Here is a 144,179-nt window from a genome sequence, read left to right as displayed (position 1 = left end):
GCAGTCCTTGCTGGCGTCTCCTTCTGCTAGAAGCCTGTTTGATCTACACTGAAAATCCACTGGTTGGCAGTGATCTCAGCACATCCTCTGGATACCTTCTGGAAGCTTCCATACCAACATTCTCAGAGTCACCGGTACTATGTTACAGAGACAGCTTCTTTCCATGACCCTCATGAGATGACCTCTGTGGGTTTTAAAGATTCTTCTGGAACTACCTCTTCTCAGCATTCACAGAAGAGAAGAGTCGGGGTCCGGCTCTGGCCTGGAAGTGAACTAAAGGAATGCTGTCACCGGTTCCATGAACACTGTCAGCAATTCTATGAACACTACCATCAGTTCTATGAACACTACCACCCATTCCATGAACACTGCCACTGGTTTGATCTTCTATGCAGGTCACTAAGAAACCCTGCACAGGCCCCCAGAGTGTTTTGCTTTACAACATGTGTGTGCTCACCCAAGTAGCAATGCTGACTCTCCTCAGAAACTCTCCCTTTGCCAGTTTGGCTGTTAGGAACAAGCCTAGGATTTTGAGACAAGGAAGACAGGAAGCTTACGCAACATGGAGTTGCTACCAAACTTCATCTGACAAGCACAGTATTGCCCAAACACAATAAAAGGGAGGCGCACTTGAATGTAGGTGTGTGAGGGATTCATCAGGAGGCTTGGCTGTGGAACTGTGGAGGCCAAGAACTCCTGCTATTTGAGATCTGTGAGCTGGGAAAGAGCCGTGATGTCATTAAGTCCCTGGCCAATGGCCTGGCAGATAATATATGCCATAGAAGTTGAAGGCCTGAGAATTTAGGACTCCACTGCTTAAGGTCACAAGAAGGCAAATATGTCATCTATGAGTGGGAGGGGAGGAAGGAAGGAAGAAGAGAGAAGGGCTGAGGAAGCGGGAGAGAGAGAGAAAAAGATAGCCTTTTCTCTCCCCTCAGACCTTCTGTCTGGTCCCTCAGTGGACTGGAGGAAGGCAGATTTTCCTTCCCTTCCATTGCACATGACAAGCTTCCAATGACACCCTCCCAACAGAAGACTCACTCAAAAGGGATATTGTGTCAGATACCGGGGTATCCCTGAGCCCAGCCAAACTGCTATGCGCCATTAGCCATCACAGACATTCACGCTCTTCTGAGTAAGGAAAAGAATGTGTTAGAGAGTGTGTGGAGGTGGTGCGTGTGTGTGGTGTGCATTCATGGGAGTGCAGATGACAGCATGGTAATTATCTTAGTGTTCCTATTGCTGTGAAGAGACACCATGGTCATGGCATCTCTTATAATGAGAAAACATTGAATTGGAGCATTTGCATTTCAGAGATTTAGTCCATTGTCATCATGGTGTGACATGGTGGTGTGCAGGCAGACAGTGCTGGAGAAGGAGCCGAGAGTTCTACATCTTGACCTGGAGACAACAGGAAGTGGTCTGAATGTTACACTGAGTGAAGCTTGAGCAAAGGAGATCTCAAAGCCCACCCCCACAGTGACACACTTCCTCCAACAAGGTCGCACCTACTCCAGCAAGGTCATACCTCCTATCCCTTCCCAAACAGTCCACCAGTCAGTGACAAGCACTCACATCATGAGCCTATGAGGGTCCCTCTCATTTGCACCACAGTGGGGAAGACAGCAAGTGGAGCTAGTGTATGAACTCTCATGCCATTCAGGTGTCCCCTCAATAAACAGGCAGAATGGCTCACACGGTAGCCTGGGTGGCTGTCCAAAGAGCCAAGGGCTCAAGGACGCAGCTGTGCCCTGTTCAGAGAAACACCTCTCTTCCCACACCTGCATCTCCAGAGACAGCAGCTCCAAAGGGAAAACGGATCGTCTCCCTCTGAGTGAGGAAAGCTGGGAGCAGAGTCAGACTTACCAGGCTGTAGACCAACAGCTTCCACTCTCAAGAGCCCACGCTGAGTGTTACAACTTCATTCAGAAGACAGCCTGGCCAAACCAGCTTGAGCACAGGAGACTCATCATTGACTTCTCTCTAGTCAGCAAGGACCCATGTCCTCAGGCCTCTCAAGTGTTTACAAGGCAGAAGGGAAAAAAAATTCCTGGGAAAGAATTTTAGCTCAGGCCAGGGCAGGCGTCCAGAGCCCTTGCCCCCTCCAGGGTGGTTTTAATATGCATTTGTGGGCACGGCTCACAGGAAGGCATGCGTAAGGACAATGGAAGAGCACCCAGCTGAGAGGTAGGGGACACTGGGGACACTAAGGGGCCACCCTTTTCTGCTTACACTTTGTCCTGCTTCCAGTAGCCCGAGGCCTGTTCCTCTCATATGACTGTGACACAGACGAGAACAGTTAGTCAACCAATAGACAATCAATTTACCCTGTCTGGCTCAAAACCATAAGGGACTATGGAACATAAAAAGCCCCATACAGGACCGAGGGTATCATACAGTTGGTAGACCGCCAACATAGTAGCCTGGGTTTGCTCCCCAGCACCACTGGGTGTGGTGACACACACCTATAATCCCAGCACTTGGGAGGTGGGGACAAGACGTTCAAGGTCAGGGCTGGAGAGATGGCTCAGTGGTTAAGAGGGGATACTGTTCCTACAGAGGACCCACGCTCTATCCTCAGCACTCATTCACATAGGATGGCTTATTACCTGTAACTCCAGCTCCAGGGGAATCCAGCTCGGACCTCTATGAGCATCTACACACATACTCATCCACACACACCCATACACATAATTGAAAACATAAAACAAAATCTTCTTTTTTTTTTAGTTCAAGGTCATTCTTGGCTACATAGCAAACTTGGTCTTCCTGAGACCTTGTCTCAGGAAAAAAGGAAGGAAGAAAGGAAGGAAGGAAGGAAGGAAGGAAGGAAGGAAGGAAGGAAGGAAGGAAGAAAGGAAGGAAGGGAGGGAGGGAGGGAGGGAGGGAGAGAAGGAGGGAGGGAGGGTGGAAAGGACAGGGATGAAGAAGACCTAAAGTGTTGGGGATGTAACTTATTTGATAGAGTATTTGTCTAGCACGCAGGAAGCCCTGGGTTTAATCTCTAGTGTGGCATAAACCGGGTGTAGCGGCAGATGCCTGCAATTGCAGCATTTTGGAAGTAGATGCAAGAAGACAAGAAGCTCAAGGTCATTCTTGGCTGCATTGTGAGTTTGAGGCTAGTCTGACCTACCTGAGACCTTGACTCAAAAAAGGATGACACAGAGTTTAATGGACAGAGGAGCAGACAGTACAAGCTGGCAGGCAGTGGTCGAGCTAAACAGGATGCTCTGCTCTTAGGGACAAAGAGCAGGCCAGGACAATCTAAGCACTGTTTCCATTCCACCAAGAGCCATAAAATGGAAAACAGATGGAAATGGGCTTCCCCGGGTGAGGGAGGGGGCACCTAGGGGTGATGGAGGAGAGTTATCTGTCTATGTTTCTTTCATTGGTTAATTAATAAAGAAAACTGCCTTGGCCCTTTAAGAGAGGTGGAGTAGACAGAACAGAATTGTGGGAACAAGGAAGTAGAGTTGGGGAGCCGCTTCAGGCAGTCGCCATAGGAGTCTCCATGCTGCTCCTCTCCGAGATGGACGCAGGTTAAGATCTCTCCTGGTAAGCCACACCTCGTGGTGCTACCCAGATTACTAAATATGGGTTAAAGAAAGATGTGAGAATTAATCAATAAGAGGCTGAAACTATGGGCCAGGCAGTGTTTTAAAAGAATACAGTTTTCCGTGTAATTATTTCGGGTGTAAAGCTAGCCGGCGGCGGGTGGCGGGACGCAGCCCCGCCGCTTCACACTACAGATTGGCGCTCCAACGTGTTGACTAAATCCACTTAAAAACCTGAGTTGGCTTTAAATAAAGGAGAGAGAGAGTTTAACACAGCTTTTTGCTGTTTGCCTGGACGTGCTGTAGAGAGATTTTCTGTTTCAGCAATAGCGGCAGAGAAAAAGCTGAGTCATTTTAAAACGCAGCTTCCTGGTGCTGTGCTGCCAGTGCAAACTCTGGCTATAAACCATTTCAGTGGCTTTTATGGACTGGATGTTTGTGTGCCCGCTTGGGATCGGAAAAAAAGTGCTCTGAGACCATGCCAATGGCTCACTGCTCCCTGCCTGCACCTGGGCAGATGGCGGAATCAGGCTTAGGCGAGCGGGAGAACATGGCGGATTTCTGCCGCCATACAGGGAGATGTTTTTAGACTGCACAGTGCTCTGCGTGTCAGATTTGATTGTAACTTGGATGAAAAGAGTTTCTGTGCCGCACACTCAGTCTCAGAATTAAAGTGCTGAGTGTGGCTCCTACCTGGCAGCCCCAGAGCTAGCAGAAAATGGTACGTCCTCCATTTTGAAATTGGAGAGAGGTGGAGCCAACCTTCAGAGCAGCATGCTGCTCTGCAGCTCAGAGCTGCAACCGATTCAGAGTCGTAAGCGGCTCCACCATGTTGGACTGGGCGTGGCAAGCTCACAGTACCTGTTTTTGACCTAGGAATGTCACAGCTTAGAGTCTTAAGTGCTTAGCAATGTAAAGGCTCAAATCAAACAAGTTTCTTGACAGTAAAAAAATTACAGATTCACAATAGGACAGATTCAGACATAAAAGACTTTTAAATGAGTCACAGTGTTGGATGAATGTATGTAGGCTTGAGAGAGAGAGAAGAAGAAAATATAAAAAATAAAGTTAATGCCTAAAAAAAGGCTAAAGTCTTTAAAGAGACAGAATAAAGTAAAGTGATAGAATGAAAATAAGCCGCATAAAAATGGAAAATTCACAGAGAGTCTGGATTATGTATTTTGTTGTGTTTTCTTTGATTTTTTTGACTGTAAAGGAGCTAAGTACAGAGAGACATTTCATTATATGGGCTGCCAGGCTAGACCAGAATGGACATCTTAATGGTATGACTTCAGGATTTGGATCTAAGAACATGATGCTTTGGAAAAGAGTTTCTTCTTTTGTTTTCACAGAGGACGAGACTCTGTGGATTGCTTCTATCCCAATATGGTATGATAGACCACGCCCTCCTGAAAGGTTGCTGTGAACATCTTCAAAAAATTACTTCACTCAACTGCCAACTGAGAGGAACCTAGCACACAGGTTACACCATGAAAGACCTAAATAACAGCGCCCCCATTCAGCAGGAAGCAGTTTGGAGAGAAAAAACTACGCCCATTTTCCCAAATATTGTTTATAAATGTTCTTTTACATTTAAAGGGGGATATGATATAGAGATGAATAATTTGCAATGGTATGGATTTTAAGGTCAATTTGTTATATGTATATGTATTTCTGATCTTGATTAAGGTATTGTGATTGTGTAATTCATTTAAAAATGTAATGTATAATTAGGAAATATAGGTTGTTAATGGATAATCATTGATAATAGTTAAGCTTGTAGTTATGTTATTAGATTTTCCAGATATGTAGAGATATATTTCAGTTAGATAGACATTCTTCATATCTTTCAAAGACTGCAGAATATGGCATTTAATGTTTTAATAACAGGGTTTTTCATGACAATGAGACACGTCTGCTCCTGGCAGCACCAATCTACTTCGAGAGGAAGATGGGCATCGAAGAGGCTACTTATGGAGTTTGTTAGCCATTTGGGCAAGAAACTGCTCTTGCCTGGACTGTTGCATAGACTGGACACAAAGAACCCGGAGAGAAAGGACTGCTGAACTTGCCTAAAGGTGAGATGGTCTTTCGGGGTTCCTGATTCATGAAAGAGTCTGCGAGACGTTCTGCAGGACACAGCAGAAAGTGACTGAACTGTCTTTGGAATTTCCTGCTTCATGGAAATGTCTGCTGGACACTATGGGCCTGAAGGCTGAAGATGGATGCCCCAACGGTACAGAGGAACTTTGGGTGACTGTCCAGGCAGCGAGTTGTCTCTGTCATTTCTAGAGTTTGAAAGTTACTTACTTCTTGTTTACTTAGGTAGTCTTATATCCTTCTGGAGTCTTTGATGGAGTTGAAGAATGGTTCAATAGTTATAGTTTTCCTTAGTTATGATAAAAGATAAAATAGATTTAAATATTGTAACTGTAATTCTTGCTTGATAACTGTTTTGTTACATGTAATTTTGCTATGTTAAAGTTGAAGCCTTTCTTTTTTGTTTAAACAGAAAAAGGGGAAATGATGGAGGAGAGTTATCTGTCTATGTTTCTTTCATTGGTTAATTAATAAAGAAAACTGCCTTGGCCCTTTAAGAGAGGTGGAGTAGACAGAACAGAATTGTGGGAACAAGGAAGTAGAGTTGGGGAGACGCTTCAGGCATTCGCCATAGGAGTCTCCATGCTGCTCCTCTCCGAGATGGACGCAGGTTAAGATCTCTCCTGGTAAGCCACACCTCGTGGTGCTACCCAGATTACTAAATATGGGTTAAAGAAAGATGTGAGAATTAATCAATAAGAGGCTGAAACTATGGGCCAGGCAGTGTTTTAAAAGAATACAGTTTTCCATGTAATTATTTCGGGTGTAAAGCTAGCCGGCGGCGGGTGGCGGGACGCAGCCCCGCCGCTTCCTTCTACATAGGGGTGCCCTCTGGCATACTGTGTTAGTTAGGGTTTCTACTGCTGTGATCAAACACCATGACCAAAAGCAACCTGGAGGAGAAAGGATTTTTCCATCATACAGAGTGTAGTCCATGATCCAGGGAAGTGAGGGCAGAGACTCAAGCAGGAACCTGAAGGCAGGAACTGCGGCAGACAAAGGACAGTAACACTGTTTACAGGCTTGCTCCCTGCTTATTCAGCCTGCTTTCTTTTAGTGCCTGGGATAACCAGTCCAGGACTGGCACTATCCACAGTGAGCTGGACCCATCTACATCAATTGTCAATCAAAAAAATCCTCACAGGTTTGCCCATAGGCCATCTGGTGAAGACATCTTCTCTGTTGAGGTTTCTCCTTCCCAAAGGACTTTGGCTTATGTTGGTAAGACACCAGCACACACACAAGCACATGCATGCACACGCGCACATACACACACACACACACGAACACACAAGCACACACCCTTGGTACTTTTTTCCCTGCAGCCGCTGTAAGGCACCATGTTCTGCATCCTGGAACTCTCTGAGCCTCTCTCCAGGCCCCATGCTCTAGTTTGGAATCCCCTGGGCGGCAGCTCCGTCTTCTGCAGGTCAGTAGCGAATCCAGCCAGAACTGAAGGAGTCCTATGTTAGCTTGGAGGGTGTCCCTGTGCTTCCAGTCCACACTGCGATGTTCCAGATGCTGTCGCATGGCATTCCCATCCCCACCTCCTTCCAGGGTTAATTGCCTGAAACTGCAAAGTCCCCATAGTACAGGAGATACAGAACCAGTGTCATCTCATCTTATCTCCAGCCCATAGCATGGAGCCTGGGGTCACCACAAGTCACAGACTACACGAAGAGTGAAAGCTCATGATTCAGACCCCACAAGACCCTGTCACCCTACCACACAGCTTCCACCCCTCTGATGGGCTGTCCTTGGGAAAAGTAAGGGCCTGTCCAGTGTGTTCACAACCAGAGATCTGAGACCGGGAGGGAACCCTAGCAGACAGCTGTCCATACTTTTAGAACGTTTGTGTGATGGTGAGGTCATAGTCACTTCAGATATACAGCACAGCTGTCTCAAGAAACACGCAGACAAGACCTGAGAAGGAGGCTCCAACCACCCTGAGCCCCAGCACTTAGGGACTGCACCACTAGCAAGTCCCCCCACCTTTGCTATCTGTCACCCACCTGCTTCTTGATACCCCCTAAACCTCTAAAACCCAGTACTACTCACACACACACATGCAGCAATGTTGACCTCCCAGTGAAAGACATGGAGAGAATGGGGTGGGGGTGGGGAGTGGTCTTCTATGTGCACATAGAGTGACCAACATAGCATCTTTGCACATCAGGACTAGCTTTGTCACAGGGACCTGATCTGATGCATGGGGATGCCTCTGAGCTTAGTACCATCACCTCCAAGACCCTGTGAGGAAGTCATGCATAATAAAAAGCCTCCATCTAGTTCAGAAGCCTGGGTCAGCCAAGAGAGACCACTGAGAACCCAAAAACCTTCAGACGCATTCTGCCTGGCATGCTCAGCCTCGTTCATAGCAACTCAATCCATCACAGCCAAGAGTTCTGCCTGTCAGAAGCCAGCACAATCGAATCCCCTCCATATAAAATGTCAACTAAAAAATTTAACAGCGGTTTCTGGAGTGGGGAGGGGCACAAGGAAGCCATGCTGATGAGTACACTCTGATGGAGGAATGTGTCTTGACTTCAGAAACAGAGAAAGGGAGCAAGAGAAGAGAAAAGCCAGCCATCTAGAAGAAAGAAAATATGGAGGGCTCCGCCCTGCAAACCTGCGAAACGTTCATTTCCTCGCCCTTGCCCAGAGACATGCTTTCTAAAGCTCCAAAGATGGGCATGCAGCATGCCCACAGGCTCTAAAAGGGTAAAGACACATGTGCATGGCCACAGCAGCCTTCTCAGCATGAGCCACCCACCTCTCTGCTGTCTGCAGATCGGCATCCCTGGTAGCACTCCCCATGTCCTGAGAGAGCACCCCACAAGCCCCAGCCCTGTCTACCTGTTCCTGGAGGAGGAGACTCTAAAGGGGGTTCAAGGAAAGGGGAGAGACACTAACACACCTACACGGAACACCCACCTTGTGCCTCATGGTTTGCCACATACAGTGTTGAGAAAGCTACATGAGGCCCCGCCTTTTCCTCATTACGAGAGAAGATGATTGAAGATGACTAGAACACCCTGCTGCCCCCCCCCGTATCAGTCTCTGTGAGAGAGCTACATGTATGGTCTATGTAGTCCCTTGCGATTGTGACTGTACTCCATATTCCACTGACAAAGACACCAAGGTCAGGTGATGCTAAGTGCTAGATGTGGTCTGAATGAAGCCCCTCTCCCCAGAGCCTGTCCCTGCTCTCTGACTCAGTACCCCTTTTCTCTGCAACTCATGGATCACATAGACGCACGGCAGATCACACAGCAACTCCAAGACAGGCCAGCCTCCCCAGAAACAGTCCAGCCTGGCACTTTCCACTCAGTCTGCCCCACCTCCCGCCTGACTACTCTGCCCACAATGCTTCCTTTCTCCTGTAAAGACCCTAAACCAAACCATCATAGTTATAGGAGGTTACTGTGACTTCCAGTCACTTTGGTCATCGTAAAGTACATACCAGAAAATACACCCACCTGTTTAAAATCCTCCAGTGGCATCCCGTTGGCTGTGGGCAGAGACTGCTCATTCATTTCCCAGATGCCTATACCCAAATAATCACACAGAAGCTATATTAATTACAACACTGTTTGGCCAATAGCTTAGGCGTCTTTCTAGCTAGCTCTTACATCTTAAATTAATCCATTTCTTTTCATCTGTGTATTACCACTAGGCTGTGGCTTACCGGTGCTCACAGGTTACTCCTTTGGCTACATGCTGTCTTTGACTCCGCCTACTTTCTCTATATATCTCTGTTCAGATTTCCCACCTGGCTTTACTTTGATAAGTCATTGGCCCAAACAGCTTTATTCATCAGCCAATAAAAGCAATACATATACAGAAGGACATCCCACATCAATTGCTTTAAAATAAACACATTCCTCCAACAAAGCTACAAATGACCAACTCATTAATATCTACTTTGCCTGGTCTCACTTAGACTGTTATCAAGAAGTCAATGTGACAGGTGGTGGTGGCGCACGCCTTTAATCCCAGCACTTGGGAGGCAGAGGCAGGTGGATCTTAGTGAGTTCAAGGCTAGCTTGGTCTACCAAGCAAGTTCCAGGGTAGACAGGACTGTTACAGAGAGAAACCTTGTCTCAAAAAACAAACAAAAAAGAAGTCAATGTACTTGCCTTCTGACCATCCCATATCTCGTTCCAGCCTCAGAACTCTCATAAGAGTATTCTTGGGCCTGAGATGTTGTCTTAGTTAGGGTTTCTATTATTGTGAAGAGACACCATGACCACAGCAACTCATTATAAATGAGATCATTTAATGGGACTGGCTTACAGTTCAGCGGTTTAGTCCACGGTCAGCACGGCAGGACGCATGGCGGCATTCAGGCAGACATGGGGCTAGAGAGGTAGCTGACAGCTCTACATTCAGACTGGCAGGCAGCAGGAAGAGAGAGCCACACCAGGCCTGACTTGAGTATCTGTGACCTAAAGGCTACCCACTACCCTCTATGAGTCTATGTATGGAGGTCATTTTCATCCAAGCCACCACAGAAGCCTTTCTCTTCCACTAGCCAGCTCCTCATCTTGCTCACTTCCCCAGGCAAGGCGGCCACAATCGTCCCACTCAGTGTCACAGCTGCTTCTAGAGCAACCTCAGTTCTTCATTCTTAAAACCTCCACCAAAAACTAGAATTGTGTCTTTTCCTCTGTCCCCTGGGCCACAGAGGAACAGACACCTGGAACTGGTTGGGGTCCTGTTTTGTTCATTGTCATGTCACAGTCTGTGTCACGCTGTAAACGTGTGGATTGATGGAGAGAAACAGCCCCAAGTCCTCAGCAGGGGTTTTGTTTGGTAACAGGACAAGGCTGCTGTCCTTTCTTATCACTCTGTCTTAACTGCTCCCCATGGAATTGAGTGAACCATTTTGATGGAATTTGGATGAAATAAACTAAAAATTCATCCCATAGGCTGATACTACTCAAGAATAAAAAAAGAACCAATCATTGATCCATACAAGAACTTGGATGGTCACAAAGAAATTTTGCAAAGTGGAAAATGCCCGTGCCCAGCACTAACCTGTTGTCTGGGTCCATTGATTTAGCGTTCTCAAACCAGCCAAATTACAGGGATGAAAAAAAGGCCAGCGGTCACAGGGATTAGACATGGCGGGCGGGCGTAGCTGTAGAAAGGAAGCACGAGGAAGCCCCTTCATCATGGCGGGAGGGTCTGCATACTGGCTGCGGTTCTGGGAATCTATACATGGGATAAAATGTCACAGAACTGTACACAAAGATACACCCAAAACGAAACCACATGGAGGCGTGTGAGAACGCGTGAAATCCAAGACAGGATGCACCCCAGCTAATTACAGTGTATTGTGAGGGACAATGCTTTGGTTTGAGTGACGCGTCACAGTCACAGAGATGTCACACACACACACACCCAGGGGGAGACTGAGCCACGGATCCATGGCACCACTTTGTCCTCTTTCTGCAATTTCTTATGAGTCTATAACCATTTCAAGAGAAAAAAGGGGAAAAGAATCCACATACCACTCAGGCTCAGAAACCTTCCCTACCTTCTCAACCTCTGTCCTCGGGCCGCTAGGGGGTTTCTACACCTCCATCTGTCATGCCCTTTATATCTCAGCTTCTCATTCAGCATACCTGCAGGCAGCCCAGGGCCATGGGCCAGTGTCACATGCTCCCATAGTCAGAAGGGTCTGGTGTATGCAGCACAGTTGGGACAGACACACAAGCATTAGGCACCCACACTCCATCTTGCACTGAAGTTCAAGGGAGGACCTGGTGTATTTCCAATGTAATCTGAGGGGAGTTTTGATTAACCCCCTTCTGGTTGGGTATTAGTCATTACCAGGCCTAGACCCCCAACTCTGGGTCTTAGAGAGTCGGTGGAGAAATGGACAGATAGGAGTCCTACCTTGACTGTAGAGCCACCCCAAAGATCCAGGGGAAAAAAGTGGCATTTAATTGAACTGGTGTGTCCTCCGTGGCTGGGCCGTCCATCATCAACTACGCCACCGAGCAAAAGGTCCTGGTTTGAGTTATGAGCAGAAGCATTGCCAGCAATCACCGTATTCCGGCAGAGGATGGATGCTGCTCGGGGAAGCCTGCTTGGCTTTGTGGCTCAGGGATGAGATGGCAAGTCTGGTTTGGGTGGGGTCCAGATTCTGACGGAGGAATCAAAAGAAGAAAATAACTCTCAGCTTGCAGCCGCACAGCAAACTGCAACTGAGCCTCAAGCCCAGCCATGTGGGCGCAGCGGTATCTTAACCCTTAGCAAGACCCTAGGCCTCGCTTATTGAAGCTAGCAAACGCTGGCAGAAGCGACCTATGTTGTGTTTATAACCTTTGTGTCACTGGGACTGAATATCTGGAATAAACAGCTTAGGAGGAGGAGGGGAAGAATTTGTTTCAACTCATGGTTTTGGGATGTTCAGCCTAAGGTTGCTCCCCCACGACCCAAACACACACACACAGGCTAGAAACCAAGCTCTCAACACAGGAGCCCTTTAGAGAGAATGCTTCATGTCCAGACGATCACAGCAGTGATTTCAGTAGCTTGGTCAGATACAGAAAACACACTAGGTGATGAGTTGGCGGGGCCCTCCTGTCCCTGCTGTGGCTCACTGCAAGCCCCAAGGGAAAGCCTCCCCTTCCTACCCCTCAGGTCTCAGAGTCCTTGGCTTTGAGCGTCCTGACCTCTGAAGGCCTAAGCTGGTCTCAACATTTTTCTAGCCAAGAGTCTCTCAGCCACGGCCCGGCTCACTACACACACGGAGGTCCCCATCTTACGACAGCTGCCCTGTGTACCCCAGGACATCAAGCATCAGACCTGGCTTCTCATTATGCCTTGAGGAAAAATATCCCTAGAAACCTATTTTCTAGATCCAGGACTCAACTGGACACCAACCAAGGAAGAGCAAGAGGCCAGCACAGGCCTGGGGTAAGAGGTCTCTGCACCTTCCCCTTCAGATGGTCTTCTGTGTGGACACCCACAGTAGGGTCCTTCCCTCCAGAGCCTGCTTCACCATTTGGAATTATCTGAAAGCCCCCTTCTCTTTGCTGATTGCATCTAAGGCTGGTAGGAGGACTGGAAGGCAGGAGGAGGGCGATGCCCTCCCACACCTACCCAGAGCCCTATGGTGAAACTGCAAAGAGCAGAGTCCTGGATGGGGAGATTAAGATCTGCAGCCTCCCTGCTGAGTGTGCCTGGCTCTGGGCTCAGTGCCCTTATGCTGTCTGGTCCTTCACTTGGTCACTTAGGCCCCTGATGGTATGACACTGAGATGCTTGACAGGTGGTTGGATTCCTCCATAACTCCTCTATCCCCTAAGATCCCCTGATCTACCAAAGATGATAGCTGTGGTAGTTTGAATGTAATTGGCCCCCATAAACTCATAGGGAGAGACGCTCTTAGGAGATGTGGCCTTGTTGGAGGAAGTGTGTCACTGCGGAGGTGGGCTTTGAGGTTTCTTTTGCTAAAGCTTTGCTCAATGTGACTCTCAGACTGTTTCCTGTTGCATGCTAGATGCAGGACTCTTAGTTCCTTCTCCAGCACCATGTCTGCCTGCATGCCACCATGCTCTCTGCCATGAAGATAAAGGACTAAACCTTTGAACTGTAAGTGAGCCACCCTAATTAAATGTTTTACTTCATAAGAGTTGCCGAGGTCATGGTGTCTCTTCACAGCAACAGGAACCCTAAGACAATAGTCTAGAACATCCCCCCAAAATGAGAATGATCCCACACTATGGAAAGGGTCTCCTCTGAGTTGAGCGCATAGGCCTGGCCTCCCCTCTTCTGTCTCTCTCAGTGCCACTGTTGTTCCAAATGATACCTGCCACCACACTTCCCTTTCCCTTCAGTTTCATGTGAGGGCTTTGCCTTGTTCACAGGTATGAACCCACCCACTCACCTGGATGCTCTCACACAGGGGTAGAGTCCTTGTCTGAGGATGCATGCATGAATGCAGCCATGGCAGGAGGCCTCACTGGGGAAGCAGCTGAAGGGAGACTGGAGTTACAAGAGGCCACTTCCTAAGTCTTGAAGATCCCTGTGAGCTGGTATCATGACACCTGGGGCAGAAGACAGCAGAGATGTCAACCTTCAGTTCTGGGGCTTCCGACCAATGGCATAGGAGAACCTTGGGGAATGCTAGTTGGCAATGAACTTGGAGCTTGTGTCAATGGCTCTTGCTCAGGCACAATCTTTGATCTTCAGTATGTTTTCTGCCTCCATCCCTTCCTCCTCCCTTCACCATCCTCCCTCTTCTACTTTTTTCCTTCCTTTCATGACTTTCAGAGAGAGAGAGGAGTATAGGAATTCATGTGCGAATTCAGGCATGTGGAGGTCAGAGAACAACCTCACGTGTCAGCTCCCACCTTTCCGCCTCATCTGAGGCAGGGTCTCTTCACTACTGACTGTGTCCGCCGGGCTTCCCGGCCCTCAGGCTTCTGGAGGCTTCTCCATCTCTGCCTCCCATTTCCTATGGGGAAACTGAGATCACAGACATCTGAGCTACTGCATCTGGCTTGCCTAGGCTCCAGAGATCTGAACTCACGTCGCCGGGATTACCTAGCAGATGCTCTTCTCCCTGAACCATCCCCAGCCTGATCCACATTGTTTATCGGCTCTTACAGAGATGTAACTGTATATATTAACCAATACATGAATGCAAGCCAGATGTCTATTGAATATATTCCAACATGTGTGCATGTCACAAACTAGATGATTTCATTAACAATGGTTTTTTTTTTTTTTCTCAGCAAGCCCTTTTCACGGTGGTATAATTGTTGGGCAATTCTCTGCCATAGTGGTCCCAAACAAAATAGGACCCCTGTTTGGCCCACAGTTTGACATTGGGATTCCCAGGCTCTTCCAGCACTATGTTCCTCAAAATCATTAGGTCCTTGGTGTCTGGTCCTTTGCGGCATGAGCTTGTTCCTACCCCATCATGTCCCTGACCCCATACCATGGCTGCCCCTCCACTCTTACTTCCAAAGACCTCTGCCTGCACTTCCTCCTGGCCTTTGCCTGTCCTGTCCCCCGTGCCTAGACCCCCCTTTTCATGTTGACATGATTTTTCCCCCAACTGCTTTGACTTTTCATTCAAATGTTCACTTGTTCACTGAACACCCCGTGGCCACAAAGACACTGACACCAACCCCTCTGCTCCAACTGCTGCCCGTTGGCACAGCACTGAGCTAGTTATCGAGAAACAAAAGCAGGACATCTCTTTGAGAACCCTAAAGGGACTCCCTATATGGACTCGTGATACCACAGGAGGTCAAGAACTATGCAGCCCACCATGGGAAAATACAGTACAAAGTTTAAAAGAGAGGGGATGGGGGAAAACTTGGGGGGAAGGGCAGACACGGCTCTCAGATATTTCCTCTACTCCTCAGAAGCGCCTGCGTCGCGGAATTTCTTCCTCCCACTGAAGGTTTGGAAAAGCCCAAGTGTAAGTCCCAGAATGGGTTAGATGCACAGCCAGGGTCTGACCTGTCCCAAAACCCATATCTAGAGACTGTTGTACAAGTCAGAGACCCAAACACTCTGGGGTTTGGGGAGACCCAAACCTCTCCCTAGCCCAATTGGGGATCCCTAAAGTCAGGGTGTAAGGATCTACAGGCGAGGTTTACCCCTGCCAACAGAAGCCCAAGGCCCTGCCCTACCCATTCCCAACCTTCCAAGCTGTCTGCTCCCATCAGGACAGGGCTTCTGACGTACAAAACCCAGGCCCTGCCTAGGACTGGTTTCGGGTTTCTCCAGCACAGTAAATCGGAGTGTTTTTATTTCTCCATCTGTAAACATCTCTCCATCTAATATGCTAACTGCTGTTCCTACAGGGCTATAAAAACAGAGGTCAGAATACAATACGATTATAGTCTTACTTCAATACATCCAACTCGTAATAAAATAAAATCTTACAAACGATCCCAAGGACCCGTTTAGGGGTTCTTTAAGAATTAATGTCTGTCATATGTAAGGGTTCTATTTGGGCATAATATTTTCCACAGCTGTCAAGAGCTATTTAAAAGGCAATATCCTTTTGCTGGCACTCGAGTTCGACTCTGTTTATGCCATGGGGAGGGTTGTTAATTCTGCGATGTCTGACTCAGAGAGGTGTTTGATTACAGGAGGCCACCACCAACAGGGTGACATATGACATGGCTGGTGCAAGGTTGGGAGCAGGCCCCTGTGACCATTGAAGTATGCCTGTAGGGACTGAAATGGACACCAGGAGTGGGGGGAGGTTTTCTGGTGTCTAAGCCAGTGGGGTGATAGCAAGGAGAACTGTGACCTCAAATGAATGGGATGTGACCCCATCCATGGGGTGATGGCTATGAAAATTCACTCTCCAAATGAAAGTCAGTTCCCCAATTAGGGTGTAGAGAATACGCCTTATGTCTTACCAGGCATTATTGTGTTACCTGCGCCCTCCCCTCTTTTTCATATGTTGAGCTCCCAAACAATCATACTACAACTGCATTTAAAGAGGTTGTCAAAGTAAAGTGATTAAGGTAGTGTTAATATTGGTATTAAATGAGATTGGTATCCTTTGTATGAAGAGACTAGCGAACCTGGAGGTGCTTACCTGTAATACCGGCACACAGGAAACTGAGGACAGGGGAGTATGAGTTCAAAGTTGTATAGCAAAGCCCTGTTTCAAAAAGATAAATAAATAGGGGGCTAAGGAGACGGTTCATTCGGTGAAGTACATGTCGCTTAAGCATGAGGACTTGAGTTCAGACCCCCGCCACTCTGTACCAAAGGTGAGAATGGTGGCAGCATGTCTGTAACCCCAACACTAGGGGTCCAGAGACGGGCAGATCCTTAGGGCTTGCTGGGCAGTTTAGCTTAGCTCCAGATTCAGCAAGAGACCCTGTCTCCAAGAATAAAGTGGGAGACAATCCAGGAAGACACTCAGTGCTGACGGAGTGCACACATACCATACAAACATGCACATATACCTGCCACAATCACCACACACGTAAACCAAGCACACCAAGAAGTGAGGAGGCTAGACACTAGAGAAGATCACATGATGGCACAGAGAAAAAGTGGCCAATGAGAGAAGAAGTTAACCTTGCTGATGCCTTGCTCCTGGATGTCTAGTCTGTTGAGTGCCACCCAGCCCTGGTCCTTCACTATGGCAGCCTGGCACACAGCGGGTTTCAGGACTGTGTGGACTTACCAGCATCACAGTTGGCTTTGTGGTGGGCACTCCTTCCCTAGCTGTGCTTGTGTGGCAGGGAGAAAGTTGGCATTAGCTTCAACATCCCTGGGGACAATGCTCTTCCTATCCTGATGAGCCAAGGAGACCACAGATGATGCCCTTTCGCTACCCTCAAAGGTGACACTGCTGTTCTTTCTCCCTCCAGTGACATCCAGGAAATGTTTCACTCTGACCCAGTCTGATGAAGGACTCTCATTGGTTAATAAAGAAACTGCCTTGGCCCATTTGATAGGCCAGCCCTTAGGTGGGTGGAGTAGACAGAACAGAATGCTGGGAAGAAGGGAAGTTAGTATGCCTCTCCTCTCTGGGTCAGACGCGATGGAGCCAGCCACCAGGTCAGACATGCTGAATCTTTCCCAGTAAGACACCACTTCGTGGTGCTACACAGATTATTAGAAATGGGTTAAGCAAGATGTGAGAATTAGATAAGAGGCTGAAACTAATGGGCCAGGCAGTGTTTAAATGAATACAGTTTGTGTGTTGTTATTTCGGGGCATAAGCTAGCCAGGCGGCCAGGAGCTGGGCAGCAGGAACACAGCCCGCCACTCGTCACTACACCAGTCTAATCCCTTGCATCTCAGAACAAACTTGGTTGCCCTGCTTGTCCTCCCATTTTCACAAGGCTTCACCAACCCAGGGGGACCCTAAACCAGCCACCAGGCCACTTCCCCTCCTGCAAACCTCCATTTACAGTGGACATCATCATTGTCTTAGCCATAAACCTTGGAGACCTCAGTGCCTCTCCTGCCCCAACCACACCCAGTTCATTAGCATGCCTCTTCCTGTTGGTTCCATTCCCATCTGCCCCGAATCCCATCATTTTCCACTCCCTCCAAGGTGCTGAGCCCACCAGAGCCACTGTCTTTCACCCGTGGTCTCACTTCTACCTGAATTCCACATGTTTCTTGCTGCTGCCAGAGCTTGGATGCAGACCCAAGCTCAGCGCTGCACCACACTCTGGAGGACAAGGTCCGAAATGGAGTTACAGGCCTAGAACCTGTGTCCACAAAGTTGCCTCCTTCCAGAAACTCAAGTATCCTTGCTTTCTCCAGCTTCCAGCAGCTACCCAGACTCCCTGTCTATGTATTCAGACTCTTCCTCTCTCTATATTCTGGCCTTGTCTATGTATTCAGACTCTTCCTCTCTCTGTATTCTGACCCTGTAGTGTGGTGTCTTCCAGTTTCTATATTCAGACTCTTCCTCTTTCTGTATTATGACCCTGTAGCATGGTGTCTTCCAGTCTCTGTATTCAGACTCTTCCTCTGTATTCTGACCTTGTAGCATGGTGTCTTCCAGTCTCTGTATTCAGACTCTTCCTCTTTCTGTATTCTGACCCTGTAGCAGTATCTTCCAACCCTTGCCCCGTCTTTATCCCCCCACAAACGAGCTTCTCGCCAACCATACTGTCCCACTCACACCCAGCTCCTAGCCCTGCGAGTTCCTTCTGTCCTGTGCCCCAGTGGCACGGGTTCTGCCTGGGCTTAATTGTTGTCTGACATTGATTTATTTGCTGTTTGCCTTGTTGTCTCCTCTACCTCCAGATGGTACAGGAAGGGACAGATGAACAGACAGATGTGCACTTTGATTCATCAGTGGGTGCAGATGAAACTGAGGAGTCACAGAGTGGTTACTGAGCCAGGAGATTCCAGAGTCTGAGCTCTGGGCCCAATGTAACCTGTTGAAGGTCCTTCAGAACTATGCCTGCTGTACTTGCACTCAGATTAAAGGGCTAAGCTTGTTCCGGTTCTATAGGAGTTCCTTGAGTGGGCCACGGACTGTATCTTCTTCTGAATTCCAGAATTCTGCCAAAAAAATGATAAAGATTGAGCTATCAATACATGCTTGAGAATTAGAATGAAGAATGAAGAAAGGCATAGGTCGGGTAGATTGAGGAGGGAAAAGGATGGATGGAGGATGGATGGAGGGTTTGTGTGTGTGCACGCACACGGGCATGCGTATGTATCTATATGTGCATGCTTGTGCACTTGGAGGTATCTGCTTGTATGCATGAATATACACAGAGTTTATTGTGTGAAATAGACACCCAGTGCAAGAAACACACTGCAAATGGCCTCTCAGGCTAGAAACCCAGAAAAGGATGGGGTTGTAGTCTAAGACCTTCTCTGCACAATTCCCTATGTTCAAGGGTCAGAGGGCGAGGGAAGTTTTCATTCTATTGAGTCTTCATCTGACTAAATGAAGCCTACCCACATTTGTTGAGAGTCCATCCACTCTTTGCATAAAATGCTTTTCATAAAAACGCTCTCTCAGAAACATCAAGAATATTGGGTCTCTTGGCCATGCTACCTCTCTCCAACAGGTAGGAGGAAAAAAAGATTAAGCAAGTCACCTCATATGTCTGAACCATGGATGGGATGGGGCAATGTCCCCACAGCTCTGCAGAGGGGCTGGCATGCAGAGATGCTCATGAAATATAATTCCACATCAACAGCTGTGTGGAAGTCCTAGGACCACTCAAGGAGGCCTCTCTGACCCCTACTCCATCTCTTAGCTTATAGTCCTCTGTGCACCTAGCTCAGACCTGGACGCTGCTGGGACTTCAGTTGATCTCCTGGTCCCCTCCTTGGGGACATGTCAGCTTCTGCCTCTCTCTCCACAAACTGCATACAGTAAGCATCTTATCTGTGCATGTTATTGTGACTGATGTGTTTCCAGGGTGGAAACACACACACAGCCCCCAGAAGTTGTCCATTGTGGGGTTGCACGGAAGAATTTTGCTTGCGAGAACATTTTTGTGTGAATTTCAGGCCCACAAAGACATTTTCACAGGAAAAGTGGGAGTCTGGCCTGGGGCTGCCCAGTCTCAATGACTTGTTTAGCTGCTCAGGAAAATAAATACAAATGAATTTGTGGAGACCAGGAGATGAATTCCAACCAAACAAATGTGGTGGTCAGCAGTCCACTCGCCAGGGTGGCAGAGTCTCAGACCAGACAACCTGGACTAACGTGACTACCCTACAGCTTGAGGATGAACAGGGCCTTCTTCTCAGAAGCCGACAAGGCCCTCAAGCAGGAAAAAAAACCTGCCTAAGGTCACATGACAAGATTTGGTAGTTTCCTTAGCTATCTGATACTAATAAAGCACACACTAATAAATAATAAATAATAAAGCACAGTAGTAAATAATAAAGCACACACTAATAAAGCTTTTTAAAAAGATAAGATTTTTATGTGTATTTTTAATGTTTTACCCGTTACAGGTATGTGTGTACCTCATGCGTGCTGGTGCCGATGGAGGCCGGAAAAGGTGTCTGATCCCTTTTGGAAATGACCTACAGACAGTTGTAAACCTCCATGTAGGTACTGGGAACCGAACTCGGGTCTTCTGCAAGAGAAGCCTGTGCTCTTAACTCCTGAACCATCTCTCCAGCCCACATACTGATTCTTTAAGCAACACAGTCCCTACAACTTTCCAGGGGATTCTCTCTGTTGATCTGATAGTGTTTATTGTCAACTTTTCAGGATCTAGACTCACCTAAGAGAAACACCGCTGGCCATACCTGTGCTGGGCCAGCTAGGCTGGGTTAGCCTCTGGCCAAAGCCTGCAGAGGATATCATGATTGCACTCATGAGGAGAGGCTGATCATGTCCTAGCAGGAGACTCTGGACTGCTCGTAGAGCGAAAGCAAGCCACGCATCAGCAGGCATCCCCCACTCTTTGCCTTCTGAGTGTGATGTGACCCAGGGGGACAAGAAACCAAGACAGCTGGGAGTGCTTCTGCCCGAGTCTGTTCGCCACCATGGGCATGCAATGGCCTCCATGGTCTGCTGGAGTGGGACGCTATGGACTCCAACAGGAACCAGGCACCCTCTGTCACCCTGCCTGGATCTCACAAACCACAGAGAGTGAAGGACAACAGGCAGGAAGGTGTCATCTGGGCGGCTCCATGATTGTCATATACAAGAATAGACAAGATCCCTGAGGTAAAAGAACAGAAGTGGTTGCCCTTGGGTAGAAGGGGCTGGGAAGATATTTTCCAGGTCTCACCCCCAGTGATACTGCCCAGCCCTATACCAGTCTCTTCTCACGCTGTTCATGCCCTCATCAGGGCTTTGTCTCCATGGTCCCTTTGCCTGCATCCTTCCCACTCTGATCACCTGGTTAATGGCTCTCTTGTCCATGAGATGCCCCTCTTCCAGGAAAGTATCTCTATGTCACAGAGGAGGGTAACAGACTTTTTCTTTTGGGCCACCAATGAGCTCCCAAATCATGATAAGAGACTTAGTATTAGTTATGAACTCTTGGCCTTATCTTAGGCTTATTTCTTGCTAGCTCTCATAACTTAACCTGCTTCTCTTGAGTTACATTTTGCCTTGGGACATTTTACCTTTCTTTACTTCTGTATATCTTCCTTTCACTGCTTCTCATTTCTGGCTGGCATGGTTTCTGGTCCCATGTATATCCCTCTCTTTCTCCCTCATTCTCTTCAAGAGAGTAGATGTGAGCCAGGACTCCTACAGGTCTAGGCATGAGTCTGGGACCTCCAAGGAACTAGGCCTGAGCCAGGACCCCTGCAAGTATGGGTGTAAATCTGTCTGGGACCTCTGAGAGAGTAGGCATGAACCAGAGATCTCTGTGGGTCCAGGCATGAGTCTGGGACCTCAGAGGGAGAAGATCAGAGCCAGAGACCCTTGCAGGACCAACCCCAAGCCAGAGACCTCTGCAGGAATGGATCTAGACCAGGGACATTTACAGAAACAGGTCTGAGCCTACAACCTAGACCAGATCAGGCCTGAGACAACAAACTTCACGGGAGTGGAGCAAACCCTGGGAGCGCTGAACGACCTCCAGGAACATGGAGTGACCAACAGGGTAATTAGAACCATGGCACTGACTTTACCACAAGGAACAACCATCTGAGCCTTGGATCCACTCGTACCTAGAAGATCAATCACAAGAGTCACAGACAGCCCCAACCACAACAATTAGAAGAAAAGATGAGTAGACAAGGTAAGAACGCATGCAACACCACAAAGAGCAATACCAGTAAAATCTAGAGGCCCTACAACAGCAAGACTTGAAAAACAAATATAGATGAAGCAGAAGAAAATGACCGAAAAAATAACTTCAGGAGAATATTTCAGACTTTTAAAGAAGAAATGAGAAATTCCCTCAAAGAAATGAAGGAAAAGACAAACAAAAAATTGGAAGATATTAGCAAATTCCTTAAAGAAAACCAAGAAAAAGCAATCAAATATATGAAAGAAACTATTCATGACTCAAAAACTGAAATAGAGACAATAAAGAAAACACAAGCTGAAGGAATTATAGAAACAGAAATCATGAGAAAAAGATCAGGAACAACAAACACAAGCATGAATAGCAGAATACAAGATATGGAAGTGAGACTCTCAAGCACTGAAGATACAACAGAGGAAATAGACTCATCAATCAAAGAAAGCATTAAATCTAACAAAAGCTTAACATAAAACATCCAGGAAATATGGGACATCATGAAAAGACCAAGCCTAAGAATAATAGGTATAGAAGAAGGAGAAGTTCAACTCAAAAGCACATAAAATATATTTAACAAAATCATAGAAGAAAACTTTCCCAATCTAAAGAAAGATATGCCTATAAAGATACAAGAAGTGTACAGAACACCAAATAGACTGGATCAGCCTGACTTCTCATTGGAGACAATGAAAGCCAGAAGGTCATGTCAAGTTATACAGACATTAAGAGACCACGGATGCCAGCCCAGACTATTATACCCAGCAAAACTTTCAATAACCATAGAAGGACAAAACAAGATATTCCATGATAAAACCAGATTTAACCAATACCTTGCCACAAACTCAGCCCTACACAAAGTACTAGAAGGAAAACTCCAACCCAAGGAAGTTGGTTACATCAACAAAAACACAGACAACTGATGATCTCACAGCATCAATTCCCAAAAAAGGAAAAACACACAAATTCACATCACCAACAATGAAAACTAAATTAACAGGAGATAGGAATCACTGGTCATTAATATCCCTTAATAGAAATGGACTCAAATCACCTATAAAAAAACACAGGCTAACAGATTGGATATGAAAACAGAACCCATCCTTCTTCTGGATACAAGAAACACATGTCAAACTCAAAGACCAACATTGCCTCAGAGTAAAGGGTTGGGAAAATTTTTTCCAATCAAATAGACCTAAGAAACAAGCTTGTGTAGCTGTCCTAATATCTAACAAAATAGAATTCAAGCTAAAATCAGTCAAAAGAGACAAAGAAGGACATTTCATATTAGTCACAGGAAAAGTCCATGAGGAGGAAATCCCAATACTGACCATCTATGCCCCAAATACAAGGGCACCCTCATATGTAAAAGAAACATTTCTAAAGCTTAAATCATACATTAAACCCCACATACTAATAGTGGGAGACTTCAACACTCCACTCTCACCACTGGACAGGTCAGTCAGATAAAAAATATTAACAGAGAAATAAGGGAGCTTACAAATGTTATGACTCAAATGGACTTAACAGACATCTATAGAATATTCCATCCAAACATAAAAGAATATACCTTCTTCTCAGCACCTCATGGAACCTTCTCAAAAATTGACCACATACTTGGTAACGAAACAAACCTTAACAGATACAAAAAATTGGAATAACCCCATGTATCTTATCAGATCACCATGGCTTAAAACTAGAATTCAACAGCAACATTAATCCCAGAAAGCTCACAAACACATGGAAATTAAAACAATGCTTACCTGAATCACCAATGGGTCAAGGAAGAAATAAAGGGAGAAATTAAAGACTTCCTAAAATTCAATGAAAATAACCACACAACATACCCAAATTTATGGGACACAATGAAAGCAATGTTAAAAGGAAAGTTCATAGCACTAAATGCCTACATAAATAAGCTGGAAAAATCCCACACTCATGAATTAACAGAACATTTGAAAACTTTATAACAAAAAAAGCAAACTCACCCAAGAGAACTAGATGACAGGAAAAAAATCAAATTTAGAGCTGAAACCAACAAAATAGAAACAAAGAAAACAATACAAAGAATCAATGTGACAAAGAGTTGGTTCTTCGAGAAAATCAACAAAATAGACAAACCTTTATCCAAACCCACCAAAAGGCAGAGAGAGAATATCCAAATTAACGAAATCAGAAATAAAAAGGGGACGTAACAACAGACACAGAGGAAATCCAGATAATCATCAGGTCATATTTCGAAAACCTGTACTCCACAAAATTGGAAAACTTAAAGGAAATGGACAACTTTTTGGATAAATATCACTTACCAAAATTATATCAAGACCAGATAAATAAATTAAACAGACCTATAACTGCTGAAGAAATAGAAACAATCATCAAAAGTCTCCCAACCAAAATGGTTCAGGACCAGATGGTTTCAGCTCAGAATTCTATAAGATTTTCAAAGAAGAAATGATACCAATACTTTTCAAATTGTTCCACACAATAGAAACAGAAGGAACATTGCCAAACTCTTTTTATGAGGCTACAATTACCCTGATACTCAAACCACATAAAGACATTACTAAGAAAGAGAATTACAGATCAATCTCACTCATGAACGTTCATACAAAAATACTCAATAAAATATTGGCAAGTCAAATCCAAGAACACATCGGAACCATCATCCATGATGACCAAGTCGGCTTCATCCCAGAGATGCCGGGATGGTTCAACACACAAAAACCTGTCAATGAAATCCACCATATAAACAAGCAGAAAAATAAAAACCACGTGATCATCTCATTAGATGCTGAAAAAGCTTTCTACAAAATACAACACCTCTTCATGATAAAGGTCTTGGAGAGAGCAGAGATACAAGGAACATACCTAAACATAATGAAGGCAATATACAGCAAGCCAACAGCCAACATCAAACTAAATGGAGAGAAAACTCACAGCAATCGCACTGAAATCAGAAACAAGACAAGGTTGTCCACTCTCTCCATATCTATTCAATATAATTCTTGAAGTCCTAGCTAGAGAAATAAGACAACAGAAGGAGATCAAGGAGATACAACTCAGAAAAGAAAAAGTCAAACTCTCACTGTTTGCTGATGATATGATAGTTTACATAAGCGACCCCACAAATTCTACCAAGGAACTTCTACAACTCATAAACATTTTCAATAATGTAGCAGGATATAAGATTAACTCAAAAGAATTAGTAGCTCTCCTGTACACAGATGATAAACGGGCTGAGAAAGAAATTAGAGAAACATCACCCAAAAATAGCATAAAATATCTCGAAGTAACTCTAACCAAACAAGTAAAGTTCTTTATGACAAGAACTTTAAATCTTTGAAGAAAGAAAGTGAAAAAGACACCAGAAAATGTAAAGATCTCCCATGCTCTTGAGTAGATAGAATTAACGTAGTGAAAATGGCAGTCTTACCAAATGGAATCTACAGATTCAATGCACTGTCCATCAAAATCCCATGAAAATTCTTCACAGAACTCAAAAGAACAGTACTCAACTTCATATGGAAAAGCAAAAAAACCCAGGATAACCAAAATAATCCTATGTTGGGGCAGCTGGCCCAATCCCTGCGTTCAGGGGCGTGGCTGCTCCAGCGGGGTAGCATTCCCCTTAAATAGGATTGGGGAGCCGGAAGGCACCCCATTCTTCTTTTGCGCTGCCCCGCGCTCACCTTCGGCTCTGCTGGACCCTTGGTTCTGTAAGTTCCCTTATCTCCCCTTGTATTAAAATTGAGTAATTATAAAAGGACTATTTTTGGTTATTTCCAATCTTCGCCGCTTCAATCCTATACAATAAAAGAATTTCTGGAGGCATCACAATCCTGACTTCAAACTCTACTACAGAGTTACAGTACTGAAAACACCCCAGTACTGGCATAAAAACAGACAGGAGGACCAATGGAAACAAACTGAAGACCAAGATATTAATCCACACACTTTTGAACACCTGATTTTGACAAAGAAGTAAAAAATATCAAATGGAAAAAAGAAAGCATATTTAACAAATGGTGCTGGCATAACTGGATATCAACATGTAGAAGAATGAAAATAGATCCATATCTACCACCATGCACAAAACTCATGTCCAAATGGATCAAAGACTTCAACGTAAAGCCAACTACACTGAACCTCACAGAAGAGAAAGTGGGAAGTACACTCTAACGCATTGGCATGGGAGACCACTTCCTAAATACACCCCAGTAGCACAGACACTGAGAGAAACAATTAATAAATGGGGCCTCCTGAAACTGAAAAGCTTCTGTAAAGCAAAGGACATGGTCAACAAGACAAAATGACAGCCTTCAGAATGGGAAAAGATCTTCACCAACCCCACATCAAACAGAGGTTTGATCTCCAAAATATACAAAGAACTCAAGAAACTGATCATCAAAAGAACAAATAATCCAATTAAAAAAAATGGAGTACAGACCTAAACAGTGAACTCTCAACAGGGGAACCTAAAATGACAGAAAGACACTTAAGGAAATGCTCAACGTCCTTAGTCATCAAAGAAATGCAAATCAAAACAACTCTGAGATTCCATCTTACACCTGTAAGAATGGCCAAGATCAAAAACACTGATGACAACTTATGCTGGAGAGGTCGTGGGGAAAAGGGAACACTCCTCCTTTGCTGATGGAAGTGCAAGCTGGACAGCCCCTTTGGATGTCCATGTGGCAATTTCTCAGAAAATTAGGAAACAACCTTCCTTAAGATCCAGCAATATCACTTTTGGGTATATATTCAAAGGATGCTCAATTGTGCCACAAGGACATGTGCTCAACTACGTTCATAGCAGCTTTGTTTGTCATAACCAGAACCTGGAACAACCTAAATATCCCTTGACCGAAGAATGGATAAGTAAAATGTGGTACGTTTACACAATGGAGTATTACACAGCAGGAAAAAAATGACATCTTGAAATTTGCAAGCAAATAGACAGAGCTAGAAAACATCATTTTGAGTGAGGTAACCTGCGGCGAGCGAACCCTGACCAGCAGGGAAAGATCACCACCGACACAGGATTCTTCTCTGATCACACTTTAATGAAGCGCTGCTTGGTTGAGGGAGAGCTGGAAGCAGGGGGCCCCCCCGAGCCGGGCTGGGTGGCGGCTTATATAGAGGAGGACGGGGCGTGTCTACTGATTAGGTGACGTGGCAGAAAAGGATTGGTGGAAACCTGTTGCCAGGCAGATGTGGCGCGAAAAGTTCGCGCCACATACTTGTTTACTTTAGCCCTCGGCGCCATCTTGTAATGGCGAATGTAAGTGCGGCCGCCACAGTTCTCCCCTTTTAATTTTATGAAATTTAAAAGACAGTCAAGGCTGAGGTCAGAGGACCTTACCCTGAAAATGTAGACATGTCCCGTTTTTCTCAGGGATGGGAAAAATAAGCGGGACTACCCATATGCATAAGGTCATGATCTCCTGAGTGGATCTACTCAGTGCACTCTTAGGTGCAAAACCTCCTGTCCAGGACAACACATCCCCAGATTCAGGGGAACCTCATCGATCCCTCTTTCCGAGTGCAATGGCTCAATGGCCTTCGGGTGCAAAAGCAGGGATTAGGGTCAGGAGTCCTGTAAGATGCTGATCCAAGCTTGGGGGGAGTTACCGGCCTCCAAGGCTGCGAGGGCACGAGCAATGGCCACCTTTTCCCGTTTCCTTACCCGAATCAGCCTTAGAATCAGAAACAACGCCAATATCACTCCCGAAGTTAATATTAATCCTAGCACGCCAACCCCTGCCCATTCCTTAATATATGAAAAGGTATCTACCAGCCAATCTGTAAATTCCCCCAGCGAAACCATAGTCGCCTGGGTTTGATTCAAAGCCAAAATCTTCAAACTAAAATTTGCTTGCAATTGTTCCAATTCCCTTGTCCAATTGCCATTTAGATATTGAGAAATCGCTCGGGATTCATTAAGGGTAGCAGTATAGGGGGTAACACACAAATGCTTAGTACGATCTACACAACCAAAGGTAACTATATCAAACATTTTTAACTTATTTCTTTCCACCAAATCAACTCTCTTATAAAATACCTGACATTAATTGATGGTTAATCTTTTCTTGTATATACATAGCGTCCGAGGTTTTTTGAACCACGGAATTGATAAAAGTAACTGTCTGAACTTGATTGGCCATAGCTACTCCTGCAGTAACAGCTGCAGCAGCAGACACTGCAATAGCCGTCACAATAGTTGCTGTAATGCCAAAATCCCTTTTCCGGCGAACCAGGGTGGCTAATGGGAAGTTCTTAGGATTGGCTTTTACAGGCAAAAACACAAAGGTAGGGATGCGCATAACAATCGCACCTGAATGGTAGAAATTCCAACATTGTGACAGAGAGCAATTATCCTTCTTGCAATCAACTGCAGTATTATTTGAACTCCCTGTAGTATTAAACAAAAGCCAGACAAAGGGAGGATCCAGGCAAACTCTGGTTTGCCGTAGAGTAGTATTATGTTTTTTCTCTACACTAGTTATATTAATTTCTTTAGAAGTGTGATTCATAATCCCTGTATAATTATTTAACATAATTATTCCAGAGCGAACAAATGTAGCAAATGGAGACAACTCAGTTATAGCTCCTCTGGAATTCATAAGTATCCACGGTGTAAAGGGTGATCCAACCTTTATCATAAGTTTTCTTTTAACCTTAAAATGGTTAAGATTCCTAAGAACCCATCCAGAATTATTGTAAAACTTATCATATCGTCCTCTGCAATCCACAAATTCAGGGGGATAGCTCAAATCATTACCAGAGCATCTAGGGACAGACGAAGAAAAAATATTATTACTAGTATGATTACTATTGCCAACCTGTGAATCACTATTATTAACCTTGCTAACCTGTACCCAATTGGGCGTTGTAAGGTTGCAACTGATCCCATAAGTGGTAACATTAACAGTATCATTGGAACCGAAATAGGAGCCAGATCCAGATTTAGCTCCAGATCTGACCTGAGGCAGGGCTACGCTAATGGCCTTTCTCAAAAAATTAGGGGTATCTTCTAAAAATGGATCTCTAGCTACAGTAAGATTCATAGCATCTAGCAAGATGCAGTCTGAGATAGAAGTGCTCTGATTTGTGGTAAAACATAAAGTTCCTGCTAGGGGCACTACAGTTTGATTAAATTTCTGTTCCTGAGCATCCACCTTTTTGCAAACTAAGTTCAATTGGCAACTATCAACAAAAAATTGTGGCAATATTGTGGACTCATTGTGAACAGGAATTGGAATGGGCCATGTACGGGCCACAGCCCAGAAATAAGATTCTTCAGATTCAACTGGAACCGGCAGGTTCACCAACAGGATCAGGAGCAGCAACATCTCCTTGCTCTTCGTCAGGCTGTTCCAGTGTTGTCACGATCCTTGTCAGTCTGGTAGGGATCCACACCGGATCTGGCCGATTCTGAGGAAAGACACAAACAGCTCCCCTGGACCTCTGTATCACAGGGTCCGGTCCATACCATTTGTTATCAATTACATCCTTCCATTTTACTAATTCTGTATTTCTGTGTCTGTGGTCCATATGTCTTTCCGCGGCTGAACAGCCATTGGAATCCAAGGTCAAAAAATTAAATGTAAAGAGAGCGAGAGATATTCTATCTCGCGGGGATGCGCCCTCGGCTATTCCCCCTTTTTGTTTTTGAAGCAATTCCTTAATGGTGCGGTTAGCCCTTTCCACGATGCCTTGTCCTTGTGGATTATAGGGCAAACCAGTAGTATGATTAATTTCGAAAATAGAGCAGAACTGTTGAAAACTTTTAGAGGCATATGCCGGGCCATTATCAGTTTTTAAAGAATAAGGCTTGCCCCAAGCAGCCCAGGCTTCTAGGCAATGGGTCCTTACGTTAAGGACCTTTTCACCACATAACGGGGTGGCATGTATAACACCTGAACAAGTGTCCACGGAAACATGCAAATATTTTTGTTTACCAAATTCTGAAACATGAGTAACATCCATCTGCCAAAGGGTAAGTGGCTTTAACCCACGTGGATTAACCCCAATATGAGGCGGATGATGAAAGATCACACAGGAGGAACATTGTTTAACTATCTCACGCGCTTGGTCGCGAGTAATATTAAACTTAAGGCGAAGGGTATTTGCAGGCACATGAAACTTTCTATGAAATTGTTCAGCCGATTGCATAGGATCCAGGGCAACTAAAGCCATTTCCCTGGTAGCCCTATCAACCATATCATTAGCTTCAGTCATAGGTCCAGGAAGACCGGAATGAGCTCTAATATGACCGATAAAAAATGGTTTAGCACGTTGAATTATACAATTCTGAATTTGTAATAACAAAGATGCAACCATGCTACTAGGTTTAACATATGCAGCCACTTCCAGATGTTTTACAGCATTAACTACATAGCATGAATCAGAATACAAATTAAAAGGCTGATGGGGAAAGGCCTTAAAGACCTCCAACACTACTTGACACTCCACGACTTGGGGTGCTCCAGAGCGAAATTTCAGAGTAACAGGCGGGGAGCCATATACCATATAGGCTCCAATTCCAGTTTTGGACCCATCAGTAAAAATAGTCAAGCCATTATTCAAAGGAGAAGCACTGGTAATCTTTGGAAAATATACAACATTCTGTGCCATAAAGGACAGCAATTTATCAGACGGATAATGATTATCAATAACGCCTGAATATGAGGAAATCAATACGGCCCAATCATCAGTAGTCCCTGTCAAAACTTCAATTTGATCTTTGGTATAGGGCAATATTAACTTCTCTGGCATTTTTCCAAAGGTGGTCAAGCTGAACTTCACTCCCAATAATGCCTGTTGTGCCACTAAATCAGGATAATAGCTTAACGTGCGTGAACCAAGTGTATGACCATGTATCCACCAAATCGGGCCTGTCTGCCACAATACTCCAGTAGGATGACCAACAGTGCGCAGAATGCAAAGCAATAATGGTTGTTCTGGATCAAACCGAAGAACCTGCGCTTGTTCTATGGCCTTTTCCACTATCTTTAATGCTTCTTTTCCCTTGGGTGTAAGCTCTCTAGGTGACGTTACATCAGGATTTCCTTCTAATATTGAGAACAACGGCTGCAAAGCTTCACGGGTAATGGGGAGATATCCTCTCAGCCAATTTATATCTCCGAGCAATTTTTGAAAATCATTTAAAGTGCGTAAATGTGATGTGCGAATGCAAATTTTTTGTGGAAAAATCTGTTTTGGGGTAACATGGGCTCCTAAAAACTCTATAATACTTGTCTTTTGAATCTTATCGGCGGCAATAATCAGCCCCTTTTGTTTTAAGGATGCCTCCAGGGCAACTAATGCCCGTTCTAGCATATGCTCTTGTTTTGCTGCCAATAGGATATCATCCATGTAATGGATCAGCCTAACTTTTGGAAAACTACGTCTCACTGGTTGTAACGCCTGATCCACGTATAGCTGGCACATGGTGGGACTGTTGGCCATACCCTGTGGTAAGACCTTCCATTGATAGCGTTCATCAGGCTGTTCGTGATTTATAGAGGGAACAGTAAATGCAAAACGATGTTTATCTAAAACATGCAAGGGTATAGAAAAGAAGCAATCCTTAACATCTATGGCAAAAACAGGCCAATCTCTTGGTAAAGCACTTAAAAGAGGCAACCCTCTTTGGACAGATCCCATGAGTTGCATTTGTGCATTAACTGCTCTAAGGTCATGCAGCAGCCTCCATTTTCCTGACTTCTTTTTTATGATGAAAATAGGAGAATTCCAAGGAGACACAGAAGGTTCAATATGACCAAGCTGAAGTTGTTCTTTAACTAATATGTGTGCGGCCTGGAGCTTTTCCATAGACAGGGGCCACTGAGGCACCCAAACGGGTGTATCTGTGCCCCAGGGGATGCGTAACGCATCATCAGTGGCCCCTAGGAAAAACCCAAGCCCTTCCGATCAGATTTGGGAGTGGGCAACACGGGATCACTTCGTCCTTGAAGGCGAGCCCCCAGCCCTTTTCCTGGTACAAAGCCTTGTGCCTTCATGACATCTTTACTCACTTGAGAATAATCATTGGTAATTATCAATTTTAATTGTTGTTGTACATCCCTTCCCCATAAATTTAAAGGAAGGTCTATGACAAAAGGCTGAAAAATGCCTTGACTGTGTTCCATCCTCCAATGCAATTGCTTAGCACTCATATCTGGAGTATTTTGATATCCTAGACCCTGTAAGGTTTGTGCAGCCGTCTGTAACGGCCACCTCTTCGGCCAATCCTGTTTACGCATCACACTTCTATCCGCTCCGGTATCCAATAGGCCCGTAAAGAGCTTTCCTTCTATTTCTAGGGTACACATGGGGCGATCATCAAGTCCTATAGACAAGCATGCTAGTTCAACCCCAGAGGAGCCGAACCCTCGCTTGCCCCTCTCTTTCTCATAAGAGGGAAATTTTTCATGGTCTGATCGAAGAATTAACAATTGTGCAATACGATCTCCGGGTGCAATCGAAATGATGCCAAACGGAGAATGACACATTACCTTAATAATGCCTTTGTAGTCAGGGTCGATCACTCCAGGTAGCACTAATAACCCTCTAAGAGTACTGGAGGATCTTCCTAAAACTAGTCCCACTGTTCCTTCCTCTAGAGGTCCTGACATATCTGTGTCTATAGCTTGAACACCCATACTCTGAGTCAGTACCAATCCGGTGGTGGCACGGAGGTCCAACCCTGCGGAGCCTGTGGTGGCCCTTCTGATGACTGGGGTGGTCTCATGTTTGGCTCCTGAATTGCCCCATAAATTCTCGGGCCCTGGGGTAGTGGGCCCTTCTGCCCGTTTTTTGACATGGCTGATGTTGCATTAGGTATGGGCTGTCCATTGATATCCTTTACGGATCGACACTCATTTGCCCAGTGTTTTCCCTTTTTGCACCGCGGGCATGTGCCCGGCTGTCTCTGACCTTGGCTCTTTTTATGTGTGCCTTGGGGGCAATTTTTTCGTACATGCCCCGGCTTCCCGCAATTAAAGCAGGTACCTGATCTTCCCTGCCCCCTGGAGACTGCTAGCATAGCAGCCGCTAGGCCAGCATTAGTTAGAGGGCCGCCTATCTCTCGGCAGGCCTTAAGCCAAGCATCCAGTCCTTTATTTTTCCACGGCATGATGGCTCTCTTACATTCTTTAGTAGCCTGTTCAAACACTAACTGCTGAACCAGAGGCATAGCTTCTTCCGCCTCACCGAAAACTTTTCCTGCAGCTTCCATCATGCGAGCCACAAACTCCGAAAAAGGTTCAGTAGGGCCTTGAATAATTTTAGTAAGGTTGCCCGTCACTTCACCTCTTTTTGGTATCATTTTCCATGCTCTTGTGTAAATTTCATTAATTTGTTGATATACCTCCACTGGATAGGCTGTTTGATTAGCCGTCCATTGCCCTTGCCCTAATAACATGTCTGCATTCCAGGGAGCTCGATTTGGCGTTTGCGCATTTACTCGAGCCTGAGTGTGAGCAGCTTCTACCACTATAGATCTATAATCTAGATATTGACCTGTAGAAAGGCATGCTCTAGCAATTTCCCACCAATCTGTTGGTGTCATAGCTCTGGTGGTCAACCGAGTCAGTAATGTGCGGGTATACTGCGCATTAGCTCCATAAGTCTTTGCCGCTTCCACTAAATCTTTTAACTCTTTATAAGGGACTGGCTCATGATATCTTTGTTGATTTTGATCCTCAAAAACAGGAAATACCACCACTGAAGGTGGATAATGCACAGCTAACTGCGCAAGAGTGCCCCTGTCGATGAAATGGCAGCTACTCCTGGGCTGCACGTAAGGAGGGGGAAACTCTCTAGTAGGCACTTTTAGAGCTGGCCCATATCTCTCCTCCTCATAACGTGCATCTTCCTCCTCTAAGCTCTCCTCCTCTGCCTCTACCAGCTCTTCTTCAGCCAGCCGCAAGGCTGCGAATTCATCCAGCACCGGATATAGGGGAGGTGCTGAAGGTTTATTTATCTTAGGATCCTCTTTTTCTTTTATATCTTTCTTTTCTCCTTTTTTGTTCCTTATTACCGTGCACTTTTCTTCTGTATCCTCCTCTGTCTTTGAACCTGCTTCTGAAAGGCTGTCCTGGTGTCTTGCCAACATTTTCCTTCCTTCTCTTAACTCCTCTACATTTTTTCCGTCTTTCAAACAGGAGTGTACTAATCTCCAAAAAGGATAAGTCCCCTTCTTTAATTGCCCCTGTTCCTTTGCTGCCTCCAAATCTTTGCCTAGCTTTCTCCAGCAATGCAGATTTAGATCCCCAGACACCGCAAACCACGGCGCCATGCGATCAATATCCCCGACAATCACCTTTATGGTGGATTTCGAGATTTTCAATCCTCTCTCCTGTAGTAACCGCTGTATGGGATCTACAAAATCGCATACACTGGAGACAGACTGATCGTTGCCCATCTTTGCTCACTTTTCTACAAGAGGCTTACAAAAGGGCAGAAAAATCGCCTTATCTGCTACGGATTTACTTTCACTTTAGATGTTACAGCAGAGACACTCCTCTCCTGGTCTATGACAACGGATAAAAATGCAAAAGGCATAAACCACTACAGCAAAAACAACCACTGCTAGTGCAAACCACAAAGGACTAATTCCTCCAAGAAGCATACCTAAGGATACTTACCGGCGCCGACCGCTTCGTGTGTAGAGTTCTGAATCCTTTTCGGCCCCCTGTGTGTGTCCGCCGAAGTTCCCGGGTTTCGGCACCAGCTGCGGCGAGCGAACCCTGACCAGCAGGGAAAGATCACCACCGACACAGGATTCTTCTCTGATCACACTTTAATGAAGCGCTGCTTGGTTGAGGGAGAGCTGGAAGCAGGGGGCCCCGAGCCGGGCTGGGTGGCGGCTTATATAGAGGAGGACGGGGCGTGTCTACTGATTAGGTGACGTGGCAGAAAAGGATTGGTGGAAACCTGTTGCCAGGCAGATGTGGCGCGAAAAGTTCGCGCCACATACTTGTTTACTTTAGCCCTCGGCGCCATCTTGTAATGGCGAATGTAAGTGCGGCCGCCACAGTAACCCAAACCCAGAAAAACAATTATCATATGTACTCACTCATAAGTAGTTTTTAAACATAAACAAAAAAACCAGCCTACAAATCACACTCCCAGAGAACCTAGACAACAATAAGAACTCTAAGAGACATACATAGATCTAATCTACATGGTAAGTAGAAAAAGAAAAGGTCTCCTGAGTAAGTTGGGTGCATGGGGACCTTGGGGAAGACTGAAGGGGAGGGGAGAGGCAGGGAAGGGAGCAGAGAAAATGGAGAGCTCAATATAAATTAATAAAAAAAAATCACCAATTAAAAAAAAGAGCAGATATAGCAGAGGCCTGAAAGTGAATAGGACCAGTGACGTCCTGAGGGCCCCTTAGCAAAGGGACCTACAATGAGTGGCTTCAAGCTGCACAATCAAATCCTCAACTCTGCAGCCCTAAAATCTAAGACCAAGGTGCAGTCAGAACCATACTGAGGAGTACTTAAAGAACCAGCCCTTGACTGTCCCTATTTATGGTGGCTCCCAGTAAGCAAGGGCGTTTGCTGCCTAGTGTCAGGCTAAGCCTACACCCTGTCTCCAAGAGGGATGTGACTGTCACCTCAATGTGCTTTTTCACACGCTTGTAAGTAGGACACCAGCCATTATGTTTAGGGGTCACCTCACCTCAACTCCATTGTATCTGCCAGGATCCAGTTTCAAAGAAGATAAATGCCGAGGGTTCAGATGCCAGCGTATCTTTCAGAGGCACACAATCCAACCCAAGTTAGGGAAAGCTAGGAATGTCCAGTGAGTCCCCCAAGTCAGCACGCTGGTGGTACCTCCCTGTTAATCACACTCAGTTTGTATTCTTGCAAGGAAGAGGTCTGCCCTCCCGGTGGCCTCTAAGACCATCTCACAGTGGTTCCCTGACTGTAAACCACGGCCCATTGGCTGTAAACTGTTTGTAAGGTCTTAAATAAACACAACCAACCTTCTGAAGCTGGTGAATCATCGCTTACCCACCAAACCCCACAGCCCTGAGACTCGAAAAACAAACCAGCAGGCAGAGCCAGCCACCCACAGAGGACAGCAGTTAGGGTCTCTGTGACAGCTGCATAGCCAAGCCCCCCACCCATGGTGATCCTGTCAGAACTGGACCAGGGGTGTGGATACAGTCCAGGATACAAAGGGTCTAACTGCTATGGGATCATTTAAGTGAAAGGCTTTGCCCCTTGACTGGACTGAGCCCACAGCCAGGCCCTTCCCTCTGCTGTACTGGAAGCTGAGATACCTTACTTTCCCCCATTTAGCTTCTAAGTCCATCCAAGAGAGAGCTTTCAAATGATGTCATTTTATAGCTAGGACCACAAGGGAGCAACCTGTGGGAAAGATAAAGACTCGGGGAAGGCTTGTTCAATCATTCAGTGGTGGACTTTTAATAGTGGCCAATAGCACACACACATACATGCATGCTGGGGTGTGTGTGTGTGTGTGTGTGTGTGTGTGTGTGTGTGTGTGTACGCACGCGCCTGTCCAAGTCAGAGGTAAGGCCCAGAATCTTTCTCTACTCCTTTCCATTTTACTTTTGGAAACAGGGTCTCTCTTTGTGCCTGGAGCTTGTGATTTTGGCTAGACTAGCTGGCCAGTGTGCCCTAAGGACCATCTTCCTGTCTACCAGACTTTGTGTGGGTTCTGGGGATCTGAACTCAGGTCTTCATTTTTACACAGTGGGCACTTTACCCACTGAACCATCTCCCCCGCTGCTATGATCAGAATTTAAAGCATAAAGCTTCCTATAAAAATGATTGGTGCCTTGCCTTCTAGACCCACCTCTGGTGGTGGGCGGTGGACATTGCTTTCTGCAAGCCCAGGAACAGCTGGGCTGGGCTCAGCACCTGTTTTGTGAGAAGGTGTATAAGGTTCCCTTTCTCGGGTAGCCTCCTGCTCCTGGGCTAAGGGCCATTTGAGTCCTCCTTGCTCTTTGCTGCTGATCCCCTCTCCTCTGCCTGAGGAGTTCAGCGACATGGTCCTCGTGCCCACATTTCACAAGTGGGTGGCCTGGAGACCAGTTAAGGGAACCAAGTTCTCCCAAAGAGCAGTGGAAGGGAAGAGCAGTCTGGATAGCTAAGACTCCCTCTTACCAACCTTCACAAGAGACCACGTGGGTGACTTTTCTAGTGTTGTACTTCTAGAAGCCTTTGCCATAGGCGGTGAAAACAGTGGCAGCATCAGCTCACTGTGTGACCTGAGGCAAGTCCTTTATGTTTGCTGACTCTGTTTCTTCATTTACAAGGCAAGGTGTCACTGTGGTCCCTTCTTTCTCCGGAGTCGAAAAGGACCAAAAGGATGCAGGGAAGACAGCAACGTGGCCATTTGCCTGGTGGTCCCAGCAAGTTCTATAGGCCTCCTTGAGAGCTGGAACCTAGCCTGTAGCCCTGGCTGTGAGGCCTCCGGGAGTCATTCAGCTTCTAAGCCCATCTGTAAACAGCAGCTACCGCAGGGGGATGAGAGGATCAGCAGAAGACCAGGCATGACAAATGATTCACATGCCGACAGTGGCTTTTTTTTTTTATTGTCGTCATGGCTGTTCTTCTTGTTACTGTCGGCAGTAGACTGTTCTATCTCCCAGGAGCAGACGCAGACGGGGCTCCAATGTGAGCAGGTTGCAGGAGGCAGACAGATTCTGTACGTTACCAGCAGGGGTCTGGAGAGGTCAGGCTAGAAGCAGGGGAAGGCCACCAGAGCTCCAGCCACAGCACGGGACACTGTAGCAACGCGGTGCTTAGCCCTGCCAGGACAGCCTGCAGCCAGCTCCACCTCTGAACAAGGGAGCTGAGCTAGGGATACGTTACTCCATGGCCTCCTGAAGGCTGGACTTCCATGGCCTCACAATCAGTGTGGGGAACAGAGTTGGTGTCTCCAGGGCAGGAAACTACGACTGTAGCTGCTGCATCCTGAACGCTGACAGTGAACTTGGATGATCAGGGCAAGGAAAGAACCAAGGGAGCCTGCTGACTCCAGCTTGTCTTTTCCATGGCTATAATACACATTCGGAGCCTGAGGACATGGACCAGTGGTTAAAGCCCTTGCTGTGCAAGTCAAAGGATTGGAGTTCAGCTTCCAGAACTAGTTTACATGTCTGGTGGGTGCAGTAGTCTGTCTATAATTCCAGTCTCAGAAGAAGAGACAGATAAGCCCGGGAACGAGCTTGCTACCTAGCTCTAGAAATGACTGCAAAACCCTGCCTCAAAGAATAAGGTGGATGAGTGACAAAGGAGGCTTCCATATACATGTGCATGAACACTTCATATGCCAACTCGCTGCAGGCACACACACACACACACACACACACACACACACACACACACACACACCACACACAAAGATCATCATGATGCCACTTACAAAAATGATGCATCTTGCTCTATATGTTCTGTGGGAGCCTACAGAAGTGAATCCTTTCCACCTTGTCTAATGGTCAGAGAGTTCAGGCCTATTCTTTCTCCTTCAAGGTTACATGGCAGAAGGTTTGCCCTAAGGTGTGGCTCCTAACAGGATGCTTTGACCTAGGGTGTGGTTATTTGGTGCTTTGGGTATTGAGCAGGTAATTACTTCGTTTGTTCTTTGTGTCTTGGTAAAGAAACCTTTTGCTCTCAGCCCCCCTTTGGATTGGGGTATATACAGGCTATGAGAAATAAACACGAGGCGAATCTCGGCATTTACTAGATGCCCTCCGGATTCTATCTGTTGACTCTTGTTTATTATTTTCTTAATCCTCATGCTTCCCTCCAAGCTTGGACGAATAAACCGGGCAGGACTCTGCAGATGCCATGACAAATAGTCCTCAACATGGGGCCAGGCAGATGGCGCCTCAATATGGGACCCAACAATGTTCTTCCATGGATCATGTGCATTAGCCATGTACTGTCTACATTGCACGGGTGGGAAAACTGAGGCCCAGTGCACTGTGTGACTCTCTCTGGAAAATAAGGAAGTAGCATGTGCTTAGATGGGGGAACTTTCACAGCAAAGACCACAGAGGCCACCAAGAGGCCCCTCTAAGTATTTTACTCAGAGAGACAGATGGGGGGTGTCCTGGGAGGGAGGCTGGGTGGCCAAGACTTGCACGTGAGGGAGGCCATCATGGGGGCTGTAGAACAGGGATCACAAAAGGCTGAAGAGGAGCAGATCTGCAGGGCATCTACTTCAGGTCTCCAGGGGAGAGGAGGTCGGCTGGAGGAGGACCAAGCCTAGGGTTCAGATGGAGGAAGAACTGGCAAGAACATGGGGCTTTTGGGGGAGGTGTAGAACAAATAATAAAAACCCAGAGACAAAAATTGGGATTCAACTTGAAAACCAGAAAAGCAAGGCAGCCAAGCCGCTAGAGAAGTCTTACCTCTACCAAGTCTGGGCGATCATAGACTAAGCAGATTAAGTCTCTCTCTCTTCCCATTTTATATTCCCTCTGGTGGTAGGCTTAAAGGCGTGATGTCTTAGTACTGAGATCAAAGGTGTGAGCCACCACCATCTGGATTTGTTTCTACATTGATCTTGCATAGCCTGGGGTAGCCATAAACTCACAGAGATCCACTTGTGTCTGTCACCCAAATCCTGAGATTATAGGTGTGTGTCACCATTACCTGACCTCTAGTGGCTTTAGTTTTGCCTCTGGTCTTCAGGCAAGATTTATTTATAAAATACAAATGCTATACCACTACAGGGAGGGGAAGCATAAGATGAAAGGGTTGATAGATATGACTCTGAGGCCTCTTTCTGGGCACCTCAAGGAATGGAATGGCTTTAATGGTATGGAGCTGTGAAGGCAGCTAGTTTTCAGTGGTCCTCTAAGGAGAGATGCTCCACGGGTTGGAACGGAGAAGGTTTGCTCTGTGCTCGGGACTTGAACCTTGGTCACCAAGGCTGCAAGGAATTGAGGAGGCCACCTGGACAAGAAGAAGGAAGGGCAGGGCAGAAAGAACAGAGCCAGGGATACAGCTAGAGGAACTCACTTCCGGGGCCAGGCAGAGAGGGAGCCTGTGTAGGAGATGGAGCTGTGGTCCCCAAGGCCAAGCTAGAACTCTTCAGAAGGGACAAGCTAGAGAGAGTAGAACACTTGTTCCCTGATTGGCTACTTTAAAAACGTATTTCTTAGGAGCTGGGGAGATGGCTCAGTCAATAAATCACTTGCCTCACAAGAATAAGGTCCTGAGTTCAGCTTCCAGTTTGCGGATTAAAAAGCCAGGAGCAGTGGTACATGCTTGTCATCCCTGAGAAGGTGAGATGAGCAACAGAGACAGAGACCTTTGTGAGTTCCCTGACCAGGTAGTCTAACCTGCTTGCCAAAGCTCCAGGCCAACGAAGAGACCCTGCTCTAAACACAAAGTGGAAAGCTCATGAGAAATGGCACCTGCAATGGTCTTCTGATCTCCACATGCACGAGCACACAGGTGTATATGTACACACATGCAAACATGCATCAGATACACACATGCACAAACGATATTCTTGGTCACAGACTTGCACAGATAAGTTGCATGTTATTGGCAGTTTGCCGCTTGCAGAGTTTTTCCATAAAGATCAACCACGTGACCCTTGTATAAGCAAAGCTAAGTGAATGCAGGGGTCCGGACCCCTGGCTTCTGAAGCCGCAGCAGCTGGGTAGAGACCCGAATCTATAGATACTGCACAAGGCAAGATGACAGCAATAATTTGAGTCCTTTCCTGGCTCCCCACAGCTCTGCCTGGCTCTGGAGGCCAAACAGGGTACTAATTGGTACCCTGGGGTTAAGCACTTTCCCAGAGCCCTGCTCTGCACCCCTCCCTTGGCCTCTCACACCCCTAAACACCAGGCTAGCAGGTTGCACCAAGAGCACATTCATGCACCAAAGCTGATTGGTTTCTGACAAATCCAGCTTGGCCCCCTTTTAGCACCTACTCATCCCCAGGGGCTGAAACCTGATCCACAGTGATTTTCTCCAGACCCACGGTGGGGGGGGGGATGGGGGGACGGGGACTCCTCCCAGGGAAGGCCTGTAGATGTGATTAGCAGGTGAGGATTCCAGGGGCCAGGAAGTCAGGTGCTGTCAGCACCAGAAAGTCTGAGCTGGTGAGCCACTTCCAGCTGGGAGACTAGGCAGGTCCCCCAGCAGGAGGCGGAATGGGCTTCCTGTCTAGAGTCGTGAAAATATCTGAAATTCAATATAACCATTATTACCATAATTTTCATCTCCATACCACCATCTTCACTCTCATCACCAATCACTGTTCTTATCATCAGCACCATCACCACCAGTATAATTACTTTTACTATTTTAATCCCCACCACCATTTCACCAGCACCGCCTTTATCACCATCATCAGTACCGCCAGCACCATCACCATTCACTATCATAACCACTCCCTTGACCATCAACATCACGATTATCATCTTTATCTCTATCACCATCGCGGCCGTCACCGCCACCGTCATCCCTACCATCGCCGTTATCATCACTATTATCCCCAATATCACCTTCGTCATCGTGACCGTCATCTATTTACCGCTATCCAACATTATTCCGTAAAGATTTAGGTCATCTCAGTCCCAAGCCCCACAAACATCAGGTCTCCAGACTCATGGAGTCCTCCTCCCATGTTCTACTGTCTCTGCCTGTCTCCCTGCCTCAGGCTACCTCTTCTTCCCCATTCTCCCACATCCATCCTCTCCTCCCGGCACATACACACTGCTTTCCAAAACCCTGAACGTCTACTTCTTCGTGTTGCATAGAGCGTGATTTCAATCAAAAGATCTTGAGAGGAAATTTCGACACATGAAAGACGAGGGTGGAAGCTGCTTGTGTCTAAAGTAATTGCAGGGCAAGCCGTCCTCCACCGCTCTCCAGTGAGCAGGATGGCCACTTGCTGTCCTTGGTCTCCTCAGCTGGAAACTCCCTTGAGGAGAGGAGGCTATAGGATAGGTTACACGGGGGGGGGGGGGGGGGAGGACCCTCAAGTCCCAGCTGACTCTCCCAATCTCACTCTGCAGTGGGAAGGGAAGGGGAGGGGAGGGGAGGGGAGGGGAGGGGAAGGGAAGGGAAGGGAAGGGAAGGGAAGAGAAGGGAAGGGAAGGGGATTCCCTCACTGGCTCCTCTGAGAAGGGTGAAAGAAACATTCTTTACAGTCCCTCACTAATGTGTTGGCCTTGGGGTCTGGGCTGTACCCCCACATCCTACTGAGGGAAGAGGGCTCCAGCTACCAGGCCCTAGACTGCCATTCCTTCTGATTGCCTCTCCCTAGAGCCTTGCCTGCGAGCTCAGGCTGGCTCCTGCTCAGGAGGCAACAGGACTCCTGGCCTCCTTGTGAGCCTTTGTTCTCTTTTTCCCCTTCCCACCTAGATCCCCAGTTGTGTAGCCTCACTCAGCCTCATTGGCTGGCCTTGTGCAGCTTTTACACTTAGAAGCACAGGATTCAGCTTCAGGTTGGGGTTAGGAATAAACAGAGAACCTCCATTTATGCGCATCCTTGGGAGAAGTTTAAAAGTCTGCCCCCTCCTCTGCAAGCTTTCCCCCTGGGTAAAGAGAGGAGGGACCAAAATGGCTTCAGGCCACCCAAGGGCCCCAGGGAGTCTAGTGCGCGTGTCTCAGCCTGCGGCTGAATTATGCCTGGCAGAGCGAGCCTGACAGCCTGAGTCGACTGCCTTCCCCACAGCTGCCTAATGAGGCCTTCTGAGTGGCTGCGGCTGCGGGGAGAGTGGCCAAGGTGATGATGACATCCAGGGGACCAATTTGGTCACTGAATGACTGACCCAGCCATCGTGCCTCATGGAGCAATTATTCCCCAGCCTGCCTGGCAGCTTAGGGCGGCTTTGGGGCTCATAGTTCCCCGGGACAGGTCATTCAGGAAGAATAAATCTAAAGTTGCTCTAAAGTAAAAGGAGGCACCCCACTTTGGGGTAGGGGTATCTGGCCGTGATACACGGTTGCCTATAAGACAGTGACATAGTCACAGACCTCTTCACATTTGCCCTGCATAAGACCCTGGGCTGAGCTTAATATTGTGTCTCCAGCTGTTGCTGGGGTCACCCCTGTAGTGAGGCATGTGAAGCTCAGGTGCAGGTCCAAAGTCACTTGTGACCGCATATGACCAAATTCTTGTGATTCCACACCAGCCTGTTCACCTCCTCAAACTTGTGCTTCCCCTTATGCTGTGTGCACCGCACCCTGCATCCCCCTCTCCAGCCCATTACCTACTGGCTCCTCAGCTCCTCAGTGGCACAGCAGGAAAAGCTCAAAATCAGTGGGTGGAGCTCAGCCCTGAGTGGGGAAGATGGGTAGAGGGGACTGGGAGGTGAGTTAAGGAGATGCAGCAAGTGACGGTCATGATGGGCCAGCTGAGGGCCTGAGTGAGGAGGGGCAGGGGCTGCATCGTAGAGTGGGAGAGCAGCTGGAGCAGCAGAAGCAGCTGGAGCAGCAGGGGGCAGCCTCAAATGATGCAAAAACCCTGGCAGATACCCAGGCTACAACTGGCAGCCAAAAAGGGTAAAGGTGTATGACAGGAGCCAGGTAGGTGGAACTGGGCTATTCCCAGAGCAGAGGCCAAGGCTGTGGCAGGGTGTGGATTTGCTCCAGTTTTGGTCTGAAGGCATCTGCTTGGAGCAGAGCTGGCAAGCAAGGTTGACCAGACCCTGCGTTGCCTAGTGGACTCACCGTTCCAAGGTTGTAGGCCTTGACAGCATTCCCGCTCCCTCCACCAGTTGGCATCAGTGCCCAATAGACTTCCCAAGTCTGGACTCTGTACAGGACTATCTACCTCTGCCACAGCCCAAGGGCCTGCCCAGCCACAAGGACAACCCTCCTTTCAAAGTGACCCCAATTCTGCCTCTCTGCTTCCCCTTCCACCTTCCACTAGAACTCATCATTGCTTCCTCTCAAGTTTTGGGGTATTGTGGTACCTTCTTAGGGGCCCAGACTGGGTTCTAGCTGGCTCTTTTAGACATCTAAGCACTTCTTTACCCTTTGGGGGGGGGAATGCGGAGAGTGCGGGCTTTAGAATCAGACCACCTGCAAGAAAAGCAAGGGGAAGATGCCTTCTGGAAGAGCTGACCAAACTGGCTCTTCAATTTGTAATATGCAGGAGATGGGGGGGATTAAGGAAGAGAAAGTAAAAATGCTAGAGGCATGAAAAGACTCAGCGTGTATGGGTGAGAAGCAGTGAGGTAGAGGTGTGGGGAAGAGAAGGGAAGGTGAGTTACTAGTGCAGAGCCTACCTAGGCGCTAGATCAACGGGGAAGGAGATTTCGGCTCCCCCTGTGCTCTAACCAAGAGGAAGCAGCAGGTTCCCAGTGGATGTCAGCTGCCCACTGCCTGGATGATACCATGCCTTCAGCCTGCTCCATCCTCCAGGAACAACGGCCTTGGCTAGAGTTCTCTAACAGCCCCTGAGAGGGAAGTGCTCCCTGGCTGGCCCAGCCTCGCCCTCCTCTGTCCCTGGGCTCAAGCATGTGGTCCTATCACCATCATCTCTCCCTGATTCATTCACTCACTGATCGTTATCCCCGGGCCCTTCCAACGCTTCAGACAGGCCGTCCATTTAATTTTGTAAAACCAAACAGCACGCTGGTTCTCTCAGGATGCACGGTGAGCGCGATACGGTCTGTGGAATGTTTCTCAGAGCAGTGAAAAATTTAATTTTTCCCCCCAGCATCAAGATGTGTCAAACATAATTTATGCCTGGACATAATTCATCCCCAAAGATAAATATTGAAACCCAAGAGAGGAGAGGCAGCTGCAGAATTTGCTGGGGCCAGGGGGCCGCCGAGTGGGTCCCCCTCCCATCCCGCCACTGACAGGGGGAAAAGCATAGAGGAAAGCCAAGCTAGCCTGGGATCTGGCCTCGGTCTCCTGGAAATGCTGAGCGCTTTTCCTTCTCTTTCTTTTCTTTCTCCAGGCCTCTTTTGTGTCTGCGGACTGTTGCTCTGTCTCGCATAAAATCTCTCGCAATAGAAGTCTTCAATTAAAGTCACCTACTGGTCTTTGTCAGTTGAACTTGATGCTGTCAAATCATGCAGAACTCCTTAAGCCAATACAAGTCATTACAGAGAGAGTGAATAAGAGCCACGGCGGGCAGGAGCCCTCTGTGATCAATTGATATCTTCCTTCGCTTGGGAAGGGGGGTGGAGGTCTCAGAGTCCTGCTCCCCGCCGCCTCATCCCCCCCACGGGGGCCTGAACCCCTGGATCCAATTAGACCGCAGCTCGGCGGGTCTGAGGGTGCGCTGAAAGGCCATCGGTAGGCGAGCCCATTAATAACTCGCCAGTGCCCTGCGTATTGTAATTGTCAGTCTGCAATTTACAGTAATCCTCCCATGCAAAAGCCCAAGTCGCTGCAGCTGATTGGAAATTCATACGCCCGTTTGAAAGAGAAAAACACAAGCTGCGTGGGTTAAAAGGCCACAGCGTGCAAGTGTGTGTGTTGAGTGACAGACATTTTAGTACTAGCCTGGGACCATATTTTAAAAGGTCACTGAAAACTCTTGGCTTGGGCTCTCTGACAAACAATGAACGTCCTGGGTATTTATTTGCCATCTCTTTGTTTTTACAGCATGCAGAATAAATGACTTAAATGACGTTGTGCGGGCCTGCATATTGTCATCACAGGTTACAAGTCATTATGAAACTCCGTCAAATCAAACCAAACCCGGTCAAGGCAATGAGACTAAGAGTTATTTGCATTCCTTCTGTCATAAAAAATCATATCCCCTTACTCAAGACTTTCAATTCGTTATTAAATGCAGCCACAAGAGTATTTCAGGTCTGGCAATATAAGCCCAAGGAAACTTTCTTGGTATAACTCAGTGTAACAGCTCAGACCCGATCCCACTAAAAAGTCCCAGTTGAGCGTATCTGGGCATTCAATCAAGACATACATATTACTTTTAAATAAGATTAGCCTCTATATTTTGCTGCTTAAGTTAAAACTTTTCATGTCTTTTTCTGCTTTTATATAAACTCCAGCGTAATTCTGTTTTAGCAAAATACTTCAAACAAATTAAAAACCTCAAGTCGAATGTGTCCTTAACAAAAACTTTCTTAATGGCATTGCAACACGTTTGCTGATGTTAAAAACACTTTCTCATAGATAGATTTTCCTGCCCCTCCCCACTTCCGTGTCTTTGAAATCACAACAGCACAGCATCCTCCTTGGCTGCTATGACATAGGGTCTGACCAGTTACTTTCCACTGACCCACAGTACCTATTGAAAAAAATAAATTGCCCTGTCCTATCTGACTGCAAGTAGGTTCTGTGTTAATTGGGAAATGGAAAGTGATCAGTTGCACGAGTATAAGGTGGAGAATCAGGGTAGATGAGCGCACTGTCCCCCCAAAGGATACTAGTTTGGGATATGCGTCTTAGTTTAGTTTCCGTTGATGTGATAGAATACCACAACCAAAGCAACTTAGGGAGCAAAGATTTATTTTAGCCTATAGTTCCAGGCTGCTGTCCATCACTCAGAAGAACTTAGGGAGACAAGGTTTATTTTAGCCTAGTTACAGGCTGCTGCCCATCACTTACGGGGAGTCACAGCAACCATAACTTGAAGCAGCCACTCACACTAGGCAAGAAGCAAAGAACAATGAACTAATTAATGCATGCATGCCAGAGCTCAGCTGGCTTTTTCCACTCTTATAGGTCAGAATTCCACACGTAGGGAATGGTGCCACCCAGAGTGGGTGAGACTTCTCACACTGATTAATGTCATTAAGATAATCCCTCAAAAACATTCTCAGAAGTCCTTTTCCCTGGGTGACTCTAGATTGTGTCAACGTGACAAAACTAATTATCACACGTAAAGACCATGGGCGACAGTGGCTTTCTGATCTTGGAACTGTGGAATGTCAAAGTAGCATCCATTCCTAATCCAAAAAAAATGACTCTAACTGCTCTGCGGTATAAGGATCAGGAAAGACTGTCATGAACAGTGAGCACTCAGAGATTTCAGTCTGTTCATTGGGCACTTGGATCCAAGGAAAGAAAACTGAGCAGCGAACCTGTGCCGGTTCACACGGATTCTCCATACTCAGCCTATTTTGAGTGGATACAGAATGAGGCCTTAGTGACGGTTCCCACATTACAGTCTCTCACCCTGGTATCACCTGCCTGCCTAGGGTACATATTCCAAGCCTAAAATTTCACTGGGGCTGGTGATGACCCTCTTCTGAAACGGTATGTAGCTGGGGTTTCTTCAGAAGCAAAGCTCACAGAGGTCCTCAGCTTCACTCCACGGTGCAGTGGGCAGAGGGCAGACACCTCGTCTGACACCCTGCCTGTGAGTGTGAGTGAGGCCCGGGAAAGTGATGCCTGCCTGCCATTGTGGCTGGCCTACCTTCTGTGGCAAAGATTCAAGGGTATGCATTGGTAACAAGGGTTCCCCATTCAATGGTCTGCGTTCATGGAGACAGAGATGACCTAGGCAATGGAGCAGACTCTTTAGAAGCCAATCCAGACCTTCCTAAGAAGACAGCCGTGAAGTTGAGCAGGGGCAGAGGGTGTCGGGTGCTTGTGGGCAGCAAGCAACCAGGTACTTGCATCTACAAGATGGTGGAAGCTACCAGCAATCACAGGATCACAAATGAAGACCGAGCCTGTGTGAACCCAACGCTACAGGGGAAACTTGACTACAGCTTTGGGAACTCCAGAAAGACCCTAGCTAGGCTGTGCTGGGACTCCAGAACAGAGAGGATGTGAGCTAAGATATGTGTCTTATGAGCCAGTAAGCATGGGGGCTTGTTATGTGGCAACAGAAAATGAACACGCGTGGAGTCATGAACGCCCAGTCCTGACCAGCTAACACACTAAAGCTGTTTCTCAGCCTCGCGTGTGGACTCCCTCCTCATATGGCAATCTAAACATTACATCGTTTTAAGGCCTCCTGTTCTTAAAGACATTTATATAAATAATCTACTTCTTGATTTGGCTGTCACTGTGTTCTCTAAAACAAATACCTTTTCCTTTTAAAGGGCCCCGAACAGGCAGCATGCTTGACATCAATATAAAATTCTCTTGTTAAGCCCACGAAAATTAGCACTTATGAGAAAAGCTGTACCTTTAAAAAAAACACCTGACCAAATATTTCATAAAAGTAACACACAGCAAATTCCTAAGGTAGAGTCTCTGGATTTACAACCATCAAACTATATTAAACTTAACAATATCAAGATTTATCCCCTATTAAGTGGAGTCTCGTTTTGGTAATAGCTCACACTTGATCCCAGAGGATCTCAAATACCTTCGGCCCTTCACCGGGTACCCTTGTCATGATTCATAGTGAGGTTCTCAAAACCCTCATTATGAGGTTCTGCAGCTATGCTGGGGTGTGACATACCTACCTGGAAATGGGAGTGGTGTGGACACAATGCAGAAATGGCACCAAGATCTGGGCCATGCAGAAGGGAAGGGCATTGAGGGTTATCCCTAACAGGCTCGTGTCCCAGGGCACATGTCCCAGTGGTGTCAAATGATAGTGTCTGGCTGAGCTGTCTCTAAACAGTGCCATCAGAAAAGCTCCAGCCACAGAACAGAGAGAACTGCCACAGCTATGGGGACAGGACCCCTCCTGTCTGCTTAGTATCAGCTCGTAGCTGTCCCCAGTTGGCTATCCCATGCACTCCTCAGGAAAACTTATTCTAACGGCAAGTGCTGGGGGCTACACCCAGAGATTCCAGCTGTGTTGTTAACCACTGGTCTGGCGGCAGCCATCCTACATCTGGGAGCCCAGAGTAGCAAGGAGGAGCAAGATTTCCCCATGGAAACCCATCCTCAGAGCTGTAGGGATGTGTAACTGCCCACACTGAAATCACAACTTTGGATTGAAATGTGGAAATTAATTTTAAAGACTTTCCGTGATCAAGCACCTTTAAATAATCCTTCACAAGTTATTGAGGGTTTCGAGCTGTGTTGCAGCTCACTGGCAGAGCTCTTGCCTAGCATGCATGCATAAGGCCACAAACTCAACCCCCAATCCTGCCACAAAAAAAAAAATTAAGTCAGTTATTTATTTTATCATGCCTGGCTGGCATCTTCAGAGTGTGCGCAGCCTTCCTTTCAAAAAAATAAGTGCTGCAATTTGTTCTTTTTGCTGTGATAAAATACTTTGAGAAAAAGCAGCTCACAGGTAAGGATTTGTTCCTGGCTCTCAGTTCAAGTGTGCAGTCCAGCATGGCAGGAAGGAACCTGAATCAGCAGGCCACAAGGCGTCCATAGTCAAGACACAGAAGACAGATGTTCACATGCTAGTGCTCAGCTCATTTCCCCTATTATTCATTCTGAACCCCTACGATCAAGGAATGGTCCCACTCACAATTAAAATGGGTCTTTTCCTAACAACAGATGGAATTCCTTGCAGGCATGCCTTCAGGTCCACTTTCCAGGCGATTCTGCATTCTGACAAGATAACAATTAACAACAATAAGCATAGTGCACAGTCTCCTGAGAAGATGACACCTGTCTCTGGGTCATTAACTACTGTGTGAAGTTCTCTGTGTCAAGAACTGTTTGTCCCTCAAAACACACCATGTCTTCCCCCTCGTGCTTAAATATGAATGGCCCCCATAGGCTCATAGATTTGAAAGTTTGGTCATTAGGGACTGGTGCTACTTGAGAAAGAATTAGGTGTGGCCTTGTTGGAGGAAATGTATCAGTGGGGGTAGGCTTTGGGGTTTCAATGCTCAAGTCAAGCCCACTGTCTCTCCCTGCTACCTTCAGATCAGGATGTAGAACTGTTGGGGCAGCTGACCAATCCCTGCTTTCAGGGGCGTGGCTGCTCCAGGGGAAAAAGGTACCTTTAAAAAGAACTGGGTTTGGGATAGGCGCCCATTTTCCTCCCGCTTGGCTATCTACTTCGCTGAAACCTTGGCTTTGTATCTCACTTTCTCCCTTTATTAAAACTGATTATTTTGGATAAGGCTAATTTGATTATTTACCATTGCTGCCCGACCGCCGTGCTACACTTGGTGCCCAACGTGGGGCCCCCCTTTTTTCTTTAAAACCCCGGGGGGCAGTAGCCGCTGGGGACTACTCATACCCCACAGTCTGCAGCGGTCAACAGATTTCTACTCACAATTCACAGGCGGGCTGACCCAGCTCAATTTTAATTCAGCGGATTGAGCCGAGCCACGCACCCCTTTTTATTCCCACGCCCCTGAAAGCAGGGATTGGTCGGCTGCCCCAATATCTCCCCCTTTTGTCTAAATAAGGCAGATTCAGAAACCAAATACAACTATATACAATGGGAATAGATCATATAAAATTACAAGAATAGAACTCTCATGGTACTTCTTCAGCACCATGTCTGGCTGCATGCCACCATGTTTCCTGCCGCAATGACAATACACTAAACCTCTGAACTATAAGCCAGCCCCAATGAAATGTGTTCCTTTAAAAGAGTTGTCCCTTCACCACAAGAGAAGAATGACTAAGATACCTTGAATGGATGAGTCCTTGTGCTCCAGTCTTCTGGTACTGTACCCTCCCTGATCAGTCCTTATCAACTCTAAGTGTCTGCTGGGCCAACTCCACTGTACAGGCAAGGAGACAGAACCCCAAGAGAGCCAGAACCTGGCTGAAGAGTAGCAGAGCAAGGCTCCTCCAGGCATGATTTCCATGCTCCTCACTATTTTTCTCTTTCTCTCTCTCTCTCTGGCTCTGGATGGTTAAAGTTCAGATGTCCTGAGACATGTGTGAATCTCAGATATTCTAGACACCCAGGGATGCTGACTGGCTGTCAGCATCTCCCCTTTGTTAACACCAGTGGTCTCTGAAAGCTTCAGGTCTGGAGAGACTCCATCTTCTATTTATAACCAGACCACAAACTGGCATTCTAGCTTGTTGGAGAGACTGACTCAGCCCTTCATACCAGAATAGGTGAATAGAATTTAAAAACTAACCACCAAGGGCTGTGGAGAAGGCTCTGTTAGTAAGTGCTTACCATGCAACTTAGGGACCTGAGTTGAATCCCCAGAACCCATGTAAAACACTTAAGATCCCAGTGCTGGGGACGTGGAGGCAGGGGCTTGTCAACCAGCCGCCCAGCTAATTAATACTCAGGAAATTCCAGGCCTGGGAGGGACGTTGTTTCAAAATAGGTAGACAGTGCCTGAAGAATGGCCTCCACACACTTGCTCACGTACACACGAGCACATTCCCATACAAACTTAACCACTAAGTAAAATCCAAAGTGACCTTGCAGCTTTCAAGCAAAACAACAACAAAAAACTAAAACCAAAACAAACAATAACAACCAGAAAGCTCAAACTCTTTTCTATTATGCCTTTTGCCTCTACTGCTTGAGGTAGAACAGAAAGCTGAGAGCACAATACCTTTGAAGCATGGAGAGCCAGACTTGCTGTCACCACAAGCTGCACAGAGCAGGCACCGACTTGGGCAGTACCTGTTTCACAAATACTCCCATGGGACAGACCAGCAAAAGCAAGCGTGAAGTTTGCAGCAGTGCCTGAGGGATGCAGCCTGCCTCAGGACTGCTCCACTTGTCCTGGCCTCTTCCCGAGCCCAGTTCAGAAACTGCTTCATCAATACATCTGAGACCAATAGAAGCCTTTGCGCTTGTTTGCTGCCCAGATCAATTCCCCCAAAGAATCCACAGCAAGAGAACAACAGCCCAATGTTGCTACACAACAGAGTGGAGGCAGGAAAGCAAGAAGTAACTACCCATGAAACTGCTTTGTTCCTATACAGTAGTATCTATTGACTTGGCTATAGCTTGTTTTCCCACAGGGCATAACTGCCTCTGACCAGGTCAGGACCATGTTATTCATTGCTGTGTCGCCAGGGCTTTGAAGAAGTGAAGTGTGTAGCCAAAATGAAAAGGAGACACACCAGCTACAATATGCAGTATCCATCCAGATCAAAGCTTTAAGAGCGAGGCAAGATTTTCAAGACAGTTCTCTACTGGCTCCTCTCATTTCTACACATCTCATTTGTGTCCAACTGGCCAGCAGGTCTACTCTTCCCCTAATCCTGCAATGCACTGAGACTTAGAAGGGCCTAGCTCTCACTTCTTTGGGCAAAACATAGTTTAAAAAACTAGCAGATTGGGAACTGTCCTGCCCTTCACTCTGTTGGCGGCCCTGGTTCCCTGACACTGCATCTCCCCAGGAACAATTCAGAACGAGGACAACACGGCCTTTCAGCTGCACACAGCCCGAAGCCTGGAACATGGGGTGGCTGACACGTTCTTGGCACCCCAGTGGATCAGATGTGATGAGATGGTGCCAGTGGGGTGCGAGGTGTTGATGTGGCCCCAGCGGAGGAGGGGCTGAGCGCAGGAGGCAGCACCCAGAGTTGCAGCTGGGGCTTGGGGAGGGATGGCAGGGTATGAAGTCTCAGTTAGGGCTGGCAGGACATATGTGGGGCTCCTGGAAGTTGAGCTGGGTCAGGTGCGATTCCTCCAACGGGGACAACCTTCATGGGTCACAGTCACATTCTTCCCTGTGACAGTCAGGGGCCAGCGTGGAGAAGCAGAGACTGGTTTTTATATAAACCTGATTCAGTAGAACCTCTGCACCAGAAATGGGTCCCCTCCTAGGCCAATTTCAGGGCAGCGGGCCACTTTCTGGTGGGAAAGTACCAAGGTGGGGTCCCAAACTACTTCAGAGTTGTGTATGACCTTGCCTGGACATGTCCTGAACACTACTCAGGATGCCACCAAGAGTGCAATTGTGAAGGTATTTGTGGTCAAAGAAGGGAAACGTAGCTCTCTCTGACACTCAGCACACTCAGGCATAAATAAAACTGGAAAAGTCCTGCAAAGAACACATTTCACCCACAACGCCCAAATGTCATTAACAAAGCAGCACGTTTTTAACTCATGCCATACCACATCTGTGGCTATCTCTAGAATCCACTCATCTCCACTCCACAGAGCAGACTTACAGGCCGAGGGAAGTGAGGATGCAGGCAAGACAAACTTTAAAACAAAGCCAAACAGGGAACGCTGAGTGAGCAGCTCACCAAAATTAGTTTCTCAGAAATGCCAGAAACATTTGGAGATGTCAACAGCCTCACTTCACCAGCTAGCGACTTTCTAGCCAGATTCTGCTCTTTGTATGCCACACATCACCACCCCAACTTCTGCCACAAGAAGCTGAGTTACCAGACCCAGAACAAATGCTGTTCATTCTACAGGGTGAGAACGCCATCACGGGCATACCCTACTTTTGCTGTGAGTGTATATGCACATGCATGCCTTTGTTGGAGCAGAAGCCAGTGTTGCTCACTCTCTAAGTGGAAGGGACCACTGTCTCTACTCCTCTCCCATGTTGACCAACCTATGCCATCCCACCTGCATTACTCAGCCCTTTGTCAGGTTCCTTGACAGATTTACTTCAGGGGATTCAGACACAGACAATACTTAGTGCAATCTCAAGCTCCCTGGTCCCTTCTCCAGGCTTCTTCAGCCCATCTGGCGGGGGGGGGGGGGCCTGTACTAATAACAGGCATCTGGGAGGGACTTATGGACACATCGAGACTGATGGCCAGGACTTCACAGAACTCCATCTTTACCCTAAAGGCAGGCAAGCCACCTGAACCACCCCACCTACCCAGCCCCCTGAAGCTGCCTTTATGATTCTTGGGGAAGAGTGTAAACATGGACTTTAGCACAGGGCCTGATACCCAGTCCTTCTCTACATCTTGCTCATCAGAGGCCCTTGAGCCCTTAGTTGAAGTCCAATGCAGGTTTCACTGCAGGACTGATGATACCAGGGCAGTTCAAAGAATTCCCCATGTATTCCACAGAGCCCATTACAGGTTCCCCAGCAGATGGAGAAGCCTACAGATGCTCACATTAGTGGGACAGAAGCTACTCAGCCTGTCAGGTTTTGTACCAATTCTACAAGTTGATTCTGCGCTTTCTAGACTTGAGAATTTAGAACCTGATACGTGCATGTCCATATGTTCAAAAGGTAGGAATTATGGCTTGCTTTCTATCAGCGAGAAAAAGGTACAGCACAAAGATCTGCCAAGGAGCAGCTATTGAGGAACCTTTCTAAAATGCTTACGACATTAACTTGACAGGGTTGGTGGCTCTCTAGGTGTACATGTACACACACACATACACACAAACACACACATGATGTACACATTAGTGATTACTGGTTGACTGTGCTTTACAAATTACAAAGAAAAATAAACGAGCAGCCCTGACAGAATATTCTCAAATTGCTGCTCGTTTTTACTATAAAGGAATATGTGTGTACTTAGAAGGCTACCTGTGAAAGTGGTAAGGGCATGAACATGCTAACTGCTGGTAAAATGTTCTAAGAAATCTGAAAAGAAACTACATCTTATCCACTTTAGCTCCTCTCAGCCTGGTGATCCCTCTTCATGTTACCAACTCTCAAAATGTTAAAAACTAAAACTAATAAACTTTTCACTTAACCAACAATGCTGGAAATGTGTTCTAAAGATCTGGAAGTGAACATTCTGTCTACTTTGTTCCAGAATTATCAAACCCAATAAGGAACATGTCAAATACATCACAGACAATCCAGGAGTTGGAACACATCAATGAGCATGGTGGGACCTCAGCAAAGACCACCAGTATTAAAGGTATTAAAAGATAGCTACGCCGATTCTCAGAACATGAAGTGCAACTTGAACACAATCTTATAAAATATACAACTCATGGACTTCCCTATGGAAGGATCACCTTCCAAGACAACTACTGCGACCATAACTTACTTGTTCACACTGCATTAAGTAACAACATTAAAACAAAAAAGATAAAAAGACACGAAGTGAACAGACCATAACTTTATTGGCTACAATTATTAAAAAGAAAAATGAAAACAAAACGAACAACTAAAGGTAACTGTGATCCGTAAGGTGCTGACCGCAGATCTGCAGTGACAGCCATGTGCATGAACTACGTGTCTGTAAAAAGCTGCAGCATGTGATGGCCATGGTTTATTGTCAGCAGAACTGTCAGTCTGACTTCACCTTAGTCACTTCCCTTTATTTACAGCAAAGGCAGACGTGTTCTTCCCGTTCACCTCTGCACTTCTGCTACAGAACCAGCAGAGTTGAGGTGAATTCTGAGGGCATTTGTAACATTTAAACTGTCTGTGGTTGTTCTTCAAAGAAAACTGAACAAGAATAAAATGATTAAAATAATATACGCAAGTTAGTTTGAGGTGATCATTTTCCCTGCTAGTGGATAGCACACAGTCTCCATGCCAGACACACAACTTTTACAATCATTTTAACTATTCTTGGTCTTAAACATATCTTTAAAATGTCTCGTGTACAATATAAAATACAAAATTTATTGAGAAATAATTAAATTCCAGAAAAGTAATCAGCAGGTGGGAACTATAGGTTCTTGGACGTCGTTAAATCAAGCACAGAGGAGACACGCAAAACCTGAGTGCCCCTGCAGACACGACATCAGCTAAGGACGAGGGTATAGGCTCAGCTCAGGTCCATGAAATAAAGGTGCAAGGCCTCGGTTTGCTAGTGTAACTTTGTGCAGAAGGATTAGATGCCTTCACTGAGCAGGGAATAGTTTTAAATCAACAGGGCCCTGCAAGCAAACCGGGTGGTTGTGGGTTTTGGCTGTTCTCGGTGCTCTGCAGTCACTGTCTGGTGGCTGCTGGTGGGCGACTGCACACAGGAACTGAACAGCACAACAAAGCAGCCTCAAATCCCTGCTAATTAGACAGCACGTTTGCATCTTTCTGAGGGCGGGCTACTGTCAAGAAAAATAAAAACATCAGTATTTTAAAGGATAATTATAGGAATGCTAGCTAGAGGTCATTCTAAATTTAATCATTTCACATAATACAAAAAAGAAATGTAACCAAAACATTTTAAAAGCATAATTAAGTGTTCAGTCAACAAATTTCTGCCATGCTTTCACCTTACAAATAGAAAAAGAAAATGCCACAGACGTAATAATATTTAAGTTGTGCAAGTGTGTGACAAGGCTGCAGGCATCACAGTATCTTCTCAAATTTGGAAATCAGAACTGCAGCAAGGCCCAACCATGTCCCTTCCTCTAGATTAAGCATGAGTCCCTGGAAGAAGGTAGAGCATAGTGAGCACTGTCCTGGCCTGTGCAGCAGGGGCAGAACAGAGGACAGAGCCACGTAAGACGGAGCATGGCTAGGACTGTAAAGCCACAAAGGACATCCAAATGCTGAGGCATCCTGACGAGCTCCCATGCAGCAGCAGGAGGACCTTCTGCAGCTGCCTCCTCAGTGGACTCGACTCACCAGTCTTTACAGGCACTGACCATCGTCCCCACCTCCTGCTACACTGGCAGAGGAGGAACACTAAGTCATTAAACGAGGTGAGAGCAACTTTTCTCTGAAATGCAAAGCCTTTCAACCAGGGAAACTGGGGGCAAACTCCACAACCCAGAAGCGTTCCTGATCATCATGTGTCTAACTCATACTTTTTATTTTTTCAACTTGGTCTGTGGGTGAATCACAGAATGCTTCAAACTGTGAGTCATATTAATGATCAGGTACGTTCATCTAACAAGGGAAAAAAAAGGAAAACAGCCCAAGTTTGCTGTTGATAAAACATTCTGAATAGTGGAGGAAGTCTGAGCCCTGAGAATGGATGATCTAATCATATCCGACTCTGAACTTTTCAATATTAACAAAAAAATTACTCTGCTTATGGTCACAAAATATATTGAGGGATTTTTCTACTACCAGCAATCGGAACTGTGAAACAATCTGATTTTGGTGCCAGGATAAAAGCATTCCATGACACAGGGATAAATGCATGAGTTACGATGCAGAGAATCAGGTAGTTTATAAATTACCAAGAGACTATGATAGGACAACAAACTCCACCTCCCCAACCCCACCCCCTCACTATCTAACTGTCAAAGTTATAGCTACAACATTCAAAAGATCACCTGGTTTGAACTTGCTATGATGTCTTACATTAAGATTTGTGTGTATGCATGGGGAGTGAAGGTATTTTAAATCAAATCGATAACTACAATCTCAATCAGAATTAAATATTTAAAACAAGTCACACTCAAATTAATATCCTCAAAAACTCACTTAATATTTTAAATCCCAATTTAAGTTTAAGACTGGTGCCAACAAATGATTCTGGAGAAGCTCACTATCCCCTTCACTTGAGGATCCTTAGAAAGTGGGTCCGACAGCTTCTGTGTGTTCACACACACACATACACACAGGTATCTTGTGGGTGGATGGCGCACAGCAAAACCAATGGTAATTTAAACCTAAGTGCAGCATTACGTGAAGCATCAGCCTCAGAAGGATGTGTGGAAGTAAGAGCCACCCTGGCTCAGCCTGCTGAGACTTCAAGCATAATAGGGCAAATTGCAGCAAACCTCGACCGTGTGTCGGTGGGAGGGCATGACCAACCCATAGAGCATTTTAAAAATGGAAATCAAGAGGTATTATAGTCACAGTGCAAAAATTAAACTTCAAGCATGATACATAAACATAGCACCAACTGGGAAAATGCACGCAAAAGGAGGGTAACTGAGGTGTGTGAGTGAAGAGCGCCTACAGCCTTATCAAGAAGCTCCAGGAATGCCTAAAAAGCTTTAGTTCCTTTAATTCTGAGATGGAACTAATGACCTAGTTTATCGAAACTAGTGACTTCCACCCCAGGTGTGTCAGTCCTGGCAGTCCACCTCAATGCTGACCCCAAGCATAAATGGCGCAGCTTTGGTGATGCTGGTAACACTGCAGTCACAGTCGGAACATGGACAGGAGCAGGAGGAGATGTCCTGCTCTGCCACTCTAAATGAGCCTCAGCTCCATTACAAACCTGCAGCATCTCTAGGTGTACTGTGTCTCGGGGTCCTTTTGTTAAAGCAACAATCAACTGGGCAAGAATTTCCACCACTAGACTACCTGACAGGAAGGTCTGAGGAAAACTGGGCACCTAGTCACATGTCCCGTCTATAATGATGTTTTAAACTCCAAACTACTCACCCTGCTTTGAGAATGTCTTTAGTGTATATACATGTGTGACAGAAATCCCACCTGCAATCGGTCTATTGCAAGTACCCTAGTGAGCTGTGCTACCCCATCTCATCTAATGCACAATAAGATAAAGGAAAAGCAAAACAATCTGTTCCCAAAAGACCAAAAAGTAAGAAAACTATCAAGTCTCTACTTTTAAGGCAAGAACCCTCTCTATGCAGCACTATGTGGCTTCAGAAAACCTGGGCTTGACTCATCAACAGCTAACACTGACTCAAAATCTGTCCCTTACTATTAAGTGCAACAGAGCCCGGGAATCTGCTCTGCACCCAACAACACTGGTGATTCTGTCACAGCTATTCCGTCCTGCTGGGTTCGACAGCTGCTGCAGGATAGGCACTAGTATTGGGGGACTGCAAGGCCAGAGGACTCTACCCAGTTCTAGGGACTTCTAGAGGGTTAAGTTCCATGGCCTCTTAACACCAAGCAAAGTCAACAGAAATTAAATGCAAAGACCAAAACAACAAAAAAACCCGTCAAAATGATTTCAAAAACTTGCTAAATGCCGGCATTAAAGCACTCTTGTGATTTAAACAGAGCAGAAGTGGGGAAAGAAGACAAGATTGTGTTTGCGCAAAAAACTAAAACTACAATTAGTTCCAAAAAGTTTATACACATATTAAATGTTTTATTCTGTTATCTATCTTGTTATCAAACTTTAAATTCTGCCTTCAATACTCTGCTCCATGTCAACTCTGAATCATCCTTTGATGTGTTTCTGTGATTTTGGTTCACCGTCTTGCTGTCTGCACATCTGGAGGCTTCAGCTGTTAGGAACCTGAGGCTGGTTAGCTTTGAGGCTGCGGAGGGCTCTTCTTGCTGCAGCAGACTTTGCAATCCTATAACTCCGGCCGACACCTTTAAATTTCCCCTTTCCCACCACTTCCACAGTGACTCTGACCTTCCCATCGTAAGTTCTCTCCGCTGGGCTGCAAAAACCAGACAGTTTGAATTAGAAGTCAGAGGTATTTGTTATTATCGTCAGTCAGCACCTCTAGCCCTCTCGGGCTGAGCGTCCCTCCTATAAGCTGACTGTGCGCCAGGCTTACTGCACAATCAACACAGGCTCTTTCCTACTTCATTCAGCTTTGCTTTAGGGAAAAAAAAAAAAAAAAAAAAGGAAAAGCGCAGTCAATCAGACCAAAACTGGAAACTGGGGTCATAGAACGTCTGTGCAGACGTTCTCAGAGTCAGTAGTTATGGTTTCTTAAGAACTCTCCTTTTTAGTTATGTTAGTTTTTCAGGCACATTTCCTTCTTACCTAAACTTGGCGGTTTCTGGTTCCATCTCAAGCAATTCTCTCACTGGAGAACGGGGCACGTTTGCAGAAAATTTTTCTATAATCAAAATGAAAGATTTTATGACCAAAGACCCTATAAACATTTTAAACAATGTCCCCACATACTCCAAGGGAAAAGAGCCAGCACTGTACCTATTAGCGGCCGCATCATTGGGTAGTACACCTGCCAGACAACCTCCAGAGACATCCCACTGTCCATATAAATGGCACCAGCGAGAGACTCAAAAATGTCCCCCATGGCCTTGGGAACTTCGATATCTTCTTCTTTCTCCTCATCCTCCTCGGATCTCCTAAGCTATTGAAGAGAAGAAACTTGTCAGAAAAAAAAGGCTCACTGGATTTTCTAGGCTGACTTTTGATATTTAACAAGAGTAGCCAGGACCTATGGCATGTCTACTTCACGTAGTGGGAAACCCCAAACCACCTTATCAAAAAAAAAAAAAAAAAAAAAAAAAAGTTACAAGTAACTGATGCCCAGCAAAGGAAAAAACATTTCTAAATTAAAATAGAATTTAAGTTTAACACAGAACTAGAAGTTAATTGTTTTAAAATCATCTGTAACCAAACAACTGCCTTTATTAGAACACCCTTCTCTGAGTGTCCGGCAAGAGCAACAGTGCAGGGAGGAGGGTAGAGACTGCCACTTCTGGGGCAGAGAAATCCTTTCTGAAGCCCTTTCCTTCCAGGTTCCCTGTCATAAAAACATGAACATACACTCACTATGGTAGCAGAGCTGACACAACGTATACTTGGATGGGCTGGACTAAAACCTTCCCTATGTAAAGGCCACAATGTAACTAAAAGCATCTACAAGCCCATGAATCATCCTCATACTCACTAAACGTCTTAAATAACACTACTTGACTGGCCCATCAGAAAGATCATTTAAGGAAATCAGCCATCTCAAATTGAGTGTACCTCAAGTCATGATGCCAGTTGGTACTCAGCTGCACAGCACATCAAGTGAAAGGTAAGATTCAGTGTGCAGCACGCCAGCAACTCTATGTACATTAAGTCTGTACGCATTAGCAATGGCATATCGCCAAATGGTAATGCTGACTATATGAGGACCACATAACCAGACAACTTCAATTTTATTTTTCTTTTCTTTTTTTTATTTACTTGTATTTTCTAAGAATAACAGCAAATCACAAATTATTGTGGAAGAAAAGAAAAATGGAAAATTTTAATTTGTACACAAATTATTGAATATATTAAAAAACTGGCTTCTCTAAGATGCCCATTACTCATATCCCATGGCTCTGGGATATAAAGAAAATTTCAGACTGGCAGGTTTAATTCTCTCTCTTTACAGCTAAGAAAGCTAAGGCTTAGAAAGATAGAGGCTTCTTTAAGAAAAAACAACTCAGTGAGGAAACTCAGTGTGACAAGCGTTGCTACTTCTATACATGTTGATACAGACAAAGGGCAGTAAAAGAATGAAGAAAAACTAACAGAGCCAATACGCCTCACTGGCATCAAAACAGAACCTGAATTTTAGTAAAGTCCTTAAACTTAAAGCTTAAGTAACTGTAAAGAATTTAACTAGAAATATACATGGATGGTTCCTCTCATCACCTCGCTACTGGCTGAGTTCTGGAAGGAACTGCAAACAGAGGCAAAGTGGGGAGCATAAGCCCTGCCCTGGCTGCGAGGTTTTCAACCCTAGACTCTCTATGCTCCCACAGAAAGCTCAGAAACTCTACTCTCCAACGGTTACTGCAAAGATGTAGTAAAACTTAAAGTCAAAACAGTAAGCTGAGAATAAAGCCCTGGACTAGAATGAAGTTCCTTGGCCACTGGGTACAGAGGGGAACGAGCAGCTGAGCAGTATCCTTGCCTACAGAGCCAAAGCAGTGCAGCATGCACACATTTGAGCAAGGCAGCACTGATAGTCCAGTGCCCAAAGCTTACAAACAAGAGGTGCCATTTCAAACAGTGTGAAGTGTACATTTGTAAGGCTTATCTGGGAGGCTACCAAATATTCCTTACCCATTTAGAAAAGACAGGAACAGACCATCCTGTGATGTCAGAGAACCGAAGGTCACTTTGGGGCATGGGAGGAGGTGCACTTCTACAACTTTCTATGCCTGTCGTAGAAGCCTCACTCAAGTGTAACTGAGACCCAAGCTCCTTGCCTGAATGACCACTTGGTCCATGGAGTAGGCAGCCAAGTCTCAAAGGCCTACCTGAGTGAGGCAAGTCATTCTCAGTTCTGCTTGGAGATCACACAGCGTCTGCGCAACCTGGCCCTGGCCTGTAACTATCCCTCTGGACAGCCAGGAATCAGAGCTCAAACTGCCCAAACTCAAAGCTGGCTGCTTCCCTCAGCACTGAGTTCACAGTTTAAACAGCACTAACCTCAGAGTCCATCCCTTGCATCTCGTTCTTCTCAAGTTGAAACTGCACAAAGTCATCAATGACATGGAAGAGCTCAGGAGAGACAGCTTTAAAGTACTTGTGGTAGTCATACTTCACAGCCAATGAAGCAAAGATGGTGTTGTTGACCAGGGCAGAGCGCAGGTCAGTCAGGACCCCTGGGGAATGCTGCCGTGGGTCTTCATAAAGGTGCTTGGTTATGAGGTAGTCCAAAATCGCATCTCCCAGGAATTCTAAGCGCTGGTAACAATCTGCGCAGAGATCCAAAGTGCAACGGTGAGCCTGCATGAGCACATGCACTTTCTGCATACTCTGTCTGCGTGGGAGCAGATGAAAAAGTTGCAGTCCCAGACTCCTTTTGAGACTTCTATCGAGAAACATTTTCATTTACCTTCCTCAGTGAAATTATTGGACACATACTTACTAATACACCCAGAAGTCAAGTTTTAACGGCAACTGAAAGCATATTTCTTATGTAAAAGTTGGGTCATATAATCTTCAAGTGCTCAAATAATATGCTTGTTTTGGAGGGAAAAAAGACACTTTGTAGACACAATCAGTCATAGTACCTTTTTCCTTGAGCACTATATTAGCCAGAGAGGCACTGGGCATAACTCCTGAGTCTCTAACATGGTGGCATTTCAGTAAAGCCACACATGGTGTAACACCTTCTGGGCATTGCCATCGAGGCAGTGTGTCATCCACACTCTGCAATGTGTGCTAAGTGGTCTAATTTCTTGGCATTTCAGAGTCATATGGCACATGAAAGAACAACAGGGAAATATGACTCTTCAACTCTAACTAGACATACTAAACCTGACACGAGAGACTCGGAAAGAAGAACTGCATACTGGAGCAAAACCCCTAAACAAAAAGGGTTGCTTGTCAAATTGAAAAAGCTACCAGTGCTGACCAGAGCCCCGATTTCCCCAGAGCCACTAAGAGAATCCACTGAGCTGAGAAAGCTGAGGCTGGGATAGATGGCCTGTCCCAGAGCACCTACTGGGGGAGAGCCAAGCCATGTTGTTTAATTCAGGCCTCACAATTTCCATCAATGTATTTTCCTCTCCACACAGAAAAGTAGCTTTATTTTAGAACTCCACTTTCAGGGTTTATTTTTTTTTTTTTTTTTTGTAAATGGTCTTAACTACAGAGTTTTTACTATCCAAACTATAAGCTTTTTATTTTGCTTTGATATATTTGATAATCTTATACAAAAGGCAAAATAAAAAAACTTTATCTGGGTCCACAAGCTGAAGCAAACTGGTTCTGGGGACTTACTCTCTTAGATATTAGCAGACTACTAAATAAAGGAGATAACCACAGCAAAATGGGAAATAACGAGTTCTTCCTACAGAATATTTCCATTTAATCTCCTCATCTTTAGATTTAAAAAGGCTAGAAGAGGGGAGTCTTTTTGACTAGGAACAACAAAAAGATGTGGAAATAGATCTTGACTATATAAATAAATCAAGAAGTTAAAGCAGCAATGAATAAGCCCAAGAAAGGTACTTAGGTAGGAAAGGATGAGAAACAGCAAAATCCCAGGCTTCAGTTTCTAAGCATGCAGCATGTGAGACCCCATGTGTGAGAGGACACAGTGCCCCACTCCAACTGTCCCAGTCACCGAGCATTCCTATCCCCCAGAGATGGGAAACATAAAGAGCTCTGCTTAATGTGACTTCCTCCCCCAGCCATGCATACTGAGCGCTAAGACTGTGCATGCATAGATCTTATTTGTGCACAGCCAAAACAATGCACTACACACAAAGTCTCCTTGTTGGGGCTTCTTACCAGTGATAGTGTTGTAGTGGTAGGAGGCATGTGTAAAAGCCTGCAGAAGGTAAGCCTTATTCTTGAATCTGTAGTTGATTTTCTTCTCAAAATTTTCAAACCCAGAAATCAGGTGGTTCAGGGTTTTCTCTGCATCTGGATGGTCAAACATACACCTTGGTGGGATCTTCAGGCAGCCGTACTCCAAGTCTTTCCCTGCAGAGGAGCGTGGGCCGGCTGCAGCGGCAGCACAGCTCCCTGAAAGGCTCTTTTGTTGGCTGCTGAAGTTCTCCTGAGCAGGGTACAGGGCCTTTTCCCGGCTGGTCCTTTTGATGACTGGGAGCACCTTCAGTCCCAGGGAACAGAGGAAAAGCTGAGCAGCCCTCTCGCCGCAGCTGGTTAAATAGCAGCCCAGCAGGGCCTCCACACAGTCTGCTATGCTTTTGTCAGCAATGCACTGCTCCGTGTGCAAGTCGTAAGAAATGGACTGCTTCCCTGTGTCAACGCCACAGTTTTCTTCTGATGGATTCCAGAAACCTACCACAAAGTCATCCTCTTCAACGGCTTTGCTAGGATCCAGATAGCACATTGCATCCCAAGAGCTGTAGTCAAAATCCTCAAGGTCTGAGGAAAACGGCATACTGCCTAAGGAGGCCTTTTTGGGCATTTTCCATTCATAAGCAGAATCAGAGGTTGTAAAGGGAGAAAGAGAAATTTTCTTCACAAAGGCTCCCGACCCCATTAACATGCTGTCTATAAACTGGATGTGCTCCTGATCATACTCCAGGAAATCGTCCTCCTCCTCAGCCTCCTCCTGGGGAGCCCTCCACGTCAGGTGCTCCTCCTCACAGTCCTCACCTAGTTTGCCATTAGCCAGCAAACAGTCTTTTGTCTGAAACGGGGAACAGGAAAGGAGGAGAGACAGAGCTGCTGTTTTTTAAAAGGTTTTGAAACTCAATAAAAGCAAGGGTTATGGATAATTTCAAATGACAACCACAAATACTAAAAGGCAACTTTAAAAAATCATGGCCATTTGTTTTCAATTAACATAAAATAAGTTATTTAATCATATAAACAAAGTCAAACATGCTCTTTGGATGTTCATTTTCTAAGTTATAAAATGACCTTTATCCAGTATAAATCTGTAAGTGAAGAATTCTGAACATGGATAAAGTTAAAATTGTGTCCACCATGCAAAAATGTCAACTGAGTCGCCTAACTCTGCAAGGACAGAGCCCTTGTGTACCAATCAGAAGCCTTCCACTTAGCTGACAGAGTCTGAAAATATGGTAGCCTTTCAAACCAACAAAATTAAATTCCAGATGTAGAAAGAGTATTATCTTTTCAACTATGAGCATAATAAAAAAACAGACAAAATTATTTTTTAAAGATGGAGGGGGAGGGGAGGTGGGGGAGGGGAAGGGAAATGGGAGGAGGTGGAAATTTTTAATAAAAAGAAAAGAAAAACAAACCTTTACCATTAAAAACTGCAGGAGGGTTTTGTAATAGTTTTTTTTCTCTACTTCCACTTCAAATCAAAAAACATTTGCTACAATATAAAATTAAACTGCTTTGCTTAAAAAAATGAATGGGACCACTCAAAGAAGGGATAATTTGTGAAATTATGTTTCCCCCTCTATTCTGAGCTGTGGTGCTAAGGCCAACAGATCACAGCAGACTGACAAAACAGAAGGGAGTTTAGGCTAACATGAAACATAACAACCCCATTTCTGTCAAAAAATCTTTGCTAATTCCAATTTCTTTGGCAAAAGCTTATTTGTGAATGACAACCTTATTAATGGGCTCCAATTCAGCAGTGATGTAACCTTTTGGCAACGCTAAAAAGATACCCAATTTCTGCTGTACGATAAACAACTCACGCAGGAAGAGTCACCACCACTTTACTTGGGGGTGAACACGTAACAATAAGCTTCAACTTTGATTGGGACAATTTTCCAGAGTATTCTGACAAAAAACTTTCAAACTATTTCCCAAGTGTTTTAAAAGTGTTTTATTTTATTTTAAACCAGACTCAAGATTTAGAAACTCTGTATTTGCCTGAAAAAATGACAGTGAGTCTAGCCCTGTAACCACATACAGTCCACTGCTTTAAAAAAAAAAATACACCAAAAATCCTATCAACAAACTATCAACAAGACTGAAGGGATGGCTCAGAGATTAAGAACACTGGTTACTCTTCCAGAGTACCTGGGTTCAGTTCCCAGTGCCAACATGGCAAGCAGTTCATAACTACTTGTAACTCCAGCTCCAGGTGATCAACACCCTCTTCTGGCTTCCACAGTATCAGCATCTACTAGATGCATACACATACATGCAGGCAAAACACTCAGCAAGTGGCAAACCTCAGCAAACTACCTGTCAGAACCTTTCTACTTCTCCAAGACAAAATGAGAGGCTTTGATTATTGTTTGCTTCTGTTTAGTTTGTGACAGGATTTCACTATGTAGCCCTGGGTGGCTTGGAACTCACACTGTAGACCAGGCTGGGCTCAAACTCAGAGATCCACCTGCCTCTGCATCCCAAGTGGAAAAAAAAGCACATACTACTACATAAGCTTTATTATTTGTATCATAAGACAAAATGAGCCAAATTTAAATTATTCAGTTTGAGATTTTAGATTGCAAAGTTTCTCTGTAAACTGTTGTGTTTCTGTAACATGGTGGACTGTCTTTTGTGCCCCTGGCACCATGTACTCTTCATCCTCACAAAGAGGGGGTATATTTCAGATGAAAGCCTGAGCCATATTGTTAGTGTGCACCAAGACCCAACATGGTGAGTCAGCAGAAAAGGCCAGGAACCAGAAGTCCATGTTGTAGCAAGTAACTCAGGAAAGCCCTGATGTGTCCCTGTTACCTGAAGAGTCAAATACATGGACAGAAAAGGCCTGCTGACTTTTTTGTTTTTTCTTTCAGAAATGAGGTATTTTTTCTAAGGTTCAAAATCAATACATTTTTCTACTAAGGTACATGTATATATACATAAATATGTATATAAGTGTATGTGTAGGTACATTTATTCTAAATTAGTAACAAATGTCATCCTCTGACCTAATTTGAATTAAAATATTCTCTTAATACTTTTACAGCTAAGTTGCATTTCTGTGATAAATCAAATCCTACTTGAGTTACAAATACACTCAGCAAATAGGCCTGCATCAGAACAGCCTCCCAGAACATGCCACTACAGATGCTTAGGACTTATTGGGATAAAAATGCACCAAACAAGACATAGAGATGCTGCTATTTAGAAACCTGTAAAAGAAATGGTGTTATCATTATCAGCCTGAAGTAAAAATGAAGTAACAGGAGTACATTTATCATCAATACAAAATAAATCTGGCAAGCAGAGTTGCCTGAATAGATGGTAACTTCAAAGAAGTATAAGACAGTTCTTTCCCAGTCACAAGCCCAGGGCAGAGTCCTCCCAGCTGCCCCCTGGTGGCCTTTGGGACAAGACAAAGGAAGCTGCAGCTGCTAAAGAGATGAGTCTTAAGTCTCTGGCAAGACAAATTATTTACAGTACTTCAACCTTCCCATATGGTGATCTGGTGTCCAGTCTGCAAGAGGAAAACAGTGCCAAGCTAGCCCTGCACTGCATAAGCTATTCTGCGCTGAAGTGAACTCTTCCAGACACAGCCTGCAGGTTACAGGTCACTGTGAAGTCACTTCAACAAATACAGAGACACTGTAACTAACATGAGAGTACAGGGAACCTGAGAGGGTTCTGATTTTATTTTTAAATGGAAACATAACAAAATTTTATCCCTTTGGAAAAGGTAATAGAAATTACACTCCACTAAAATCAACACTTTCTAAAGTCACAGTCAGTCTACTAACACATAAAATACCTACTACATTGCAAAGTGCAGCAGCAGAAAGGAAACAACAAAAACTTCTTCAGTCAACAGAAACAAAAAAGCTTATTGAGTGCTTACCATTTCATCCTTTTCCCATTTATCCGCGTTACTTTTGTCTTGATTTACCACATAACCAGGAGGAAGCCAATTCACAGGAGGATCAAATATCGACACTACCATGCGGCTGGGCAGCCCCTTCTTCTTGCCAAGGCGATACAGGTTACAGTTGCTGACCTTCGGCAAAAAAGAGTCACAAATGTTTACCCATAAATGGCCCTGGCTGGAAAACACACATACCATTACATTTTAGCTTATGTTCTTTGTAATGTACAACTGGTCACCAAATAAAAGGACTACACAGTGTTACTACCTATTTATAACAACAACTTGAAATTTTCAAGAATTGGATATCCTTTGGTGTCATCAAATAAATATTCAATACAAAATAGAGTCACAAAAATCTAATGTATACAAATTCCCTTCCTTATAAACAAGTCAAAAAAGTTCAATCTCAAAGTTTTAAAGCCCAGATTGGTAATATGAAATGCAAGATGGTAAGTGGAATTGAGAGCAGAAGATGTTAACACATTATAACTCAAGATGTCATGCTATTCTTAATGATCAAAGGGAAGGATATCATGTTATAACATGAGAACTGTCACTGTACAGAACAACTTTATATCTCTGGAATCTAAGCACCAACACAACTCCAAACCAAACATTCTCAAATACTGTTCTTTTGTTATGGGTAGCATTTCAAGACACTAGAGTAAAAGGCACTAAAGAACATTTGTTATACCGTACGTCATTAAGGCAGCTTTATTATCCTTCCTCGAGTCTACTTGCTTTTTCTAATGGCTCTACCACATCCCTAATTTACTTAAAACATGACATTTTTGTCTAGTTTTCACTTGGAGACTAGGGTCATTCAATCTCATTTCCAGTCTCTAAAAACATATTGGAACACTCTAAGAGCCCTATCCATATAACTCAAGTACTACTTAGCCAGCATGTACCCACAATTAGCACTGGCTAGACAGTCTTGTAGAAAGCAGGCAAAGCAACAGAGAAGCAGCCCTTGAAATGCATACAGACTGGCACACAGCTTTACCAGGAAACATCACTGCCAAAGCACTTACCAGCTGACTAGAAAGGAGCCAACAGACATAAATGCTGGTTTTCTTTTCCATGCTATACGAGAGTATCCCAAGAGGAGGAGGGCAATAAGGGCCCAGAGAGGGAAAACATTCCAAGTCAGAAGAAATGCTCAGTGGATGGAAAAGATATAACTAAGAACCTGATGTGAGGCAAAATTCAAGACAGAAGCAGTAGGTGGCAATGAGGAAGATCACAGGAAGCTTGAGCAAGGACACAGGCTGTGCAGTGAACATGAGGCTTGTCTCAAGAATGGCGAGCAAGAGCCTGGTCAGGTTCTGTCTGCGAGAGCATCCTGAACACCTTAACACCATGCAGAGAAAACAATAATTACTTCTGCAAGAAATTAGGTCAAAGGGCTCTGAACAGATGAATGGATAAAGTTTTGAAAGGTTAAGAAAGTTTTTTTCTTGCTTAATAGGGTCTAGTATTCTTACTTCAAATGCCTTCATAACTGTGATCTTCTTTCTGTAAGCAGCCCTGAGAGCTTCAGGACTGAATTCTAGTTTCTAAGCATTCTTCCAGTCCCTATACCATAAGGTCTAATGCCTAAGTCTGCCTGATGCCTCATTTTTGTCTTTCTCACAACACCTGCCAATGCCACTATCTACTATCTGCAAGCTGTCACAGTTGCCAGGGCATTGCATTCATGGTCTGTCTTAAGCTCACTAGGAAGGCAGCCAGCAAGTATGTGCCCCTAGTCTCAGAAATACTCCTAAATATCCGGGACTAGAATAACCTCACACAAGCTAATGCCACAATCTGGACATCAGTTTCTTCATCTGCAAAATAGTGGCACATCTAACTGCAAGAGAACTGCAGAGATTAAGTGTTGTTTGTAAGATATCCAAACGTCTGGTGCTCAGAGCAAGCTGCCATAACTGTGACAGGCAAGGAAGTCCATTGCTATACTGTTAGTTCAGTCCCAGGTCGGCTCCCTACTGCAATGTGCTCTTGGATAAGTTAGCCTCTCCAGCCTCACTGTCCTTGCCTATCAAAAGGGGATATAAAAATATGCAGTCCTCAACCAAGCGGTAGTGGTGCACACTTTTAATCCCAGCACTTGGGAGGCAGAGGCAGGCAGATCCCTGTGAGTTCAAGGCCAGCCTGGTCTTCAGAGCACGTTCCAAGACAGGCTCCAAAGCTACAGAGAAACCATCCCTCAAAAAACAAAACAAAGCAAAACAAAAGCAAACAAAACCACGCACTTCTCTAGGCTATAAGAAAACTTAAACTAATTAGAGAAATTAGCATTTCTCTCAGGAGCTAGAATAGTCTGGTAGCATAAGCAGGTTGTTGGACTCAAATGATTATCTCTGAAATAACCACTCACCGCAATCCTGTTCTTTCAGCCATTTCTGTTCTGTTCTGTTTCTGGCTTGGCTGTGCACTTCAGCCCACACTACAGCCTGTACCACATTAGTCTCTTATGATCCCTATGCTAATAGTATTGTCTCCTTGCTCAAACTTCCTCAAGTACCCACAGCAAGCACACCATGCACAAGCTCCTGACATAAAGTTGGGTCTCTTCTCACATCCGCCCTCAGCTACTTTCCCAGTCCCCACTGTTGCTGCCTCTTTCTCTACTGAGTGCTACCATACTCTGCAGATGCAGCTTTGTTTTATAAGGTTTCCCACGAGCATCTACTCTGACTCACAAATGACATTCCATCCTACTTAATGTTAGGTCATTAACAGCTTTGTAAATTGTCAGAGTTCTGCTTTATATTATATGACCATTGAAAGATTTTAGCTTAATTATTATTTTTTACACTAAGCTTATGACCTAAGGCTGAAAATCTATCTCAATGGGTAAAGTGCAAGCATGAACACCTGAGTTAAATCCCTGGCACCAACATACAAGTCAAGCACAGTGGTGCTATCTTACCCCAGTGCGGGTGCGGGTGGGGGAAACCACACAAGGCAGGCAGAACCCAAGGGCTTGTTGGCTAATTTAGCTGAATCAGTGAGCTCCAAGCTCTGTGAGAGACCCTGCCTCAAAAAATAAGGTGCACACTTATTGACACCCGAGATAGACATGCAGCCTGGACAGATACATACATAGCTGAGCATACTAGTATGCTTATGCACACATATACACACAGAAAAATAAAAAAGAACTTACTCTTTCTCAGGATTGTGGAAAACCTGCTCAAGACTAGGGGGTCCCCCTGCGTACACTGGCTAAAGCCTAATGTTCTTCCCTTGCCTAGCTACCTGAAACTTGGAAGAAATGCAACTCCTGGGATGACTTTACATTACTCACATGCACACACCTGTTTACTAAAGCACTCTCATAGCAAAGGTTTCAGTTGAAGCTGAAGCACAAGCCCCTGAACAGTTAACTCTGCCTATTTCTACCTCCCCCCATCCCAACAAGGATCTAAGAGTTCTACCCATTTGCACAGAGGTTTATTTAACCTGAACTTCTATCAAATGAGAAGGTTATCAGCTAGCTCCACAGCCTGGGTGTATATAGCCATCATGCCACTTACTAGCCAATGCCCCATGGGCGTTGGCCCTAATATACTAAAGCAAGCAGCAGCTGCACTGACTCATGGAGAAATCTCCACGGGTAATTTGCCCCATTTTCAGGCACACTGAAGAAGCAACAGCTCAGAGTAAGAACCGTCCCTTACCTTTTTGCTTCTCATATATGAAAGGCGGCCCTCATGAGCATCAGGGTAAGTGCAAAAGAGATATGTGGTGATAGCATGCTTTAAAAAGGAGTCGCCAAGCATCTCAAGCCGCTCCAGGTTAAACCCATCGCTAGCATTTGACAGTGTCAAAGCCTGAAGAATCAGTCCAGGATTGGGACCAAGAGTCCTTGAGGAGTACCCAACAGAAGGGCTCTGCTCAGAGTCCATCCTGTCCTTGAATGCTTTAACAGCATTCATCATGGCAGGCATCGTGGACACTGCGGGGCTTCCATCTGAGGTAGATGTGTTAGCGTTTCCATCAAGGTATTTATTACTCAGTAGAGTACATTCATTGCTGGGCTTGGGCTGGTTCTCATAATTGTATAAATTCTGAATGGGATATGAGGTAGTTGGTTGTACAGGTATTTCCTGCTTGAAGTAATTCAGCTGATTTCCTTGGCAAAAGTCTCTGTTAACTAAATCATAACCGCCATTGGCAAGATTTTTGTTGTAAGTAAGACCATTAATTGCTGTAAGATCTGTTGAAACTTCAATCTGGAGCTTCCCAGGTGACTCAGCAGGTAACCTTCTGCAGTTCACAGACATTTGGTCATGGTTTTCTAAGGAGGTTCTAGTAGCACCTTGATGTGCAGCATTTTCAGGGACTATAATTGTGCTGTGCTTACAGTAATTATCATTTTCAGCCAACGAGGAGTTACAGGTTGAGATGAAAGACTTGCTATCAATAGATTTTTTCCACCCGAAGTCCAAGTTAGGGTATCTGTAAAGACATTTTTATAACTTTCTATTGATTCTTCAGAAGGGTAAGCTCAGAACAGCAGCATTTTGGGTTAAAAACAAAGCAACTCTTAAAGTCCTCCTACTTAAGAATAACAACACATTTTCAAGCTTAAATGAACATAACTAGGGATTATACACATATTCAACTATAATGCAGAACAGTTTGCTCTTTGACCTCTGCTTATGCACCCACAGTAGGGGGGATTGAGAGAATCCAAGATGGAGGTTCCTGCAGAACCTGGAACCACAGACTTTGTGAGTAGAACTTCAAGCTTTCTGCTTAACCAAGTGAGCAGCTTCAAGCAACTTACAAATTCTGTCTGGGCCTCAACTTTTGCACTTGGAAATGTGGCCAATACATCCTACTCAGGACAGGCCACAGAATACAATGAGTTGGTTATGCTGCTTAAACTAGTGTTTCATACTGAACCAATTACTCGACTATTATAATGTGACTATTAAGTTCTTTCAATTCCAAAATTAATTTGAATGATTAAGTCAAAAATTTCTTTGGTATACAGAACTTTACTAGCAGGGAGGAAATGATAAAGATAAGAACAAATGAAGGCTGCTGCTTTCTTATATATAACTCATTTTTGAGAAGACTACTTTCACCCTCATTTCAACATCACCACGAAAGAAGAAGTGTTTGTTATCTCAGGAGCTTGCATCTCTCTAACTTTACAAGAACAAAAGGTTCAGTGACCCAGGGGACAAACAATAGTTAATTTTCATCTTTTACTAAAAGATGAAAAAGAAAAATACAATTTTAACTTAATTCTATTTTGTTGCAAATTAAATTTCTGGCCAGTAACACAGACATACCTAAAATCTGCAGGAAGTGATCTTACTCCCACACCAGCATCGCTGGCTGTCTGAGCTCTTAGTTCCTCTGCAGTCAAAAGGCAGTGAAGGCGATAAAGAATGCTGGGGAGACAAACCGCTTTTCTCCACAGTGATGCTGGAATTGGATGTATAGCACAGAGTTCTGGAACTAGTATCTTAAGAGTAAAGAAGAACACAGGCTGATAAATATAAAACACACACAAATAATAAAAGATCAATTTCATTAAGGGATAATGATGAGAATCATAAATGTTATTAATATCGAACTTTTAAAAATAATCCTTTAACCCTAAATTGGATTTATGAGGGTGGCTCCATGATGCATCAATGGACCACGGTTAACAGCAAAACTCAATCCTTATCAACAAAGATGTTCAAAATAAATTCAGTACCCATGATGAGCTCCCAGAAACTCACAAGTCATTGTTATCTTGGTAATATATTATTGAGACGTTAAAAAAATTACATCACGTTTGAGCACATTGTATTTATGTGTGTATGTATATATATATATGTATGTATGTGTATGTACATATATATGTTTGCAACAACAACAAATGAAAAAAGAGGACATGAATTTGAAAGAGTAAGAAGGGGCATATGGGAATGTTTAAAAGGAGAAAAGAAGTGGTAAATGATGCAATTATAATTACAAAAAATAAAAGAACCATTTTATAGAACATTAGGTAGTGCTAGTAGCAACTCATTTACCTGTTTGTTCTGCAGACTTTCCCATTTGGCTTTCCTCTTTTCAGCACTGCTTAGAGGAAGTGCTTTCCCCTTCTGATTCAAATGCCGAGGTGTCAAAAGGTTAAGTCTATAAAAATTTCAGAGCAATTTTATCAAACAAACAAACAACAGTATGCCCTCACAGTAGCTGGACTCCAGCTTTGGTATGCCTACAAGCTTCCTAAGGAATTCAGTCAGCACAGTCCTCTACTACCTGAGCAAGTTTTTGTGCAAAGGATCTCTTGATTTCAAAGTCCATGGGTAGGCAGAGGCACCCTGACCCCTAGAAAGCAACCCCATACACAACCTAATGTCATTTCTGCAGCTCTTACCTGGAAGATGTGTGGTCGACATCCAGCAGTGGCTGGTTGAGATTGGTCAGGTCAAGGTTATACTTTGTTTTATAATATTCTGCAAAAGTTTCATATTCAGGGGAAGGAAATTTACTGAGTGGGGTAAGATCAGTGTACACATCAGCTACGTAAAATCGATGAGGCTGATCAAAATTGCGGTATCTAAAAATAAAGAAAATCAAGTTGTCTTTTTGTGTAAATCAACTATCCTCAAAGCACAAATGGATTAATGTGGAAACATATATCACCATTAAGAATTCAAATGGCTAAATATAAATAACATTAGTGAAAATTAATATACCAAAAATATATTTCAAGAGGTTGAGAATAAAAAATTTTATTTCTATTAAGTAAATAAAACAGGTTCTTCACTTTCCCCGTTTGTTGTTCTAAATTTCTTTCCTTTGACAATATGAAAAGCTAATGGCTCCTTCAAGTATGTTTCAACAATTAAGAAAAAACTTAGCAACACCCTACAGAGTAAATCCTTTGTAAACACAAGGCATCCAATACACAAGATGTATTACATTACCTATGATAGTGATAGTCCAGTGAAATCTTTAAAATGTGACTTTCAGATTTGGGGGGGAATAAACTAAAGGCAGAGGTCATGAATATTTATGAATGTAAGTCAGAGTCAATCAACCAGCACTCCACGTCTTCGTAAAGTATCTGGATTTAATTTATTGTCTCAAGACTTCCATTCCCTATAATTTTGCAAAGTAAGAATGAGTGCTCTTCCCACCCTCCAGAGGCTTACTAACAATAATTCTCCTGGAAAGCCTGAGAAGCAAGCATTGTTCCCAATGAACTTTTCTCATAAGACTTTGGAATTAAAGGGATAAAGATTATCTTTAAAAGGCTATCAATATTATTTACATAAGAAATAATACTTTTCACAATGTAAATCCTTTCACATGCAAAGTCTGAGTTTTTGCTTGAATGAAGTGAACTGGAGAGATGTCACTGCTCACACCCACAGCACATGAACAAGCACACCCTTTTGCAGCAAGTACTGCTATTTTCCTTTCAAAACACCTACCTTGGAATGATAACTGCATCTTGGTAATCTTCTAACTTAAAAACAAACGGTGTTTCTTTTGAGTACTTGGTGCTGGGAATGCCTATACGAGCTTCAGACTTCTCAATATCCTCCATGAATGTAAAGTCAATGTCCAGAGTGCTAGAGCCATTTACTTAAAAGAAGAAAAAGACTCTTTAGCGTGGTAAATATAACACAGATGAGAGTCCTATGTAAGGTAAACTACCATGAGTCTCAAGCTGTCCATGTAAGTAATATCCACAGGATACAAAATAAGTCAGTTACCAGCAAAACTCTCACCATCCAGCTACAATGAAACAACACAGAAAAGGGGGTTCCTTCTTACCAACATTAAGAGGTAGAACACAGTATGCTGACTCAGCGCCTGTAGGTTTAAACTCTAGGGCGGGTTTTTCTAGGCGAAGAATATGTGAGAATATATACTGGTGGAGTCTTGTAATCAGCTCAAGCATTTGTTGAGACAATGTGAAACCAGACTTCTTCAGCTCAATGGATATGGTGACCTCTCCAGAGCGTGTATACACAGGAAAGTGAGGAATCTTAGCAAAAAGAAAAGAAAAGCATCCTTTAGTCAAGAGGTTTACTGCATTAGTTTACTCAATCTCTGAGTCCTAAGTGGCACTTTCAACAACATGGTGAAGGGTCTACCTGAGGTATGGGTTTGGCGGTCAGGATTCCAAAGCATCTTGTGGTGTCCTCTGGGGGGTAGAGCTTCCGTCGCCTAAAGTTGAGTTCATCAGGGAGGGGGGTAGTTAAGACCATCCCTATCACATACAGGTAACAAGGCTGATCAGGTTTGGGGTAACTCTCCCTCAAGCACTCTGGAATCTAGAATTGGAAAGAATTAAGCATCAAGTTCAAGTACAAATAGCCTTTGTTCTACATGTTGGCAAGAAATTTATTTCTGGCTTAGGATTTTAAAAAAGCTCAGAAGGTACTCTGATGTGAGATTCCCCTCTGTACGCTATGAATATGTTTTATTACCATTGGTTAATAAAGAAGCTGCTTTGGTCTATTATGGCAGGGCAGAATATAATTAGGCGGGATATCCAAAGAGAGATAGAGGGAGAATCTTTCAGAAGGCTAAGTCAGGCAGACACCATGTAGCTGCCAAAGGACAAAGATGCCAGAACCTTACAGGAAAGCCACAGCCTTGTGGCAATACACAGATTAATAAAAATGGGTTAATTTAAGATATAAGAGTTAGTTAATACGAAGCCTGAGCTAATAGGCCAAAGAATATGTAATTAATATTAAGCCTCAGAATGGTTATTTCCTAAGTGCCTTCGGGAACAGGTGGACAGAGAAAACCTGGTCAAGGGTGACCAGTGAGCCGGAGAATATTTGTAGCTACGGTACTCAGTGTAAAGATTTCTGGGAGGGGGCTGGAGAAATGGCTCAGCGGTTAAGAGCACGGGCTGCTCTTCCAGAGGACCTGAGTTCAATTCCAAGCACCCACATGGTGGCTCACAATCATCTGTAATGAGACCTGGCACCCTCTTCTGGCCTGCAGGTATACATGCAGACAGAAGACTGTATACATAATAAATAAATCTTTATTTAAAAAAAATTCTGATAGGTCAATATTTGTCAGGTCTGAGCTTCACATTGGCCTAAGTTTACCTATGTTATAATACACGGCTCATTACACTTTTAGCCTTTAAAAAAATAGATCATTTGATCCATTTCTTTTGACAGAAAAGCACTTTTATTCCATGGGTTTCCAAACTATTTGGTTTTTCAAGACAGGGTTTCTCTGTAGTTTTAGAGCCTGTCCTGAACTAGCTCTTGCAGATCAGGCTGGCCTTGAACTCACAGCGATCTGCCTGCCTCTGCTAGGATTAAAGGTGTGCTAGGATTAAAGGTGTGCACCACCACCGACTGGCCATACAAATCTGGCCTTAGAACCAATGGGAAGAAAAAAATTCCAGTCTTCAGTACAAATGGAATCATTTAACATAAAAGGAGTTGAGGCATATATACAAGAAAGGGGAGGGAGGGAAGAGGAAAGTGGGGGTAAAGAGAAGGAAATTTATTTTTGTCTCAGTTATTACAATGGGACCATCTTTCATAATCAGAGTCACTCTTTAAAATGTCTTACCTTTATTTATTTGAGAGGGAGTGAGTGAGAGAATGTGCATGTGTGTGCTGACACATGTGCCATGCATGCTTGTGGTGATCAGAGAACAGCCTGTCAGAGCCAGTCCTCTTCTACTGTGTAGGATCAGGCCTGCTGAGCCAGCTCTACTACTTTAGTATAATTTTAGCAGCTCTCATAATGAGAGTGAATCATGGTAAAATTACATCAGATTTTCTAAGCTTTCTACTTTAACAAGACTCATAGACTAGCGTCCACAGCTCGGAGGTTCACTGACACACTGCACTGGTAGTTCACAGTTACACCTGTTATGCACTGGCTAAGAGACAGTTCTGATTATCTAAGAAGACAAAATGGGTTGGTCAAGGAGGTGAGATAGACACCATGTGTCTCAAGAGACAGCACCAGTAGTATTTATTACAATAAATTTGTTCAACAGGAAAAGTGAATAAAAGGGCAAAAAACTACACAAAAATAGGTAACAGGATTTGAAAAGAAGTATGACTTTTAAATACTGAAAATGCTTAGTTGGGGTATAGATATTTAAGTAAAAACTGCAAAAACAAAGTAAGAAACACATATTTAGGTGAGATAAAACACAATGAAGTTTGTTTTCATTTGGAACCTTATTCGCTAAAAATGTTAATATTTTAAAGACCAACACTCTGTCAAGCATGAGATGCTGATATTTGATCTCTGCTGGGACATCACGGGTCAGGCAGATTCACAGCACAATTTCCTCCATCTTTTGATGCCCCTTCCCATCACCTGCAGAGTAGCCTTTCCATCTGCCTACTTCACCATGTGAAGCAGCAAGGGCAGAAAAGACCAGAATCGTCCCACTAAAGAATGTCTTCTTATATGAAGTACACTCCTTCTGAGCAGAATGTAATAATCCTCAAGTATCCCTTTGAAAGATAAGACAAAACCAGACAACAAGCCCAGAACAGTGAATGTCTAGTAAAGGGAGCTTCTGGGGATGCTGGGAATCAGGAGAATGAACTGAGACCCACAGTTGGTCTGAGTTACAAGCATCTGGGAAAACATCTGAGCAGAGCAGTTTAGGATTGATCTAGCAGGAAATAGAGTCAGAAAGTCTGATTTTTACTCAGTTCTAACCAATACTAACTGCTTTAGGGTAGCACTGTCTTCGCTTTGTGGACCCTGGTCTTCCTGGAACACTGGTCTCCTCTTCATCATGTAAGTCAAGCTCTTCTTCATATTTAACAGTCTCTTTCCCAACTGGCATCAAATGTTCATCCAGTTCACCTAAGACATTTAAGAGAGCTTATGTCAGCAACATAAATTTTGCCTAATAAGTAAATAACCTAAGACAACACAATACTGAGGAAGCAAGTGAAAAAATGATGGTAATTGAAGGTCCTTTGCCTTTAAACATATAGGAGATGGCTCAGCAGTTAAGAGCAGAAGACCTGGGTTTGGTTCCCAGAACCCACATTGGTGGCTCACAACCATATGTAATTATAATTCCAGAGGATCTGATGCCTTCTTCTGTCCCCCACAGATACCAGGCACACACCTGGTACAAATACACAAATGCAGGCAAAGCATGCATACACATAAAATAAATAAATCTTAAAAACAATGTAAAAGTGACAGCAGGTGACTATGTTGAGGATCTATCCTGACACTTGTAAGTCCAGCATAGGCAAGCCTACAAAATCTAAGATCCAAAATTAAAGTATCAGTAGGCTAGTCCCACACATCCCTTTTAAACACAAGCTTTTTTCCTATTTAAAGGATTATTTTCTTCACCAATATAAACTAACCTGATAGTCTAACAAACTGTGGACAGTTCAGGATCCAACAGTTAGTGCATTTTTATGTATTTAAAAAGGGTCAATAACAGAAGTAAAAAGTGGCAGCTGTTTATAGTGAAACTGTAAAAAAGTCAGGAGTCCTGCCCAGCACTGTAGGGTCTCCAAGTTACAGAAAATATATATTAAGCCCACCAAAGTATAGCAAACGCAGCAAGTCTAAACCCTGACAAGCTCCAGAAACCTGCAGAGGCCTCCAAGTGCTTTTGTTGTATAATTCTGTCATTTTTTTCACTCACATATGCTTTCAAACATGTTACATACCAATCTTGTGCAGTTTTTCACAGCAAATGAGAGCTACCACTCTTTCAGCCAATCGTACACAGCCCATTGGTGGACCCTGAAAGCAACAACACAGTTTACCAACACACTGAACAGCCTCGGAACCTCTGTACTGTTGCTGATGCCCAACTTGCCAGAACCAAGTACTTTAGTTTAAAAATACCAACAAGTTTTCAAAAATTCTAGTTGGTTTTTGTTTGTTTGTTTCTTTCCCCAAATTTGGTGGTGCTGGGAGTGGAACCTAGAGTTTTACACAAATGAGGCAAGGGCTCTACCACCAAGCAACATCCAATTCTGAAATACCCATCTTTTAAAACCATGACTAGTAAAAAAGGAGTTTAAAACTAAGATGTTACAATGTCAAGTAAATATAGTTTAAAGTATATTTTCATTAGTCAACAAATACACAACAAAAAGGTAAAGACATATTAGAGTCTAACTATCATATATATTAATATGGAACAGCTTTACTGTGGACTTAAAATTACTCACTTTGGAACATCTACAAATTAGTATTGGGTCAAAGAAAGGGCAGTAGTTTACAAAAGGCAAATTTCAGCCAGAGCAGCTGGACTACATTTAATGAATTCTGTATCACTGCATGCAAAGCCACAGCTGATTTCTTAAAAAGGTTAAAATTATTAAGAACCTAAAGGGAACTTCCAAGGGTCATCTGGTCAAGTTCAAAGAGTTTGCAGAGTGTAGTCTATAAAAATATGAACATAGAACTATGTGACTTACAAATAATTTTTTAGAGTTATAGATTTAAAACCAAATTTATAACTTGGATGTCTTAGAGAAGCTAGACAAGCCCTAATGGCATACTTCAATGCAAGTCATGTCTTTTTCTTAACTTACAACAATGGAGGCTCGAAGAGGTGAGTTAATCGGAAGATAAAGAGTTGAATAAAATGTACCATCAGGTAACTCTCGGGTTCTACATTTGGGAGCTAGATGTGTAAACGGATCACTTGGTAATCGAGCACAATATCTGTGAAGAAAAGAATTCTGAAGTTGAATCTACACACGAGGAACTGATAGAAATCTGTCTCAACATTCACAACATTGCCTGTTAGGCTGCCATTTGCATAAGGAATGTTCTTTGTTGCTCCTTTACCTTGAATAGGACAGAACTGGGCACTGGAAATGGATGTGTGTTAACTAGGAAACTACATTATTTAATCTTATTTTAGTTAAAACTGAAGCTTGCATTTTAAAGGTTGCCCTGCACCTAATGTTCTGATACTGCACAATACAGAGAAGTGCTCTGATGTAGCAACGAGAGTACATTAGCAGTATCAGTTTCTTATCTTACACTTGCCAGCAGTCATGGCATATGTAAAGAAGGTATCAGGACAGCAGGCCAGCCTAAGGTTGAACCTAGAGGGCACCAGAACCAGAAGCTCCATGAGTGATAGCATAAAATGGTGGCAGAGCAGGAAGCAGGCCTGAAAACTCACAGGGAAGACCCGTGCAGCTAGGGTGCTAGAAAGATAGGAGAGGCCACTGGACGGGTGGGCTAAGCACACACTTGACACCTGAGCACAGTGGATCAGATTTCTCACCACAGGAAGAGGGAAGTGCAAAGAAAAAAAGAAATTTAAAATGAACCTAGAGCCACAGTAAAAATTGGGTCAGCAGAAGCAAAGGATGAGACATAATGTAGATATGAATGTATGCACATGGCATACATAAGTAGGCAGATGTCTGGCTTTTCTTACAAAGAGGCCTGACAGACAGTAGGACACCCCAGTGCCTGCTAAGGGTACAGCTCATGCCCACAAGTCCATTTCCCAACACCATTATTATTCACTGCCATTAACAAGAAACAGAACCACAGAAAAGAACCACAATTAAAACATAAGCAAAGAACTCATTCCACTTTAAATTTTTGCACTGTGCAGTGCTGAATTTTCCATTAGCAATCAACTATCATTATCAAGAATTAATTTGGATTTCAGCATAATTAATTTTCTCCTGAGCAGGCCTAGTTTATATACCAGGATAAATCTCATTTAAGGGCAAAACAAAGGTGCAAATAAATGTAAGAGTTAATTTACATTTTTACCTTGAAAACTATTTTAAACTTTAAAATACTGTCAGAGTGCTAGGGAATTCTCACCTTCCCTTCACCCAGAAAAACCATTCAAGTTTCATAAAAATATTCTTTGTAATCAAAGCATGAGGTCCAGGATCAGAGGTTGACCAGGCTGTCATATCTTCGTATCTTTGATCTTTCCTTGATCTAAGTGACCTTGTTTTGCAACTCTATCTTTTGGAGTTTCCATGAGATTTTTCTCAAGATTAAGCTCAGATTATACATTTTTGGCTAATCTGTCCTGAAGTGTGACTGCTCAAGCTGTCTCACTATGCTCACTGTACCTTTATTCTTCTTGGTGGTAGCACTTGCCACTGGGTACAGTCTGCCAATATCCTGTTGTAAAGCTGCCATTTATGCACCCATAGAGACAGACCACACGATACCACAGGTTTAGACTTCGACCTCAAACACTGACAAAGATCTAATCCCTTACCTGTTGACGTGTCCAATGGCAGTGTTAATCGTGACTCGTGGACCCCCGTCATCAGGCCTCAATACATATGGTGGGAACACATCATCATCATCTACAACGGCGTCAACGTCAGCCTCAGCACCATCCACTGACTTTGAACACTTGTTTCTTAAGATCTGAGCATTCATAAACAAGATGTAGGGTGAGAACAAGAATCTTCTTTGCAACATATTAGCTTTCTACCTTTGTATCTGCAGAGAAAACTCTCGACCCAGGCATGGTGGCTCTTGTTTATAACCCTAGCATTCAGGAGGCTGAAGCACAATGACCATGGGTTCTAGACCAGCCTGGGCTACACAATAAAACCCTGTTCTAAAGAAAAAATCTTTTCATGTATGCTGTGTGACACTACCATCTCTCCTAATATACTTCAAAAATCCCAAAGCCATTTGTTGCAGCAAAGCTCTCCACAGAATCCTCCTAGCTCCAGCCATATGGAAATACACTGTACAAGGATTATCTGGCACTGTGTGTGCACACACAAAAGACACATCAGTGTCTTGTTGGTAAACTACTGTCTCATTACTCTCCTGCCACAACTCAATCACTGGTACTATGCTGTTCACATTTACAGTGCCCAGCAGACACACTTTTCAAATGACCTTCAGGACCTTTGGCACGGATATTTTACTGGGGCATTGTAGATTTCTGTAATCATCTCAACTTCCTTATATGTACACACTGCTGAGACAAGACGGGGCTCTGTAGAACAACCTTTTACTCTTCCCATGCACACACATAAAAAGGAAGAGAGATTAACTTTGTGATTACACCTTTTCTATAGCTTTGTAGGTCTTAAGGTCTTCTTCGAAGCTCTTTATCTTGTCTGTATCTGCTAACATCACATAGTTAGAGATCGGGGCTCGTGCTCGTCCTTTAGACTGAACATATGATCGATACTCCGTGGGCAAATCAAAACGAACCACCAAGTTGCATTTGGGAATATCCACACCCTCTTCTACAACACTTGTTGCAATGAGCAGGTTAGTCTCGTGAGCTCGAAATTTCCGAAGTACCTGAAAAAGATTAACCAAGAAAAGCAATTCTAAGGAATTTCCCAAAGAAAACATTACAAAATCATTAGCAGTGGCCATTTCTGACATATTCCCTGGGTATACTACATCTCTAATGTCAATCTAGGGAAGAAAACTGCTACAGAACCAACAAGGCCACAGTCACAAGCCCACAAGCCTTGTTTTCACTGAACGCCTTCAGACTTCTCTTTACTGACCACAAGCATATCTACGCATATAAGTAATGCAGTGAGCCCCCTCCTGGAGACCTGTTACTGCTTTGTCCTGCCACAGTGGCACCCACTGTCTGTGAGACTGTGTTGTGCCAAGATCTGCAAAGATGTCATCATAGCTCCATCACTAAACTCCCCAAGTGCACTTGGAATTAAGTCACAAGCACAGCTTTGCTTATTTGCTAACACCTAAGAAACTTAATTTAAAAAAATGATTAAAACAAAGGGTAAGTATTTTCACACAAAATTTAAAATCCCATTTCCATCTGTGATGTCTAATCCTGATTAGTGAACTTGATGAGATTTAGCTCAAAACACTTAGAAGATAAGACCTCTGAACTGCTGTGGGACAATGGTCTTCTACCCTGTAAAGATTTGTCACTGTATTGCTTTAATAAAACGCTGATTGGCCAGTAGCCAGGCAGGAAGTATAGGCGGGGCAACCAGGCAGGAAGTAGAGGCAGGGTGAAGAGAACAGGAGAATTCTACAAAGAAAGACTCAGTCTGTAGTCATTACCCAGACCAAGACCAAGCAAAACGAAAATGCCTCACTGATAAAAGGTACCAAGCCACATGACTAATAGACAAGAATTATGGGCTAATTTAAGATGTAAGAATTAGTTAATAAGAAAGCCTGAGCTAACAGGCCAGTTTATAATTAATGTAGACCTCTGTATGTTTCTTTGGGACTGAAGGGCTGCAGGACTGGGCAGGACAGAAACCTCTGTAAACAATGGACCTCTTTGTAAAAATGTATCCAGAGAGGTTTAAGTATCCAGAGAAGTTTAAGTAAAGTTAGAGATGATCCACCTTAAATGCAGGCAGGGCAGCATCAACCCATGTCTTAGGGGTCCAGGTCTCAACAACAAGGGGACACCAAGCTAAGCACAGATATTCATTTATGTGTTTTTTTTTTTTACTAAAGATGCAACATGACCAGCTGTCTCATACTACCGTCACCATCCCATTCCTGCCACAGCAGACTCTCATATCATGAAGCAAAATAAACCATTCCTTTCTTAAGCTGCTTCTGTGGAGGATTTTGTCAATTATAAGAAAAGAAACTAATCTATTTCTCAACATGGCTAAGAGCACACGTTGCTCTTCAGACAGATATCAGCCTGGCTCTTGGACTTCTCAGACCAAAAATCTGCTCAAAATGCTAAGACCACATGCCTATAACGGAAATAATTCTGCTAATTTTAAGTTAAATATAAAATAAACAAATGCATCCTGTCTGCCGTAACACTTAGATTTTAGCATCTATATATGCAGTTTCTTGTATAAGATTTTTAAAAGTATGAACAATTTTAAGCTACATTTACAAATTACAGTGATTTTTAGATATATCAAAAAAGGTATGCCTTTAAAGGCAAGCATAAAAAACACCTCAAGAAGACTATAGTTTGTTGCTCTGCAGGTCTGTGAAGGCTATAGTAGTCATGGTCTTCAGGCTTTATTCTCCTATGAGATGTAGATATCTGATAGTAAATCCATGAATGAGAATGGACTACTTACTGACAATTAAAACAAATTAATTCACCAGAAGCTACTCTAATTTTGAGTATGTCAACAACCCTTAGTCACTGCATGAGAACAGCAGATCCCTTTATAAACAAGTAATATATTATTACAAAGAAAGGAAAGCAGGGTGGGGGAAAGGAAGGGAGAAAATGAAGTAACTGCTGGGGAACTAAGAAGAAAGAGTTTTTCATGTCCCAGGTTTCTCAGCGTATTAAGAACCACTGTTGTCATTGTCACCTCCTCTTGCTTTCTGAACTCTGCTTCCATCTGTTTGCTGCGAGGCTGGTTCTTCCCAATGCCATGTCCAGTTATAAAGTTGCTACTGATATAAGCCAGCTCTGGATCTTGCTTGCCAGCTTCCTTTATCAATCTAAGGAAGTAAGAGACATGGAGTTAAACACTTTCAAGGAAAACACATTTTAACTTTTGAGTTTTCTTATTTTCCATTTTTCTACTTTTAGTGTGCCCATGCACAATGCCTGCTTCTCTGTCTGTGTACTACATGTGTACAGTGCCAACAGAGGCCAGAAGAGGGCATCAAATTCCTGGAACTGAATTACAGACTGTCGTTAGTCACCCAATACAGCAACCAAACACTGGTCCTCTGGAAAAGTAGTATGCACTCTCAACCACTGAGCCTTCTCTCCAGACCCTTAAAATCTAGTCTAAGGTTTCCTTTGAAATAGGAATAAAAGTCCAGAGTTGTACTTGCTCTTGTCTGGCTTGGGCCAACACCCCTAACAAAACAGCTCCTCTAGTTTTACCTCTGTTATTGTGACAAAACACTCTTACCAAAAGCAATGCTGGGGAGGAATGGGGCCATTTCAGCTTACAATGTCAGGTCACAGTCCATCACTGAGGGAGCTGAGGCAGGAATTCAAGGCGGGAACTTGACTGGTAGTCCAGCATGCTATTCCACACAGCATTACCTCTGACCAAGGAATGTATTTCACAACCAAAAAAGTACAGCAGGAACAGAGGATGGTGCTTGCTGGAAGGTTCATAAGCCAGTTTTCTTACATAGCCCAGTTCTACCTTCTAAGGAGGGTACTACCCACAGTGCATTGGGCCTTCAATTAACAAGCAAGGAAATCCCTCCCATCCCCAAGACCGATCTGATCCCCAATTGAAGTTCTCCTCTCAGGTGACTCCAGGCTGTGTCAAGTTGACAGCTAAAGCTCGGTAATTTCTTCCTAACAAGTTTCAAAAAACAAAACAAAACAAAACAAAACAAAACAAAAACAACAAAAAAAAGTGTCCTTTCTCATCATACACATCTGCAGGCTGGGTATTTGTAAAGCTGGCTCACACTAACAAGTAAAAAAGGTCACTTTACTTCTAATCTCCAAAGTAGGAATGATAACTTAACAAAACGGTGTCCCAGGATGAGACCAAGCCAGTCAGAGAACCACACCCCAGACTTGTAAAGACGACAGGCTCTCTTCTTGCAGAGCAGTGAGTGCAGCCTAACCTCACACGTTCCCCCACAGGTGTGACAGTGGTCCACCTAGGTCATCTTGCCATGGTCACTAGAAGCAGAGTTCTTGGGAAAGTGGGGCCTGTCAGCTCAATTCAGATTCTCTTTTGGCTCCCAGCCCATGAGTTACAGTGTTCACCCTGCAAAGTCCTGGGCTTTTTCACAGCAATGCCATAACCACAATGTTATGAAGGAGCCCCAAGCTATGGCCCCTTTCCCACCTGCTCCTTGGCATTAACCTTTAGTGCCAGAAACCCAAAGGGGCCTTCTGACTAAACATGGAAAAGAGCTACAGGATGGATCACATTACAGAGAACGAAGGTTAACAGCCAGTGCTGCCATTACAGCTATTTGGAACTACCCACATTCAAAGACTCAGCACAGGATAAACGGTTCCACACCTGACCTAAGTGACTCCACATGGTCCCTCTGAAATCATGCTATGTAGTATAAATTCCTAATGGAAAGTTGCATTTTTAAGTCAAACCATTCTTTAAAAAAAATAGATGAAACAGGCTAATATCAAAGAGCTGGCAAAATATAGTGGCCATGTAGAGTATCTTGTGCCTCCAGTCAGTAGGCTAGCCAGAGTCTGTTCTAGGACTCAATGACTTTAAACGTTTAAATCCAGAGGCTTCCTGATCTCCCATTCCAAGGTCTGTTGCATTATTGTGATGAATACACAATGTGGGCAACAAAAAACAGAACCACATGAAAACAAGCAACATGACCCAAAGTCCCAAATCTGAAATAAATTACCTTAGAAATAACATATACTGTTTGCTTTAGTTTTACACAAACAAGCATCAATTTGAATGGGAGGTTTTTAAATGCACTTCAAGTTACTTCTAATTAAGAATGTGTTTGTTGCCCAAATTATCAAGCTGGCAGGCTTCAATTAGCTGAGAAATGAAAATACTAACAGGAATTTATTTTGCCTTAATGATGCTGACATCTAATTGCAGAACTGAAGTGACAATATGCACATTAGTAAAAATACCTTGTAAGCAATAATGTAATGTTATGTATGCATGCTGTTAACATTAAGCAGAAATGATTGTTCACCTAGACTAATGAAGAGAATGCCTAACCATGTCCCAAGCCTAAGTCATGGGCATCAAGGAAAAGAAGTATCCGCTATCCTCAGCAAGTTAACAAGCAATTAGCACAAACTTCTTTAAGATTTCTTGGCAGATGATAGAACAGGTGAGAAGGCCCACCCTGTGCCTGTGGCTTTGAAAGAAAGTTGATGGCTATGTGCTGAGCTCCATGGTTCTCCCTGGATCCACAACATAGTGAAGAACCAGAATTTTCAAAAACTTCCAACTCACCAAAAACCTGTATTTCTATAAAATTCCATAGAAAAATCTACTAAGAAGATGAAACTTAAAAACACTAAAATTCAACTGTATTATATTCGAGAAGCCTAAAATTCTTGCCAAGTTGCTTCTCAGAGTGTCCATACAAGTACTTTCAACCTCTCTTCGGCACTCAGGCAGAGGGAGGACCAGACCATGTGCCACATGATGCCTCCCCAGGTGGATTAGGATGGCATGACCAAACACAGAGAATGTGTACACGAGAACTAGATTACAGAAACGGATTTATGACCACACATGCTACATAATACAGACACATCAGAATGAACATATTTGCACACAAACATCTAAATATCTACCGTGTACTTGAAGTACATTACAACACTTCCCTACCCAGTGTCCCTTAACCCTTAAACTATCTTGTCAATGTGCCCAGCTCCTATCCTGACCCCTGGTAGTCATAGGACAGTGCACTGTTTCTGTGTACACTGACATGTACTAACAGTAAGAGTGAGGAAGCGTTACTAATATTTTATAGATGCAGATGCATAGGTTTTAAAATTCGATAAATTTACAAAATATGTGCCTGTAAAATGGGTATGAAAAGGAGAGGAGGTCCACTGCAAAAATGGCTGATTATGGCAAAAGAAAATACAAGAGCCATGCATACACACACACACACACACACACACACACACCAGTGTCCCTTAATCCTTATGCTATCTTGTCAGTGTAACACATGTGTGTGTAAATATACACACATACATTATCAACACATTAAAGCAATCTACAAAGCCCTATCAAGGTGAGAGCAGTGATGAAGCGCCTGTTAGCCATGTAAAGACATACTTAAAAAATACACATATTTCTATGTAAAGACATACTTAAAACACAAAGGAGTGAAGGTGTATAAAGGAGCAAAGAAGCCATCCACAAATAGCTCCTAGTGGCCCAGATGAAAACAACTGGGCATCTGAATGAACAGCACACTACTAGTAAGGTTATGATCCAAAATTCAGACATGGGTCTGCACTGATCCAATAAATACAAACTGAAAGGTAAGTAAACAGGATTAAGGAGTTAAGGACAATTTCCAAACAACAGGCATATATACACTGCCTTCCCAGGAAGTGGAGGTTAATCATTCCTTCCTTCTGCAGACGGCCTAAATGTGGAAATTTGCTTCCAAAGCATAAATTAAGAAAAGAGAAACACTTCACAGTAGGAAGATTGGCAGACACTAAGAGGAAATTGAACTTCATCAATGATGGTTTTGTTAGCTGGTCCCTAGTCTGACATGACCAGAGAGAAGTGCCACCTCTACAGTATTCTTTGAAATCCCTACCCCTAGCTGAGAACACCACCAGCCAGTCCAAATGGAGCAGCAGCATATGAAATACCTGACCAATATTCCTGGAGCCTCAAGACCATCAGAAACAGGGAAAGACCAGAGAAGACTGAAGCGATAACAATAATGCTATATGATCCCTGGGGGGACAGGAAAGCTGAGGTGGTGACACACACCTGTATCAAACCAATTACAAGGAAGAGTCAAGGTTGTCCTCAGCTACACAGTTAGTTTGAAACCAGCCTGCACTGATCCTGCCCCCCACACACACACACACAAAAAAAAAAAAGCAAAAGGAATAGAGCTAAATATGTAACCCCAGCAAATGTCTAAGACACAAGGAGCACTAGTTTGAGATTCTATCTTGTTAGTAGGTTAATCTTGACTACACCTCAAAGCAAAAATCACTTGGAGGACAGAAACAGAAAAATGGAAAACATACAAATCCAGGGGTGAAGTGTCTAGTACTACACTAATGTTGGTTCCCAGATTGAGACATGGGCCTTAATCATAGGGAAACTGATGAGAGAACACAAGACTCTATCCATCTGCTCTGTAAATTAAAAATAGTTCAAAATGAAAAGTATTAGGGAGGGAGAAGTTCGAGACAGACAGGATGTACATGTAGGTCTGTCCAATGGTGGCACCACACAATCCTAGAAAGGCAGAGTGAGAAGACTGCACTTAGTACCTGGGCACCACCTTCTGACACCTGGGTCTGGGACAGGTGTCATCTTCCCCCCATGGAGTACTGTGAACACTGCAGTGAGGGTACACAAGACAGACTGCAAGAGGGAGAACGAGCTGGGCTTGCAGCACACACAGCAGCAGTGTGATTAGCAGGTCCGGAGATGGAGCAGCCTGTGTATTAAGATCTTCTACTCTGTCACCAAGGAAAGACTCCAGGTTGCACCAAGTTTTTTTTAGCTCAGCTTATTAGAACGAAATTTCTACTGTACCTTTAATTAGATACCATAAAGTCAACCCTCAGACTGCTCTTCATTCATCCTAGAATACTAACTCCAGCCACATTTTATGAAAGCTGATCACAATTAATCTGATCCTTAAGTCAATAGGAAGTGACTGATTTTAAGTAAACCTTTTCTGGCTAACAATTCTGCAATGAAAACAGACATATCTTTGCATAAAACACATGCAGATCCTAGCATGAGTTCTTTAAAAGCCTTCATAAAGGGGGCAGAAAGAAGATAAAACTCCCATTCCCTCCAAGCCCAGAAAACATTCATCCTAATGCCATCCATCATACACAGAGCAGGGAGTCTATCCACAGCGTGGCACCAAATGAAATGTCTTTACCCCTGAAATGCCTTTTCCCCAGTCTAAGAAATAACACCCCCCACTTCCATTCCCCATCCCCACCCCCATCAGCCATACACTTTTTGGTCCCCTGGCTTGCTTACTGCTGAAAGCGCTTAGTTCTGTTGCTCAGGGACACCCAGAAGCGTTATGATTGTAGAAAGAAATGAAAGTCGGGAGCTGGGTATTAGGATTCTAGAATCGTCTCTGCCACTGACTAGCAATTTAACTTTGAGCAAATCACTTTTCCCCCTGCAGCATTTTTTAGAACTAAGTGGTTGGATTAGATTCTCAGTGAGGTCCCTTCCAACCTTAATGTCCTTTTTAAATATAATTCCATACCTCAAGTTATTTCACTTCATATCCATCAAGAGGCCCAGGCTCAGTGACCAGCAAAATCACCCACCTGAAAAGTGCCAGATGACTGCTATCCAATCCAATTTCCCATTATTCAAAAAACTTAAAATTCCTAAAACATTCAAGAAGCAGTTAAGAAAAAAAATCCCAATTACCTCAGGAAACAAAGCTTAATTTCTCCTCAGAGATGACTACTTTCAGAAAAGGCTCTCAGGGATCAAACTTTGGCCAATTAATGGATCTCCCAGAAAAGTACAGTCTTAAGTACAAAAAAATAAGGACCTTCTTTAGAAAGAAAACGATAGACTATCTACTAAAAAAACAAATCAGCCGGGCAGTGGTGGCGCACTAGGGAGGCAGAGACAGGTGGATCTTTGTGAGTTTGAGGCCAGCCTGGTCTACAAGAGCTAGTTCTAGGACAGGCTCCAAAGCTATGAAGAAACCCTGTCTCGAAAAACCAAAGAAAAAAAGAAAAAAGAAAAGACTACCTGACTCATAATTAAAGCACAGCTCTGTGTCCTGGTTTTCCAGGTGCGGGGGGGGGGGGGGGGGGACACACACACAATATTAAAGGATAGAAACAAGGATTAACCATTAACCATTACCTTCACTAATATTCTCAGAACTTTGTAAAATTCTCTTCCAATGCAAAATAGTTTTGTTTGTGTGGTTGGTTGGTTTTTGGTTTTTCGAGACAGGGTTTCTCTGTGTAGCTTTGGAGCCTATCCTGGAACTATCTCTGTAGACCAGGCTGGCCTCGAACTCAGAGATCCACCTAGCTCTACCTCCCAAGTGTTGGGATTAAAGATGTGCACCACCACTGTCTGGCTAACTCAAAATGTTTTAATATGCAGTCTATAAACCAAACTAAACCGCGAATCTACCTCTAAATTCTCCCCAGTGCAGTCTTGAAGACTGAGCAATGGTCCTTCCTCTTATGTTCTCAAACACAAAAGTCAATAACAGAAGACTTGTGACCTCAGAATTTTCCCCAGCAAACTATCGGTTCTGTAGAAGCAGACATATTGCTGCTTGTGCCTGTAACTTAATTTGATTCTGTCACTATCAACCTGGAGATATGATCAGATCCCAAAGCCTGAAAGGTCCAATCTCTAAGAAATGCTCCTAGTTTTCAGATGCCAGTCCCAAGTCCCAAGCAGCATCCTCTTCAGAGCAGCCAAAGGGTCCAAAATACCATTACTGGTTTATTATACAGGTTAATATAAAGGATACAGATGAATGGATGCACAAGGCAAGACAAGTGAGGAGGGACACATGACTTTACCCTTCCTAGGTCCCACACCATCCAGGAACTTCAGGGACCCGGAAGCTGTCTCCTCTAATCTTCTGGGTTTATGAAATTGTTCTTATATGGAATGACTGGTTAAATCAGTGGCCATTGGTCATCAACTCAGTCTACCCCAAACACTTGGAAAGGCTATGTTCCAATCTTGTCTAGATCATTCTAGACTAACCCCCATCCTGAGACTAAACAATTCTTAGACTAACCCCCATCCTGAGACTAAACAATTCTTTAGCATACAAATGATACTTTTATCATTTTGAAAGTTCTAAGGACTTCAGGACCTATATGCCCAGAAACCAGAACAGCATTTCACAGTATCACATTAAGGGGAAAATTTTTAATAATAATAATAATAAAAATTCACCCTCAATACTCAGATAAAGTATATGCTAAGAGCGTATACAGAAACAGCAGTTTGAGACATGCTCAACGTTAAGCCTAATACGTCAAATGCTGACTGACAACTGGCCTGAATCCAGCAATTGCACACAAAACAAGTCATGCTTTACTTCAACTCAACTTTTCTGTATGTTCTCTACTTTGGATTAATTAGAATGAATTAGCATCCTTTAAGACAGAAATGTCAGTTGTGTCAAAATTAGTTTTTAGAGAAAGTGACTACAGACATTTTATTTGTTAATTCAGGATAGCATGACACACCAATTCCAGATGAGACCTCGTAAAAGATAGAAACAAGCCTGTGTGCAGGCTCTCCAAGCCCTCACAGCACTGCTTCCTCTCATGAAAACCTGCTTTGTTCTGCATGGGACAGACACTGGCTCAGACAGTTACCTGTTCAGGACAACTGCTGTGTATCTTCTTTCCACAAAAATAATTCCACATAAAATATTGGTAAATGGAGAAGGGAAATTTGTCTCTGGCTTTTCCTTTTCTTCAATTTCTTCATCATCATCATCATCCTCGGAATCACTCCAGGACACATAATTATCCTGATTCCTATTATTGTACCACTCAACACTTTCAAACTGCTGTCGCTCATAGGGCTTGTATTTGCGCAGGATCTCAAGCAGTTTCATTACTTTAGGAGTCACATACTTCAGGTCAAGTGAGGCAGGTGAGAAGTGCTCTTCACACAGTGCATGTATTTTCCTCAGCAAAGTGTCTGTAAACAGTAAGAACTTCCTGTGCAGCTCCTCTTGCTCGTGTTTGATGTACTTCTGCAGTTCTCTTACCATCATCCCGGCTACTTTGTCTGCACACCAGGGTCCCAGAACAACCAACACTGCACGGCAATCTGAGAGTATCTAGGAGAAGAGAGAAGAAGCCAAAAGCTGGATAATCATCACATACTTTCAAACAGCTGAACTTCAGCGGTCCTAAAAGCGCTCTTCAAAACCAATTTACCCCAACAGGAACACAGAGATGTTAATGTTAATTCCCTAACATTAGATGCACAGCTTAAGAGCCTTCCCAACTTTCCTGTCACAGATCTATGCCTAGAATTACCTCCTTTTCTCCCAGTAAAGACAATAAATAGCAGCTTAAAATATGCAACTGTGAGAGATTTTAAAAGCTGACCTTTAGATGCAGGATTTGTACAACTACAACTGCATCATCTGGTCCCTACTAAGCCCTGTAAAGAGCTATGGAGTGCAGTAGCTCAAAAAAGCCCTACTCTTCAAAGACCAGAGTAATGTCCCTTCAATTGTACTCATGCCCCACATTCCCTAGTCATTCATACACATTTTTTCTATTATAATGAATATTAAAATGGAATGTTAGGAAGTATAGGTGAATTCTGCCAGGCTAACACCAGCACTTTCCTCTACAAAGGCAGGACAGTTGTATACCACTGCACACTGTCCCCTCTGGCTTCACTATAATAAAAGCACTCAGTAAAATCCAGAATCTCACCTTGGAGCCTGTCCAGAGTAGCCCAACTTATAATTTCAGCTGAGTTGAATAAAAATGTACAGCCAGGCTCTACATGTGGTATTTACCAGTTCTATATGCCAGCAAGGACATTGGATTGAAAATGAACTAAGCAAGATTCATAGGGTTTAAAAACCCAACCAAGGCCAGTCACAGTGACACACACCTTTAATCCCAGCACTCAGGAGACAAAGACAAGTGGATCTCTGTGAGTTAGGGGGTCAGACTTACCTAGAGTGAATTCAAGGACAACTGAAGATACATAGATACATAGTGAGACTCTGTCTCCAAAAACCAAACAAACAAACAAAAAAAAAAAAAAAAAAAACCAACCTGGACATTGCTGAAAAAAAAAAAAAGAAAAAGAAAAGAAAAAACCCACGAGAAATTCTGACCACATTTAAGAGAGCATTGATATTAAAAAAAAAAAAAATCACTGCAAAGACCTACAGTGGTCACTAGTTGTCAAGCATCAATGACATCAGGATCATTGGAAGGGCTTCTCAAACTCGTTAGTCCTACGGACACCCTCCTGAGACCAGACTCAGTAGGCCAGGAATGGGTCCCATAATTTTTACTTCCAACAGGATAAAAGGCAGAGTGCTCTGGCTGCGGCTGCAGGTGTGGGGTATTCTTGTTACAAATGTTAGGAAACAGCAGAGGACCCAGACCAAAAGTTCCAGCAGGAACTAACTCATCTGACCAAAAGCAAAGCAAAGCAAAACAAACTGGACTCACTTCTTAAACAGCCATGATCCGAATTCCTAGTCCTGCAGGGAGGGTTATAACACAAGTGACTGTCAAACAAACCCAACCTTAACATGTGCTAGCTATCACATGTTCAATGAAAACTGTCCAGCACTAATAAGATAGTTTAAACTGAAATGTGGAGGAAAGAGCCTCAACAGAAGTATTCCTTCATTGCAGTGCTCAACAGAGAGACTCTGCACATACTTACTTGTTTGGAAATCAGAGTAGAATCTCTTTCCTTTGAATGTACAGATACATTACAATCATTGATAAAATTAAGTGCTTCTTCTAATTCCATCAGCAGTCTTTCATAAAGCCCACTTCTGTCAGTAAATGGTCCACAATCTACCACAATCTCACACGGCTGAGAAGTGTATCTTTAAAATCAGAAACAAGCTGTCAATATCATCAGTGAAAATGAATAACTGCTTTTTTATAAAAACAAGGAAAAAAGATACTAAGAAAATATTCTAAATGTTAGCAGTATGGTAGAATTTTAGGTACTTATTTTAATTATTATTTTTTCATATTTCTGAACTTCCCCACAGAAAATAAACAGGCTTTTTTAAAAATAAATTTTACAAGAGGTTTTCCTAAAGGAAACAGAAAGAAAAGAATGCAGATTGGATGTTTACTACTACTCAAGTATGCTGGGAACTCTACTCTGTCTTAATCCAAATGTAGGAAGGATCGAAAAAGAAATGAGCGTCAACAATATTAGGTAATCCCACTAAAACAGAACCAACCATAGTCCTTCGAAGGCTCTTTCAGATAAAAAAAAAGTCCCTTGCCTTTTCCCCAAACGACCTTTGCATCATCCTTTAAAAATTCAATACAACATTCTGATTCATTTACCTCCTCTATCTAGTTTGAGTTTATGTTTCTACTTAAGCAAACAGGCAGACTCACAGCATGCCTTCCTAATGGCACTTGGCTTTTCACTGGGTTAGGTGCAAGCCATCATTGTAAAACTAAGGCTCAAAGAACTCTGTGAATAGATTTCATTGACATCCCAGCATTCGTTTTGTTTTGTAAGTTGACTGCCATCTTTAGCCCACTTAGGCAGAACAAGAACCAAAAATGTTCAAAATACTCAGTAATTATTTTTCAGCAACAGAACTAATCAAGAGAAGGCACAGGGAATGTTTTGTCATTAAATGTACAGTTTAACATATCTGAAAATTTTTATATTTAGTTATTTTTTATTATAAGATGTGTGTGTCTATAAATGGGTATATACACAAGTGCAGATGTTCAAGGCGGTGGCCTGACGTGGGCAGTGGGAACCAACTCGGGTTCTCTGGAAGGGCAGCAATCACTCTAACTGCTGATCCATCTCTCCAGCCCCCTACGTGAAATCTTTTTTAACACCTGCAAATCTCAACTGTAAAGTTCTTATTAATTTATGTGCTGTGTCTGTATGATGGTGGCAGACATGTGAGAACTACAATGCAGAGTAGGAGGGCAACTCCGTGAGGTCATTTCTCTCCTTCCATCTTCATGACGGTGAAGAACAGTGCCATGTCACCCATTCTGCAGAAGGGACAGGAGCTTGGAAGGGATAGGACCCATGTATTTAACTCAGGCAGGTCTTTATCTGCTGAGTCATTCCACTGACTGTCAATATTAATGTATCTTTGTAAGGTAAACTGCCCACTTTCATTCATTTCTGATGTCATTCCCTGAATCCACTGTGTGTCTTTCACAAATCATGACAACCCACAAACACACATGGTGTGTGTGGACATCACAGCTGCTTGGCTGAGGGAAGTAACAGCCTATTCCAAGAGCCAAAAGATTCACTAGCAGTTTACCAGTAAGAACATTGGACTATTCTGATGTGAACTGAATGTTGTATTTACTTACAAACACACATCCATACTCACTGTTTATTCCTGCTCACAGTAAGCTGTTTCCCTACTAACTTATAAGGCTTCTGTCTGAATCTTTGCTGCTGCTGTTAGAAAGCACCCCGACAAAAGGAACTTAAGTGGGGAAGGGGTACAGTTTAGGGATACTGTTTAAAATGGCAGGAAAGTCAGAACAGGAAGAAACTGAAGCAGCTCTTCCCATCACATGCACAGTCAAGAAACACTGGGTACCTAGTTTCAGCTCACTTTCCCCTTTTTATTCATTCCAGGACCCTAGCTCCAGGGGATGGTGCCACATGCTTTTAGGCTGAGTCATCCCACCTTGATTAACTCAATTAAGACAATCTGCCAGAGACTCGTCTCCCAGGTAATTCTAGATTCTGCCAACATGGCAATTTTCACTAACTGCTACAGCTCCTTTCTACAGAGATAAACATAAGGATCAAGCTGTGTGCATGTGTCTGCTTCCATGTCGATTAAGTTACAGAAGCTCAAAACTGTTTACTTTTCAACCAAGACAACTTACAAAGCACAAACAGCATCTTTGTCAGAAACTTGCAAAAAAAAAAAAAATCTTCAAAACAATAGGGTACTCTCAAATATTTTAAAGTATACTGCTGAATTTTCTAAGAATCCTTCAATGTGCCCTGAGAGATATCTAGGTCAGAATACCAAGGCACACACTGATGGTGTCCTTTCCACTGGAGGTAAACATCCCTAGTGTAGCAGCACCAGGGAACAGGAGGGCTGACTGACTTAGTATGGGTGACTACTGCTGTGAGGAAACATCAACCAAAGGCAACTCGGGGAAGGGTTTATTTTGCTTACATGTCTATATCACAGTTCATTGTCGAAGGAAGTCAGGACAGGAATCTGGAGGCAGGAGCTGATGCAGGGGCCACAGAAGGGTGCTGCTTACTCGCCTGCCCCTCTGGCTTGTTCAGTCGCTGTCTTATACAGCCCAGGACTACCAGCACTCAGGGTGGCACCTCCCACAATGGGTTGGGCCCTCCCCCATTGATCACTAAGAAAATGTCTTACAGGCTTGTCTATTTACAGCTCAATCTTATTTCTGGAGACATTTCTTCAGTTGAGGTTCCCTTCTCTCAGGTAACTAAGTATAGCTGTGTCAAGCTGACATAAAACTAGCCAGCACACTCACCCCACACAACACCATCACTGAAGGTGGCAGCAGCCCATCTGGGGCTCTCTGGAGAAACAAGGGTAGACGGACACTTGTGGTTGCTGGTAACTAACTGCACTTAAAGCCAAGCCACTGAAAAGTACAAACCTGTCTAAGACCACCAGGTCAGTCGCAGTCTCAGCATTACTCTTAAGAATCTTCTCCAGTTTCTGAATCTTTTCTTCCAATTCTTCTGGATCACATTTTCCATTTAAAATGGAAGCTGTTAGTCCCAAAATTCGAGGGCATGATGGACAACTTTCACAGAGCTGGCATAATAAAAGATACAGAAAGTAAGAACTTCCTCATGTAAGACCACAGCAAGAGACACTGCCACATCCAAACACAGGAACACTGGCAGCTATTAAAATCCACTTCTGTGGAAACAGCAACATGATACTATAAATTATTATATTTTTGTTTGTTTGTTTAAAGATTTATTTTTCAAAAGGGCACATTTGGATACTCTAAAAAATCAATATTACAATGTTAAAAACATTACAGATTATAGATTAATGAAATTATTTTTAAGATTTATTCATCTGTATACTAGAATCAAGTTCCCAATACTGGCAACTAATACCACTGTTCTTTGATTTTTTTTTTTTAATATACAGTATATAGGGCTGGAGAGATGACTCAGCAACTAAGAGCACTGATTGCTCTTTCAGAGGACCCAGGTTCAATTCCCAGCACTCATACATTGGCTCAAAACCATCTGTAACTCCAGCTTCAAAAAGACCCAACAGCCTCTTCTGGCCTCTGAGCATACCAGACACAAATGTGGTACACAGACATAAATGCAGGCAAACTCCTATACATATAAAATAAAAATCTTAAAATTTTTTTGCTCAATAGCTTAATAAACTCAATAATTTGATCATGAACTATTGAAGCTGATAAAGTCTAAAAACTTACCTTCATAATTTCTCGATAGGGGTGGTCTAGAATTGCAAGATGACACTCATCAAACACCAAAAGGTTAATGTCTGACAGTGACAAGTAACCATTTTTCAAAACATTCAAGGCGACATAGCAAGTCATAATGAGAACCTAAAATAAAACTGACATCAGTACACAAACGCCATTAACTTGCCTGGCTATCCCTCCACAAGAGACCACAAAGTCAGTATATGGAAGTGATGATTACGAAATTCATGGGTCAAAATTAAAGCAAAAAATTTTACATATGTAGAACATACATACAAACACTGGAACCAAGATGTATACAACGAAAATATGGGAAAAGATTATGAGGAAAAGTCCTTAGAAAGGGAGACCACATCCTCATGGTAAGTTACTAAATCGACATCAGTTTTCCCCAACCATAATTAAAAGAAAAGACCTGTCAACCTAGTCAAATCACAAAAGAATTACACTGAACTGACAGGGTTTTCTGAAAGATTATATATTCTTTGTACAGTCTATTGTACTGTGGACAGGCTTTATGATTGGCTTTATTTCCATGTGAGGCATACTAGTGATTAGTAGGCTGTTGAATATTAGTTACAAAGCAGTCCTCAAGAGTGTGTACCTCCTGGCACCACACACAAGAAGCCCTTAGCATATGCTAGCTACATGGAAACACAAAGGCAGAGGTCTCAACCAAGAAACTTCCAGTTTCAAAAGTACCTAACTCAAAAGTACATTTTCTTCAAGTTCAAAATAAGTCACAGGTATTTGTTGTTTTTCAAGCAAGTGAATAACGCAGCTGTCTCTTTTCTACCCTCTGAATGACACGCACTCAGTAATTTATTGTTCATACTGGCTTCAGATGAACCTTACAGGAAGAGAACGGAAAGGTAGTAGGAAAGTGTCGTTTTCAAACTACCTCAGATAGCAAAGGTTAATGCTAATCAAATCAAGAACTTGTAAGGTCTATCCCATGAAACGTCCTGCAGGTCTCACCTGATGCTTAGTAAACTCTTGGCTCCATCTCTCTTTTGTCCAAGATGCATTGACTTCTAGGTTTGAATACTCCCCAACCTTGAGATCTGAGTGGGTTCTGACAGCTGAGACTTGTTGAGCAACCTGGTTTGCTGGTCACAAAGATAACATGTAAAAATGAACAATGTGCCCAATTGGTTTTCTGAACAGTTACAAAATTATCAAGTTATACCTAGCCACCAATTTTTTAAATGGCTGATTTAAAAATCATGGTTCCAAGATCACCCTCTAAAATCAGAGGATGGGCCCTGTCTCTTCCTGCAGACATCCTCATACCCCTTCCTAGTTGATTTTCTTCATCCTAAGACCTAAGTCCTTTTCAGGCAGAAGGGCACCAACTCCATCCCTCCTGCTCACTTCAATGAAACCAGATCAACTCACCAAGAAGTATTGTTCAAATCATACAATTATGCTGAGATTGTCTTTAAAAAAACAAAAAGGGAGGTCATTTTGGGTTCACAGGTTGTGCTTTCACTTTGATATTCCCACATATATGATCATCAGACACTTAGTTTTTCTCAGCAGCTTTAAATAAGATCTAAGTTTCTAAAAGTGCTGCAGCAAAACATAGGTTCCTATCTCTAGTCAGCCTTCCACCTGCTTTATGGAGATACCAAGAATGAAAGCAATTTTTGCAACTTAGCCAGCTATCTCCCCAGAGCAAGTCTCATTAAGAGAAATGCAGAGTCAGAGAAATTCTACAGAGAAATAAAATGGTATTTTGGCTAGCAGGACTTCAGTAAGCTCATTACTTGTCAAACTCTCTTTCAAAAATTTAACTTAATACCCATAGAGATAGTCTGTTAAAATATGAAGTCTCATCCAATTTTGTTCTCGCATTTGATAAATGATGTTTGATTACCAGAGTTGACGAGGAACACGGTCCTTTTTGCATGTGGGTTGAAGTCGCCCCTGATCTGATGGGCCAGCTCTTTGGTGAGCAGGACCGCGATGAACGTCTTCCCTGAGCCGGTATTCAAGCAGACAATGGTGTTATGGTCCAGAGCCGCTTCCAGCAGCTCAACCTGAAACATAAGAAAAGATCATACACTTCTTAACTAGGCACCACATTTAAGAATTGGCTTTTGTTTTAAATGAGAAATTTCTCTGTTTTCTAAAATCTAAATCTGCAGACAACTTTACAAAAAGAAAATAATGTCTTCATATTTACTCAAGAATAACAGGGAAGTAAAATAGCTGTTAGACACAGCTGTGCTGCTATAAACATACATTAATATGGCACTAACAATTACATTTAAGAATTATTTCTGTACATGTTAGTTTTCTAGAACAACACATATAACCGAACCTACACTAGGTATGTTTCTACAGCTCAGGGATGAACACTTTCAAAACAATCTCCATTCCTATCCAGCTCATTAGGACTGATACATCCAAATGGATATGAAGGAACAGTGTGAATTGGGGGGAATGGGGGAAGGAACTCACAAACAGAACCAACACAACAAATCAATTACCCAGCAGATGTTAGAACAGAAAAGAACAATTAAGAACAAAAATGTTTTAAACAAGAAAATTAATCAGAAGAGGGAGGCTTGAAAGGGTAAATGAGTTTTATAAGTTGTGTCAACTCTGTACTAATTTATTCTACTTTAGGGGAAAATGCTCCAGTATTAGTCATTTCATTAGTACCTGGTATTTTCTTGGAGTATAAATGTTATCATGAATTGCTTCTTGTTGCCATGGCAGTCCAAAGAAAGGACCCATTGGTGAGGAAGCAGGGGTCATGAGCTGCAGGCCTGCCATGCTGAGGGGCTGCAAAGCAGGGCTTTTCATTCATCCAGTGTTTCTTTCATTGCATTTTGTTCTAGCACAGCTTACTATAAAAGGGAAAAAGAATACCATTACACAACCATGCAGGGTTAAAACAAAAGAAAGCACAGGAACAAGAGAGACATCAGACTAACACTCCTGAGAGTCTTTCCAGTTCTTCCTGTGGTTGGTTTGGTCTCTCTTGAGATCTAAGAGGATGGTTTTAAAAGTCAAGCAGTCTATACTCAACCTAGCAATCCTATACCTAGAAGTTTCTCTAAAGAATAAACCAGGCAACAGCATAAGTATAAACACATCAATTTGTATTGCTACATTACTGGAAAATAAGAACTAGCCTTTAAACTAGTAGAAAACCATAGTAACTTTAGCTATCTAAAGGTATTGAAAAATCTATTGCTATTTATTGGAAAAGAGCAAAGCCCAGAATAAACCCTTAAAAGACAACATGTACCATATGATGCCTTGTTAAACATATACATGCATGTAAGCATGTAAATATACACATTATATTGTGGCATACAAACATATAAAAACATCTCTTTGTAAGTTCTCTAACATTATGTTGACAAAATAATGAGTCAACATACAGGCAGGCACTAAAGATGCAAACACCTGACCTGGTTACATTGTTTTCTTAAAAGGGGTGTTGTGCTTAACTGACGATCTACACCTGCATAGCTAAAACTATCCTTAGACATGTATATTTAAAATTATACATACCCCGATACACTAAACGCATGACATTCTCTTCCTTGTCATCTAAGCACTCTCCCATTTCCATATACTCTTTTCCAGAAGTAATTTTCACTATGTAAGCCAGCAAAATAAAAGTTGATCTTTTAAAAATCATATGTGTTTATGTGTGTGCCAGTGTGTGCAACTGTAGCGACCACAGGCCAACATTGGATGTCATCCTCCAGCACACTCATTTTTTTGAGACAGGAACTCTTGCTGAAACTGGAACTCACCATCAGCTACACTGGTGTTATAAAACACTGTCATCTGAGCATAACGGCCACCATTCTCATCAGAACAGCTGTGACTACTTGTGATTTCCCCAAAGCAGATCTTACTGAGTGCTGGCCTTCCCTCATAGAAGGAGCAGGTGAGGAGAGTCCGTGGATACTTCCAGCTGCACGCCCCCTACACCTGCTGCCATCCTGCTCTAATTATGCATGGCCTCATGGCCTCAGGAGGTCGAGTGGAAAATTAACAGAAGAAGAGACCCCATCTATGTAGCTGTAAGAAGCTACCATCCATGCTGGGGTGGGAATTTCCAGTGGTGTGTCTGGTTTGCAGTCACCCACTCTCCTCTAAGTGACCTCTCACCGATGCTCTGTAAATAAACACAACAAACTCACAGGTTTCCCCCAAGTTGGACTTTGGTGGAGTTGTATTTTGGTTTGTCACTGGAGCCCTGGAATGAAGGGACAGAAATCCAAACTAGTTGGCATAGTCTGCAGGATCATAATAACTGGCTGGTCACCAATACCTCAGAATCTGTCCATCTCTACCTGTAACTACCACATACACACAACCCATCCTACTACCAGTTCAGATTACAGATAATCATGGTGCCTGGCTTTTTACACAGGTGCTTGGGATCAAAAGAACCAGCTCCTCATGCTCCCACTGCAAGCACTATACCCACTGGGCTAACCATCCCCAGGCCAATCTTTCTCAAAGTTTCAACCAGAACAGAAGTCAAGGATGTCAAGACTCTAGCTCCCGTCGATGAGCAGACTTTCCTGATCATGCACTTGGAACATTTACCCATACTCTACTAATTGCAGTAGTGTTCACTATTACTCTATGAGACCAGAAAAGAATACAGCTCTTTAGTTTTCTGAAAACCAAACATTTTACTTCCCAGTCTCTTTCATAATGAGGTACAACACTGCACTCATGTTTCAGAAATCAAGATGGCATAATTCAGTAAACACCTATTCAAGGTACTGTTGTAAGGAAGCAGCACAGGCACTGAGGATCTTGGAAAGACAGCTTGTCCACACACCAACAAACATTATCATTCTTACTATTCTTAATATGCTTTTCAAAGGAAGGAGACATGAAAGGGGTGAGAGAGTACTTTTGGAGAAACTATCAGGCAATTACCACCCCCCCACACACACACACACCACCACCACCACCACCACCACCACCACCCTGCACACACACAGCACCACCATCACCATTATTGAATCAAAGAAACCATATTCCTCATGGGAGATAATCAACTCACTTTCTACTGGAATCAAAGTCTAACATCCATTCCCTGCACCCCACCTGACACACATAGTTCCCAATTCCACAACACACAGGATTCAAGAACCTCGCATGGAAGTCAAGTTTACCTAGCTTCTAAAGATCAAGAGGCCACCCTGAAAGCCTACCAACTAAGACAGCACTTTCCTGAGCTTGCTACCACTCTATGATAGCTGTTTCACAATCACAGCTGATCTAGGAACCTTGCCTTTAAGCCTGGCCCCACACTTTTTCACTCAGCACATCAAGGCACCGTGGAAAGTTTCAACAAAACTAAGTCCTAGGGAATGGGACTCTAAGAGGAAGGAGAAAAGACAGCAACAATGAAAACAGCCAACAGTCTTTTTTCACTTCCAAATACTTTGCACATGAGACCAGCAGCTCCCCCCTGTCTAGAACACTTCTCAGATAAACAACTTTAATAACACGTAATCTAGAAAAATGATCCACAAAGCACGTAAGTATGCTCCCACTTTTTAAAGCAGAAGGAAACTATTCTTCAAAACTCAATATCATAAAATACAAAAGAAACTATGAAAATATGCCACAGCAAAGACGACTCAAAGAGACAGACAACAAAACATATTAACTGATCTTGGGAAGATCTCAGACTGACAGCTTTTCACAACAAAACTGGCTATACTAAAGGAATGTGACAGAACACACACACAGTGAACTGACTGTCACAGTCAGCTAGTCTGCACGTTCACAGCTCCTATGTTCTGGTGTGGTGAGAACACTAAGAAACCACACTGAGCAGGTACAACTATACAATGCATACAGTATTACCAACTGTAGCCCACTGACTATTAGATCTCTAGAACTTACTCCCCATAACTGAAATGTTAATGCCCTTCAATCAACATTTCCTCAGTTCCCCCCCCCCGTCCACTTGTCACCTATGCTCTCACGTTGTCAGAACTCTGTTTACTAGACCACGTAAGAGGGCCTGAAGTATTTGTCTTTCTAAGCCTGGTTTGTTGCACTTAGTGTAATGGCCTCTCTGTATAGTTAGGTTATCACAACTGTCAGCATTTCCTTCTTTATCATGATCAAATATTATCCTGGGGGGGGGGGGCATCTGTCTATCTGTCTGTCTGTGTATCCAATCTTGTTGACAGACACTTAGGCTGCTTCCATATTTTAGCTCCTGTGAATATACTTCAATAAACATACCAAACAGACATCTGCCTTTAAGAATAAGTTTTAATGCTAATCACATTAATAAAGGAATTACGTAAAAAATATTAATGAAGAGGTCTTTTAAACTACAGAAAACAACAGTGTTAAAAGACCCTGAAGGTGGTAACTTGACTACATGTGTGTCAGAGGATAGCCATATCCTTAGGAAAGACAAAGTATCATGTCTGGAAATTAGTCTCAAACAGTCACTAAGCAGAAGCCATACAGGTACAGACAAACTAACAAAGCAAAGTAACTAAATGGGTAAAACATGCATTTGTTATCCTACTCCAATTCTCGCAACAGCAGTTCTTTATTTTCTGAGTAATATTCCTAGTGTCTTCGTGGGGGGGGGGGGGTGTACGGGTGCGAGTGTGTGCTCCCATCTGCTGACAGACACAAGCACAGCTTTAGTACTGTGGTTGTTGTGAACAATGATGCAGCGAACATTCAAGTTAAAGTTATCATTCAGAGATCTGACTTCACAAGGGATAGTGCTGGATCCTTTTTAAAATTTTATATTGTAATATAATACAAGTAAGTACTTTGTTTCTGTTAGAGACAACAGGTAACTCTGGGACTATCACTCACTAGCCACTTTGCACTTTTTTCCCAAATAAGAGACTGCCTAGCATGTGTATTCTTAAACATCTGCTCATCAAAGTTGTCAAGGCTGGGTTTCAGACTTTCTTTCTGCCAATCACCTAGCCCTCCCATGGTACACGCCTCTCTTTGGGCTAGGAACTGGCTCATGCTAATCCACTGACAAAAGGTTTGGGCCTTTCAGTCAGTGGCTGAAAAGCAACTCTTCGCCTCAAACATGGTACAAGAAACGCTAGCCCTGTGTGCTGCTGAAATCATCTGACAGTCATAAAAAGATGTACTTCCAACAGCAACAATAAAGAAACTTGGTCCCTGGTAACATAAATGAGCAACTCAATCAATCAGCCTCAAAGCCTAACATAAAAACATCTCTGCCAAAAACATAAGCCAATAAATTCTCTTACTATTCAAGTTAACGTTGAGTTGAATTTTATGCAACTCTGAACTAATGATAGTGTAAATCACCAATACTGCTTCTATTATAAAAGATCTAGAAAGGAAAAAAAGAGAAAAGAACAGAAATAAAGGTGGGAGAGAAGAAAGAAAAAAGGAAAGGCAGGGACAAACCAAAAAGAAAGCCATCAGACTAGAAACCTCAGGTCCCAGGCCTGTGGCCAGATCACAAGCTAAGAGCTTCATTTACAGTACAACATTCAGAGTCCAGCACAACTCAGTGAGAGACCAGGATGACCTCCATCTAGAAGCTTCCATGACTTCTAAAGGTTAGCCATTCTCTCCTTACTTATCCTTATGAATATGGTTTAAACTTTCTGCAATCAGTAAATCTTCTTGAAACTGCTAATAGCCATAAACTAAAGTATTCTTCTAAAACTTTAAGGCACGTTTTATTCTTACCTTTGAAATCTCTACTCTTGCTTTAAAATAATTGATTAGACTGACCTTGAGTGCAGAAGCTGTATGTTTCTTTCTGTCCCACTGTCCTAAACCACAGCTGAGACACAATAAACTAACTAAGCAACTCTGTAGAAAACCAAGTCAGCTGAGTGGCACAAGCAGCTTTTTTTCTCTGATTTTTAGAACACAACCATTTTACATACACGCACAGACACAGCCTCTCCCTCCCTCTGTTCTTCCTGGAACATAGACACCCTCAGAACAAGATATGGGTTCTATTTTTCTGTATATATTAAATTTGCTGTTCTCATGTTTCATGTGTGTGTGTGTGTGTGTGTGTGTGTGTGTATAGAACTGAGCTAGAGATTCATGAATGTCCACACAACAATGTAAAGGACACAATCATGGGCAAGTCAATGTATTTTTATTGGTTTGGAAATAAACTGCTATCATCCCTGATGGTAGAGGACAGGATTTTACAAGGAGGTGGAAGATTGAAATTGAACCCTTTCAATTATATTTTCCATAAGGTCATAATATTTAAATTAATTTTTATTCATTTTATGTACAGTGGCTGGCCACAGTAAAACACTTTCTATTTAAGGAAAGCAAACCCAAGATTAAAACATCAATAGGTAACTTAATCATATAATAACCTATAATTTTGCCAATTTTTACTTTCTTTAGCATGTTTTAGCGATTTTTTAAAAAACTTAGCCATAAGTGAAAGGCTGAGAATCTGATGATATATACGAGTTTGAGTCTCATGGATGAATCACATTAACTTCTTTGGAAGAACCAAAAAATTAACTACAAGTGACTATTTTTAATTACAGGTTTTAAATTTTTTGTCAAATAATCTACCCGTGTGACACTGGAAAGCTGTATGCCAGCTCTGGTAGGTTATACACTTAACAGTATTTAGTGAGACTGGGGTATAATGCAGGGCAAAGCACTTACCTAATACAAAGCAAGGCTTTCATTCAATACCCAACACCACAAGAACAAAAGCCAAACAAACATAAAGAACAACGTAATAAAACACAAAAATAAGCCCTTATCCTCTTTCCACAGACAACAACCCAGCTTTACCGTTTTAATGTCTGCGACCTCTGTGTTGCTGCTGTCTGAACTGCATTCTGACATTGTGAGAGTTTATTGGAAAACCACAGCATGCCCAAGCTTCTGCTCTAAAACAAAGGTAGAAACAGTCAAGAATAAGATTCCTGTAAATGGAGGGCACACACCAGAGTCCCAACTCAGATGAGGAGCTGAATAACAGGCCATTAGTCTGTATCAACTTTTCAACAAAAGACATATGGGATATCTTATGTCAAATCTTCTAAAACAAAGAAAAGAGAGTGAGTGGCAGCAAAGGCAAGCCTGACCTACTGAGAGAAAAACTACGGCCAAACTCCAGGAAAGATTTCAAAATATATGTGACTCAAACGTTAAAGATTACACTTTACATATTACAAAGAAACAAAAAAAATATGATGCATTTACTTTCTAGGTTCCCATTTACAAAAACAAATAAAGATCATCAGAAGAGGTACTTGGCTGAGAAATCAAAATAGCTATATTAAGTCTTTAGTGTGTACATGAAATCCAACTCCAATTTAACAAGTGAAATTAAAAACAAGCTCTAAGGATGGTTAAACCTGTTCTATCCACTTTTCATTAAATTGGTTTATATGTAAGACAATTCAAGACTAGAATTAACAATGCTAGGGTTGAGAAGAAATTTAAATCTGGAGATGCCTTTCCTAAATGATTACTATGATTCAAAAACAAAGGAAGCATGAGGAATTGATATAAAAACCTTAACACAACTAACAATACTGATCTTATGACACTGGGCTTGAGCTCCCTAGCTTATACCATCTACACTACGATCATGCAGGTAAACCCTCATTTTGTACATTTTTTTTGTTAGCTAGCTGTTAATAAATCAGACTAGGATGGCCTTAACACTACATTAATAGATATATATTTACCTCGAAATGCTGACTCTAAGTTCTTTCAGAGTTTCCAAGTCTGTATTTATGCATACCCTAGGTAACCTAAAAGCAATCAGAGAGAGTATTTTAGAAGAGCAACTCATTAAAAAAAAGGTTAAGAAATTGACTATTTAACAAATTAGCTACATTATATTTAATATCAGAATAAAATCCTTCATAAATCTGCTAAAAGACAAGAAAACAGTACACGACTGAAATATCTGCCTGTTAAAATCCGTATGACATTCTAATACAACTGTAAAAAAGAAGCAAGTTTGTTATGCAATCCAGTTAGATACAAGGGAAAGCTCTTGGCACAGCACAAATTTTCCTAGTAAAATCTGCCTGTGATCCTACTAAATGAACACTATGACAAATCTACTGTACCACATGTCTTTCTACCTCCCAGCATGTCTGTCTCCTAAGGTTACCTCATCCTTCACTAGATTTTTAATCACATTATATATGCCACCCAGTAAGATGCAAAAACCATGCATAGCAACATGGGCGGTAGGAACACAGTTCATGAACAAAGCTGTATGAACGACTTCTGAAACCTTGTGAGAATACTCCAAGTAAATAAGAGTTTTCTAATCTCTGTAATCTCTGTTCCTCCATAACATGGGTTGTTCTTGGATGTGCTTTTCATGCCTCATAGGCTAGGAATGAGTTCATTTTAGATTATTCATTACAACGTATTGCTATTTAGATGCCTCTATGGGAAAGAACATGTTTTGCTACATGTGGCTTGACCTTGTGTTTGAACACCTTACTCATGTGACTATTCTTTTTTTTTGTTTGTTTGTTTTTGTTTTTGTTTTTCGAGACAGGGTTTCTCTGCAGCTTTAGACCCTGTCCTGGAACTAACTCTTGTAGACCAGGCTGGCCTCAAACTCACAGAGATCCGCCTGCCTCTGCCTCCCGAGTGCTGGGATTAAAGGCGTGCACCACCACCACCCGGCTTCATGTGACTATTCTTAACTCTCAGAGTATAAATTGTCTGATGCTCTAAATAAACTTCAGTTCTCATTTATTGCCTCCATTCTCCCAGGTCCTACTGCCTCTAGAAGGTGGTAAATAATGTTTCAGACCTGCCTGTTTCCAGCAATGCTCTAACCAAAAGTCAGCCAGTACAGGATTATGTTTCTCTATTACACTATCACTAGGCAATCTATATACACACAGAAAGTCCATCTGGCAAGTACAGGATAGTGACTTAAGTTGCTATCTAATTTTAATTGCTGATAATATGTTACAAATCTCCAAAATCCTGTTTCACAAGTCTTTCAAATAAGCTCTAAATGATACTAGGTTTTAAAATAAACCAAAAACTCCCATTAGCAACTCAGCAGTGGGCGCAGTTAGAGACAGACAGCTCTTCCATTCCTAGTATGAATTTTCAAGGCAAGCTAACAGAATCTCAGAGATTCTGTCACTACTAACTTTATAGATTTATGTCACACTCATCCTACTCTTGAGCTCCTAATATACAGCTTCCATAAAGCCCCTGGTAAGCAAGAGGGGGTCTCAGCATGAACATTACAGCATTGACATGCAGTCAAACGTGTTAGCACTGAAAAGTTCCCGGCAACAGAGGTGCTATGGGGATCCAAACACCTACAGCAAGCTAGCCTACACAATGGCACCAGCTCGGGAGCCCAACTGACCGCTTGAGATGATCACTTGGCATGGGGTAAAGAGAATTACACCTTAAAAAAATATTAAAATAAGAAACCCCTTTTCCTTTGTTTTTCGCATTCTCTTATTCTTCCCCTTCAGTGTGCAGAAACTCAAGCCTCTAGTTCCCTAACTACAGAAAGTTAACTCCAGAGCCTAAATGACATCTCTGAAATAGTACAAGGTACAGAACAACTAGTTTCCTGGGAAGAGATAGGCCTAATTTGTCACCTGACTCCAATTTATAAAACTGACCTCTCATTATCAAGTCAGAATACTAGAAAGTTCATCTCTAAAAAAAGGTCTTCGACCTGTGGCCAGTCATTGACCGTAGGACCTAAAACAGATATCAGCTATACTGTGCCAGACATAAGACATACAGCAAGAGGCCAGAGTCTTGTTTATGGTAGTATGGCTCAGTATATAGTCTCTTCTTCCTTTTCTATTGGTCACATAGGTTCTGTTATATAGTACCTGCTCTCAACTCCAACAGAAGTTTCCCACACACACAAAAAAAATGCTGTCTGCCTTGTAACAAACGAAGTTTGCTCATAGAAGTCGCCACTGCCCATGCCTTGCTTACAGATTCTGAGCTACCACAGCATCAGTTCTTAGGACTTCTTGCTTCCAGTTTCTGGGTTTGGATTTATAGACACCACTTAAGTACATAAAGATTAAAGTTCTTCCTGTCTTCAGAGTTGGCCTTGATGTGCTCCAGTCTACTTTAATGTTGCTCAATAATGAAACTGTTTCCTTCTTCTTCTAGCTCTGTGCAGAGAATTTCTGTTCTGTTTCTCCAACATGGCTTTAAAACATTTTAAACACAGTCCAATTCTCAAGACCAATTCATGCCAAATAGTAAATTTCATTTCTTGGAACTTAAGGACTCGAGAAACCCTAAAACATGTTCCTCAACAGCACAGAGAGAGAAAGTTTAAAAATAAGACGGAACTACTAAAGTAGGCCAACACTTGCTCTATTAAAAAGGAATTCACACATCCAATGGTCAGTATTGGTTAAAACCCCTCCTAAATCCCTTCCTTCCTCTTCTAAGTTAGGACAATGTCTCAGCTGTCCATAGGAAGGCCCATGTCAAATTGAGGCTCTGGCCTCTTCACACTAATGGAGTCAGCAATCAGGCACCATGAATGTGAATGATGTAGAAAGTAGTCTTTCTCTTTTTTTTGGTATCCAAATCCAGCAAGAGACACATCAGATAGGTCAAAGTGTATGCATATCAAGCCCCAATATTCCTCGAAAACTGTTTCCTGGCCCAAAAAGCAGGAACATGTATTAGGATGAAATAAGATCTTAAGCTTGGTAAAGCAAACACAGGAACTATCCTTCTTAACCTAAATTTTTAAAGAATTCTTAAACACTTAAAATATAATTAAGATTCAATACAGAAAATACAACCTTGTGTGCAACATAAAGCACAAGATTTTACATAGTATTTTCAGCCAGATTAATCTCAAGAAAACACAAATTCACAAAGGAGATAAATATATACCACCTTTAAACATGCCACTGTGACCCCAAGAGTATTTTGAGTTCAAGGCATTAAGAAGCAACAGATTCATGAAAAAGTCTCTCTTTCCCCTTTCTACCAAAAACTAAGGTATAAATCCCTCCAGTCTGCTCCAAAGGAAAGAGATCAAGTCTATAACTAGCAGACAGAGATGCCCCCATGACAGTCTGGACGATCAAACTTTACCAAACAACCCTTAGCTTTCATTAGTTCCTTCTAGATACTTCTAGATACCTTCTACAATTTTCCAGCCCTAAAGGTCCAAGCCTCCGTTCCTGCTTTTTCACACTTTATCACACTTAGCTATGACTGTAAACAAACCAGGCTGGCCGGCTAGTGAGCTCTGGTGAGCTCTCTCTCTCTGCTCTCTTTAGCTTGGCGCTTACACGCAGGCACGGGCATACCCAGCTCTTCTGTGGTTGCTGGGGATCAGAACTCAGGTCCTCATGCAAGGCTAGTAAGGGTTCTTACCCAAGAGCCTGATCCCATTTAGTTTTTTATTTATTGCTTAGCTTTTTTCTTCTTTATTTTCATTTTACGTGTATTGTGTTTTGCTTGCATGTAGTCACTCCATCTTCACAACAGGCACATTGACTGCCAATGATGTAGAAAGCAATTCTTTTAATTTGGGGCCAAAGCATTCTTTGGAGTTTCACTTTGTGTGTGGGGGGAAGAGGGGTGAGAGAGAAACCAGGTGTCCCTAAAAATAATAGTATCAACACCATTTTTAAGATTTTCCCCCTAAAACTCTGCTCTTTGTCAGATTATCTGGACTCCAACTACCAAATCTAAGAGAGTAGAAGTAAAGTTTCCTCCTCTCTATTCCCAACTACCTAGTCAGCATCAACATGATGATGAAAATCAGACAAATTAGGAAAATGGCACATAATAGGAAATAAAATTAAGCAGTTTTGTACCTACTAGTTCTCTAACCAAATCGGAAAGCTCCTGGTCAGTCCAGTGGGTGACCTTGTGGGCTGGGCTGAAGAGATAGCTCAGATGGCTCAGCACTGGCAGCTCTTCCAGAGGACCCAGGTTCAATTCCCAGCAACCACGTGGCAGCTCACAGTTGTTTGTAACTCCAGTTTCTGATGACCTTTTCTGACCTCCATGGGCACTGCATGCATGTGGTGCACAGACATACATGCACAGAAAACACAGTGCACATAAAATAAAAATAAAGAAAAAAGTAATAAATTAAAAAACTAAATGGGGTCGAGGAGATAGCTCCTGGGTAAGAACCCTTGCTGGCCCTGCATGAGGACCTGAGTTCTGGTCCCCAGCAACCACAGAAGAGCTGGATGTGGCCATGCCTACATGTAAGCACCAAGCTAAAGGGGGCAGAGACAGAGAGCTCACCAGAACTCACTGGCCAACCAGCTTGTAAGACAAGGTGTGCTCCTGAGCTCCTGGTTCACTCAGAGACCCTGTTTTAAAGGGACAAGGCAGAGAGTGACAGAGCAGGGCACTGGACATCATCTTTTAGTGTCTGCACTTGCACATCCATGCCCGCAGTCATACACACAGAGAAAGACACAATGGCAATCAAATGGGTAAGTTTTAAAATTTTAAAATATAAGATAAAATAAAAAATAGGGAATACCCAAAATAACCACAGTATGTAAGATAAATACATAAAGAACGTATCAACTATTTTTAGTGACTCTATATTATAGTAAGACAAATCTCAAACTAAAAACTGAAAGATTAAGGAGGAAAGAAATTGGATGATGAGTGCCAGAATTCAAACACCACTCTCTTTAGACTGCTAAAAAAAAGAGCACAGGACAGATGTTGACATTTCTACTTTTACTTGCCATAGCTGTCATTTAAAACAAAAACAAAAAACCTGAGTGTGGTCTGCTACACCTTTGCTATCCCTAATGGCCCACCCCTCAGCAACATGTCTATGAACAAGAGCAAATGAGAAAATATTTTGGCAAACTATGGTTTGGTTTTCAAGAGGCAACCTAGTATACCCATTGAGAAGGAGGGCAGATTATAACAGACAAAAATGTGTATGTCATGACGTCAAATGAAAATGCAGCTTTTAATTACAGTTTACCACTAAGACCTGCGTGGCTGTTAAACCTAGAGAAAGGAAAGGGATGGAGAGGAGGAGACGTCACCTAACACTGAAGACTAACTACTACTGCCACACGCGATGGTCTTGTTTACATTTGCAATTCCCCTACAATTTGAGTTCTGGAGTTTTTCTAAATTTGTAATATAAATGATCTTTGTTGTTATCATTATAGTAGTGGTGATGTGGTTTTGTTTGCTTTATTTGATACATGATTTCATGTAGACCAGGCTGGCCTCAAAGCCCCTATGTAACCAAGGATAACCCTGAAATGATTGATCCTCCTGCATCCACTTCCCAACAGGTGTGGACCACCAGGCCTGGCTCTGCTTAGATTTTCATTATATTGTCCCAAATGAAGTTTAACATAAGTAAAATGTTATTTTTAACACGTTCAATGCAGCAAAACTGTCCATGTGAAAGTATCCCTATGCTCTAGCCAACTGTCTGCTTCTTTGGAATCCATCTCAGAAAATGACACCGTGGCCCCAGAAGAACACAGACACCCACCATATCTTTCCAATAGCCCTAATGACAGCTATTCTTCAGTTTTGTTTTGAGGGGTGAATATTTAACACACCACGAGCTTTCAAGGTAAGTTTCAGGTTTGCACTTGATTCTCCATACCTTGCTTTTAACACTGTGCAACAAATGCTATGGTTTTATCCGGTCCATGTCTATCTTCTACCAATCTATCACACCAAAAGATATCTATGCGTAGGAAGAACTGCAGAAGTATGTGCAGACACACACACACACACACAGATAGAGACAGACAGACAGAGAGAGAGAGAGAGAGAGAGAGAGAGAGAGAACAGTTAAAAGGGTTAATCCTGCAAAGCAAATCTAAGTGACTACTGTATGCAGTGGATGTTTAATTAAATATGAAAAGACAGCAAAACTCCAGGCAAGGGTAAAGCTGTGCAGCACGTGGTAGTCTGCCCTCCTCACAATGCAGGCAATCAATCACACTCCCTACTCCCTATCACTCACCATTCACACAGCTCGTGCCAGCTTTGTCTAAGAGGCTGTTGGCAACCCCACAGGTGGGCTATCTAACCATCCAATCAGGGTCTGTTCCTGCCATGCCTCCCAAAAGCTCAAGTGTAAGTTATAGTTTTCCTTATTTACCAGACTCAAAAAAGAAATTCACTAAAGTAATGTAAAGTATATAAAGTGGAGAGACACAAAAAGATAATTTTAAATTGGTATACAAGTTAAAATAAAAAGTAAATTAGGTATAAAACTTTGGACTCACCAAGACAGGGTAGATAATGGAGTATTTTCTCTGAACTTGTCAAATACAAATAGACTAGACATTGTTAGTATTTATTGCTCGTATGTACTGTATATCATCATTGTAGTTATTATATATAGTTGTTTTTATATTAGTTGAACAGCCTTTTTTTTTTTAGACGAAAAAGGGGTGAAACATAGTGATATTTTGTTTGTGTTTTAACAAAGTTTGCCTGAAGATCAGAATGCAAGAGGCCAGGGAATGGTGGCACACACCTTTAGTCCCAGGACTCGGGGACAGAGGGATCTCTGTGAGTTCAAGGCCACTCTACGATGCACAAGATTGAATCTATCTAAAAGAGAAACAGCTCACACAAAAGTGATCCCAGCACTTGGGATCCCACACCTTTAACCCCAGAACTGAGGAGGTGGAGACAGGAGTGAGAGAGGACTATAAGGCGGAGGAGACAAGAGCTCTGTGCAGTCTGAGGAGACAGTCTGAGGAAAGGATCTTTGGTCTGAGCATTGGTAAGGGTAAAAGGTCTCTCTAGTGACTGGCTGCACTGCTTCTCCAATCCTTCTTCAGTTTTCACCTCCTAATATCCGAGTTTTATTTAGTAAGACCAACTAGAATTCATGTTACACTCAAGATCTCTGGAAAGAAAAAGAACCTCATCCTCGCTTACTATTAGCTACCCCTGTCCATGACTTAATTTGTTCATCTATTAACCTACTGTAAATTTCAAATTATGTCTGAAATGCAGGAAAACAATATTCATAATCCACTATCACTTTTTAAAAAAATATTTCTTTATTCTGTATAGTATACAATATTCTGTCTGTGTGTATGCCTGAAGACCAGAAGAGGGCACCAGACTTCATTACAGATGGTTGTGAGCCACCATGTGGTTGCTGGGAATTGAACTCAGGACCTTTGGAAGAGCAGGCAATGCTCTTAACCGCTGAGCCATCTCTCCAGCCCCCACTATCACTTTTTAATTCTGAGAATAAACTACAGCTCTTCCAAACAGCTGATCCAAAGGCTCAACAAGCAGCACTGGAAAGGCTGGGGCAGGAGGACTCCATGTTCAAGGCCAGCATGAGGACACAGGAGATCTTGTCTTTTTAAACACACACGCATAAAGTCCCAACTTTTTTACTCTAACCTTCAATTCACATCTATTAAGATAAAGCATCTTTTTGTAGTTAAAATACAAAACTCAGTTTAGATATCTTCTATTCCCACAAGCTTTAAACCTGAATTATTTCAAAGGTTAACACCTCCATCCTTGACATGCCAAGCCCATGGAATGACTAGAATGGAACTGTCAGAGTTACAACAGAGTGTCAATCTGTACAGTAATTAAGGTGACATCATCCAACTACAGTCATTTTCATCTGCCTTAAGTAACTGCTAACCACTCGAAATTCTCTTCTACATTAATAGAAGGTGATCTAGGTCTATCCTTGAAGACAGTGGGATAATGACACGTAACTCATGAAGCTTTCCTGCCCAAAGTACAAGGCCTGAATCCAACTACCAGGAAGCAAAACCAAATCTCATATTCATTTCACAAAACTGTCAGTATCAGGAAAAAGCTGAGAACCTTCCAGATTAAGAGAAGAAACAGGACAACTAAGTAAAATGCACAATCCTGAAATGAATCTACACAATACCTGTAATGCTATTTCATTTGTATTTTAATAGATGGAAGCATGCCTGAAGCTCAGAAAAGCAAACGGTCAGTCACTGGCTCTTATCTCTACCTCAATCCAAAATGGCAATACTGCCTCCAGGAATCCTCAGAATATAACATATTATAAATGTATAAAGATATAAAAAATATAAATTGTATAGAGAAAAATATCTACCAGATACAATTGAAACTTCTAATAAATACCAAAAGAAACCAGTTTAGCAAAGCTTTAGGCATCCAAATGGAGAGAGGTTGGAAGCTAAAGCCTATCTTAATAAAAAAAATTACCCTCAAGAGCCAAAGTGTTAGGAAGCCCCAGTCTGCTGAGAGAACAGCAACACCAACTCTGCTCCACACAGCATACACACTTTAGGTTCCTAACACTTCGATCACCAGAAACTTGTCTTGTTCTTAATATTCTCACAATTATGATTAGCCTGACATTAGCTGACTTTATTATATGAAACAAGTACACATAAAGATTTAGAATTTGAGATTTTTAATCCCCTCTTAATATTCAGTTTTACAGTAAACTATCCTAAGAAATGAGCAGCATCAACAGAGTGGCAGGTCTAATAAAGTATGAGCATGACCATGGACAGGCTTCTCAATGCACTGTGCACTGTTTGCTATACTAGAATGTAGCAAAGCTAGGAGTCTGTCAGGTTCTCAGCAACACCAAGCTGCACTAGAGGAGACAGAACTCCTGTTTCTAAGATGCTGCCACCCCACCCAAGGCTTTCTCTAGTGTTCAAGCCTTACTCCCAAAGCCTCCATCCTGCACGCTCTGCTCAGAAGGTCGTGGTTCCATCATCCCCATGTTTTCAGTCACCAGTTGTAAAGTTTGGCAAAGGTATCTACCCAGATCTTATTTTTAATGTAAATGACTCAGTCTGAAATGGAAAAGATTATGGGTGTTTAAGAGATTACTGATTGTAAGGTACCTGAAGGATCTAGTATACTTGATCGTTATGAGAAAAACAAAAACAAAACATTGCAGTACAGGCCGACGTGCTCTTAATGACAAACCAAGATAACCAAGAAGAAAAGCCAACTAGAGTAGAACATGAGCCTTGGTGTTCAGAGTCACTATATAGCCCCAGGCTGGCTTTGACTTCATGATTTTACTGCCTCCCAAGGGCTGGAATTTCAGGTATGTGCTGCTGTCATCTTAGCTTGGCCACAGTATTTCTTTATTTGTTATTGTTTTGTTTTGTTTCGAGACAAGGTTTCTCTGTGTAGCCTTAACTGTCTTGGAACTAGCTCTGTAGACCAGGCTAGCTACGAACTCACAGAGATTTACCTGCCTCTGCCTCTCAAGTGCTGGGATTAAAGACATGAAATACCACTGTCCGGCTGACCACAGGTTTTTAAATCATGTCTTAAGTTTCTACTATCAGTTAAGTTTCAAACATATCTGTCCTAAGGCTATCCAGAGTTTTGTCCCTGTATTAGCCCAGTACTTGTTTATGAGTAGCCATAGCCTAACTCAAATGTCTATAAAAGGATGGGCTTGCCTGCATCTCCTACTATTTTATATAAAATTATGGATATAGATGCATATTTGGGGGGATGAGTCATATATTCCATCAAAACAGAGGTGTCAAAGTCAAAGAACGACTAGTCTACATCAGGTCTAACAAAACATAGAAAAGCTTGTGCCAGCTTAAAGTACTATCTCAGGGTAGCACACTTATTCATACATAACAGGTGAGGAAGGGCATTTGGGGCAAGCTGGAGATATTTAAGACACCCTTACAGCTGGCATCACTGTCACAGAACTAGCTAACCAGTGCGGATGAGCCCCGTAGAAAACTGTCTATGTGGCAAGGCCCTGTTGCTGAAGACAACAACTACACAACTCATTGAACATGGAAAAGTCAAGCTGGTGCCTATACAGAGCTCTAACCCCTGTGTTAGCATGCTAGCATCTTTAGGTCAGGAAGGTTCTCTGCATGCTATCAAAGGAGAAATGTAAACAAACCCTTTGATATACAAATGGTACATCCTGCCTGCAAAATATGTTGATATAACAGTTACAAGAAGCTTGTGGGAGTAACCAACTAATGTCTGATTTGATGTAAGGGCTACTCCATGAGCTAGAACCCATACCCAAACACTACTTGAGTAACCAAGAACCTGAGACTAGATAAGCCAGGGGCAAAATACTTAAACCAAATACTAGTGTTCTACTAAAAGAGCATATCAATAAATGACTCTTAATGGCATTCTGGTATACTTATAGATCACTGCCTTGCTCATCCATCATTAGAAAAGCTTCCTCCTGAAGCAGATGGGAACAAATATAGAGACACAGACAACATACAAAGAGTAGAAGAGAGACCTTAGAACACTCAGCCTTAAACAGGATGTTTCCCTCAAATCCCTCCCCTCAGGGCCCAGAGAATCCTTTGGAAGAAAAGGCAAGAGTATAAGAGCCAGAGGGGACAGAGGACACCAAGAAAGGAAGGCCTTCTAAATCAACATGATTGAAGTACCCATATGAACTCACAGAGACGGAGGCAGCATGCACGGGGCCTTCACAGGTCTGCACCAGATGGGGTCTGAAAGCTGAAGTAGACGCATGCCACCATCCCAAACCCAGAAGCTATCTCCAACAGATAACCACTTGCAAAAGATAGCCACTTTTCTCCAAGGGAGTCTTAGGGGAGAAAGAAACTAGTCTTTAGGGAGGCTGCATATCCAGAAACAGATAGCCAACACAAAATGAACTCAAGGGTATCTTTGAAAGTTCCTTGTCTCATAATGTGCCAGGACTTCTTTTTAAAAAATGTTTATCTTTTAAATTTTTTATTTTATTCTCTCTTCTTACCCCACAGATCCCAGTTCAGTGTTTTGGTTTCTTTATGGAATTCCTAAGTGTAAACAAGTGGGTCTCAGTGTCCTTTCTTGTACTTTCTCCTGGGCTCTTTTCCTTTTGTTTTGTCCTATTCCAAATTGTTAGTTTTTGTTTTAGCTTATTATGTTATATTTTATTATTATCCCTTAGAAACCTGTTTGTTCTATAATGAGAGACAAAAGGGCTCAATCTGGATGGGAGGGGAGATCTAGAGGAACTGGGAGAAGTAGAGGGAGGGGAAATAGTAGTCAAAATATATTATGTGAGGGAAAAAATCCATTTTCAATAAAAGGGGAAAAAGAAAATATGCATACACACACACACACCTGTCATTCTCCTCCTTCCAATTCCTCCCATGCTCCCTACTCCTACTCAGTTTTTCTTTGACTATTACTGATAATTATATACGCACATAAATACATAAGTACACAAAAAAGAAAAGAAAAATTATCTATGAAAATGCTGTGCACAAGCCCTCTTTTTCGGACTATTTCCATTATAAAACTGGATTTGGCAGTGCGCTAGTGGCACACGCCTTTAATCCCAGCATTTGGGAGGCAGAAGCAGATGGATCTCTGTGAGTTCAAGGCCAGCCTGGTCTACAAGAGCTAGTTCCAAGACAGGCTCCAAAGCCACAGAGAAACCCTGTCTCGAAACACACACACACACACACAAAAAAAAAAAACTGTATATGTATTTCAATATTAGTAACATGGGAGTCATGGCATAACCTTTTATAATCCCTAAGAGAATTTTTTTTAATTTTGTTTTCCGAGACACAAGCAGAGAAGAATCCAAAGGCATGATCTGTCCACTATCAGAGGAGTCAAGGTCTTTTTCAAAAGCCTTACAATGCCAGCAGTATTCCTTACAATGCCAGCAGTATTCCTTACAATGCCAGCAGTATTCCTCGCCACAGCACTGTTAGTTTCTAAAACCTTCAAAACTTTTATAAAGATAAACTGATCTACTTACTCAGCAGAAGCAAGTACTCCTTTACACAAGTGCTGTGTGTGGCAGGGACAACAAGTGCAGCGCTTCCCCCTTTTGAGTCTAGGAACCTCAACATAGCTGCGAACAGCTCATGTTACTACATGGCTTCTGGGTCTAGGTGACCAAGGCTCAGCAAGTAGTCAAACTGAAGCTCCATGCCTAAAAGGTGGCCGGGCATCTTAGTCACTGACTCGTAGCAGGTAGGTATCAGGAGCACCAACCCTAAATCAGCCATTTTAGAAAAATGGAAAGTCACTATGGACCTGAGTCCACAAAGGCTTTCTTACATGGCCAAAATTTCCCATTTCTCTAGCTACACTTCAGATATGCACCTTTCTCTCCATGCTCTTTTATTTAACAGGTCCAAACCACCACACAAGCAATCCTACTTTTTCACCCAACACAGGCTCCTGAAGGCCAGCAAAAACACCAGTTTGCAAAGTCCGGACTGTCTCTGCAGCCCCAAAGGGTGCATTCCTCAATTAACTGTTATCTGTCACCAAAGTCTACATGCTACAAGGGACACTTGAACTCCAGTGGAGATGACATCACCGGAACCAAACATGCCATCTTACCAATGCTTTCTGACTCTCCCTTATGCTTTTTATTTGTTTGTTTTTGTGTTTCAAGACAGGGTTTCTCTGTGTTGCTTTGGAGCCTGTCCTGGAACTAGCTCTTGTATACCAGGCTGGCCTTGAACAGAGGTCCGCCTGCCTCTACCTCCCGCCTGCTAGGATTAAAGGCGTGCACCACCACCGCCCAACTCCCTTATGCTTTTGACTAAGTTTCTTTTATTATAAGAGCATGAGGGAAATGTATATCACCTAGAAGGGTCAACACTGACTCTATACATTGACAATATTATTTTGCAGAAGAATGCAAACAATCCCTGTTCATAAAAGAGAAAAGTCTGCTCATCCTGGCTAACTGGTACACTTCCTTCATTAATTGATGGTAACTATAATTAGCCCTAGTTCCTCTTTCACTTTGGCAAATTAAAACAAAAATGTAAAAGCACTGTAGTTACATGTAAGCTGTGAATTATCCTTATTTGAAGCTCTTCACCTAATTCTCCCATCCATGAACTATTCTACACCTGCACTATTATTTTCATAGTTCTCTAAAACACCTTTTTATTAACACAAGGACGTCCTACATCCTTTCTCAAGGAACATAATTATTACACTAATGCTCATCTATGCACAGAATTCTTTAAAACTAGAATCTCTTTAGCAGAAATGTTGGTAATCATCAAAGAATCAGGAAACAATGGTTAAAAGGTCCAAGTAGCAGACTAAAGAGGTAAAATGTTAACAAAATACTGCTACCTCCAAAGAGTACAGCCTACTTTGAAGATATTGCAAAGAAGCCTGTAAATAAAAGCCAGCACAACACACACATATCTGTTGGTTTTCAGGATGAGCTAAACTCTTGAATGCCCGAACATCAGAGCCTAAGGTAAACAAAATAATCACCAGGCTCCAACTTTCTATTTGTACAAGGTACACAGAAACTTTAGCAGCCCCTTCCTCTGGCTCCATCAGGGCATAACAGCCTGCTGATCCACTGAACAAATTCTGTGATAAGAATCCCTGTTTGCCTTACTGTGATAAGAACCACGATTCTAAAAATCAGTAACCCCTGGACTTGGAGAAGGCTCTAGTCTTTTATTGACACAGAGGAACTATTTGTAGGAAATTAAGAGTCTGGAAGAAACCTGAGCCTAGTGTTTCGATCTAATGATCGGCAAACAAACTGACCACTTTGGGGTATATGCCCAAAAGAAGGGATGACAGCAGATCTCAAGTGGAGCCATTCATATCAGTGTTCACAACACCAACTCCTCTCAGTCAAAAGGCTGCCATCCACCCACAGATGGCTGATTAAGCAGAAAGGGACATATGCAGGCGCTCCTCCACCGTCGATGGCCCTAGAAACCCATTTCTAAGTTGAAAATACAGACCTGGGAAAAGTATATACTTAGCAGATCAAACTTTCTAACTTAACAACAAAGCATAATGTAAGGTATCATTGGTTACCCTTCAGGATCAATGTCTGACTGGGACAGGAAAAAGAATCAAAAATTCAAAATGTAAAGAACAGTTTCTACTGTAACTGCATTTTCACACATCCTAAGCTAAAAAGTGTCTAGTCAAGCCATTATAAGCTAGGGACCATCTGTACACACAACAGACTACCAGTCTAAGTGAGGAAACTGATGCATGCATTGACATGAAGGCCATAGATACTATGTAAGTGTGATATACCAGCACAGGACAAATACTGAATGACTCTACTTACATGAGGTTCCTAGCATAGCCAAACCCAAGGAGAACAAAAGAGAAAATGCTGGTGGTTTAGGAATGAAGGGCAGAATGTGGGGCTGGTGTTTAGGCGGGGAAAGTGTCCCGGTGAGAAAGGAAGTTTGGAGATGGACAGTGGTAGTAACTGCAAAATGTGAATGCAAGCGCACTGCACACTTAATGGCTAAAGCTCCAACCATGTGTGGCTGGCACGTCTGAAAACAACTGGGAATACTTAGATAAGCAGAGGTCACCTAACGCTCATTTTGATGAACTTCACTCACCCCACCTGCATTAGCCGAGGCCATATCACACTGTGTAGATCACCCAAAACCCACTCGGACAGCACACTCTGAGGAGCAGGCATGCTGGCACTCTGGAAGCAAACCAGTCAAGGTTCAAGCAGACTGAAGCAATCATCACTGGGCATCACTTCCCTGGTGTGTAAAATCAGGAAGGCAGTCACTACATCAACACACCGAGAAGTCAACGTGGACGTGTGAAAAGAATCTGACACATCTTGATGAGATTTACCAAATGTCCTTCTTACCTGCCACAGATAAGCATGTGTAGGCTGCAGAGGCAGAATACTTAAAAAGCATACCCACCTCAAATGACATCACCACCTCACATCATCAGACAGCAGCAAACAGTAAGCTATGGCAATGATATGATGCAATGCTATAAAAGTTACCCTCCCTAGAAAGCAAAACTATACCTAAATACTACTAATTATACACAGCCACAAAATCGCTATCCAATCAGAACCAAGAGAGCCAGGCCTGGCGGTTCATGCCTGTCACCCCACTACTGGAGAGAATGAGTGAGGCAGAAGCATCCTGAGGTCAAGACAGACAGAAATAGGCTACGTCCAAATATTTTCTACAACCAAGACAAGAAAGCTCAAAAATAGGAAGAGAGCCTAGTTCTACAATTCTTACCGAGAAATGCTGTCATAACAGAGTGTTCAGCATAAAGACAACCCTTACTAAAGTAGTTGCAAGGTCTTTTATCACCCAACTGAAACCTAACAAGTCATCTTCTGGAGTCATTCATAAACTTAGGCTACTACGCTGATCATAATAAAAGCAACTTTGGTGCCCACCATTCTAATAAAATACACTCTCCATTCATGAGCATGTGCATGTGCACTTTTATTACACACGGTATGTGCCACAGGTAGCCTGAAAGATACTTGGCAAAATAAATCATTCCAGAACTCAGCTTCCAAAGATATCAGTAATATCAAAACTACTGCCCAAGCCTTCACCTTTTAATACATTTTTGAGCTCATGGTTACAATGGAAATTTTACTTGGAAAGTTTAATGTTTATACCAATGAATTTCCAACTTAGTGAACGCATTTTACAGCAGGTTTCCTATTTCCCAAGTGGCTCAACTTGAGCCCTTTTCTACTGACTGATGGTGTGGCTGCTCAGGATACTGACAATCAGGATAGCGAAAGATTCAGAAAGTCAGGCAGGGTGAGCTCCCAAGTAACTAACTCTCTTTTATCAGATGAAGGTTTCCAACATGTGATTATCATAATACCTACGCCATCATATATTGGTAACTTAACCGTTAAGTTACTACAACTCTCCTCACAAAAGCAAGGACTATAGATCAAAGACTCCTCAATCATCCGTTTAAGCAAATCTTCAGGACACTGGCGCTGTCCTGCAGGCAAAGTCACAAGGGCAGCTCAGCTCTGCTAGGCAATCCACACCAACCTGATGGGCTAGCTTGAAATACGCATCAATCCAATGAAAGCCCCTTCGCAGGGTCCAGGCGCAACGACCTGAGAGGGGAGGGGCAGAAAAGATGGCCTCGGCCAACCGCCCCCTGGGGCCGGCCCTGGTCACCTGCCAATAAACGCACAACAATCCTTCCCAGGACTCCAGCCGTCACCTCGTCCGAGGCCTTGTCCCCCTCCTGGTCCTCTGAGGTGTTCACGGGTCCCGCGCCATTTGGCAGGCCCGGGTCGCGATCCCGAGGACGCCGGCCCGCGTGTGCACCTCCGGTCTTCGCCCGGGCTTCGAACGCCAAACAGGACCTGTCAAAGCCCGCTCCTCCCAGGAAGGGGGTGCGGAGAGGCCCCGGCTCGAAGTCCCGGGGTACCCGAGGTCCGCGTGGACCGTCACCCGGCCGGGCTCGGCGTCGCGGCCTGCTGCCGGCACCCGCGCGGGCCGCGCACAAGAGGCGGGCCGGGCATTTCAGTCCCCGGGGCCCGGACACAAAGCGGCCCAGGGGGAGCCCTCCTCACCTGCAGCACTGGGCGCCGCGGGCCTTCCAGAACCATCGGACCCCGCTCCGGCGCGCGCGTCACAGCCCAGGCCTCCCGGTACCGCCCGGCGCCGCCGCCGCCGCCGCCATTTCCTGCCGCTCGCCGTCGCCTCGTTCCCGCTGTCAGGTTACTCCATTCACCTGGGCCCGGAGCCGCCCGCGCCTCACCGCGCCGCGCCCCGACCCCTCCCGCCCGCGCCTGCGGAGACTGCGCAGCGCCCTGCTCGCCCACAGCCCGCGCTCGGCCCGCGGCGACGGCGCACAGCGGCTTGGAGAATCCCACCGGCGTCGCGCCGCAGCTCCGCGCCCCGTAGCTCGCTCGCCCCGCGGCAGCAAGAAAGCCGCCCTGTGATTGGACAAAGTGCGGAGGTGAAAGGTTAATCCCGGCCCCCCAGCCACTCAGGAGCTAGGAAACAGCGGGCTCGAGCTGAGGCGGTGTCTGCGGCCCAACGCGAAGACCGAGCTGGGTAACGCAGTCAGCCAGGCGCCGGGAATTCTGGCCGCGCTGCCGCCGTGGGCCACGCAGTCTGGGCTTAGTCTAGAGGAGTCTGCCAGCTCTGGGGACTCTCCCTTCTTGATGGTGGCATCTTCACGCACCCATCGCCCCCAGTCGCAAGCCCCTCTGCAGGGCCCTTTGGGTCCTCAGACCTAGGCCCGTGGCCAGCCCTCGAGGCCAACTTGAACAAGCAGAAAATGCCCGCGGTGTGCAGAGACTTGGGTTTATAGGTTTGAGCCGCGCCTCCTTGCTCAGAGTGAAGAGACTGACTTATAGACCACCATCTTAGTATAGGATCCTCCCCCGCCTCCTATGTAAACCTCTCTTCCTGGAGATCTTCCTTTCCTCCCTCCACACCCACACTCCCAGCCCCAGCCCGACTGCTGTACCCCTGGGTGAGGGATGGATGGGATGATTCTAGCACCCGGCTTCTCTCTGCCCCTGGAAGCACTTAATGGCAGCTGTCCCTCTGCACTGTCCCACGTGGTGGCTGTTAGCTCTCTGAATTAAGGTGGAGGTATGATTTACTAATCTTTATAAAGGTTGAAGCGATTTGTTTATTAAATACTAGTATCGTTTGTTTTATTTTTTATTACTATTATTTTGAAGCCAGGTCTCTTATGTAAACCAGACTGCCCTCGAACTCGGAGGTCAGACTGCCTCTGCCTCCCATTCGTTGGGTTTAAAGGTGTGCATCACCAAGCCCGACTTTAAAAAAAAAAAAAAAAAAAAAAAAAGATCTATTCATTCCCTTATTTGTGTGTCTGTGGGTGTATGTGGGATGCCTGGCTTGGAGCTAGGATCCTCATAATTTCACAGCAAACGCTCCTAACCTCTGAGCCAGCTCTCCCTCCTCTAGTTGATTTCTCTGATGGGAGTACTAGAAGTTTCTAAGCTTCATTGACTAGCATTGAATTTAAGGCTTACACACCTTACAGCACACTCTTAGGTGCTTTCCATTTTAACAGATGAAAAAAAAAAAAAAACAAAAACCAACAAAACCAGAGTACCAGAGTAACCTCCAGTAAGTCTGCAGCTAGGGTATGAACAACTGAAATTTGAAGCATATGCTATCTTAAATATGAACAACTGAGATTTGAAACTTATGCTGTCTTCTGAGCTGGTATGTTCATTCAGCCCTATGCTCAAATCTTGGTCATGTATTTATCATGAATTGGCTTGTCCATTGACCTGAACATCATGGGTAAATCAAGAAATAAAATGGTTTTGGCTGACCACATTTACAAAATGATGTTTCTTAAAAAAGAAAAAGAAAGAAAATGCTGTGTGCAATAGCGCTCCCCGGTGAAGACATAAAGGGTTTTTGTAAGTGGTCCTTTATAAACAGAAGGAAATTTGAGAGAAGTGTAGGGCTGCGCTGAGGGAAACTGGCAGCAGGATTGTGGATGGGTAAAACTGATGTTTCTTCCAGTTGTCCTCCCATAGTTTCTCAGGACCAGCTCAAAGCCATCAAAATGGCTCAGCCGGTAAAGGTGCTTGCGCTACAAGCTTGACAACCTGAGTTCAAATCCTGGGATCCACCTAAAGGTGGCAAGAGAGAACTAACTCCCCAAAGAGTTATCCTCTTCCTTCCACAACACATTGTTGTATCCCCTTTCTCTCTCTCTCTCTCTCTCTCTCTCTCTCTCTCTCTCTCTCTCTCTCTCTCTCTCTCTCACACACACACACACACACCACAAAAATATTTTTTTAAAGCCAGCTGGGCTTGTCCATTAGCAGATGTTTCTGATTTTATTGTTTATCTCTTTTTGGGTTTTTTTTGTTTTGTTATGTTTGTTTGTTTGTTTGTTTTTTCCGAGACCAGGTTTCTCTTTTGAGCCTGTCCTAGAACTAGCTTTTGTAGAGCAGGCTGGCCATGAACTCACAGAGATTAAAGACGTGTGCCACCACCGCCCGGCTTATTGTTTATCTTTAAAATAACTGGAGATCACCGTGATCCATTTGTCGTTCAAATAAAAAAATGAGTTTGGACTATCCAAGCATGAGGAGGAGGTTGAGATAGCAAAATCACACATGAACAGATGAAGGCCAGACTGAGCTACTTCCCAAAGCCCTGCTACATATATGATTGTGTGTGTGTGTGTGTGTGTGTGTGTGTGTGTGTATGTGTGTGTAGATATGATATGTGTGCACATCCACAAAGGGTCGTCTTTGCATATGCAGTTGGGCAATGTCCTGCTCTCAAGATCACCGCCTTTCAGAAACAGCTGCAGAAGAGACTCCTCCCACCAGGCCACTCAGCTCTCACACTGATCGATTGCCTCTGGAAAGACCCTCACCAACAATTCAGCCAATCAGAATGCGCCAGTTTCTTCCCATGATTTAGCCTTCCAATCTTCACACACATCCTCCCTTTTCAACAGGAATTCCGGGTTTTAGAACATCAATATTTGGGACCAATCTTCCAGAATTGTGAATTGGGGTCTACTGTTCGTTGAACCCAGGGCCTCATGCATGCTAGGGCAAGTGCTCTCTATATACCCTGCTCAGTTTGGGGGTTTTAGAGTTTACCCATAGTAATCTTTGGGCTTTTCAGTATTCAGGATTTGAGATGCATGGTTCAGGATTATGATCAGCAGCAATGAAAAATAAACAGTAAAGAAGTCTCTCCCCTACAGACATTTTCATGCCCCAGCAACAACCATTGTTTCTTGTTCATTCTTCAAACTTGCCTTCACAAACAAGCCAGGGTACTCTGTCTTCTTCATTTACAAAAACCCTAGAATGCCATACCTGCTATATAAATAAACATTTACTATATCTTGTTTTTAATATATACATATACAGGACAGCTATCTATAGCAAGTGGAAAAGCTCCTGGTTTTGCCATAATTCACCAGTTCTCTGGTGCAGCTGTGCAGACTGTGAGTCTTGCAATTCAACATTGAAGTATTTAGAATTAATCCAGTGTGTGGGGTGAGGCATGATTTCAAGTGACCCCCCTCCCCGCACCCAGACACCTATATAATTGCCTGTTTACTAGCCGTTTGTAGAATCTATCTGGGTTCTGAACTTCTCCATTCTAGTGGTCTATCTGTTCACACTCCAGATGCTAGTTTGTTTTCAGTCTGGGGATATAAAATCTTACAAGGGATGGAGTTTCACATTTTGTTTGGATCTCCAGGAATTTCAGAGCTGAGATTTCAGGGCCACACTAAACAATGGTATAATACCATGTGCAATGCATTTTCTGTGAGCTAGCTCTTTATTTTCCCTCAGAAATACTTTAGTCCACACTGATATAGAAAAGAAGTAACTGAGGAGGAAAAAAAGCACCTCCTTACCACAGCATAAGTTGAGAAGGAGTAGTGGTATATCAGTCATCACCCCTTGGCAATTGTGTTTACTAAATCTGGAGGATAAATGTTGAACAAGGCACGAGAGAGTATCACATGGATTCAGTGCTCTCCCTGTGAAGTCTTCTTTGAGAAGACCTAACTTTACAGAAGAGCAAACTAGCAGATGCCATGTCACCCAGATAAAGCCAGCTGTCATGAGAGAGGATCGCAGACACACCCACTAGAGCCACATCCTCTGCCTTGTCAGCATAGATTTCTAAGTGTCGGGTTAGAAGTAGAGCTATGGTAGGGATTCACGGGAAATGCTCCTTCAGAGAGTGGCAGAGTGCATGCAGACCCTGATCATTATGATGCGGTATGACAGAGCACAGATGTGTGTACCTCGTGGCCAAAGTCCCAGCAGGACAGTGTCTGCTTTGGCCGGCAGTCAGATGTGTGGCCAACAGCCACAGCCAAGATGAGTGAGTGGACAAAACACACTGCTATGCGCATGTGCTAGCCTGACTATTTTCCTAGTTTTTCTTAATATAAGTCTACCAAAGAAACCCCCGTGTAATGTTTTAGAGACTATGCATGCCAAGAGCCAAGGTCTGTCCTTGGGGAGCCATGGAAACAACCTTGCCTCCCAGGAATGTACACATTGGTCCAAGGACTTGTCTCTGCACTGCCCCGCTTAGTCCAGCTTAGCCAAAGGTCAGCTCTGCCACCATAGAGGGAGAGTATGAATGCCAGGGTCTTTCAGATCCATCTTCTATCATTAGTGTCACCAGCGATGACCACAGTGCCACACTGGTTGTATTTCTGCCAAAAGTGCATTTCCTGAATGCGTTATAGAACCACCAGACAGACCTAAATTGAAGAGTAGTCAAAATTCTTAAGATGAGGCAACCAAAGAAGGGCTTCAGAATGATTTCAGAGGGGTGTCAAGATGGCTTAGCAGGTAAGAGTTCTTGCAGCTAACCCAGAAAACCTGAGTTCAATCCCCAGGACATAAATGTGTGCAAATAAACAGAATGCAAATAATAATTTTTGAATGGTTTCAGAATGAGGAAGACTGAAGATAGGTGAAAACTAAATAAAATGCATGGTTCTTGTTTGTCCTGAAATAAACGGTATAGGTCTGGCTGCAGAGAGCGAGTGGGACTGGGAAATGAAGGACATCGGGCGGGTCTTTGCACTTTCCTGCCATCGCTGTGTTTGGAAGTATTTTCAAATAAAAAGTGAAAAACTAAAGCAAGGAAAAGTAAAGCTATAAAAATGACTAAGCCGGGCGGCGGTGGCGCACGTCTTTAATCCCAGCACTCGGGAGGCAGAGGCAGGCGGATCTCTGAGTTCGAGGCCAGCCTGGTCTAAAAGAGCTAGTTCCAGGACAGGCTCTAGAAACTACAGGGAAACCCTGTCTCGAAAAACCAAAAAAAAAAAAAAAATGCTAAGTTATCTGCAGAAGAGCTACTTAGATAAACTCTTAGGAGTTTGCCAAGGTCACTGAATATAAGGTTGATATATGAAAATAATTGTATTTCTATGTTCTGGTAACAAATAATTGAAATTCAAATTTTAAGTGTGTGCGTGTTTTTTTTTACTGATCCCTAACATATAAGCCATAAAATCTCTGGAACCTTCAAGAGGATTTTTATATGCTAATAAGGTAAGGTCTGCTGGCAGTCCCTAAGTAGCTTCAAGGTGGGCACTGCCAGAGGGATGGAACTTCTAGCCTCTGGAGAGGAGAGAAGGGTGAAGGTGAAGTTAATCACCAGTAGCCAGTGCCAACACCTATGCACTGAAGCCGCCATAAAAATGTAGAAGGCTTCGAAGACTTCAGAATAGAGCTGTATGGAGGTTCCTGGAAAGTGGCACGTCTTAAGAGGGCACCATGCCCTCTTTCCCGTACCTTACACTGTAAGCCTCTTCATCCATCCTCTGCAATACCCTTTATAATAAGTCAGCAGACCCATTTCCCTGTATTCTGGGAGCTGCTCTAGTGAATTTGTAGGAATACCAATTTCTAATTGGTTGCTGAGCAACAACCTTATAGTTGACATCTGTGGATGATGGGGAAGTCTTGGATCAGATGCCTCTACCAAGCAGATAATGTGAGAAATGAACAGGATTAGAGGCAGTACCTGGCATTCGCTGAGTAACTGCTTGGTTGCTGTCAGACAGCAAGCTCCACACTCTTGGAAATCACAAGTTTAACGATTGCAGTGTGAAAGCACAAATCAGTTTGTCTAAAGCACCCAAAGCCAAAAAAGACATTGAGATAAATCTAACAACTATGCAAGAGTTTTATGATAAAATTGATAAGAAAACATTGATAAGAGTTAAGGCAAAATAAACGGAGAGGTACCATGTTCATGGACTACTCAGTATTACAGACATGTCAGTCCCTCCCCCATAAACACCTGAGGCAGGTGGGAGAGCTAACTCTGAGGTCATAAGAGCAGAACTGTCCCTGCCCATCATCAGCTGCAGAACTCAGGTAAGTGGCTTCTATGCCATGCCTGGGCAACACAGTTGAGCTGGCCCTGAAGGTGTAGGTGTGGTATTGATAGAGGTTTCTGTCCTGCTTGATCCTGCAGCCTTCAGTCCCAAAGAAACACACAGAGGTCTACATTAATTATAAACTGCTTTGCCTATTATCTCAGGCTTCTTATTAACTCTTACATCCTATATTAACCCATAATCCTTGTCTGTGTTAGCAACGTGACTTAGTACCTTTAATCAGTGAGGCAGTCTCATCTTGCTTCCTCTGTGTATGGGTGATGACTACAGACTGAAACTTCCCAGAATTCTCCTGTTCTGGTTTCCCTGCCTATAATTCCTGCCTGGCTACTGACAAAACAGCATTTTATTAAACTAATACAAGTGACAAATATTTACAAGGTACAAGACCATTGTCCCACAGTACTCCTCCCACCTTTTTTTTATTCTCAAAACAAGAATTCTGAATCTGATCTCCTTTGTTTAGATTTTTTTCCTGACCATTATCCATAGCAACTTGTAACTAACACTCTAAAGAAAGACAAACATCCATAATCCATTTTTGGGGAATGTGGGCATAGTTTTCTAGGCTACTTCCTGCTGATTGGGGGCACTGATAATCTTATGGGGACCTAAAGAAAAATTAGAATTATGGTCAAGTCCTGACTGGAATATTCTATGAGGCTTAATTATCTCAGCCAACAGTCTTGAGGTTGTTTTGGATGTAGAACTTAGAGAAAACTCCAACAAAAGTCCTCTGAAATTGTGGATCATCTGGGCCATCTGCTCCTATCAGAGATTTTTTTAGGGGGTCTTCCTTGATCAAACCTGATTTTTTTTTTTTTAACCCAGAATGAATCCACAGCCTCTCATTTCCTGGGGAAACAAAAGCAAAACTTCTTCTCCAAAGCAACACATCTTTTGACTTAAATTTTTAAGTCAAGGATTTTCAAAATATATATGTTGGATTAATTCAGCAGCATTTATAATCAAATGTCTTTTAGCAGCTGTTGCTCCTTTCTCAGCCATCAAACAATTCAAAGATAACACAATAACATACAGTATCCAGATTTTCTGTGTATTTTCCATCTTTACATGGCTTTATTTAAAACTCTATTTCTTTTATTTTTATTTTTAATTTTTGGATTTTTGAGACAGGGTTTCTCAGTATATCTTTGGCTGTCCTGGAACTCACTCTGCAGACCAGGCTGTCCTTGAACTCACAGAGATCTCCCTACCTCTGCCTCCCAAGTGCTGGGATTGAAGGTGTGCCACCACATCCAACTTCTCTCTCTCTCTCTCTCCCTCCCTCCCTTCTTCCCTCCCTCTCTCTCCCTCTCTCTCTCTCTCTCTCTCTCCCTCTCTCCTTCTCTCTCTCTCCCTTTTAAGAACTGTATCCTTTTTCTCTTCTCTCCCAATCCCACGTATATTTTAAAACACACTATAAAACGTTTAGAAGGTTTTTTTTTTTTTTTGGTCTGAATCTATCTTTACTCCATATCTCCCTTTTTCTGACCACACGTGTCTTTAATTTGCTAAGCGATATGCCTATGATTAAAGCTGTGGCTTTGATGGCTATATCTACCCCACTCCTTAGCTTTCTGAGAGTCTAGCTTTATGGCGAAGGTACCGGCAGGAGCCATGTTTATTGCCACAACTCTGGAGTTTTAAGGTCCCTGCCACCACCAAGAAGCATGCTCTTGGTTTTTCATAAATATCATTTAAGTGTTTGTGGCAGATCCTCTTAAAAGAGTTGCAAGGTTTTTGCAGCTAAAGCTGAGCCAGGAAGCCTCACTTAAATGAGATGCACTTGTCTCTAGCAAACAGAACCCACCCACCCCACCCCCCAAAAAATGCTGCTACCAAGAAGCCATGCTTAATCATGTTCTTTTGTGTCTAGAATTCCTTCCCAAGCTCTCTCAGGTTTTATGTGGATGTAATTGTCCACATTGGCACCATTAGTATGGGAGAACTGACCCTGAGAACATGAGAGCAGCAGAACTGTCCCCACCCTTTGCTCATCACTCAAGGGGTGAATTCACTACAACAACGCAGGAAAGCTCATCCTGGTGGTGAGGGCAAGAGAAAGCTGGTGGGCTGACTAACCCTACAACTACTAAGGCCCAGAACTAGGGTTGTGTGTTGACCCACCCTATCATCTGCCATGTCTGTGATTTGCTGGAGCATATGAAGGGACCGTGCATACTCAAAGCTGAAAGATTTACAGAACACAGGGCAACAACAGGATAACCAACAGGAGTTCCAGTGAGGGCCCAACATTGATAGTGTAGCAGAAACCAGAGACCTTGAATCAGACCAGTGACTTTCCAATGAACACTTGCAAGCAAAGCTATATGGATAAAAGGGTTTACTTTGTTACTCACTGTGTCACACTACAGTGTCCATGACAAGATTGATTGTCCTCTTTTTTTCCTCTTAAACTTTATTTTTGGAGGGGAAGTTGCAAGGGAAGAGGGTAGATAGGAAGGAATGGGAAAATAAATGGGGTGGAGATACATGATGTGAAAAACACAAAGAATCAATTAGAAAGTTAAAAATAAAAAAGAAATGCCAATTCTTCCCAAACCACTGTTAGTTTCTAAGCAATTCCAATATTCCAACAGTCTGTATGTACCATCCTTTGCTGACATCAGCTTATTTGGCCTTCCAACGCTGGCTGAAGACCAGTGGCTCTTTAGAAATTCTCCAAGACTTCAGAACCAAATCAGGACTTTGGAGGCATCTAGACTCATGGACCAAGCAGCTCCTCTGTTCTTAACCTCACAGTGCAGACAGTCATTGCTGGACTACCAAGCCTGTATCACTTAATATCATTTAACCCAGTATTTCTCAACTTTCCTAATATTTAGATCCTTTAATACAGTCCTCATGTTGTGGTGACCCCCCAACAAAATAAAATCATTTTGTTGTTTCTTCACAACTGTAATTTTGCTACTGTTATGAACCATAATGTAAATATCTGATGTGCAGGATATCTGACATGTGACGCCCAAAAGGGGTTGTGCCCCACAGGTTAAGAACTGTTGATTTAAGTCAATATGATAATAAAGCCCCTCTAGTATATAGTCATTCTATCAGTTCTGTTCCTCTAGAGAACTTTAATATAGATAGCTAATTGCTCTGGCACCAATTGTTGGAATTTCTCTGACATCTTTAACAAAAACATTTGGCTTTTCTTAACAGATGTTTTATATCCTTCCATTCATCCATATGTTTATCCTTTCATCAAGATCATTCCTTGTTAATGACATCGTTTTAGAATGTCCTGATGGCAGCAGTTCAGCAACAGGGAAGAGGCCCTCACCAGCAAGGAGCAAAGGCTTGTCCACTGTCAAAAGGTGCTGCCCACTTTAGGGGAGGGTTATCACCACTTGTCAATCATTCTAGGAAATGCCATCACAGACCTGCTCAGGCATTAGTTAATTCTACAACCAAGTGTCAAGCAGAGTTAGACATCACAATATCTATGCAAAAAAAAATCCTTTGCATATGTACAAAAATCAAAAGAATGTATCATAGGCAAAAATATAAATCCCAAAAGGATATGGTGTCTAACTAAGACAGTACAGCAAAATAATTACAGACATGGGTTAGACAACTATAGCCAAAAAATTTAATTGATCAAATATCTCCAAATTTAAAACTTCAGCCCGGTGATGGTGGTGCACCCCTTTAATCCCAGCACTTGGGAGGCAGAGCCAGGCCGATCTCTGTGAGTTCAAGACCAAGTCTGGTCTACAGAGTAAGTTCCAGGACTGCCAGAGCTACACAGAGAAACCCTGTCTTGAAAAAAACAAAAACAAACAAACAAAAAAACCCACTTCTGTTATCTGAAAAAGACACTGCTAAGAAAGCCAAATGACAAGCCACAAGTTTGCAGAGGATGCTGTCCAGATGCTTAGCTAAAGCATGACTGGTCTCTGTAATATGTATTTCTTTCTGGGCTCTTGTTTTTTTTGTTTTGTTTTTCAAGAAAGTTTTTTTTTTCTGTGTAGTCCTGGCTGTCCTGGAACTCACTCTGTAGACGACGCTGCTATAATATATACTTCTATAATTTTAAAAACTTAGTAATATGAACAACCCAGCAACAAAATATGAGCAGATGAACAGTAAAAATTGTAGACAGCAAATAAACATATAAAAAGTTGCTCGCTGGGCTGGAGAGATAGCTCGGTGATTAAAGAGTACTTGCAGAGAACCTGGGTTTGAATGCCACCATCACATGGTGGCTCTCAGTTCTATGTAACTCCAGTTCCAGGGGCTATGACACCTTTTTTGTTTTTGTTTTCTGTTTTTTGTTTTTGCCTCTGTGGATACCAGGCATGCACATGATACACATAGTTATACACCCATACACATAATATTATTAATTTTATCTTGAAACTTCTGAGCTGGCAGGGAGATTTTGAAACCTCAAAGTCCATCAGGAGAAACTACAAAGCCAGACTTCCCAATCTTGGTGGGATAAAGGGCATGAGGAAAAAGGAATTTCTGTTTGTTGTAGCAAGCAAAATCCCATTTAAGGAGGCATTCACTGGACCAATCTACACTTGCTGCCTTCCAAAGGGAAAGGGTAGTGTTGGGTTTTGTTCTAAGACAACCAGAGTGATCAGTAATTAGACTAATTATGATGGCTAAGTCACTTCTCCAAGTCTCAGCTCCCAGATTTGTTGTTGAATCGCTTCCAGTTTGGTCTCAATGGGAGCAAACAGTCCAGTTTCTTTTGAAGATGACCCTGTAGGGATAAGAGGGGTGTGTTACTATCTGACTGATGGTGTAGCTGTTTGAAAAGTCGTTTGATGCCGGTGCTGGGAGTGGTGCAGACAGTGAGGAGAGGCTTTCTCGCTGCAGCACACACTCAAGGAAGCTGACGACATGACAGGTCTATACCTACCTTGCTGGGCATCCCCGTTTCTTCAGGAACTGTAGTGGGAAAGCTGCAGAAGGCCAGACCAGGACGGTGTGAGCCTTCTTCTGAGGCAGCCTAGGCTTACTCACCAGTAGAGGAATCCTTTCTGAGAGGGAGAGACACTGTTTGGTGCCAAGTCCTCCAAGTACATAGCAATTTTTGTCTGTCTGTCACACTGGGCACAATGAACATATCACTTCACTAAGCTTGCATCTTCCAGCATCATCAGGGTACCAGACACGACTGAGATAAATCAGATTTCTCCCAGGATCACAAACACTGCAGGCCCTCTTAACACATTGTTCTGTGTATGGCTCTGGGAATGGGGATGGCATGGCACTGAAGGACCAATCTGTCAAGTGTTTTTTGCCTCTATTACAAAACATGGTTTAAATGAGAACAATCCCATAGACTCATAGCGATTTGGGGGAAGTTCTTTCCCCAGATGTGCCCAGATCCAGCCTGGGTTTCCAGTTATGCTATCTCCTCACATACATAATCTGAAATCATCCCACAATCTCCAGAGACTGGACAGATAGTTTTTGGACAACACCACATACAACATGGCACCTGTGGTGTGAACACTATTGCCCCCCTCCCATGCACACACATGTGCATGCACATCTTTCAACTCTAGGGTTTTCTCTGGTCACCACAGATAGACCATCCTTCAGCCCAGAAAGACTGGAGGGTCTAACACACGGGTTTTAAACTGTCAGCCTGTGGCTTCCCAGTCTCCATTTTATAGCCCTCCCGGCAGTGCCAGGATAAAGACCGAGATGGTGGCATAGAGAAGAGCCAATGGTTGTCTAGAAAACCCAAGGCTGCCAGAGACGTTTCCCCGATCTGTTATGGCAGTGGCACAGCAACATCCAGGAATGAAGACTAGTGGGCGGGGGAAGGGTTGAGGTGCAGGAAAAAGTTTAAAGAAGGACAGCAGGGTGGTGCCATTTTACTGATGCACCAGTTGCTTCCATGTGGTTCATTTTGGTCCACACAGGTGTTGGGCTATGGCAGGGCCGATAAGAACTGTGCTTGGGAAAGCTGAAGTTGGTCCGAGGTCCCTGAAATCTAGATCTGACTGCTGGGCTGGGGCACCGGAAGCTCCCGTGGTCTCCTTCCCTAGAGATAATAGAACTTCATACCTGCACCTGTTTGCCAGCTTTCTTCCTGGGGGTGTCTGCAAGGTTTTCCCACGATCACCACCTCTTGAGGGTCACATTTCACATTGTTTCGGGGCTACCTGAAAGGGCTCCAAAAGCACACTGATTTGCCAGAAAATTCCTGGGGCCTCAGATTTTCATTCCAGTTCTGGCTCTTCATAGCCATTCATTTATTTCTTTTTTTTTTATTATGAATATATGTTTATATTTTTTCCATTAACAATGAAAAACATTAGCCCACAGAGTTTCATGAAAGTCTTCCATGTGGAGAGCTGTCCTGATTTCTAAAGATTATAAGTTCATAGTTTTCTTTTTTTTTTTTCATTTATTTCTTATACTCTTTGCCTCTTGAGGGATGATGCAGCGTCCACCATAAAAGTTTGGACGCTGAGTTGGGTGCTTCATAGCCTGGCACCTGGGAGAGGGCCCAGCACATGGCAGGTGTGTCCTTCATGATTCTCTCCCCTCCTGGGATGGTTTGTGTGCTCCACCAGAGGGAATGTGGCTTTACCACCTTCTGACCTCCATCACCAAATCCAACCAGAAGGCTTGCGTGCTGAGGTAGCCAGCTGCCACAGCTGACCCAATCTCTGACTGCTAGAACTAGGCACATACCACCCAAGGTTCCTGCTGCTGTCCAAACTATAATTCTTACTGTGGTTGAAGTACCCATCCCCCCAAAAGTTCATGAACTGATGGCATGGTCCCCAGAACAAATAGTGAATACATATGTGGCTTTTGGAACATGGTTGGATCGTAAGGGCTCTGACTTCATCAATGGGTTAATTTATTGGTCTGTTCATAATTGGTATGGAAATGTCAGGAGGTAAAACCTCACTGGGAGAAGCAGGTCACTGGAGCTGTGCTTTTAAAGAGTATGTCTGTGCCCTGCCCCCACCCACTGCTTCCTATCATATGATCTCTGCCATGGTGCTCAGACTTTCAGCTAAAGACTGAATAGAGACTGATGCCTCCAAGACTGTAAAAATACAGCTTTCACCTTGTGGTGGTTTGAATGACAATGACCTCATAGGCTCATATGTTGGAATGCTTGGTCTTCAGTCAGTGGAGCTATTTGGCAAGGATTAGGAGGTGTGGCCCTGTTGGAGGAGGTATGTGACTGGGAGTGGTGGTTTTGAGCTTTCAAAAGTCCACACTATTCCTAGTTAGCTCTCCCTGTCTCATACTCATGGGTCAATTTGGGGTGTAAGTTCTCAGCTATGGCCTGACAGCATGCTGCCATGCTCCCTGCCATGATGGTCATGGACTCACCCTCTGAACTGTGAGCTCCAAATATATTCTTTCTTCTGTGAGTTGCCTTGACCATAGTGTCTTTACAGCAATAGAAAGATAAGTAAGGCACACCTTGAAGTTGTTCTCATGGGTATTTGTCAAAGCAGTGGGAAGCTGATTAACACACCAATCTTCACTGTAACTCACCCAACCCCACAACCAGCCAGAGAACAGTCTCCTTCCTCCTTGGTAGCTGTGGCTAGTGGCTTCACCCAGATAAAGAGACAAAGGAAGATACAGGGTGTGGTCCTTCTTGGACACCTGCAGTGGTGGCTCACATCTGCCGCTCCCTCCACTCTGCAGCATGGAGCAGGGATAAACTGTCTAAATATACAGTCTCCATTGTGGACCACAGGGATGGGAACTACAGTTTAGAGATGACACAGTCACAAGAGATCCAAAAGCGGCTGGAAGGACAGGTCAGTTAATAGATGAATCAAGGCTGAAGGCCTCTCCAGACAGAAGTGAAAAATCAACCTTTTAAATATTTTCTTTTTCTGTATGTATGCATAGCACATGTGTGCGTGCACATGTGTGTGCCTGCAATGTGAAAGCGGAAGTTGACATCAGGTGTCTTCCATTATTGCTCTCCATCATATCATTTGAGACACAGTCTCTCATTGACCCCAGAGTTCACTGGCTAGACTGTCTGGTCATTGAGCTCTAGGGATACTTCTGTCATTGTCCATGCCCTACCCTGAGCCACCTAAGACCACCAGCAAACATAGATATTTACACTATGATTCATAACAGTAGCAAAATCATAGCTATGAAGTAGCAACAGAAATAATTCTATGGTTGTGGATAACCACAACATGAGAAACTGTATTAAAGGGTCGCAGCATTAGGAAGACTGAGAACCACTGCTATAGATCATAAAGCAGATTTAAAAAGAATAAAAGGTCAGGGAATGCAGGCTTAGCAGTCTATCCAATCTGAGGATTGGACCAACTGGGGAACACACACACACACACACACACACACACACACACACACACACACACGCACGCACACACTTGAATCTGTATTGCACATAGCATGGGCAGACTATCTTTATGCCATTATTCCCCAAATAATATAACTGTTTAAATAAGCACACATGTCACAGTATCATGAGTAATCCTGAGGTGATTGAAGTATAAGAATGTGTGTAGCTCACATGCCAATATCACACCATTGTATTTTCAACCTGTGCATCCAAGTTCTGTGGCCTCTGACCAAACTCGGAGAACCAACCTCATGCGGACACTTGGGGATGATGCATTGCTGTCATTCCTTCTTGGGACTTTGTTCAAAAAGACTCAAGGCAAGTGGTCAAAGCTGAGCAAGGGTTTTATTGCTGTGAAGAGACACTATGATCACAGCAACTTTTATAAAGAAAAACATTTAATTGGGACTGGCTTACAATTTCAGAGGTCTAATCCATTATCTTAATAGTGGGAGGAAGCATGGTGGGTGCAGGCAGACATGGTGTTGGAAAATGAGCTAAGAGTTTTACATCTTGATCTGCAGGCAACAGGAAGTGAACTATTTATCACACTGAGCAAAGCTTGAGCATAGGAGACCTCAAAGTCCAGCCCCACAGTGACATACTTCCTCCAACAAGGCCACACCTACTCCAACAAAACCACACCTTCTGACAGTGCCATTTCCTCTGGGGGCCAATTTCTTTCAAACCAACACACCAAGGAAGAGGGTGTTTCCTGTGAAGGCAGATGGTAAAAGTAGGTAAAAATATTTTTAGGAAAAGAAGGACAGTGTCATTTCTGGTTGGAAAGCATACATGCACACATACGCACACACTTATCCCCTCCACACACAGAGAAAGAAGTTATCAGAGAAAAGTGATCAGTTCAAGAAATTTATTTTGAAATTTTTTCTTAAGAATACATGTGATTTTACAAGGTCGTTCATCATAGCACCAGGCCCAAAGTTCCGTGATAGAAAACTGTCGAGTAACAAACACTCCAGGGGGGGGGGTTTCCACAGGTATAAATTATGCAAGTATTCATTTATATCTCCATTTACAATAATCAATAAATAAGAGTGCACATTCACACAGCATATTTTTTTTACAAAGATCCCTTTGTTTTCATAAAGCTATAGCTCTGCACACCAAATAGACAAAATAATCCTTGTACCACAAAATAACACTTTGCTTTTGTCCCCAAGAGTTCTGGAACTTTCAGGCACAAGCCATGAGATTCTCTGCCATGCCATTAAGAAAACATTAATTCTGTTAACGATATCGCAGGCCCCGAAGGAACAAAACACCCATCCCCATCCAAGGGGAATTCAAGACAGAATACCATCCTGTCTCCAGGCTTCACAACCTGTCCCAACAGTGCTTGGGAGGGAGGAACATTTTCCTGTTTGTCTTTGGCTGATATTATCAGCACAGAAGCAAATAATACAGGTAGTATTGTAAGGTCCAGTTTCAAGGGCAGAAGGCTGGGGCACCTCTCACTGTAGAGCCTGCCCTTTCTACTACACCCTCCCCAGGGATGCTCTACAGAGCTCTCTTTGCTAGAGTAAGAGGAAAAGGCTGGGAGGGATGGAAAGATCCAGGCGGTAGCTAATTATTCCTAGAGCTAAATTCTTGAATTTCAAAGACATTCCCCCTGGGACACTGTCTGGGGTGCTGACTTAGAGCTCCAAAGTTCCACTTCAAACCTTGTAACTGTCAGGCCACCCCTGGTTTGCCCCCCCACCCCACCCCCTACACACAAGGCACCTTTTTCAGACATCCAGCCTGACGCAAGCTCTAAGTTTTGGCAGTTTACTTCTTGACACAAGCGCACTTATGAAGCGAATAGGCCACTTACAGAGATAAAAACAAACAAGACCTTGCTAAGCCTGGAGCTTTAAGCCCTGAGAGGACTTTTGTTTGTGGTTCTCCAACTTTCCACCATGAGAGGTGTGATTCCCAGGCCAGGGCTGTCTTAAGCATGGGAACTCCCCAACTTTCCTTTAAGACATTGTCTCTATCCTCACGTGACATCTGAGAACACAGGCATTTCGTGGCTGCTCTCCCCACACAGCCTTGCAGTCTCGGCGCCTACAGACTTGATGTGCTGAGAAAACAAGCATTCGCTGTCACCAATGAAACAAGCTTAGACTAAATGAGGTTCCTCTATTTCATTCTTTTTAAATAACGAGGCAAAATTCATGACTTTTAAACTTAAAGAAAAAAATGATTCTCATGTAAGAGAGGGCGATGATAACTTTATCCATGGAATTCATGGTCTTCCACTCCTGTTTTAACGCTTGAAAATGTTTATTTAAGGGGCTTGAGAAGCGGCTCAGTGACTCAGAGCACTGCCACTTTTGCAGGCAACCTACGTGGCTCGAAACCATCTGTAACTCCAGTTCCAGGGGACCCAGCACTCTACCCTGGCCTCAATAGGCACTGCACACATAGTACAAATACACACATGCAAGCAAAACATTTACACACATTAACATACAAATAAAATCTTTTTTAAAGTTTATTTTGTGGAGGTTTTTTTTTTTTTTTTTTTTTTTGCCCATTTGGTTTTTTTGTTTGTTGCTTTTATTTTCTTCTTTTGAGATAGGATTTTGCTCCTTGAGCCAGGCTGACAATCTTCCTGCCCCGGACTCCTCCATGCTAGGATTCTAGGTGTGCACCACCATGGCTGACTTTCAGTCCTCACTCTTCACTATGTTCTCCTGAATCCTTCTTTCTCTAGGTTTATGTTTGAAGGAAAAAGCCTGAATTCTCTCTCCAAGAAGCAGGCACTGGAAGTGGAGACAGGGAGCAGTTGGGGGCAGGGCACGTTGCTGGCTGAAGCTACTGAGGGGCTGTGGGTTTGGTTTGGAATAGTGAGTTTTTTTGCTGCTACAAGCTAGAGCCAAACATATATATTTGCTGTGAATTTACATTTGTAGGTTAACGATGGGTTTCATGGGATTTAAGTAGCTATGCACAGGTTAGATCAAAACGTGCAGAAGCTTGGTGGGAAGAGAGGGGCAGGGATGAGGTAAATAAGAAGGGCTGGCTCAGAGAATCCCACCCACAATTCCCAAGTAGACTAGAGCCCCCAACTCACAATCTCCCTGGATTATCACTTCATTTTTCTTCTTTTCTGGTCAGGGTATGTGTGTGTTCAAGACAGGGTTTCTCTGTGTGTAACCCTGGCAATCCTGGAACTCACTTTGTACACCAGGCTGCCCTTGAACTCACAGAGATCCTAAGCAGTAAATCTCCTGTCAGATTTAATTAGCTGGAGGCTGTGACCACCTTATCTCTGGAGCCAGTCTTTTTGATTCTCCCATAAGGAAATACTTCCCTGGACAGTTGGCCAAGTGAGTTTACAAGTAGACAATGGCTTAACACTTCCTCTTGTAAAAGCTGCTGGAAGATGAGGCAGAGTGGGACTCGAGAGAAGCAGGCAGAAGCCACAGTCAAGTGAACATCAGGGAGGAGGTGCAGTTCAGGCAAGGCTGTTCTGTCTCATTTTGGCTAATGGGTAAGGGAAAACCTCCACAGCATTTTCAGACAATGAGCGAGACACCAGCACCAAGTCTTCAGTCACTCACCCAGATCCGAGATGTGCTCACGAGAGCATCCCCTTCTCCAGGACAGACTAGAAGACTCACTGGCTACTCGAGCCCAGACCCTGATGTTGCACCTGCCTCACCTGGAGTCCAGATAGGAAACTCAGTGGTGATCCCTACGGACAGTGTCTCTAAGCAGGAGAGAGAGGGAGGCTGGGCCTCAGACTGCACTCAGCCCTCTGGAGTTTGAGAAGATGAAACCACACGGACGAGTCCATGTCATCATGACAATGACATTCACAGAAAGAGACAGCTCTCACCATGGAAGCCAGGCTACGTTCTTCCGAGGTGTCTCCTACTCCATTGGGTGACTTCTGGTGGTGAGATACGCGCCTCAGTGTTCGGAGGCCTCACTGAGGGTGGCTGCAGTTTGATACGAGCCTTACTTGGGAAGGAATGGCCATCCCAAAGCCACCAGCTAGAAGAGCGACGAGGCTGTATGCTCTCATTTTTGCTTTCTTCAGGTTTGGTTTGCTTGCTTTTTGTTTTCAGTAACATCTTACTGCACTGTCTGGACTGGGGTTGCAGACTCACATGAACCTCCACCTCAGCTTCATCTCTAAGGGACACTGAACCTTCACATGGTCCCCAAGGCCACCAAAGAGACTGTGACTTAGAGAATCCTTGCCTTCTCAAGGCCACTGTGTACAGTGCCGGTGAGCACTGCTGACAGGGCTGAGCAGAGGACAAACACAGGTCCTGGGTCACAGCGAGTGTTGGAGTACATTTCTCCACTAAGGACACATCTGTCCAGCAGCCTCTAGACTTCGTCACCATCGCTAAGGAAAACCACAGAATTTCTAAGGGGAAAGTCTGCCCAAACTCCAAACATAACTAGTAGAGAACCTTGTCTGCAAAGGCCAGTGTGGACAGCCTGTTCCCCGCATGGGAGTCAGGGGTGGGATGGCAGGTATAGCAAGGGTAGAAACCATGTGACCACACAGACTGCATCTTGTGAGGATTTTGGAGATCTAAGTGTTCCATGGGAGCAGGCGGCAAAACTAGAAAGGGAGGAGGAGGAGGAAGATGAGGAGGAGGAGGAATGCTTCAAGCCACAACCTTCAAACAGAGTTTTCTTGTGCCGCCTGATGCTCTTCCACCCTTGCTGTCTTATCACTTCAGAAGATTCACCCAGGACACTGAATTTAGCAGGACAATGAGCCACCTAACCCACTATCAAGAAAACCCAAAGGCATTTATGGATCAAGATGGCACACTGGAACTGATCAGGGAGGGTGGTGCATGCCTGTAACCTAGCAGGTAGGAGAACAGGGCAGGAGGAACAAGAGTTCAAGGCCAGCCTGGGCTACTTAGCAAGACTATGGCTCCAAAAAAAAAAAAAAAAAAAAAAAAAAAAAAACCAAAAAAACAACAACAACAAAAAAAAAAACAAAAGCAAACAGCAGTGAAACTA

General features: G+C 43.5%; 1 protein-coding gene across 3 annotated transcripts; it reads right to left on the bottom strand.

The window, feature by feature from the left end:
* Positions 1-54,656: 54,656 nt before the first annotated feature.
* Dicer1 (dicer 1, ribonuclease III) lies at positions 54,657-124,709 on the bottom strand. 3 transcript variants are annotated; one of them, XM_038335989.1, is made up of 29 exons: positions 124,485-124,708; positions 107,842-107,907; positions 106,937-107,034; positions 100,799-100,986; positions 100,008-100,170; positions 99,107-99,237; positions 98,117-98,251; positions 97,307-97,467; positions 94,353-94,521; positions 92,294-92,766; positions 84,615-84,747; positions 82,381-82,623; positions 81,569-81,723; positions 79,893-80,025; positions 79,017-79,092; positions 78,044-78,183; positions 75,465-75,644; positions 75,142-75,355; positions 74,796-74,949; positions 73,733-73,915; positions 73,383-73,488; positions 72,651-72,826; positions 71,025-71,805; positions 67,309-67,464; positions 63,375-64,245; positions 61,563-61,831; positions 59,334-59,496; positions 59,163-59,238; positions 54,657-58,830 (listed from the first exon to the last, which is right to left on the bottom strand). In XM_038335989.1, the coding sequence occupies exons 4-29, from the start codon at positions 100,940-100,942 to the stop codon at positions 58,665-58,667; spliced, it is 5,751 nt and encodes a 1,916-aa protein (XP_038191917.1). In that variant the 5' UTR covers positions 100,943-100,986; positions 106,937-107,034; positions 107,842-107,907; positions 124,485-124,708; the 3' UTR covers positions 54,657-58,664. The 3 variants fall into 3 exon arrangements, with proteins under 3 accessions (XP_038191917.1, XP_038191918.1, XP_038191919.1); XM_038335990.1 differs by lacking the exons at positions 106,937-107,034; positions 107,842-107,907; XM_038335991.1 differs by lacking the exons at positions 54,657-58,830; positions 59,163-59,238; positions 59,334-59,496 and having other exon boundaries at positions 61,681-61,896; positions 124,485-124,709.
* Positions 124,710-144,179: the final 19,470 nt, after the last annotated feature.

The sequence above is a fragment of the Arvicola amphibius genome, chromosome 7 (assembly GCF_903992535.2).
Source record: "Arvicola amphibius chromosome 7, mArvAmp1.2, whole genome shotgun sequence".
Taxonomy (NCBI): Eukaryota; Metazoa; Chordata; class Mammalia; order Rodentia; family Cricetidae; genus Arvicola; species Arvicola amphibius.
Note: the sequence above shows the minus strand (reverse complement) of the source record. Positions and strands in the feature narration are given on the sequence as shown.

Excerpts from the sequence above, each read along its gene's own strand:
- Dicer1 (XM_038335989.1), bottom strand. The coding sequence starts at position 100,942 with ATGAAAAGCCCTGCTTTGCAGCCCCTCAGCATGGCAGGCCTGCAGCTC. Across the intron at positions 94,522-97,306 it reads GACCTGGTGGTCTTAGACAG|ATACACTTCTCAGCCGTGTG; the intron begins GTTTGTACTTTT and ends CTGATTTTAAAG. Across the intron at positions 81,724-82,380 it reads CCTACAAAGCTATAGAAAAG|ATCTTAAGAAACAAGTGTTC; the intron begins GTGTAATCACAA and ends ATGAATGCTCAG.